The 124,510-nt window shown below is 31.5% G+C and overlaps 11 protein-coding genes, 1 long non-coding RNA gene and 1 pseudogene across 44 annotated transcripts; 5 read left to right on the top strand and 8 right to left on the bottom strand.

Moving 5' to 3' along the window:
* Positions 1-4,211: 4,211 nt before the first annotated feature.
* On the top strand, positions 4,212-6,303 carry LOC107915774 (uncharacterized protein HI_0077-like; annotated as a pseudogene).
* Positions 6,304-6,944: 641 nt separating this feature from the next.
* Positions 6,945-17,244, bottom strand: LOC107915775 (dihydrolipoyllysine-residue acetyltransferase component 1 of pyruvate dehydrogenase complex, mitochondrial). Of its 12 annotated transcripts, none has more exons than XM_016844935.2 (23): positions 16,917-17,244; positions 16,315-16,362; positions 15,868-15,922; positions 15,766-15,808; positions 14,661-14,710; positions 14,514-14,558; positions 14,257-14,330; positions 13,891-13,960; positions 13,241-13,429; positions 13,107-13,151; positions 12,925-12,998; positions 12,160-12,229; positions 11,618-12,013; positions 10,143-10,203; positions 10,019-10,063; positions 9,845-9,928; positions 8,847-8,923; positions 8,716-8,778; positions 8,283-8,353; positions 8,131-8,191; positions 7,646-7,706; positions 7,479-7,559; positions 6,945-7,363 (listed from the first exon to the last, which is right to left on the bottom strand). In XM_016844935.2, exons 1-23 carry the CDS (start codon positions 17,030-17,032, stop codon positions 7,305-7,307), a joined length of 1,938 nt encoding a protein of 645 aa, XP_016700424.1. In that variant the 5' UTR covers positions 17,033-17,244; the 3' UTR covers positions 6,945-7,304. The 12 variants fall into 12 exon arrangements, with proteins under 12 accessions (XP_016700424.1, XP_016700425.1, XP_016700421.1 ...); XM_016844936.2 differs by having other exon boundaries at positions 15,766-15,799; positions 15,868-15,925; positions 16,315-16,365; positions 16,917-17,236; XM_016844932.2 differs by having other exon boundaries at positions 15,868-15,925; positions 16,315-16,365; positions 16,917-17,236.
* Positions 17,245-26,549: 9,305 nt separating this feature from the next.
* LOC107915776 (metalloendoproteinase 5-MMP) lies at positions 26,550-27,806 on the top strand. The gene has a single exon (XM_016844945.2). It carries the CDS (start codon positions 26,671-26,673, stop codon positions 27,562-27,564), a length of 894 nt encoding a protein of 297 aa, XP_016700434.2. The 5' UTR covers positions 26,550-26,670; the 3' UTR covers positions 27,565-27,806.
* An 8,872-nt stretch (positions 27,807-36,678) lies between these two features.
* Positions 36,679-37,945, bottom strand: LOC121222510 (protein STRICTOSIDINE SYNTHASE-LIKE 10). Its single transcript, XM_041103461.1, has 3 exons — positions 37,691-37,945; positions 37,270-37,539; positions 36,679-37,119 (listed from the first exon to the last, which is right to left on the bottom strand). Exons 1-3 carry the CDS (start codon positions 37,744-37,746, stop codon positions 36,756-36,758), a joined length of 690 nt encoding a protein of 229 aa, XP_040959395.1. The 5' UTR covers positions 37,747-37,945; the 3' UTR covers positions 36,679-36,755.
* Positions 37,946-41,334: 3,389 nt separating this feature from the next.
* On the bottom strand, positions 41,335-43,867 carry LOC107915777 (bark storage protein A). The gene is made up of 6 exons (XM_016844946.2): positions 43,598-43,867; positions 43,421-43,488; positions 43,178-43,333; positions 42,839-43,048; positions 42,579-42,758; positions 41,335-41,769 (listed from the first exon to the last, which is right to left on the bottom strand). Exons 1-6 carry the CDS (start codon positions 43,827-43,829, stop codon positions 41,602-41,604), a joined length of 1,014 nt encoding a protein of 337 aa, XP_016700435.1. The 5' UTR covers positions 43,830-43,867; the 3' UTR covers positions 41,335-41,601.
* Positions 43,868-50,089: 6,222 nt separating this feature from the next.
* On the bottom strand, positions 50,090-51,026 carry LOC107915778 (ribosomal protein S1, mitochondrial). The gene has a single exon (XM_016844947.2). It carries the CDS (start codon positions 50,895-50,897, stop codon positions 50,274-50,276), a length of 624 nt encoding a protein of 207 aa, XP_016700436.2. The 5' UTR covers positions 50,898-51,026; the 3' UTR covers positions 50,090-50,273.
* Positions 51,027-59,466: 8,440 nt separating this feature from the next.
* On the top strand, positions 59,467-68,356 carry LOC121222511 (flagellar attachment zone protein 1). Of its 3 annotated transcripts, none has more exons than XM_041103462.1 (9): positions 59,467-59,744; positions 61,025-61,222; positions 61,324-61,446; positions 62,000-62,037; positions 62,121-62,289; positions 62,985-66,563; positions 66,714-66,809; positions 66,924-67,060; positions 67,814-68,356. In XM_041103462.1, exons 1-9 carry the CDS (start codon positions 59,664-59,666, stop codon positions 68,028-68,030), a joined length of 4,638 nt encoding a protein of 1,545 aa, XP_040959396.1. In that variant the 5' UTR covers positions 59,467-59,663; the 3' UTR covers positions 68,031-68,356. The 3 variants fall into 3 exon arrangements, with proteins under 3 accessions (XP_040959396.1, XP_040959397.1, XP_040959398.1); XM_041103463.1 differs by having other exon boundaries at positions 66,717-66,809; XM_041103464.1 differs by lacking the exon at positions 59,467-59,744 and adding an exon at positions 61,835-61,892 and having other exon boundaries at positions 61,046-61,222.
* A 1,011-nt stretch (positions 68,357-69,367) lies between these two features.
* Positions 69,368-75,591, bottom strand: LOC121222512 (uncharacterized). 6 transcript variants are annotated; one of them, XM_041103471.1, is made up of 8 exons: positions 75,345-75,591; positions 73,833-75,082; positions 72,191-72,309; positions 70,996-71,622; positions 70,615-70,921; positions 69,968-70,133; positions 69,774-69,864; positions 69,368-69,682 (listed from the first exon to the last, which is right to left on the bottom strand). In XM_041103471.1, exons 2-8 carry the CDS (start codon positions 74,994-74,996, stop codon positions 69,565-69,567), a joined length of 2,592 nt encoding a protein of 863 aa, XP_040959405.1. In that variant the 5' UTR covers positions 74,997-75,082; positions 75,345-75,591; the 3' UTR covers positions 69,368-69,564. The 6 variants fall into 6 exon arrangements, with proteins under 6 accessions (XP_040959405.1, XP_040959402.1, XP_040959404.1 ...); XM_041103468.1 differs by having other exon boundaries at positions 69,774-69,876; XM_041103470.1 differs by having other exon boundaries at positions 69,968-70,136.
* A 1,733-nt stretch (positions 75,592-77,324) lies between these two features.
* On the bottom strand, positions 77,325-81,412 carry LOC121203452 (sarcolemmal membrane-associated protein). 2 transcript variants are annotated; one of them, XM_041103472.1, is made up of 4 exons: positions 81,115-81,412; positions 78,888-80,237; positions 78,693-78,793; positions 77,325-77,861 (listed from the first exon to the last, which is right to left on the bottom strand). In XM_041103472.1, the coding sequence occupies exons 1-4, from the start codon at positions 81,229-81,231 to the stop codon at positions 77,723-77,725; spliced, it is 1,707 nt and encodes a 568-aa protein (XP_040959406.1). In that variant the 5' UTR covers positions 81,232-81,412; the 3' UTR covers positions 77,325-77,722. The 2 variants fall into 2 exon arrangements, with proteins under 2 accessions (XP_040959406.1, XP_040959407.1); XM_041103473.1 differs by having other exon boundaries at positions 77,325-77,808; positions 81,115-81,388.
* A 2,750-nt stretch (positions 81,413-84,162) lies between these two features.
* On the top strand, positions 84,163-87,523 carry LOC121222513 (uncharacterized). 3 transcript variants are annotated; one of them, XR_005919835.1, is made up of 3 exons: positions 84,163-84,338; positions 84,428-84,497; positions 87,232-87,523. It is a non-coding gene; the product is annotated as an uncharacterized lncRNA (long non-coding RNA). The 3 variants fall into 3 exon arrangements; XR_005919836.1 differs by having other exon boundaries at positions 84,163-84,319; XR_005919837.1 differs by lacking the exon at positions 87,232-87,523 and adding an exon at positions 85,902-85,985.
* A 5,978-nt stretch (positions 87,524-93,501) lies between these two features.
* LOC107915782 (protein BTR1) lies at positions 93,502-98,208 on the top strand. 11 transcript variants are annotated; one of them, XM_016844964.2, is made up of 9 exons: positions 93,502-93,624; positions 93,815-93,923; positions 94,202-94,440; positions 94,520-94,626; positions 95,913-96,106; positions 96,939-97,063; positions 97,377-97,472; positions 97,548-97,609; positions 97,713-98,208. In XM_016844964.2, exons 2-9 carry the CDS (start codon positions 93,839-93,841, stop codon positions 97,798-97,800), a joined length of 996 nt encoding a protein of 331 aa, XP_016700453.1. In that variant the 5' UTR covers positions 93,502-93,624; positions 93,815-93,838; the 3' UTR covers positions 97,801-98,208. The 11 variants fall into 11 exon arrangements, with proteins under 11 accessions (XP_016700453.1, XP_040959409.1, XP_016700449.1 ...); XM_041103475.1 differs by having other exon boundaries at positions 93,821-93,923; XM_016844960.2 differs by having other exon boundaries at positions 93,507-93,708.
* A 2,114-nt stretch (positions 98,209-100,322) lies between these two features.
* Positions 100,323-103,810, bottom strand: LOC121222514 (eukaryotic translation initiation factor 6-2). 2 transcript variants are annotated; one of them, XM_041103483.1, is made up of 8 exons: positions 103,651-103,810; positions 102,332-102,422; positions 102,017-102,113; positions 101,856-101,941; positions 101,729-101,773; positions 101,380-101,510; positions 100,822-100,932; positions 100,323-100,736 (listed from the first exon to the last, which is right to left on the bottom strand). In XM_041103483.1, exons 2-8 carry the CDS (start codon positions 102,339-102,341, stop codon positions 100,479-100,481), a joined length of 738 nt encoding a protein of 245 aa, XP_040959417.1. In that variant the 5' UTR covers positions 102,342-102,422; positions 103,651-103,810; the 3' UTR covers positions 100,323-100,478. The 2 variants fall into 2 exon arrangements, with proteins under 2 accessions (XP_040959417.1, XP_040959416.1); XM_041103482.1 differs by having other exon boundaries at positions 103,646-103,805.
* Positions 103,811-106,356: 2,546 nt separating this feature from the next.
* Positions 106,357-111,449, bottom strand: LOC121222515 (NAC domain containing protein 50). The gene is made up of 4 exons (XM_041103484.1): positions 109,573-111,449; positions 108,655-108,932; positions 107,836-108,069; positions 106,357-107,162 (listed from the first exon to the last, which is right to left on the bottom strand). Exons 1-4 carry the CDS (start codon positions 109,805-109,807, stop codon positions 106,560-106,562), a joined length of 1,350 nt encoding a protein of 449 aa, XP_040959418.1. The 5' UTR covers positions 109,808-111,449; the 3' UTR covers positions 106,357-106,559.
* Positions 111,450-124,510: the final 13,061 nt, after the last annotated feature.

Here is a 124,510-nt window from a genome sequence, read left to right on the forward strand (position 1 = left end):
TGAGCCAAAAACTTTCCACATATTTATGATTTTTACTTTAAATCAATATACTAAAACCTACTTCTTAATTATTATTATTATTATTATTATTATTATTATTATTATTATTATCATCATCATTTTAATACTCCTCAATATTCTCTTTTATCCGCTTTATATCATTTTCTCATTTTACCGAAAAATCAATTATACATTATTCAATTTATTACTACTTTATTATATATCAATTGTAGGGATGTTACATTTATGCTTGTGCCATAGAACTTTTTGCATATTTACAATTTAGTCCCTTCCTTAATATATCATGTCATGCTTCTTGATGTAACTCTCTTTTGATATATTGTAACTTTCCTTTTCTTTGATCTTATACCTTATTTCGCTAAAATGTTATTTTATATTATTTACAACCAATGGGGTTTTGAGGATGTTACATCTTCAACAAATTACTAAATAAAATCGTACACCTAATGATGCTCGATTTCCCACTCTTCACCAGTTTTTGACTCGGGTTTTTGAGTAGCAAAAATAGGAAATTGCAAAGCTTTCACAAAAAGATATTTTATTTTGTTCTGCCAAATTTGATAATTAGTGTCATTTAACATAATTATCTTACTAGTGCTAATTTCCATGATCATCGAACATGAAAACCAAGCTTTGATAACAATTTGTTGGGATGAAACCAAACCCGACAAAACAACGCGGAAGCACAATCGATATTCTTTCACTCCCAAAATATTAATTCGGGAAATAATGACAAACCCAATAACATAAAACATCAACAATCAATCCAAATCAACCACAATATCGCAGGCAAAAATAATAAAATCAATACACATAATTTTTACATGGAAAACCTCTTTAAAGCGAAGGGTCCACGAGACTTGAAAGTCCACAAAAATTTTCACTATAATCAAAGTCTTGCTACAATATCACAATCAAGTCACATTAAAGAATATACAACTCAAACAAGGCTATCAACAAATAATCTCAAGCAAACTTTAAGAGAAAATTGAGAATATGACAAAAAGGGGCTGACTTTGAAAAATGAAAACTCAAAGCTATTGCATAGAAAATCCCACTTTACACAATTGAGATCCTGAGTCTACTAACCACAGTAGGGATTATCATCTTTTTATCCTCTTTGAAATCACATATTAAAAGAAAAACCATGATTATTCCCTTACTATTAGAGAAGGCAAATGGAAAGTTAGAAAAAGGAATTATATTCTTTCCAAAAGAATACTAATTTAAAACTAATTAATATAATTATTTATATTAATAAATTCGGTAAAATATATACAATTAATATTTTGTATAAATCAAATTCATATGTTAATTATATTCTTTCCAAAAGAATATTAATTTTCATGTCTTTTATATTTTTACCAAAATTAATTAATATAATTGTTTATATTAATAAATTCGGTAAAATATATACAATTAATATTTTGCATGAATCAAATTCATATATTAATCATATTCTTTAAAGAATATTAATTTCTATATCTTTTATATTTTGACCGAAATTAATTAATATAACCGTTTATATTAATAAATTCAGTAAAATATATACCATTAATATTTTGTACAACTTTACCAAAAATCAACTCAAATAGACATCAGATAAACCCCGATCAATGATCAACACTTCACTTGGTGAACAAAGCTGTCTTTTTCCTCTTCTTTTCTTTTGATTTTGCCGTCACACACTTTCACACACACACAAAACAGAATTGTTGTCACTGCCCTCTTTAAATATATTAAGGCAGAAATTTGTGAGCCTTCCCACGAATAGTGGGACACATGAGCACCCACACCAACAGAAAGGAACTAGATAAATTTGCACAAAGTCTTTGATAAAAAGGAAATCGATTTGAAAGGCATTAAAGAGTTCAACTTCATAGGGACTCTTCTACCCAATACGGAAGTCATCCAACAAGCTAAGAAGAGATTTAAAACACTTATAACTGAATCAAGGGTTATCACTCGTTTACTCGAAGACCATTTAAAGATTGATCATCATCATTTAAAGATCATTTAAACCTCATATGTATTGCCTATATAAATGTTGTCTATTTGCGTGTTTTGAGAGCACTATCCAATTTGAGATCATTGTCAAGGTACATTCGTCTTTGATATTTTAAGTTTTATTAGAGAGCTCTTTCACTTTTATGTGAAGATAATTGAGGAAGACTGAGTGTAAACAACTGTACACTGTGAGGCTGTTTTTATCCTTGTGTTATTAGGTAGTTAAAGCTTTAATCATTGGGTGTACTGTAAAAATTGTTTAGTGGATTCGTCGTTTTACTGAGATAGAATTATTATTTGAACTACATAAATAATCTTGATTTCATTTTGCACTTTGTTTTTTCTTTTTTGGTTATAATTCGCTTCACAATTTTGTTGAAATAGTTATTGTAACATCACTTTCAAAAGGAAACTGCAAAAGATTGTAAATCAATGTGCAATTGAATTGATATTAGAGTTTGACTTCAGACATACTTGGAGATTTTGAATCTGGTTTTGCACCAATGGAGGCTATGGAGAAAGGTAGCTCTACTTATTATTCACCCTTATATCAAATTATATCTCCAAGAGCCACTTATAGAACATATTTAATAAATGAATATGTTCTACATCAAATTTGATATAATTGGTAGCTCTAATACCAATTACAGGGAAAATGGAAGGAAAATGCGGAAGTCTAAATATTACAAAGGAAAATGTGTACAATGAGAGAATGATAAAAGAGAAAGAAAGATTTACAAACTATTTTTCGGTGAGATTACAAAGGAATAAGATTTCTATATTATTTTTTGATCTTACAAAAAAAGGATAAGAGAAACTGTTTTTTCTTAATACCTTCTTTAGGCTTGCTCCTTCTCTATTTATAATCTAATTCTAAAACTTTATTAATTAAATTATTAATTAATAATTAATTATTGTTTCTGATATTAATTCATATAATATTTCTTCAGGATTTATTTCCTCTTCTGAACATATTTCTAAGTCTTGTTCTTCAAGTGTTTTAATCATTTTCTTTGCACTTTTTCCCTTATTAGGACAATTTGGTACTATGTGACATTCTTCATCACATATAAAACAGTTACAAATTTGTTTTTTATATTTTTTAGAAGTTTTTCTTCTTGTTATGACCAGTATATCTTTTATTTCTTGGTTTCCATTTAATTAATTTATACATTCTATTTTTCTTTTTATATCTTTTATAATTTTTAGGACGTATTGGTTTACATCCAAATTCCCATTCATTTTCTAAAATTTTTGTACAATATTTAGTACTTATGCTTAACTTGTTTAGAAGCTTTACTTTGAAAATAATGTAAAGTTATTCTTTCTCTTGCAAAATTTATCCTATTTCCTATAGAGTCTATATTTTCTGGTGGTACTCCGGCTATTTTACTATGTTTAATTAAATTCGTTTTAGAAGGACAGAATGAAAGCTTTTATAATATCTCTTGATGAAAAGGCTTAGAGGTCTATTAAGTGACGAACACATGCAATTATAACAAACATTAATGGAGTAACCACTTCCAAACCTATAAATTAGTCCACAAGTGAGAAGAAAAGGTTGCCAATAATAACTCTAAAGTACTAAATATCATTTTTAGTGGTGTGGGCATGGAAAAATTTAAGATCATTCCAATGTATGAATGTTCCAAGGATATTTGGACTAGTCTCACTTGTCAAAAAGTCCAAATTCTTATAACTAGATTTGAAAACTTAAAAGATAAATGAGAAGAAACTACAATCGCTTTGTCGGAACTCTTCCCTTGCTTGCTTCATCTCGCCTATAGTTTGATAGTATGGCATTCCTTCTTTAGTAAGAAGTTGTAGTAACAAGGCTTGTTCAAGCAAAAGACTATCATACCTTATCTATAGGCATTTCTATCCGCCCACGCGCAAGATCAGATCGTGCCGAAGGTCTTTTCTTCAATAGGACGGAAAGGAAAATGAATAGCTTCTTCATAATCTTAGAGGCCCTGTAAACTTTATACTAATTTTTGTGAAATTTCTAATTAAGCTTTTTGCTTGGTGAAATATTTTTTAATGTTAACAAACTAAACATAAATACCAATTTTAACCCCCTAAAAATAATATTAATATGAATAATAAAACCAAATTCAAGTACCAAAAAGTAAATTTTACCCATTTTATCTTAAATTTATCTCTTAATACTGTTTTCCACAATTGTGAGCGAGCGAGAGATGAGTCGCGTTCAAACAGAGAGAGAAAACGAGACGCTCGTAGAGGCGGCGCTTCGTGTTCTAAACACAGCCACCCCTTCGAGAAGGCCCGGCTAGGCGACTCGGTGGCATCCAAATGGCTCCAAGGAACCATCACCCGTCCCTACAACCCATCGCAGGACCTTCCCGTTTCCGATCGCCCCGCCAGGCTCACCAATGTACGTAGCAACTGCCTTCGATTTCCCCATACGTTAACTGCTATTGAAATGGTTCAATAAAAAGATTATGGGTTTTTCGTTTTTTGTTTTAAGGTTAAGTTGGTGTCGCCAAGTTTGATGCCAAAGCTTGGGAAAGCAGGTAGCTTGCAGAGCAGGCAAGCCATTGTGCATAGTCTTGTGCATACCGAGAGTTGGGCTATTGACTTGTCTTGGGTACCTTTTTGTTTTTATTTAGTTGTTTTGGTTTATGATTATGGTTTGATTTCATTGTTTCAAGGCATTTAAGGTTGAAGAATATCTACCCTTTTGATAATCAGTGAGCTCATTGATTTTAGTAATGAATGCTTGACTGACATTCCAATAGTTAGAATTTGACAACGTTTGGAGTTTGAATTGGGATCCGTTCATACAATTAAAGGCTTCAAATTGAAATTTTGTCACGTCTTCAGTTGATTGTTGGGAATTAAGGATTTCTAATTTAAAGGTTTCTTGTATAAATATGGAGTCTTATGGCTTGAGTTGGTCCAACTTTTGAGTTTTGAGGAATTGATGATTTTGGAAGAAGTATTCTGTATTTGTGTGTATCCATTAATCTTCGTTTATCAATTTGATGAAGGATATAATTGCTCGTTTCGTTAAGAAAGAAGCAATGCCAAGAGAATTCTTTACGATTTTGTGAAGGTAGCTCAAGATGAAGGCCGGCACTTCAGCCTGCTTGCAGCTCGGCTTAAGGAGCTTGGTTCTTCTTATGGTGCATTACCTGCTCATGATGGGCTATGGGATTCTGCAATCGCTACATCCAAGGACCTATTGGCTCGATTGGCAATTGAGCATTGCGTCCATGAGGTGCACGATTTTCTTGTAATCATCTGCTATTTTAGAAGCATTGGACTAAGGCCTTAATACTGATAAGCTCTGGGGATAACATTGCATCGATGACAATTATAGTCACTTATTTCCTTATTAGTTTATGAACTCGATGAAAAGGCCTGCTTGCCGATTGCCTTCCTATACTCCTAATAGATGGTGTGAGCTTCTCTTGCAGAAATACTCTGTTTTAAATTCCCTTAGTATACTTGTTATGTGATGGAAAGTTAAGGACTTGTTCCGTTTCGGTGATTGATTATCAGAGCATATATATATATAAATAAAGGGAAAGAATGCACAAAGGAATGCATATGAAAGTTCTTTGGGGTCTTAAGTAATGATGGAATGAGTTTATTTCATGTGAATATCTTCGGAACCTTGTAAATGAAATGAAAGACGGTGGACTTAGTGCATCTAAATATGCAACATGTGCACTAATTTACAAAATGTTAACTTTTGATGAAGCATCTGAAATATGATGCAGGCTAGGGGACTTGATGTTTTGCCAACAACCATCTCTAGGTTCCGTAACGGAGGCGATGATGACACAGCTGATTTACTGGAGAGAGTAGTTTACCCAGAGGAGATTACACATTGTGCTGCTGGAGTAAAGTGGTTTAAGTATCTTTGCTTGAGATCCAGAAATCCATCTTTGTATCAAGATATCCTGGCACTGGAAGAAAGTGAAGCAGGCAGAAGTGAGACTCAAATGGATAAGGAAAGTGAAGAGGTGATTCAGAAATTTCATGCAATAGTAAGGACACACTTTAGGGGACCATTGAAACCACCCTTTAATGAAAGCAAGGAAAGCTGCTGGCTTCGGCCCTCAGTGGTATGATCCCCTAGCCGTGAAAGGCCCTGCCTCACGGTTCTTGCAGTAGACGTATACGAACTCCGGTGTTCATCAGATTTGTGTTGCTTGTGAGAACTGTTTTCTTTTTTACTTCAAATTCTGACCAGAATCTCTGAAATATTCCAAATTTTGATAATTAATCATTTTATGTTGACTTTAACCTTGTTGCTTATTACAATACATTGCATCAATATTCAAGTTTCCTTGATTGAAGCAGACTGACCGTATTAGTACCATGGTATCAAAGAAAAATTTGTCGGTAAAAATATCATGGAGGTCTTTATACTAGGTGTTTGCCCCCTCTACTTAAAAAATGAGCAAATTAATCTCTATATTTTATATCAAAAAGAAAATTGGTACTTTATGCTAAAAAAATTATTCATTTCTATTATTAAAAACTGACATAATTGGCAGAATAATCAAACAAACAATGATGTATGCCTCATATTAACATACAGAAACCAATTTTTAACAGTAGAAATAGATAATTTTTTTAACACTAGAACCAATTTACTCATGTAGAGAGACTAATTTATCTTCTTTTTTTTAATAAATGAAACAAAATACAATCTAACTTACAATTATCAATATTGTACTTTTACCCTTTCTGAATATATTCTGTTTCACGCAGAGAATTATGTTACGTTCTATTTGCACTTTAGGATAGATTGATTTTGATCTGTCATTGTAACCATTCACTGCCATGGATGACCTTTAGAAAAAATGTATCACAAAACTTGGATGATATGTAAAGAAATGTTGCATGTAATGTATAGGTCAATTCAGTAGGCAGAATCTCAATTAAAACCACCAAGAAAAGGAATTGTATACATGAGAAATGTCATTAGAAATTTCAGTATTTGCATTTTCCCATCATACATCATCTTTATTTATCAGATGGAAACATGAAATTGCATAAAAAGCCCTGAAGAAAATGGTAAACTGAAAATATAATGCAAAATTCTACATCAGTAACGATTTGGTTCCCGTTAAGTTGAAGTAAAAAAATTTCGATAACCAGGATTGCACGACGATTTGTCTGTCGCACAATGGAAGTTCCGGGACATAAAAATGATCAGTTTGAAGAATTATTGGCAAGCTTTATGAAAGACATCTCTGCACCACAGCTGATATCTTGGAATCTCAACAACAAAAATGTAATCATAGAAGAAGCCTCCGAATATCACTGAAATTTGCTTTTAAAGCTGATACAAATGCTCCTGCAACAAAAATAGCAGAAATCTCAGGCAGGCATCATGCTAAAGTAAATATACACCATCCATCAGAAGATTTGTATTTAGATCAGTGATTAAAAAGACTTGCACCACTGCATACCTCCAACTTTGCCATCAAATACACGATGATCAGCAGATAACGTCAAGTTCATTTTTGTCACAACTGCAGGCCTCTCGATCCCTGCACGAAATTTCAATATATGAAACGAAAAATACTTTGTAGCATGAAGTATAGGGAAGCATACTTGACAAGGGTAATTGCATTACCATCACTTCCAACCACCGGTTCGACAAATTTGTTTCCTCTACCAACAGCGAGAATACCAGCCTGCCAATACAACATACAGAGATTTATAGCACCTTATGATGTCCAGATCACTTTCTAATAGCAAAATTTATTAGTGGCTTTGATATTCTAAATATTGCCTCTAGGAAAAAGTACAAAAAAAAAAAGAGATCACCACTGTTTTCAAAATGAATATTATCAACAAATGGCAAAAGCAGAACTATGATTCTCCAAATTTATCACTTTTTGTTTTAAAAAAATGTCATTAGACCAACTACTTCTGAAGTTTAAGGCCTGAATGTAACATATTATTTGTGGAAGGCATAAATTGAAGCAACATTAATGTTTGCTCGGCAAAGGCACATGATGTTGACATAGACAATCTAGCTGGGTGCGAGTGAGAGCAAATATTCAGCTCAATCTCAGCATATGTACATGCGTGTGTGTGAGAGAGAGAGGGAGTTACCTGTGGGGGATTTATAATCGCACAAAACTGGTCGACGGGAAACATTCCCAGATTTGAAATGCTGCAAAAATTAGAATTTCTCAATATTTCTTCCAACTATTAAAAAGGCAGTGTGAGAACTAACATCCCATATGTATAAATAAAATCCATACCTGAATGTTCCTCCTTGAAATTCATTTGGTAAAAGCTTCCCAGCCCGTGCCTTTTCCGCTAGTTGCTTGACCTGAAGGCCAAGTTAAAGAAGATAAGCAAGATAAACCAAACCCAGAATTTAAATTGACAATTAATAAAATATTAACTGAAAAGAAACAGACCAGAAGAATGAAAATTAGCTTGTAATTCTGCCCTTGTTGACTATCATCTAGTACATTGCAGATTGTTTTAAGCATCTAGTTTAACTTAAGCTCTATACGCAGTTTTTGGTGATATTTAAAGAAACACAGTTGCAAGCATGTCCAAGTATGTCTTATGTTATCTACCTAGATCTAACAAGCTCAAAATTGAGAAAGCACAAGCTCACATGGGTAGTGGAGCCAAACAAAATTGTTAAACTAAAAAGCAGGTAGAGGTTGAAGATGAAAGTACCTCTGAGGAGATTGATGAAATGGATTTCTGGTCGGCATTCCTTACAATTGGGGTCATTAACCCCTGCAATGCAAATAAAATAATAAGCAGGTTGGTCCATAGAACCTGAGAACATGTTATTGGAAGCGTACCTTCTCAGTAGCAACTGCAATTGATATGTCAACAGAATCACACAAAATTATTTCCCCTTTCTCAACATCCCAATAAGCTGCAGTCATTGACATAGCATACTTTTTAGTTAGAAATAAGCTAAAAGGCTATAATTTTGGGTGAAAGCTAAATTGTCACTGAAGGGAAACAAGTTACGTGCAAATTGTCCACTCTATAAAAAAGCACTCATAAATTGGTAATTTGATGGTGGAATTTCTTATACATAGTTTGACAAATTAGTAACCCTAGTTCCCTTCCCATACGAAACTTCAAACAAATTAGTAATCTTAGTGCCCATTCAGTTCGAAACTTCTTCAATGCCACATTGTACTATTAACACAAAACATTTTCTTTTTCCTCATTGAGATGTTAAAGGAGGGCTCATACACTCACCTAGTCCTAATGTAAGAACTTCAGATTATATCAAAGTGAAGAAATATTTTATACAGCATTAATACAGTCACCAGAATTATCTTTTCAGACTAAGCTGAAAACCATTTATAGACCAGCAACTACAAACTAGATGTTGAACAACTAACAGAAAATTAGAAACAAAATGACCCCACAGTCTAGGGGCATTTCCCTCGTTAAGGAATATTAAAGTTCTGGTCTGAGAGTGAAATAGCAAGCAGGGCTGGGAATGGAATGAGAGCAGGCTACCTCCCACAAATAATTTGACAACTCAACGGTAAAAATATACATAAAGGTATAAAAGAATAAATACAATTTTTTTTCTTTTACAAAAGAACTCAAAACACATTTTTTGACATGCATCAGTTTAAAAATGTGGGACTTCCAATGTTTACAGCAGTAAAACAGATTGGAATCTAGTCCAGGAGAGAAATATCACCCAACAACTCCAGCAATCTTTACATCTTACAATTGATCATATGCTCTTATTACTTGCCTTGGCTTGGCTCCTATACCATGTTTACTCAGAAATCAAAGAGGACCCAACTTTAACAAAATTACGTCTTACCATTAGCTTCAGGTACATTTTTTAGAGCAACTGCAACCGCTTTTATGACAATGTCATTGACTGAAACTTTAATATCATGCTTCTCTGCAAATTAAGAAAGAATAGAACAATTAGCAGTAAGCCAAACCAAGGACATGGAAAATCAATTTGATTATACGGGAATCTATTCAATACCTTTAAGCTCCTTCCTAAAAGAAAGAAGAGGATCCAGTACAACATCTGATGAACACAATAAAACTGTTAAGTTCAAAGGATTAAATGCTACTAAAACTTGTAGATAAATATTTTATGTTCCAACCTGAAGATAAATACAAATGTGGTGTAGTCTGTTTAGATTCCAATAACCTCCTTGCAATAACCTGCAGAATGAACAAAAATGCAGTATCAAGAAGGAACCAAGTGTTCACCAATACATCAACTTTCCATCATTAACTCATTAAAACCACATAAAACAAAGTACTAAGTAATAGAGATTGATCAGAACACTATTCAAATATAAAATTTAGTAAGAAAAAATGCATGAAAGGAGAAATCCAAGAATACCAAACAAGTAGATCGATTCAAATATGTCTTACTATTAACAACATTTGACAGTACAACGAATTAAAAGGTTCTCAACACTCAACAGAAGTTATAGCAGTAACAGACATTTTTCTTCCAACTACTTAGATTGAAGTTCTTCTTTGAGAATACTGCTAATTATATGGCCATTCCATATGCATTTGACACCAACAAAATCTGAAAGGCACGCCTGAAAATGGAACCCAGAAAAACAGCATGCTCCCCAATCTCTTAAATATCTTGATTTGATCACATGACCATTTAAAAACATACTGAGCTTTATATTCTATAGATTACACAAATTTCTTTTTAACCATTATCAATTATAAATCATTTTGAAAAATAAAGTTTAATTTAAAATATATTAATAATTTTTTGAAATGGATTTGTACATTTGATTAAAAATATTTCCGGCCTTCGAACATAAAATTAATATATAGAGGTTTTTTTCAACATTTTTTATTTTTCTTTAACTTCACTTGTTTACTTTTTTAATTACATTTTTGCTTTTTAAGGTTCATCCCTTTTTAATTGTGTCAGCTTCTCTTTGTATTGGGTATCGAGATTTTCTATCCCATCCACTTTTGTTTTCCTTCTTTTTCTGTCTTTTTCTTCTCTCCTCACCCAGTCACAAGAGTACAATGGATCCAACCCATATCCCGTGCCCTTGTCTGTGCCATGTCGACACAGGTCCAAGAAGCAGAGAATAAGTTTAAATAAAATAAAATAAAATAAGAAAACCCTCGGACTCAAATCCCTCATCCTATTCAATCAATAACCTGCAAATCTATTGTGCGATAGCCATCAAAGCCTGGGTCCTTTAAGCAAACTCAGCTTAAAATAATTGACTTGTCAATGCAACTGAGTGATTAAACAATTACATGCAAACTCTGCAACCAAGTCCTTCGACTGTTGCTCCCTTTAACTTCAATCAAATGCACTCATGTAAACCTCCCAATTTTGGTAAAGCTCTTAGCACCATTTTATTTCCAAAATCTTCAACGTTACCATCTGCCTTTACCATCAGTTTTTAGCACATACATATTAATTTTCTTTTGTTGAATTTGTTATGCATAATTTTTCCAATTTCCAACATCAATCTAAAGTTTATGAATAGGTTGATTTTTATCTTTAAATATTGACCTAGTTAGAAAGTACAATGCCAAAGTCTCTTTCATATCAGCTCCCTTATAACAGGTCAATGAAACGTACCTTGCGTATTTGAATATTGGGCAAGTCTTCAAAAGAATCTGATTGCTGGTGAGCCTTTGACTCAGGCCTCGCAGAAGGAGATTTCCGAGAGCTGGTTTGAGGTGATGGTTTTGACTTCTCAGATGGAGAAATTTTGGGAGATCCTTTTCCAGACTTAATTGCAGCCAAAACATCCCCTTTAAGCAAAGTACCATGAGGACCTGATGCCTTCAATGATGATGCATCTAATCCATATTCCGAAATAAGCAACTTGGCCGATGGACTGATCTTTGTAAAACCAGACTTCTGTTCTCTAACTTCACTTTTTGATTCATTCTGTGTTGGTTCTTGCTTTTTGACAGCTGAATCACCAGAAGCAGAAGTCTTCACAGCTTCGATATCATCTGGATCTTCAACCTTGTAAAGTAAGAAGCATTAGTAACCATGTGCTTGAAGTAATTGCCATTAACTTGACTTTAAAAAAATTCTGTGACTAAATATAGAGATGTCAATTTACAGCAATATGAAATAAGTCAACTTAAAAGCACATAATGACAACTTACTGTTATTGCAATAGGTTGACCCACAGCCACATCCTTTGAACCTTCAGGAGCCAGTATCTTTGCCAGGTAGCTGCACCCAACAATTTCAACTCACAATTGTAAGCTTATAATTAACAGAAATTAACCATAGAAATAAAAATCATGTCAATCTCAAATCCAGGAAAACCTTTCTTTTGCTATTAACCCATAGAAAAAAAATCCTTGCTTCTTGATTGAACTGTGTTCAACCTGCTATTGTGGTCAATTTCATAGGATTTGACTTATCTAACCACATAAATACAGTCCAATTTTTTCACAACGATGTGTTCTTAATTTGGCATCTTATTAGTAGTATTTTTTTTAAACTGTCAGTCCTGCTATATGTGCATTATGGAAAACCCATGCTTATGCCTCACAATGATGTTTATGCCCAATGATTTGAGGGTATATAGTTAAAAAGGCCTTGGTTTTGCTGACAGCCAAGTGTAATGAGCATTTATGAATATGGTCAAATTCCCTTGAAAACAAGTATAAAATAGTAATAGTTACTATCCAAAGGAGATTCTCATCTTGAGGCATATCGAATACGTCTAGAAGAACCATTTTGAAAGACTCGTGCTTGATACACTATTTCTCATCCTTTTCGATGGAGAAAGTAACAAATGATCAGCTAAAGAAATTAAGTTAGCATGAAATTTACACTATCTATTGGTGTCCATTGGTGCTTGCCCTACAGGCTTGCTATCACATATCAGCAATAAACTCCAAAGCAAGAAAGAAGATTACCCCTCTTCAAGGCTCTCAAATTCAAGGGTAGCTTTGTCAGTCTCAATCTCACATATAATGTCCCCCACTTCTATCTGCTCAATAGAGTTAGGCATATCGATGGGAACAAGGTCATTATTCACTCAAATAGAAAGAGATAGCATTTGAAAGTAATCACATAATGTGTGCTAATAAAAACTAACCTTGTCCCCTTCTTTTTTCGTCCACTTGAAAATGTTACCCTGATTCTGTATAAGAAAATATGAAAAGGCAAACATAAGCTTTGCAGTAAAAATGCCAGAAAAGTAGGTTCATGTTTTAACCTATATTTTCTTACCATTGTGGGAGAGAGTGCTGGCATTCCAATAACAATGTGTGGAGGAAGATCCGATGCTTTAATGTTAGTAGAACTTGGTTCCTCTTCCTTTTCGGAGTTTCTGACATCCTGATGAGCTGTTTTTTCCTCAACATCCGATCCAGCCCCAAGTGTAGAAGGGATCTTCGTGATATTTTCTTCATCCTCAACCTTGTGAACACATTCAAATTAGTATTAACAAACTGTTCATTGCATAGTTGGTACTCAATGAAATTTATTATTAAAAAGCATAAAAAATACAAATTCAGATATCAAAAGCTATTCACTGTAGAATAAGATAAATTTTATTGTTAATCAGAAGGTACTTTTCCAATGACATTGTTGATACTTTTTACAATTTTTATGAGCATAAGCCCTATTTATATTGTTGTTATTCCTTAACCTTTATCGAATTCTAAGGAGCATAAAAAGAAGTGGATGACTAGAAAAAATTGGTAAGCAGAGCAGGTGTTTATTAGATCAGAAATGAGTGTAGAAGGCATGATACAGAGGATAAGAAAATCACCAAGTGCCAAGCAAGACTCTTTGCTTCTAGAAAAATTCAAAAAGAATCAGATTTCACAAATTTATTTATAGTATGCCACTAAAGGATTGACAAAAGAATAAAATACCATTACTGCAATGGGTTGCCCCACAGGCACATCTTTTGAACCTTCAGGTACTAGTATCTTGGCCAAAAACCTGCAGATAAGCACTCCAACCATAAGCGAAGGTAACAGAAATTAAGGATGGTAATGAAATTCAATAATTCAGGTGTGCGTTTCGGTCAAGATTAACAAGATGAAACACCACAAGAAAGCTGTATAAAGGGATCACATGAAGCAATAGAAAGTTGTAAAAGGAAACTGAAAATCCCATAGGCAGAGCAACATTTACTGGGATTACCAACTATGCCACTCTAAGGAATAAGTTAGGCCATAAATCAGAAACTGTGTAAGTTGAAAAAACTTAAAGTAGTAAGAAAGAATATAGTTTACCCTTCTTCAAGACATTCAAACTCAAGTGTCGCTTTATCTGTCTCTATTTCACACAGTATATCACCAGGTTCAATCTGTTAGATAAGCATCAATGATGAGGAAATAAATCATAATGAAAGAATTAAATCAATTAAATCTCTGCAACCTATCACAAGATTTTCTTTTTCTTTTTTAACAATCATCTTTAGTTTATATCTAGTTCAGATGTAAAGACCCCATACAACCTACAGTTTCCAGTAATTACTTATATAACTGACCTTATCTCCTTCTTTCTTCTTCCATTTTGTAATGTTACCTTGGCTCTGCACAGGAGCAACAAGTATCACAAGCTTGACCATTGGAATAACAGGAGGAAGTCTATATCCTAGCAAATTTATGAGGTTTAGCTTTCCAAAATATATTACCATTGTTGGAGACAAAGCAGGCATCCCCAGCACTGTATGCTCCGGAAGGTCTGTAATAGCATAACTTAGTGATAAGCAAGGTTACAAATCTTTGGCAGATATCACAACAAAAGGACACATGCAAAACCTAATTGCAAAAGAAGAGGAAACTTTTACCATTTTAATAAGTAGGCATGAACCCAGAACCTACTCTAACCCCTCCCCATACTTTTAAAGCTACGCTAAGGCCCAACAGCCCACCAATGCATTATGAGACTGGAAAATTATTTAACTCACATAACCAGAAGTGATACATTCCAATTTGAATCATTGAGATAATTTACATGTAAGCTGCAGAATATAAGTAAAATATTTTCAAATATAGCTTGCACAAAGACAATGTACTGATTCACTATCAGCGTAACCAGCATTTGTCCTTAGACATCAGAGAGGTAAACATGACATCCAACCAATAACCTACAAGTAGGAACAGCTAATTCTTTGGCACATAGTATATATCACTCAGGCTAGGAAGTTAAGTGCTCTTTGGCCAGGCAGATTTATAAATACTGAGAAATCTAATAATGAACTGTAGTATCATACATAAGAATACTTGTACCATTAATACCAAATAATCTAGTAAATTGGCTTTTAGAATTTCCGCCACTCCTCATGCAAAATTGTTTCTGATTAATAAAATATAGATGATTCTTACTTCAAAATATACAAAAATTTTATGAAAGTTTACAAGTAAATAGCCCTTTGCCTAGATAAATATCCATGACTGGCATTAAGACATAAAATCAGCGCCCAGCATTTGCCAAGTGCAGGTTATGACTCTACTGCAAGAAATTCATGCAACAGCCACTAAGTACTATAAGTAGACTGAACCAATAAGTCGATTTTGTAATAGATAGACAAAGAGACTAAACAGTCAGGCTAATCTAGTTAGCATTTTTTTTATGACCCAGATACCAATCATAAGATCATATCTACTTTACAGTTCCTTGAAATGGAAAAAATGCAATGAAAAGTAAACCACTCAGAGGCACGCTGTCAAAAATTTAAAAACTAGATAGCCCTATATGGGAAGAGGGAAAATTTTTGAAGTAAAGATGGAATATACCTGAAGAAGAGAAATGACGAACTCCAATCTGCAACTGCAAAACCTATTATATCTGAAAACAACCTTATTGTAGAACAGTACAAGTAAAAATTAAATACCAACCTTGAACTTTGATGAATTACCGTATACTCCAATTATGGTGGACAAAGCATTGGACCTGCTATGGGGGGGAAAAGCTGGTAAGATTCAGGAAGTATGCAATCCAGCTACACGTGTCCAAATAGAGGCATGATAAACCAAATTGAGTGAACTTCAACACAATTCCATTATTTAAACAAAAATGTATTAGTTTTGGGTTGGAAAATTAAGAAGGGAAAACAACATCGACCCAACACAAACTTCAGTTAAAAGTTATTCCCTAATATTTGTTTGGCTAAAAATTTGCATTACACAAGCAAAAGAGGTCACCCTGACAAATACAAAGATAATGGGTATAGGTTTTAAAGCAGGTACATGAATAATTACACAAGTAAAACCATTGCACAAATGACTAAAAAGAAGTAGTAATAAATTTTACTCCTGAGAAATAGGAATCCAATAAATGCAAACCTTAAGCAAGATCCATCCCAGTCCTTGAAAGGCCTTTCCACATTTGAACTGCTGCAGCAGCAAATCAGTAAAAAGGGACGTAAGCAAAACAACCGAAACTCATGTAAAGGTGCTGCACTTAACACGAATTAAAGGGCATATCATATAAATGACCAAGAAAAATCGTAATTAAGAACCATAGTCCTACATCATAAGAGTGAACTTAAAATGCTAAACTGCTATATTTCACTTGGAACAAAAGGAAATAGGTTGCTGATAAGGTATACAAGTGAAAAAATTTAGATAGCAAGTACCTTATGCATAATGTAACATAATAAATAAGCCTAAAATTCTCCATCTCATATCAAAACAAAAATTCTCACAAACCCAATTCTGAATATCACTACTTTGTCCAATTAACAAAAAAAGAACATTAAAATGCAAATCCCTATTTGATTTCTAAACTAAAATTCTCACAGGGAAAAAGAAAAGAAAAATCCAAGCTGTCAAAATTATTACTTGCATCAAAAAAGTTTCCGATCAGTTGCATACGATGATTATCATTGCAAGTATACAATACCGTTCATGTACATATAAATAAATGGAAAGAAGGTTAAAAATACCGAGAAAGTGGTGTGGGTGAGGCGAAGGAAGATAGAAAACGAGCTCTCAACAGAGATGGGAGGGCTCTTGAGAGAACTGGGTTCCTAAGCCGTGAAACCGCCATTGAAAGGGCCATGAGGATTCGATTTTATTTAACTTACAGTTTCATAAAAGGAAGAAGAGGAAAATGAAGAGGTTCTTTATGGTGTTTATGTGTATGTTTTGACTGATCGATCAGAAGAAAGGTAGATCGAAAATGGCTGCGCCAAAGCGCCTACAGATTCCGACTATACAATTTTTTTATTATTTTTTTAAAGATCTTTTTTAAAATAATAAAAATAAAACTCCAATAAGCCCATCAACTTTAAAATAAAATTCTCAGTGAAAGTTTTACCCAATTAAGGGTGGGTTGGGTTGGGATGGGCGATTGGTGCAGTGCGGTGCGTTTAGTTTACTTTTTGTCTTACGTTACAGTATTTAATTTCACTGCCACCGCTGTTTTTACACTAACCGCGGGTAAACGCACAGTCCATCCAAAGTCTTTTTATGTTAAAAAGTTATCAATTAAGCCCTTTAACCGAGACGCAGTTCTAACCTATAACAATTGAATTTGAAAAATTATTGTCCAAATTCATTTTAGAGGTAGTTTTTTAAATTAGGATGAGCAAAACTCGAGAAAGTTTCATTTCACTCGACCCAAATTTCATGTCACTCAGTAAAATAAGACTCACTAACTCGATTAACTCAAAATTTTTTCACTTGATTTGATCGAACGCTTACCCTTATTTTACACCATATAAACTTTAAAAATATAGAAAGATATTAAAAATAAAAAAAAATTCAAGTTGAAAATAAATTTGTTAAAAAGAGTATATATAAATTTATTTTGATGTATCTCTTTTTTTATACACAGTTTAACCACACAATAAGATGTAAATTTTTGGATATTGCAATTTTACATCCTGCATTGAAGTAGTAACTAATAATGAAAATGGTTGTCAAACACCAATGCCGTAATCTACAAATTAGATAAAAGAAAAAGCCAACAACATCAACTTAAGAGAGAGAATTTGCCTATGGTGAAATAGTGACAAAAGCAGCAACCTCCATTTCTTCTTCTGTTTTATAATTTAATAATCTTTTACAATTTTTAATATTTTATAAATTTAAAAATTATGTTCTGAATATTGACACATAAATGTCCAAATTCAAAATTTGGACATTTATGTGTCTCGATTCATTTTAGATTTGATTTGTAAAATAATATTTTTTTTGAACTTTTATTCCTCGTTTTCTATATATATTTTTAATTTCTATATATTTTTATAATTTAGAAAACTACATGTAAATTGAATTTGGACAAACAAATGTCCAAATTCAAATGAACCTGAATGTCTATTTATTTAGGTTCATTTTGGACTAGACCTGCTTATAGGTTGGGCCACTCGTTTAGGCCCGTCTAAAAAATAGGAGGATTTAGACAAAATACAATACTTGAAAAATAAGTTTGGGTAAAATTTAAGGCCTATTTCTATATGAGCTGAAATATATTATGTTATAAAAAATATTATATTAATTATATATGTTAAATAATAAGTTTATATATATATTTATATTTATATTAAAATCACTAATCCAATAACAACTAAATTTATTACCCAAAACCTAAAAAAAAAAACAAACACTTGCCTAACTAAATAACCCAACCCAAAATATAAATGTTTAAAAATTATATTTAGTAAAATAAAATTTTTACTATATTTATTTGTGTTTTTTTAATATAATAAAATATTTATTATATTTATGGTAGTGTTTTTTAATATAAATATTTTTTAATATATTTTTAATGTGTTAGAAAACTTTTATTTTAGCGTCTTTAATGCATTTAGTGCATTATATTTTTTTAAAAAAGATTTTTAAATAAAAATTATTCTAAAAAATCAAATATGGATAGGCCGAGTCGAGCCCAGGTTTACTTTTATTAAATCGGGTCAAGTTTGGACAAAAAAAGAGTAAGCTCATTTTTCGGGTTGGGTCGAACCCGAACTTGAAATTTTGATCTAGATACCTTACATGGGTTCAAGCCAAACTCGTCTTGGCCTATAAGCACCTCTATTCTAGAATTTTTTTAAATTTTTTTTTAAAATTTTGCTTATGTGAAATGCCACGTCAACCTCAAGACTATCGACCTGGTGGCCGTTAACGACCACATCGACTTAATAACAATTAACGTTAAAAACTATTGGTGAAATGACTTAATTAATGAATTTCTAACTTTTGAGAGTTTAATTGTATGTATTTTTTTGTAAAGGAACTTTTTTTTTTATGTTCAAAGGTTTATTGGACCTTAGCCATTATATTCTGATCATTTTTTTTAATTAAAACTTTCCAAGTAATGATAACTAATCAATTTTACATAAAAGTAATTTAACGAAGTCACGTCAAAGATGATATATAATTGAATTAAATATGAAATTAAAATATATATTTTTATGAAATAAATAATATATATTCAATTTTATAAAAAAATTAAACTCTTTATTATTTTATAATTAAAAATATAAAAATGAATAAACTAAATACATATTACATACATAAATAATAACAATGGTAAAATTGCCTTTTTTATTTAAAATTTGCTTAGTAAATAAATATTAAAGAAGTATACGGGATATTCTCCAAACTTAAAGGGATAAGTGGGCATTCTTGAAATCATTAATGTAAGTGTAAACGATACACTAGTCTTGCTGCATTGACAACAATGTCTATATCAATCGAGCTAAAATTTATTAGACTAAAAATTAGTGTTTTAGCTTTCCTTGAAAATGCTCAATTTTTATTTAACTCAAATTGGAGAAAGCAAGGGAAATAAATATTATATTTTATCCTCCTTATTTTTACACATTTATTTTATAAAAATATTATAATTTTAAAAAATCTTACAATCAATCATTTTCTTTCCATTTTATTATTTAACCAATTACTTATTTTTCTATTATTAATTTCAACTATCCAAACAAAATAATAAATAATCATTTCATCCTTCACATTCAGCTCTTTTACTTTCCTTTCATTTTCTTTCCATCCAAACATAGTATTAGGATTTTGGAAACCCAACTTTTTCCTTTGGTCTTATCCAATGGCATGATCGACCTCTTGTCAGTCATGACACATTGTCCCTACCTTGTTTTCCATCTTCCACTTTCTACTACCTTTTCCTTCTACTTTCCCCTTTTTGCTTCCATCTTTGTTCTATCCTTCTCTTTTTCTTCTTTTTCCCTTGTCACTGCTTGGGTTTCAAAGGGAGTTGATGGGCTTTGTTGTCGACTTCTCCATGCCAGGATTGACTTCTCATTTGACGTGTGTTTGTCCCCCTCTCAAATTTTATTTTGTTGCTTGGATTCTGCTTGTGTCTATCTATATTTTTGTTGTAGGTTTGGATTAGGTTGCTCTACATTAACAAGGATGGATCAATGCATTCGGGAGAACCTGTTTTGCACTAATGGTTGCTATTGATTTCTTTGGGCTTTGATCCATCCTATGTTGTTACATTTGAAGTTTTGGCTTCTTTACAAAGTTTCTTTGCCCTAGTGCCTTTTTTTCTTCTTGCTTCACATGGCTATTCTTGAAATGATGTTCATGCAATTTGTTTTTGGTTCTAAGTTAGAAATAATTTGGAAAATATGTCTGTAAGGCCCAATATTTGCCCGGGCTCGCAAACTAAAAAATAAACTAATATAAAAATAAATTAAAAGCCCAAAATACAAACACTAAGCCCAGATTATAGACCCAATTAAACCTATGGCCCAAAACTCGACTCAGCCCAAATGGCCCAACACCAGAATACACAGCAGTAAACCCTAGCTAGCCTATTGCGCCGCACAGCCTCCAGCGCTTCAGTCTTCCTCTCTACACGCTCCACGCCACGCGCCTCCAGTTGGTCTCTGCGCCATGCCAGTCACTGTACGGCCTCCGTACACCTGTAAAAACCCACAGCACACAAAGAAAGCAGGAAAAGAGGGCAGAGAAAAATGATTTATTTTGATTTATTTTTCTTTTCGATTCGGCTATATAAAAGCCATTTTTCAATATTTTTAAGGAGAACACACGCATATTCAAATACAAGAAAAAAAAAGGTTCGAAGTTATTGAAAAAACAAAAATAAAAGATCGATTATTTTTGGAAAGGTGGTTCTTTTTTTCTTGTTTTTCTTTCTGTATTTTTCTTCTGAGCGGTTTATCTCTTCTATTTTTTTGGCCGCATACATATAGAGGTAATAAAAAAGGGTTTAAGGAGCGAAGAGTTACCTGGCCTTGCATGCTTCGTCGCCATCGGAGATCGGGCAAAGGTTGAAGGCTCTAGGGCGGCCTGGTCGTTGACTGCGATCTGCGAGGCGGGTTTCAAAACCCTAGCAGAGGAAAATGAGGGGGCTAATGTGTAGTTTTTCTTTAAGTCTGTTTAAGGTTATGCTGCTGATTTTAAGGTTTTAAAGTTGGTATTTATAGTGTGAAAAACGACACCGTTTAGGGCCTATGTCAATGGCTCTGAAACGGTGCCGTTTAGCGGCCATACCCGATGACCCGATCCTCTCTCTTTTGTTCTGGGTTCAAATCGGTTCTTTTCCTTTTTTAAATTTCGCCCTTTAATTTGCTTTTCATTTCATTTTGGTCCATATCGCAGAGCTGCGTTTTGGGAGGATGGGGAATATTTCCCAATTAGTCCCCCATGTTATTCGCGCACTGCATTTTTGTCCTTCAATTTTATTTTATTTTCGCTTTTTTCTTTCTGATTTTGTTTTAAAACCAATTTAATCCTTATTAGCTTGATTTAATTTGCTTTTTTAACTCATTTAAGTATTTATATTTCATTATTTTTTTGATATATTTAATTTTTAAATCTAACTTTATTTTTATATTTGTGCTTAATATTATTTTAAATCCTTTATGAATGTTGTTTAAATTTATCACATATTATTATTTTAAATTTATCATATAATTATTTTAAGTTTTCATGTATCATTCTTCAAATTTATTATGTATTATTCTATATATTTTTATGTAAATTTAATATTATTTATATACCATTTATGATATATTATTAATCCCATATTATTCTATTTTTACTTATTCTCATATATATAATTTATTTCTTTTTAAAAACCTACTTTATTATATTTCACCCATTTCAACTTTTTTACATGTGTTATCATGTATGTATTATTTATTTAGATTAATATATATATAGATATTATTATTTTATATATTACTTATTTGGATTTTCCTCATTTGTAATATTTACTTTAAGATTTATTTAGATATTTTGTTTCACATAATATATTTTTTAACTCCATTTTTTATCTATTTTAAATTTTCTTGCATATCATTTATTTTAAAATTTTTATGCCTACACTTTATTGGTTTACAATTTTCTTTCTTTCCTGTTTTTTGGTTATTTCAAAACTTGTACATTGGGTTGGTGTTTGTGATAATTTGCTTGTTTCTTAGTTTTATTATTATTATTAGGTTTTAAATATTAATGTTGATATTTATATGTGATGTGAGATTATTGCCTTTATGTGTATGGTATTTGTTTATTGGTATTTATGGATTATTTGTGTTCATTAACATATGGGTTTACGAATTACGCCTCGCGTTGTACGTTATTATTCCATTGTTTTTAATTGTTAAAAAAATTACGTTTAATATCACTCAAGTATCAAGAGCATTTTTATTCAAAAAGTTTTTCAAAGATAACACAAAGTTCGGTATTTGGGATCCTCGAAAGAATTGAGCCCTAACGTATTGGGTTCTAATTTTTCTCGTCGAATCTAAATAACCGAGATTATTCTTTAATCAAAGCATACGCATAAAAACTCATTCTCGGGAATTCGATACGTTGTGTCCTAACGCATTGGATATGACATATTTTCTCGAGATAAGGATTTTTTCTAAAAAATAAAAATAAAGGCAATATTCGATATTTAGGAATTTTGTCAAATCAAACCCTAACTTACTGGATTTTGATTTTCTCATTTGACCCAAATAATCAGATATCCTTCTCAAAATGCATAGGTTTTAAAAGTCAAAAGATAAACTTAATTCAGAGGATTTGAAATGTTGCACTCTAACTTATTGAGTGTGACAATTTATTTCTTTGAAATCAATGAGCCTTATCATCCAATTCATTTTATTCAAGATAAAAGGATCGTATTTTAAAATCTTTTCAAAATTTTGACATTAAGACATTAAACAATCAATTCGGTACCAATTTTGGGCGTCACGAGGGTGCTAACACTTCCTCGTATGTAACCGACTCCCGAACCTGTTTTCTCAAAATTCGCAGACCTAAAATCATTTTTTAATGGTGAACCAATCACACCTCAATAAAAGATCGGTGGCGACTCCCATTTTATTTTCAAAGTCGATTCCCGTTTTTCAAATTCAATAAAAAAGTGGTTTCGACAATGTCAGACAAAAATTATTTTTTAAATGAACTTTTGTGGTGATATTTAAAGGCAAAATGTTCAAGAAAATGTATTTATTACAGATAGTAATTCATGCAATCTATTCTGTTTTATCCATTCATTCACAGGTCTTATTATGCAATTTGTTCAAAGTTATATTTAGCTGATGGAGGGACCGATTGGATATATATAAATTAAGGTTAAAATAATTTGTAAGTAAATTACAACTTTTTATTTATTAATTACAAATTTATTTAGTGAAGTAGTCATTCCACTAAAAGTACTGCACAAAACTTCTCATTATACATCATTATGAAAGCTACTTAAATTAAGTTTTTGTCCAATGACCTTGTTCTATGTGTGTTACCTTCATAAGATATCCGTGATCCTTTTAAGTTAAATCCACTCACTTAATTCAACCTTTTTTTGTTCATGGCCACTATTTTATCTTTCGCAATAAAGATGATAATTGTTTATATTAGTAATAATAAAATCATTTATCCCAAATAAATTACTCATTGTGATGTTTCATTTTCATAATCCATATAATATAATTGAGAGGATACCATCTACTTTAATTTGAGACAAGCGGGAACTAATAAAATTGAGGTTAAATGTACTTTACAATAATTATGGATTTAATCCCTATACTTTAAATTTAGTCATTTGGTTTTTATTTTTTTTAAATTTAAAATTTCAGCCATCACTAAATGATAATTTTAAATTCATTAAGTTCTGTTATTTTCAAAATTTGATGGGACAAACATATTAACATATCTATAATGGGGATATCATGTCGGATTGTCATTTCTATATATTATTCACTAAAAATCCAGTTAATGGATTAATGAATCATTTACGTCAAGATTAAAATTTCAAAATTCGAAAAGTATAAGGCTTTAGAATGATCAAATTAGAAAATATGGGCTAAATCTACAATTGTAGCATGATATAATACAAGTAATTGAATTTAACCAAATAGATTTAATTGCTACTGTTTGACTTTTTTTATTTCTCTTACTTGACTTTTTTTTATATATTTTTTAATATTACTCATAGTTCTTTCCTAATCCTTAAATAGGAGGATAATGCGTTTCAGCACACTCAAACTCATGCCCTCCTACACTAACAATAATATCGATACTAATCGAGCTAAGACTCAATCGACTAAGACTCTTTGAATTGAAATATGAGCTCCAAATACAATATTTACCACTCAAATATTATTATCCAAAATTGTTTTTCCAAGTCATTCTCGAAGGCTAAATGTGAAACAAATTTAAAATACAACAAACGAGAAGGAAGGAACTAGATTTAAAAAAAAAATATTACGATTTTCGAAGGTGGAGGAAAATTTCAAATGCTTAACTTAAGGGTTTTTTAAAAAAATTTATTATTTGGGATGGTTTCTCCCTTATGTTATTTTATTTAAGGGAAATCATTTGGTATATTAATATTAGTGGAAATAAGGTTAAGGAGCTGATAATATTATTTTAATAAGCGAATTAAATCATAAACATAACATTAGGATTGTCAGTCTAATTACATTTTTAAATGATATTTACATTGTCTTATATTAATGGAAATGTTATTGTTAGGGCTCGAATCTTGAATTTTGAGGTGCAAACATACATCATTAACTACTTGCTTTCTAAAAAATAAAAAAATTAAATATGAATATTTATATTTTAAATTTATTTATACATTTTTATAGATAAAATATTCATAAATCAAATTCAACGTATATATAATTTTAGTATCAAATAGATATGCCTAAGTTCAATCCAACACAAAGTATGGTGAGTTGTCTGTGTCGATACAGCTTACATATTTTAACATAGAGTAAACTATCAAAATAGTCACTTTTGTTGATCTCATGTTACATTTTAGTTACTTATATTTGAAATGTTACGTTTTAGTCATTTAGCTTATCGCGTTGTAGGGTTCAGGGTTTGGGCTTACATACTTTCCATTCTCTTCTGCTTCTCCTTCTGTTTTCCTCCCTTCTCCATTTCTTTTATCGTAGTTTTTCTATGTTTTCCATTTAATAAAACTAGTCCTTGTACTTTTATTTTTTTTGGACAATTTAATATTTTCGAGTGAGGCGAGCTTATGGACTAGTTTTAACAAATGAAAAACATAGAAAAACTACGTTAAAAGAAATGAAGAAGAGAGAAAAACAGAGGGAGAAGTAGAAGAGAATAGAAAATACAAAAACAAAAAAGGAAGTTAAAAAGAACATAGAAAAAAATTAAATTGCTCAAAAAAAATATAAGGATCAATTGTATAATTTAACATGTCACGTCAGCTTTTCGTTACACCGTTAACGGAAATTAACGACTCAGTGACTAAAATGTTACAATACGATAACGTAAATGACTAAGATGTAACATTTCAAACATAAGTAACTAAAATGTAACTTGAGACAAACAAAAGTGACAATTTTAATAGTTTACCCTTGAACATATATATTTACACAACAATGTGATAAATTTGTTCTCTTTTAACTAAATCATTAATTTTACTGTATAACATATATGATTTTTATTTGATTGAATATTTAATTCAATTGGCATCCATCTTATTACAACAAATAAAAGAACATGAGCTCAAATAAGGCAGATTGGATTAAAATTTTTGGAATAATTTCATTGAATCATTTTAAATTGAAAATTTTTAAGTATAGATTATTTAAGTTTTCTCTTTTTTGGTTGGGTCATTTAAGTAAACATACATTATGTGTAGGCCCAAGCAATGCATTTTAGGTGTAAAAACATAATGCATGAAATACAACAAAGGTTGGGCCTGTTTTTGCCCCTATGTGTACATAACGCATGAAATACAACAAAAGCTAAGCCTGTTTCTGTCCCTATGTGTAGGCCTATAAGCATACAAAGATGTATTATTGCCCCTATGTGTAGGCCTAAAAATTACAAAATTTGGAACAATTACTATTGTGATACGAAAAAGGAAAAAGTAACTTATTCAAAGTTCCCGTGAGTGTTAACCAATCCTTGTACAACGATCCATGATCTTTTTTATTTTTCAATTACCTTTAAAATCTGCAAGAATATATGAAAAGCTGCAATATTAAGTAATTGACTGTTGAGTAATGGATAGGATCATGTGAGAGTTATGTGACAGGAATCTGTATATCTTAAACCACAATAAAAGTTCACCCTATTGATTCAGCTAACTTCAATGGCTGACTTATTAGTTGAAACCCAACTGTCAATTACATGTATATATAACATAATATCAGCAATGTTTCTCAAAACCCCAACATTACTTTCTTTAAAGCTTGCCTCGAAATGGCTTCTCAAACATCTTCACTAATGCTTGTTTTGTTTGTTCTGCTCCACATGGTGCTGTGCACCGTTGAATCTAAGCCTACCACTGAAATTTTCCGACGTCTAGTGGGATGCCGCAAAGGTCACACCGTCCAAGGGGTTTACGAGCTCAAGCAGTTTGTCAAGAAGCTCGGGTACTTGAATTACGATGGAGGCAAACATGGGAAGGATAACGAGTTCGACGACGATTTGGAGGCTGCTATCAAAGCATACCAAGTTAACTATCAGTTGAATACCACAGGCATTCTAGATGATGATACTTTGAAACAAATGATGAAGCCAAGATGTGGCATTGCTGATATGATCATCCATGGAGATAAAAATTCCAAGTCCTTCTATCGAATCGGAGCCTCTCAATACGAATTCTTTATGGGAAATCCGAAATGGCCACTCTCAAAGACTCATCTAACCTACAACTTTCGGTCCAGTGTCGATGTCTACCTTGCTGAAGACATAAGGTCTGTTTGTTTCCGAGCTTTTGAACGGTGGGCAAATGTGAGCCACTTTACTTTCGAGGAAATACCGGAAGACTACATCGCTGATATCGAAATTGGCTTCCATAGTGGCGATCATGGAGATGGCTACCCCTTCGATGGTCCACAAGGGACTCTGGCTCATGCAAGTCCACCAACTGGTGGGAAGTTACACTATGATGCTGATGAAAATTGGAGCACTAGCCCTGGTCCTGATGATATTGACTTGGAATCTGTCACCGTGCACGAAATTGGCCATCTTCTCGGGCTGCAACACAGCTTGGTCCCTGATGCAGTCATGTATGCATACTTCGACTCTGGTATTACGAAGAGGAGGTTAAACAGGGATGACGTTCACGGTATTCGTGCCTTGTATGACTGAAAAAACACTACATAATAGCTATGAATGTCCGCATATCATCTACATTATCTTAGCTGGGTTCATATGTTCCACATTTTCTGTTCAATCAGAACATTTGTAAGCATCAATTTGGTTGATCAATGAAGATTAAACACCAATAAAAATTGATACTTACAAGCAGCTTCAAAGTGCAGAAGACATGGATTTTACATGAAACCCTTAATGAGGCAGCTAATAAACGAGAAGTAGTTGATTTTGTTTCATTTTTTTCCTATAAGCTGTGGAAACCTACCATTGGGCATGAAATTCTCCTCATTCATGGCAACCGATTATGATCCTACTAGAACGATCTCTAACTCCCAAATTATAGCTTAAAATTTTAAAAGTTAAAATATGCTATACCTTTTTATGTACTTTTAAAATTTTATAATAGTCTTTCCACTTTTTATATTAAAAGATTTGACTTTAGGTGACACTATCATTAATATTTTAAATGAAACAAATAAGATAAAAAAAACGCGAATAAGATGTGAATATATCTAAACGGTAAAGGGATGACAAATTCTTGCCAACCAAATATCGACTGCCATTTTATTATTCTTCTGTCAGATATACCGGCATATAGTCCTTCACCTTTATAATAAAAGGCAATACTTTTTGGTCCAACAAACGTGCTTAAGATTAATTTGAGTATAGTTTTTGAAAAAAATACAATCGTCACCATCAATCCATCAATTACTTTAGTGAAATTGATCTGAGTATAATTTTCAAACACTAAATCACCATCACTATTAGATGATGACATGAAAACAAAGATGTTAAAAGAAAACAATTTTTTTCATCATGGTTGATTGAAGCAATTTAGTGGCAGCAAATTATAATAATAGTGGATTTGTATGTATATATAATATTGATGATGGTATAGTTTGGTATTGTTATGAACTATCTTTTGATGCACTATTCCAGTTCTTAATTGGATAGCTTAGTTATAATATTTGCTGATTAATTATTGATACAAATTGATACTAGCTTAATGAGTAATTCACAAAGTTATTTACTAAGTTATATTGGTAATATGTTTTATTCAATTGTCAAAAGAGGAGAATGTTGAAAAATATGAAATTGGCCATTGAGTGTTAGAGAAGTGCCCTCTTCCCTAGCATTGGAGTTGTTTAACGACAATTTCTATAATTGAGTATTGGTAATTTATTAAACAATTTGAATGGAATGTGCTGAATATTTGGAAGAAACGTAGCCCAATTATGAATATCATGTTGCTTGGGGAACTCATATTGAAGATTGGACCAAAAAAAGTCACCCAAGTCGATCCCTTAATATGGACATTTGGATTGGATTGGAACTCTACTTGATTGGCTGCCAAGAGTCCATATATGTATTACTTCCTATTATTATATTGTAAGCATTTTATTGTATTACTATTTTAATGTGACTGTTTTAGAACTTTTATGTTAGCAAGTATTGAACAAAATCTATTTAAAGGAGAGATGTATAGATTACTGTACAGAAGGTTTAATCGCTTATCTTGTTAAAGTGAGCAAGTTTTCTTAATAGTGCAATTTGATAGTAAAATTATTTGTAGTGTGGTTTTACTTGTTGAGTTCACAAAGGTAAGCTTAGTGGTGAAAGTATTGATCTTCAAGGTTCAAAAGTAAGAAGAATTGTCACAGGGCGTGTAATAGGTTAGATTCACTGCTTGTAACTGTTGAAAAGAGTGGATATTTCTCACTAAGCTAGGTTCCACAGACGTAAGGAAACTTGTTACACCTCTAACCCGTCTCCGTTGCCGAATTAGGATTATGGAGAGTTATAGTGCAATTCGAGACATTTAAGTTCAAACAAAACAGCTAATCAATTTAAATTCTAACATTCACGTATACATTTCAATTATAATATAAAATACAATTATGAGCTTTAATCCGGGGATCATTTTGAAATAAATAGAAAAATTTGGAAAAAGTTTAAAATTTTGAAAATAGGGGACACACAGCTATGTGACATAGGGACATGGCCATGTGGCCAACAGTGTGGCAGACTGTGTAACTTTCGAAATGATTTCACACGGCCGTGTCGCAAGCTGTGTGCCAAACCGTGTAATATATGAAATACTCTCACACGACCATCTTGCGGGCCGTGTTAGACCGTGTTCAATTCGATGTTAGGTCACATGACCGTGTCGCAGGCCATGTCTCAGACCATGTGACATATTGACTTAGATCACACGGTCGTGTAAAGAGACCGTGTGCAGCTTACAGCTATGTGCACCAAAACTTACCCCTAATGCAAGCCAATTCAAACCCAATTGTTTGGGCACCAAACCAACAAATTCAAGATGTTATCACATGGCTAAAAAACATTCGAAAACATCAAAAAAATACCAAAAACCAATCAACCTAGGTGTCTAACCAATGTGCCCTAATTGACGCCGCAATTTATAATCCAAAAATAATCAAAAACCAAACATTTATCCAACACCAAACTAAATTGTACTTAGATTCATCAAAAGCAATATATATTCCCTAGCTAAATGTCATTCAATCATATCATCAATAACCATATTCAAGAATCTATAATTCCAACTCAATTAACACATTAAACATACATAATTAGAACTATTCAACATTCCATCTCTTTCCATACGCATTTAAACAACTTATAATATATATACATCATCATAAACATCAACCAAAATACCACTAGCATTTACAACAAAACCATTTGATCAAGTACCAAAACATATATATATGTTACCAAATATTACCAATTCAAATACCATACATAAATGACATGGATAAGTCAAACAAAAAGATCCTAACACATGCCATTCATAACCAACTTTAAAATGACTCAAACATCTACCGAAACAAGGGATGGATAGTGTGAATGCCTCGACTTAACCTTCCGACCAACCAAGCTTTTCATGATCTACAAGGAAAAATACACATAACTTGAGCACGTAATGCTTAGTAAGTTCAAATAAAGGTACACATAACTCACAAATAAAATCACTTTACATAACACATATATTATTTGTTTAACCTTTTTAATCAATAACCTTTTCATCGATAGCCTTTTCAACAATAAACTTTTCATCATTTTCATTGTTTCGAGAGTGCCATGGTATCTTTCAACCATGATCTTTTCCTTTTCAAGTATAATGCCATGATATATTTCAATCATGGTCTTTTCCTTTTCTCAAATCAAGAAAATCCAAACATCATTTCATAAATACGTATTTAAATATATCAATTTACATCATAAATTCAAATGAAATACTTTAAATGAAATGCAAACTTACCTTGGTAGAACTGACTCCAACACGAGACCAACAACTATTCAACTACTTTGCTTTTCCGTAATTAATGTCCGTTTGGTTCGTTTCTTGATCTAAATAATAATTTCATTCAATTAAAATGTTCATATAGCTCAAAAATAATTAATTCTAGCTTATAGCCCATTTCAATGTGAATTTATAAAATTAATCCTAACATTTTAACTTTTACACAATTTAGTCCTAAACCCGAAATTCACAATGTAATCTGAGGCAAACAAAAGTGATTATTTTTGTAGTTTACCTAATTAAAAACACTAATCTAATTATGCTAGATACCAAATTTAATAGAAATAAAATTCAAAAGAAATTTAAAGGTAAGCAAATAATAGAATGGAAATCCGAGTTGAAATCAATTAAATAAAAGTTAAAAATAATTTCGATAATATATTTGAAAGTTAATATTTATATCCATTCCATAAATTGTAAATCAAAATTAAATCAATTGGTTCAACCGGTTAAATAAAAAAGTAATGAGTTTGATTTTGTAGTTCAACTAGTTAAATCAGAAATTAACTCATCTAATTCATGCTAACTTTTGAAGGTAGTCAAATTTGACTAAATTGTGGATCCAATGTAGCGTAGCTTATTTCCTCTTGTGTATGAGGCATGAAGATATAATTTCTCAATTAGGCAAATAAAAATAATTAAAAATATAGCACCTCAAACCCGGCCTAGACGTTACTGCTGAATTCAGAAGTGTTACGAAGAAAAGTTATAAATCTGACTTCCTTTTTATTTGAAATCATCGTAAACCGTTGTTACTTAGTAAGCCCAATTTGTTTAGAAAACGTGTTGATATACTTATTTAATTTCAAATCATTATTCGTTTACGTCTTTCAATTAAATCGAATATTTTGCAACGGAGTTTCTTAAAATGTTATATTTTGGTAAAATGAATTGTTTCCTTGAAAATTGTTATTTTCAGAAAAAATATCGTTTTCATAAAAACCGTTTTATCAATCCTTATGCTAGAAAACCAAAATAAAAATCAAAAACAGTCCTAAAAGTCCAGAGAATCCAAATTATACAAAACTCTCAAAACAAAAATTTAAGTAAGCCAAATTAAAGTAAAAATAGTTTTATGGCAACGTGGACACAACCGAACTCCCGTCGCACCAACCCGCCTAAGTCTAAGGGCTACCTGAAATTATCATACAAATAGAGGATGAGTTTTATAACTCAGTGTGCAACTCACAAAAACAGAATCTCAAATTTAGATACATGGCAAATCAGATACAAACTTATTTCATAACAGAATCAAAATCAGATCAGAGTAATAAAGAAACAGATATGTGTATATAATCATACCCCTATCCTCTACACACCAGCTCTAACCATCCCAACACACCACGTAAGATATAAAACTCCCACCTAGTCCTACTCACCGCTTAGTGTCCATACGACATTTTTTAGAATAATTGCAGCTATGCTGCCAGAATAATGGCGAGATATCGCCTCACTCAGAATATTTCCTCCACATAATACATGTCACCTGTAACAACCGATTTTGACCCTATTCGGAACAGTGGTTTCGGGACCACGAATCTGAGTCAAAAAATATTTTAAAATTATTTTTGGTGTTTATACTATGTGAATTTGTGTGTGCTAAATTTTCGTTTAAAAATTTTATCATTTAGATGCCCGATTTAATAAAAAGGGCTTAATCGCGTAAGTTATAAAAGTTGCTAACTATTTATTAAAGTGTTAATTTTCTATTTTCTTTATAGTGTGGGGTCCTTAAAAGGAAATTATTCCATAATTAAAAGAATTGGATGGATATGGCTTTATTTTATAATGAGTTTACATTAAATAATAAAGGTTAAATTTGTAAATATATTAAATATGTTAATAAAATATAAAAACAACATGCATTAGTTCATCTTTATTTTTTTGACCGAATATAGCTAAAGAAAAAGAAAAGGTTTAAGGTTTCGGCACTTTGAAGCTTGAATTTGGATATGTGTTTAGTTCGGTTTTTGTTAATTTTTACGTTTTTGAGATCGTTGCTTCGAATACTACTAGACCCATACTTGAATTTTTGAATTTGGTGACGATTTTGTATTTTTCCATTGTTGAAAGCTTGTGATTTTTTGTTGTTTGATTTTAGAAAATAAAAGATATGAGATAGATAAACATATGTTGTATTTGAATTTTTGATGATTTTGAGTAATTAGGGCTAAATTTCAAAAATAATAAATTGAGGGACTAAAATGTGAAATAAATGAAATTCATGGACTTATATGAGCTTAGTGAATATTCAGCCAAGCTATTGTGTAATGAAATTTTGTTTATTTTGTATTTTGTGAAATAGGGACTAATTTGTGAAAAATGTAAAATGTTAGGGGCAAAAGTGTAATTTACCTATTTATGTGTTTATGGATGAATTTTATTGAATATATGATTAAATAAGTTTAAATTATACTAATTTAGATCAAGAAAAGAAGAAATCAGAATTGGATCGGGGAAAATCTAAAGTTGTGGAATAGTCATCTCGGTTCGTCCGTCTTCATCCGAGGTAAGTCTATAAGCACATAAATGTTGTTAACTTTAAATATTTGTGAATTTGAAATGTTGAATTGAATTTATGTGCATATAAATATGAGATATTCGAAGGTATATGTATATGGAAACAATAGATATAAGTTTGATTCGATCGAAATATGATGTACGAAAGTTCTGAGTGAACCAAAGGAATTCTGATAAGTGTTATTGTGAAAGATCCTATGTGGGACAGTGACATCAATTTGTAATTGCGAGTAAGACCCTGTGTGGGACAGCGGTATCGCTACGTGATTACATGTAAGACCACGTGTAGACGTTGGCATTGTACGATAAATATGATTATTCGAGTATTCTATTCAGTTCCGAATGGTTCAGCAGGCATTATCAAGTTGTGATTGATGTGAAATCGAGCTAAGAGGGTCAGGTAAGTGTTAAGTTCAATGTTAACAAAAATAAGGCAAGCTTGGTATTTAAAATGGTGATATAAATTATACATGATATAAAGTGAATTATATGTATTTACATGAATGCTCATATTCGGCTAAATGATGTATTTGTGATATTAAAAGTGAGAGTAATGTGTGCTTATGAGTATATGTGCATTCAGTCAAATGATGTTAAATTACTAATATTCTTGCGATTTTATATGAATTCGCTAGTATGATAAGAGTAGATGTGATTAAGGGTTACTTGATTCGGCCTATTTAAATTATATTAGATGTCTTTGAAATGATTTATTTTCTTATGACTTACTAAGCTATTCAAGCTTACTCTGCGTGTGTTTGTTCGTTGTTTTATAGATTTTGGAAACAAGTTACGAGCTCAGGGATCGTCAGAGTAATCAGACATACTATCGATCGTTATTTTGGTATTTTCAAAAGTTGAACTTACTCTTATGGCATGTATAGGCTAGTTTGTGTTTTGGGTTAGTTTTGAATTTGTAAATATTAAGCCATGCAAAAATAGCTAGATATGATGCTTAAGTTTAAGCAAATTTCGGTCATTGTATATATATGTGTGTGTGTGTGATGTGTTTGGCATATTGTTGATGGTTGAGTAATTCAGTTATGGTTTAAGCCTATTTCAAAAGCAATATATATATTATAAGTATATGACGTATTTAGTATATGCATGATGATATAGTCTTGAAAGTTGGCATGATTTGTAATTATGGTTTGATATAGTTTGATTCAAGGGAATTAGTTATAATTGATGAATGAGTTCTTATTGATGATTATAAATTACCTTGTGATTTGGTAGTGGTGTTTTAACTCATGGAACTAAATGTCTAGTTATATGTTAACGTTAAATTTTCTTTTATTTGTTAAGTGTGGATTATTGCTTTGGTATGAGAGTTTTACCTTTGGATATGGTGAATAATGAATATATGAATATTCGACTATGGTATTATACTTAAATTGATATATATATTGTAATTAGAATTGGTATTTGGTATAAGCCTTGTTTACGAAATTAGTTTTATAAGTGACTTGTTATGTTACAAGATTAATATCTTTATATATATATAGGTTTGATTTTGGCATGTTTAATGCATTAGTAGATTTGTTTTCTATATTATATATATATATATTGATTACGTTTTAGGAGATGTTTTTGCATGTAAATGATAAGTGTTTGATTTACATTTGAAAATGACTAGGATACAGATTAGTAAGGTAGTAAATTAATAAATGGCATATTTGTGCATATGTATATATATTAGATTATGGAATTAAAAGATGTAATCAACAATGATGTATGATAATTTAGCAAATGGACTAGTAAAATTGGATAAGTTAATGTTCATTTGGGTATATACATATGTGCATAATTGAATTATTATTATTATTAAAATTTATGTGGTGGTTAGTTAAATGTATGAAAGTTGTGTATTGTCTAGTAATGTCTCGTAACCCCATTCTGGCGACGGATATGGGTTAGGGGTGTTACATCACCCCATAATCAGACATAAACAAAGAATAACATATTTTTAGATATGCATAACATACATACTCATATAATAGAAATAGAACATGCTTGGTAAATAATAGCTCATATATGTTATACTTTATTTACGTCATGTTTTACACTATCAGACTGTCAGATTTCATGCTTAATAGCTTATTTAAACACATACCGACCCCATGGAAGGCCCACAGTCAATCGGGACGATGTGTACGACCCTAGGGAAAATTTTTGAAATTTGGGCCCACACAGCCCAAAACTGCGGAGGCTCACACACGGTTAGCCACACGACTGTGTGGCATCGACAAGCCCCAATTTCGGCTTTTGCCAATAACCTTTTTTGAGTTTCTCGTTACACACCTGGCTCGATTTTGATGCGAAAATAACCCCGAGACCTCCGAAACCTAGAAATTGTATCCAATGATTATTTTAGTGCTCGATTTACGAATTCACAAGAATAGACCGTGAATTAACCCTCTCAAAACCGAACAATACACACACTGCTTCACAATCTTCTCCTTAACAACACATCCGCAAAAATTAAATTCCCAAACTACAACACCACTTGCCACTTCAAAAGAAAGATCCTAAACCAAACGGACTTACAGAAACCAAAAGTTAAAGAAAAGCAAAGCCCTGCTTACCCATACAAACGAAGATAACAGGAAAATCCGAATCGCTGCGATTTGAACGAATGATTTGTGAACAGAATTGAAGGAAGAAGCAAAAGAAATTTGCAGAGAAAAGAAAAAAAAAGCCAGAGAGAAGAGGAATTTTGGGGAAAAAATAAAAATAATATCTCAACACCCCACTACCCCATTAACTATCAAATCCAACCAAAACCGACCTACTACTCTCATCCAACTACCATAAAATTTCAATCCCACCAAATCTCTACCACACAACCAGCACACACGCACAGAAGCAAAAATTATCACCCTTTCCTTACACGAGGGTTCAGACACATGACCCTAGGGCAAGCTAACACCTTACCACTTGAACCAGCAAACTCATTCTAATATGAGTTAACCGACAATACAATTTAAGTCAAGCAATTATGGATAAGGCTAGGAACTAAAAAATAGCAGAATTTTCAAAAGTTAGACTTAAACCCAAAACCTCAAACACACACCCATATCACTTAACCACTAAAGTAGATACTTATTTATAATAAAATTTGTAAAACAGGATTTAATAAATCAGGATGTTACAAAAAAAAATTCTAACATAAAATTTCTTAAAAATAAGATTGGAAATTTATATTTATCAAGTATAATAAATATGAAATAAAAACAAAAAAAATAATTAAAAAGTTGTAACATAAAAATTTTCAATTAAGTATTTAAGATGCTTACATATGACTCCAAAATAGATCCTATATATAATTTCCCCCTTATTCTTTAACTTCACTTATTGACTTAAAAGTTGGTGCGCCCTTTCCATCCAAGATTTTCAAAACCTTGGCTTCTTCATTAAACTTCATTTTGATTGGATCTGGAGCATCGTTTTCAATTATTCCTAATCTTCTGCTGCCATTTTTATTCCTCTTTATGTAATTCAAAACCCTAGGCATATTAAACTTCAAAATTCGTTTTTTTATTGATTCATTCACTAGAATAAACGAATTGTTTGCACTCAAAGCAACCCCATTAGGAAAAGCTAAACCATCGTACAAAACAAATACGTCTCTTGTATAAGGATTATATTTCAACAGCCGTCCAGTTCTAGCACTGGAACTTATAAAAAAGTCAGCATCCCTGCACAATTAAAAAATACTTTATTCTTTCGATATGAAAAATCTCTATATGAATTATTTATATATAAATTCCCCTATTAATTATTTATATGTAAATCTCCCTAAATAGAATTAATGGTTAATGATAATTTAGAAGCAAAAAAAGATGTACCTTCTTTGAAAAAGAATGCTACTATCAGTAAAATAAACCATTCCGGTGCTTGTATCGATGTCTAAGCCATTCGTAAATTTGAATGGAACTCCTTTAGCCAAAATAGCTAGTTTTATAACCGTGTCACCATTTGGTCCAACAACTAAAAGACCAAAATAGGCATCCGTTATATACAAAAGACATGTTTGAGTATTGAATTTCAAGCCCAATGGTCTTCCACATATCGGTTCAATGTTTGAATCTCTTATCCCATCACACAATTTCTTTTCCCTGATCCAAAAAAAAAACCAAAAGTCAAAAACCTTTTGATGAAAAATTAATTTATAACTATAAAATAAAACTACAAAAATGAATAAGATAAAAAAAATGCATAAGATGTGAATATATGTAAACGGTGAAGGGATGATAAATTCCTACTAACCAAATTCCGGCTTCCATTTTAATATTCTTTCGTCGGATATACCAACATATGATCATTCACCTTTACAATCAAAAACAATACTTTCCGGTTGTAAAAACAAATTTACCTTTTATTCTCTCACAAATTTAACACTCTACAAACTATCTCTTACAAAAGTAATTGCCATTGACTAAGTTTTACAACCTAATAAACTTACCATAAACTAAAAAAATTACAATTACTAAATTTTAAAACCTTATAGAATAAGCATATACTAGTAGAATTATATATGGTTTTTATTGTGTAAGAATTTCTTAAAATATTTTACGAAAATTGTATTGTTAACGTGTATTTATAAGTTAATAATATACTCAATTTAACTATAACTTGACTTCAAGGGTTGACACTTATCATTCTCTTATATTGACATCTATCATCCTCTTATATCGACACTTGTTGAATTTACTTTGAGCGTGTGTGTTTTTTTTTTAACCTTTTCCTCTTTAGTTTTAGTTTTTATTGTGTTTTTTTTTGTTCTGTACAATATAACGAATACATGTATTGTCTCTCCTATCAATATTTAAAAAAAATTAAAATTACATATATAAAACTTTAAATTAATTATACCCATTTAAAAAATAAAAAATAATTATTTTCATATTTGATAAATATAATTGTTAATTTATATAATAAATACATATAAAATGGTTCACGAAAAATAATTTATGAAAAATGTTTTTAACAGTTTATATGTTTGATTAGTAAAAAGTAACCTACTAATAAATAGAAAACAAAATCTCCTCAAAAGAAAAATAAATAGAAAATAATACCATTCTTCTAGAAATTATCTTTTCCTTTTCAAAAGCATAAGACGAATTCTAAACAAGAGATCCTTATAATTTAACATAACTTTTTTATTAAAGCTTGACTTAATTTGAGCAGAATATTATTATAATAAATATTAATTTTTTTAAAAATTATAATTTTTAATTTTTAATATTATAAATTTTGATATTACTAAACATATATTTTAATATTAATTTTTTAAAAACTAGAATTTTTAATTTTTAATATTATAAATTTTGATATTAATAAATTTGTGTTTCAATCACTTACTATAAAAAATTACAAAATGATCGTTAATAAACTTATGACATGACACGCTAACTCATATTCTTAATAGCTAATTTGGTTCCTGAACCATAACTAAAATTTTTTTGATACTTTTTTAATTTTTTTAAAGATAAATCCAAAAAAACTCTAAAATTATTAAAAAATAAAAAGTCCAAAAACTTATAATTTATTATTTGAAATTATAAAAGCATTTCTTAAAATTATAATTATGCAAAAAAAATTAAAAATTCATAACATTCTTAAAAAAAATGAAAACCATGCAAAAAGTATTAAAAATTTTTATTAGTAAGTTTACATATTTACTGTTCAATTATAAAAAAAAAAGAATGAAAACCATCCGGGTCGTTTAAACATGCATGTCCAACTATGTGTAATTCACTCGATTTCTATTTAAATCTTTCTTCAATTGTTTTTTAGATAGCATGGCATCCAACAATCGATGATACTTATACTCCACATCAATGTTACTAGCTCTGATTACTACATGATCGTTGATTGGAAGGTTTGCTATTAAAGCGACATCTTCTAGCATAATAGTCGCTTCCCTGCATGGAAATTGGAATGTATATGTTTTTTATCTCTATCTTTCTAACAATGTATCAACCAACTCGTCGGGTATGATAATGAACTTTATCATCATAGATGCCACATATAAACCAACATTATTCAAGCATTTTAAGATACATACATTGGGCTTTAGAAATTTTTAAATTGTGTTAAGCACCAACAATTCGATATTCTCATTGTTTAGAAGATACAAAAGAATAATATTTAATTTGGGAAAATCTTAAAAACATTTCCACAAAAATTATAGATTTTTTAAAAAAATTGAGTTGGAAATTTGACATGGTTGGCAATGTGTTCTTTTTGAAACCTCAATTCAACCATCCCGAAAAAAAGTACAAAATAACAAGTTTTTTTAGAAAATTGAAGAGAATTTTGGGTGGGGAAGGAAAGTGAAACAGGTGGAGTATTTATATAGTGGAAGTCAACTCTCATGGTTGTCAACTTCCACTATATTAAATAGGTTGGTTGAGTCAACAATCAAATAAGCTTTTTAATCAAATTTCACAACCTTGAACTCGATTTTCATGGTGTTGGGATCAATGGCGAATCTAGAAGAATTTTTAGCAGAGGTTAAAATTTAATTATAATTTTTTATAGATCAATATATATTTATTATGTATTAATTTGTAATTTTATTATTTTTTAAGAGATTAAACATTTTTTTTATTTTTAGAGGGCTAAAATATAATTTTACTATTTATTAATTTATAATTTCTTTATTTATAAGAGGGTTGAATTCAAAATATTTCATTTCGGGAGACCAAAGTGAAGTGAAATTTTATCATATATTAATTTATGGTTTCTCTATTTATAAGAGAACTAAATTGAAAATTTATCATTTTTAGTGGGACCAAGGCCAATGTCTGCCCCTACGTTTTATAGTACTTTTCTCTGACTTGCATGACATAAACTCCTATAATGATTTTGAGCTCTCCTTAAACTTGACACCTAGATATAAACTCTTATGATAGTTTAATCTCCCTTGAAATATCGAAGTACCCTTAAAGAAAATATATTCCAAAAAATAACTTTTGATTTCACATATTTTAACGAATAATATAAGAATTACTATTATGTTGCAGCAAAGGTTCTTTATCTTCTTTTTTTCTTTAAAATAAATTTATCATTTTCATAATTTTAAACCTTGTTTATTTACATCAAACCCAAGCATTAAACATTTTTTGACAATAATATTAAACAATTATTTAAAAAAAATACATGCTCACAACATTTTTCAAAGAAGTAATGAGAAATTAACATTGAATAATGGTGACCGCAGTTCATAGTTGCAGTGGATTTGGAGTCGAAGGAAAAGAAAGAGAGAAACATAAATAAAATTTGCTAAACTTTATTCTTATTGTCTACTTTTGGGGAGCTTAAGATTTTGGTCAAAGCGGATTTGCACAAGGATAGAGATGATGACCTTAACCGATGGGCTTTCCAACAAAAAAAATTTAAATAATTTCATTAAAAATATAGAGATTAATAGTATAATCTGATTTAAAATTAAATTTTGATAGTTACACGTCAGTTTGTTTTATATCTTCAATAGGAGTTGAATATAATCTTACATAAACATAAGTGATTAATTTTGTAATTTATCCAAAATATATTATTTAAAATAAATTTTATAGTCCAAACCATATAAAAATTATTATTTTATAATACAATGACATAATCGAGGAGCCTAATTTGACCAAAAATTTTAACATCTTGCAAAAATGTCAAATCCAAATCTTACCAAACCTCCAACAAATCTAAGTAAATGAAATAGCCGATTGAGTCTTAATTCGATTGATATTGGTATTGATATCAGTGTAAAAATTCGTGGGTTCTAATAATACGTTAAAGTGCATTATCCTCTTATTTAAGGGTTGAGGGGGCTATAAGCAATTCTAGACTTTATATTAAAAAGAGCAGATATAATAACAGCCTATAATGAGATTATTATTAAAAGAAATAAATGAAATAATAGCAAGTCATTATCATAAATAATAATAATAATAAATACACGGAAAAAAAATGTCCCAATACATTTTATTTTATTTTTTAAGAAATTACATAATACCACCACTAATTATTTTGAAGCAGACATTGTGTTACGGGCCGAGACTTTAGCTTCATTAACGCGCAATTTTAGTCGAGAGATAATGCTACGGGCTGACACTTTAGCCTCATCAACATGCAAGTTTAGTCGAAAGATTGTGTTACGGGCAAAGACTTCAACTCCATCAACGTGTACTCGAAGGTAGATTACGAATAAAGCCTAAAACAGCTTTAACACTGTTAACAGCAGCAAGTCCCCCAAATTTTCTAACAGCATTGTCTCCTTCTTGGTTTCCTGCTAAATCTGATAGCCCTCTTATTACTATCACTGGATACCCATTTGACAAGCTTGTCTGCATCCACATCCCACCATTATATATCAAATATAAAAACAACACAATCTTGGTTCTTATTAATTGAAGTTCAAAGTTCAATTTGTTATGCACTAGTATGATGGTCAAAATTTAGTTTTTTTAATGTTTTTATACTTTTACAACAAGTCTTTTACAATAGTTTTAGAATTCAACTAATATGTAAAATTTCATTATGAGTTCTGATCATGTCTTTTTTTTTTACATAATGCCTAGAACTATTCATAGCTTTTTCCCAAACCATAAATAAGAGGATAGTGTGTTTCAGTACACTCAAACTCACGTTCTCCTGCATTGGCAACAATGTTCATGCCAATCAAGTTAAGACTCAACTGACATATGTATATTTATTATTGATTAAACATGACTCGTTGAATTTTCGCTTTGATTGTGTTATTGAATAATAGGAAAAAAAGCACATTCGATAATTAATAATTAAAAGTTAATTGTGTTACTAATTCAAATTAGACTTCTATGTCCAAATTTAAATTAAATAATTTTAAAAACATTTTTTATTTAACTTCCAATTATAAAAATATATTAATATAAAAATTATATACGTTTGTGAGGGTTGGGCCAGACTAAGCTTCAGCTTAGGCTTAAATTTTTGTCCTCATAGTCGCAATTCGATCCAGACTATGAATTCTTCGAATTCAAATCTAATAATATCATTATCAAATTATGTGAAATTAAACTATATGGATTATATCTTAAAATTCAGTATAACTGAGATGACTAAAACCAAAATTAGACCAAAAGGAAAAGATAAAAGCAAGAAAAAAGTGTTTTACCATGGCTACACCTGCGCTCTCCATATCAGCTGAAGAAACCCCAAATTTTTGGAAAAGGAAGTCCCTGTAAGCTGCATTATCCAGAAAAATGTTGGATGTTGAAGCCCTTAGTCCCACCACTAGCTTGGGTCTTTCCGTTAGGCACAAACTTGAATTCACACACTGCTCTAGTTTCATACCCTGATGCAATCAACCCATAGCAATGAGTTGCAGATATCGAACAGTAAGACAAAAGATAACCATAAACAGATCTATCTAACCTCCAAATTGGAAGCAAGCTGAAGCCATTGTAGACTTATATTTGCCCAAAGCAGTGATTCAGCAACGTTTGGTTCCCCTGCTACTGAATAGTATTCCTCTTCCATGTACCCAATAAGACCTAATAGATTGGTTCCATTCCCTTTTGGGACATTGTAGTCTCCAATTTCCAGCTGAGCAACATCAGCAGAATCCAGGGTTCCATTTGTGTTCTATTCATAACAGAACAATCCCACAATTAGCCTAAAGTCGTCTACGAGAAAGTCGAAAAAGAGATTGAAATCGATACATATATATATGGTGATGGTGATGGTGATGGTGATGGTGATGGTGATACTTACAAACCATTCCCAAAGCCCAGTATGAGCAATTTGGTTTGGGATGGTAACATCTCCAATGGACATGGAGTTATTTGTATTGCCAGCAATGCCGAAATGGATAATCCCTTTTATATCAAATAGGTCAACCATTTGTTGTGTGGCTGCAACTGCATTAGTCTGGTTTTTAGTCAACACTGTCAGAAACTGCCATTGATGAACCGAAAAACAAAGATCTCAATGCAATAAAAAAAAAAAACAATTTACCATTCCCTCCCCACATCGGACGTACACGACTTTTCTCCCACGAACCACTCCAAACCGAAATCTTCTTCCTGCAAATAGCCAGAAAATCCAGATTAACCAATACGTTGAAATGCAGTATTCGGTAATCATATTGGACTCATTAGACCTGAAACTCGAGAAAGATGAAACTTGACATACCTGAGAGATCGATGAAAGGGAACTTGGGATCAGGTTTGAAAGAACCTGAAGCGAAAAACGCATCTTCCTCAGTGGCAATCACTGTGATGAGGCCAATGTATGGGCCTTTTCGGTTCACCTCTCTGATTTGGTTCAAGGATTTGATTCTATTTCTGGATATGGCTGAAGCAAAAGCAAGTACAGAGAAGGTCAACAGCAGTACCAAACATGGTTTAAGTTGTGTTGCAGCCATGGGTTTTTAATTTTCCAATATCTTAATGGGATGCCACATATCGCTACTGATGACTTCATTTTAAATGGAGAAGATGATTGGTGCTGACTTGTCACTTTGTTTGGTTGTTGATATTGTTAATTATTTATAGGGTAAATTGCTAAAATAATCACTTTTATTTAACTCAGGTTACATTTTAGTTACTTCTGTTTAAAATATTACGTTTTAGTCACTTACATTATTGTTTTATTATGAAATGGTTACTCTGCCATTAAGATTTTCAAACGGCAATCCGACATGACAATTAATATGGGTTTTAAATGCCAATGTGAATGTCCAACCAAGAAAATTAATTGATTTTTCTAAATAATTTAACGGAAAATTTTAATTTGGCTTCCCAAAATAATCAAAACCAATGGATCATATTAATCCTTGAATTGGAAAAAAAAAACCCTTGTCTCCTTTTTCTTTTAGCTTTCGTTTCCATTTTGATTGAAAAAACTATCTATTTTCATAGACATCTTTGTTGACTCGAAACAATAGAAATCAAATTGCATGCTCCATCAATCGATTGGATTTTTTTATTCAAAATGGAAGAACAAATGATCGATTTAATGGAGGGTCCATACATGGATTACAATAAGTAATGGGTTTTTTTGTTCTTTACTTAAGTTTTTAGATTCAGATATTATGGTTTTTTTGTCCATCGTGTCATGTTTCTCTATATATGTGACAAACAAAAAGACATGCTTCATCTTTATTTATTTGTGTATTGTGGGCAACCACAATAGCAAGCAGGTATAAAGGTTAGTGCATCTTTTTCTTCTTCTTCTTCTTCTTTGTCGTTCTACTCTTCTCTTCTCTTCTCTTCTCTTCTCTGATGTTAACAAAAAAAATCCAACTGTTGCTTCTCTTTAAATGGAAGAAAATTAGGTTTTAAGGCAAAATTTTGTATTCTATTTTCATAAAAAAAAATTTTAACTTTATCCCAGCTAGATGTCCACGTTGATATTTAAAACTCATTTTAAAGGCCACGTCGGATTGCCGTTTGGGAGGTGACAGATCTTAGTGGCAAAGTGACTATTTCATAACAAAATGATAATGTAATATTTCAAATATAAGTGACAAAAGTGTAACTTGAGGCAAACAAAAGTGACTATTTTATTAATTTACCCTTATTTATATTTGTTATTTTAAATTTCCCTACTAGACAATGTAATCAAATTCGCATCTATTTTCAATTTTACCGATGGCTCAAACAATAATTAATTAATTAAAGTTTATAAAAATTAAAAAAATAAAGTAAAAAAAAGTTAATTTATTATTTACCCCAAAATTGCACTCAATTATCACTTTGGTAATTAAAGAATTTTTTTTATCAATTCGGGTCCTGATGCTTCCAGACATCAGGGACGTTATCCCAGCGGTTACTAAAAAAGATGATATGGCATGCTGGGAGCACGTCACATCACCCAATTTTATGTATTTTTAAAATAAATGCAAAAAGAAAAAAAGAAAAAATACGAAAAATTGAAAAATGCGGAAAATTCAGAAAATAGCATAAACAAAATAGGAAAAATCATAAAAAAATATAACTTTCCGTAATTTAAAAAACATATCTTTCTTTCTAAAATTAAGAAAAAAAACACACAAAATAATATAGATATATTTATAGTACTTTTTATTAACTTTATTTTCAAAAAATTTTAAATTTATTTTCTCATTAAAAAAATTACTTGTCACTTTATGTTAAAAAATAATAATAATTATGATCTTAATTCTATCACGTAAATGATAATAAACTATTCTTATAAGTAACTAAAGGTGAAAGTTTATCTAAACAAATAAAAGTTTAAATGTCATTCGTACTTTAACTTTATAATAAAAAACTCAATTGATATGGGCATTGCTATCAATGCAAGAGGACATGGATTCGAGTGCGCTGAAGCCTATTATCTTCTTATTTATGAGTTACGAAGGATTATAGGTAATTCTAAATATTGTGTAAAACAAGAAGACTCCACATGCATAATCCATACTCGTACTGTACAAAAATTTTAAGTCTGCAATTGAACAATCACCATGGCCTATGACTTCTGTGGTTCATCGATGTTGCTATATATAATTAATCAAACTTGAAAGTAATTAAATTTAAGATAAGCCTTGGACAAACTAATTTTATATACTGTACTTAAAAAAAGAAAAATTCATAATTTTTGGAAAATTTTCATAATGTTTGTAATTTTTCTTTTTAATTTTTCATCGTGAAAAAATAGAGTTTTAGAAAAATAGAAAAATATTTAAAGCGATTAAACAGTATTATAGATATTTATATATTCATTTTTTTCTTTATTTTAATGATTTTTTTTCTTTTCCTTTTTGAACTTTCTCTATGTTTTTTAAATTCTGGAAAAGTTTTATAATTTTTCTTTTAACTTCAAATTTTCTTTGATATTTTCCAGATTTGTTTTTTTTTTGGCTATGTTCTGATTTTTTTTTGCATTTATTTTGAGAAAAAAAATATAAAATTGGGTGACAACTAGAACAACGTTTGAAAACTAAGAAAACCTTCAGGTAATAATTGTGTGCAACTGTAAGAAGCAAATAGTATATTAAGAGCGGGTTTGGATGGGCGGTGCGTTTACCTGCGGTTAGTGTAAAAATAGCAATAACGGTGAGATTAGATAATGTAGCGATACTGTAGCATGAGACAAAAAGTAAACTAAACGCACCGCACCGTACTGTACTCAATCGCCAATCCAAACCAATACTAACCCTTTAAAAAATTATAAAACCAGCTGTTGAACTGGACCAACATATCAATCTATTCGACTCAAATAAAAAGTCTGGGTGGACGTGAAATGAGTGTGACTCTCACCTTCCAATTTTGAATATTTGATCCCAAACAGAAAAGGAAAAAGATCACAATATCTAGTACTTTAATAAACCAAATCAACACATTGTAATAAACCTAAATAAAATGAGGGGAAACACCTCAATCTTTTTATATTCATATGCTCAACCATGTGAAAATAATGCTTATTTTATCTAAATAACCCGAAAAAATTAATTATTTATAAAAAAATAATCATCTAAATGACTTAAAATGAACAACAAAATTGAGTTATGAATACCAGATGACCGGCATCTACATAAAATACATTAAAAATAATTTTTGGGGTTATATGTTCACTAAATGGCCGATTCCCATATTTTATTTTTTTTTACAAATCGCATGAAATTAATACTATTTTAAATTAATATTTATAAAATAAAATTGAGTTACGGATATTAAATTACCGACACTAATTTTTTTAGTACACCAAATCAACACGCTGTACTAAACGAAAATAAAATCAGGGGAAAGGCCTCAACTTTTTTATAGTAACATGCTGAACCATGTGAAAATAATATACTAAATTTGGCTACAATAATATAAGGCAAAAGCATCTAACTAATTATTGATCATCAAATAAAGAGCAGTCGCAATGTAAATGTTAAAAGGGTTTCTCTCAAATTACATTTTAGTCATTTATATTTAAAATGTTACGTTTTAGTCACTTACATTATCATGTTATAACATTTTAGTCATTGAGCGTTAATTACCATTAACGGTGTAACGGTAAACTGAAATGGCACGTTAAACCATAATTTCAAACGAAAATTTTAGGTTAAATTATATAATTGGTCCATATATTTTTTTCGTTTTAAGCAATTCAATTTTTTTCTTTTACGTTAAAAGAGATGGAGAAGAGAGGAGAATAGAGAAAGAAGCAAAAGAGAATGAAAAATAAAGGAAAGTTAAAAGAACATAAAAGCAAAAAAATTAAATTACTTAAAACAATAAAAATATGGGGATCAATTGTATAATTTAACCTAAAAATTTTGTTTGAAATGATGATTGAACGTGCCACATCAACTTACCGTTACACCGTTAACAGTAATTAACAACTCAATAACTAAAATGTTATAATACGTTAACGTAAGTGACTAAAACGTAACATTTCAAACATATGTAACTAAAACAAAACCTAAGAAAAACAAAAGTCACTATTGGTAATTTACACAAATGTTAAATGAGTTTAACATTAATACAATTGCTTTAAACAAATTCTATTCGTAATCATGCATGAATCTGATTTGTTATTAAAATTTTATTTTTTTTACTTACCCCAAAATATGCTGATTTTTTATTTACTATTACATGTTTAATTTTACGATATAACTACTTGGCCCTTGTAAGCCGTCATTGACTTAGTGACGAGTATTATGTTATAGATATAAGAATCTCCATTCTCAATTATCTAAAAAAAAATTCTAGCTATAAATTTTATTTGGTTGAATAATTTCAAATTTTTGAAGACTAGTGCAATCACAAGTGAAAATTTTGCCTTCTTGGATCTCACTGCATTGTACCAGAGGTCCAATAAGCTTAAAATAGTGTATTCAATATATTTCAAAAGAGTCCATTGAATATTAACTCGATTAAAATGAGCATTATTGTCAGAGAACGTGAGTCTAAATGTATTGAAGCACATAATCCTCGTATTTATGTATTGGAGAAAGACTATGTATACTTTTAGATATTGTGTCAAAAAAATATATATAATCAACACCTATAATGAGATCACTCAAAAAAAAAATTTTATATATCTTTCAAAAGATATCAACTTGAATTTGAAATTATCCAAACAAGTAAAATAGATGCCCAAACCAAATAACCCAAATCCACAACACACCAAAATAACAAACACCCGAAATTAAAATAAATTTAAGTGACTCAACATTAAAATGACTTAAACCTATTTGTGCAATTAAAGATTAAAAATGAACAAAGTAATTCTAAGAATCGCTCTAAATATAAGAAAAGAATATCATGTATTTTGTTCTCCAAGAAATTAAAATTTTGGTTTTAAAAGCAAATGGAGCCTCATCCCAGCAAAGCTGACAGGTTGAAGCCTAGTTCAGTTCAAAGCTTTGTCTTCTCAAGTAAACACACACACACATATATATATATATGACAAACTTCATTTTTTCTTAAACCTTACAACGCAGCCAAGCATTAGGCTCAATTCTCAGAGATATCAGAAGTATAGGAAGAAATAATCTGTATATGTGCAAAACATGACAAGATGATGGCAAGCAAAAGACCTTCACTCAAACTCATAGAAAATTAAAGTGGAACTCTTGGCATTAATCTAAGACACGGCCGATGAATTCATCACCTACTATGCTAAATAATCACATGCCAACCGATATTTAGAGAAACAAACCAGCAAATGTCCAGGACTGAACATATCGCACATTGACCATATCACAAGCGCATCACCAATTCCTGCATTCCCACCATCAAACGTCAAAGTATGCCGACAAGTACATTATATCTCCTTTGCCTCTTTCTATTGTTTCTTCAAAAACTTTTTTCAGCTATTGATAAAAATGAAACGTATTTAAAAAAGAAACTTAGCAGTCAAAAATTACAAACTCTAAAGTCGATACTATGATACCTGAAGAGACCATAACAAAAGCAAAAACAGATTTTCTTAGTCATGGGACATGTTCTTTTCTCATTTAAACACTAATAATCTGCAGCAAGGTTTGAAGGTAAAACAGAGTAAGCAAATTGACCTTCAAACCATCCCCAAACACCCCCAAATCACCAATTTCCAAAACAAAAGCTTATTAACAGGATAAAGTAAACCATTTGCTCCCTTTCACAGTACTCGGTTATTCTCTCATACCTTCCAAGTTCCATCACAGATCAATAAGAAATTTCAAGACAAGAAATAGGCTACTAAGACTCCAGCTAACAGTCAATCATTGAACATCATACCATACATCAAATTAAGAATACCTTCCTAGTTCCTACCAGTGCCATGATGCGTCATGATTGAAAACCAAACCAAGGTTTTTTATGGCGTCAGGTATTGCATTTAGCAACAGTTTCTTTCACCAAATTTCTCTCCTCTGATAAGTGCAATTCCAATCTAGTACTTCGAGAACTTACACAGAACCTTCCTTGTGTAGATTGGCTGCTTCTAAGAATCCTGTAAAGTTAGACTATAATATCTAGCAAGTTGGCTTAGCTATCTTGTGTGGCATCCATACAGACATTCAGTAATGTATCATATAAATTAGATCATTGAACAAAGAATATATTACTAGTAATTGATCTGAGTGGATATCTGCATTAGCTATAGCAGATCCCTGCTTCTTCCTACTTGATGTAGAGCAAATTAAATGATCTTAAGATAAACATTCAAGAAAAGAAGCAATGAAAATCCCAGTCAAAACCATTCAAATTTCAAATTTCAAATTTCAATAATCTAAGTCTCGAGTATTTCTCAAAGTATCAAAAGCAATTATTTTTAAAGCCACAGAAAACAACATAGGCATTCAAAAGACACGTCTTAAACCCTAACAAAAACCTGAAAGACACCAAATGTAGGTCTAATTTCCAATTACCTAGAACACCACAAGACTCCTCTTTTGGGGGTCAATGCGTTCAATGGTGAATCCATCTTTATATGAATCCCTGCCCATTTTTCTCCCAAAACGACTGTACGGAAGAAAAGCAACGTAGCCTGCTATGGCTACTGAATAACCTCCTCTCACTTTATCAATAAAAAAGCCCTTGACCTTCGAATTGTTTCGCCAATGCTTATTCAATTCTTGCCAAACTAGGGTTTGCCTGAACCTCCGAGGATTAAGAAGAGTCGGCTCGCCGGCGACAACGTCCAGTGATCTCGATCCCAACAAATCGTTAAACCTAACGGCAGCTCGCTCTTTGGCGATCGATTCACCGCTCACTAAATCGACGAAGAATCTCTCCAAAAACCGCTTTCTCACCAGTGATTCACCGCCGCCCACTCCTTTATCGAAGAATCCCACCTTATCCTCAAATCGATTGATTGCCGATCCGGTTAATGTGGTCTCGTCTTGCGTACAAATCCTAGGGCTTCCAATCCCTGCATCAACCAACAACGTTTGTTCCCTTAAGCGTAAAACTTCAGCTTTAATGGCTTGTCCACTACATAACAACATGCTGGAATTAGATTTTGGAAACAATCGACTCATATACGTGCTCATCTTTGAGGTTCTTTTCTTTTCTTTTTTCTTTTTTGAATTTCCAAGGATTGGAGTTGTTCGCTTGGGCTAAGGCGTGGAACCTCAACTTGGAGTAACATCTAGTTTTAAGGGTTAATTCCATTGTACGTCCCCACAATTATGGTTTTGATTCTAATTTAGTCTTCAAGCTTTAAAACATTTTAATTAAGTCTTTAAAGTATTAACCGAGGTTTTCAAAACTAAACCGGTGGTCAAACTTGTTAGACCACTAATTTCCAGTTCGACTAATTCATCTGATTTGATTAAATAATTCATTAAAAATAAAAAAAATAGTGAAAATTGATTCAATCAATACATTTGGGTGAAAAATCCCCAAATCCCTAGTTCGTTCTATTTAATTTTACCTTATGGGAAATTTGGTTATGCAGAAATAGAGGTGATCATGGGTCGGGTGGCCCGGCCCAGCCTGACGGCCCGCCCAAAATATGAGAGGATTCGGATAAAAATATAGGCCCGAAATATGGGTTTGGGCAAAAAAAACGAGGCCCGTTTAGAAAATGGCCCTGGCCTCGGGCACCACTTTTTTGGCTCGGGCTTAGCCCGAATATAATAAATATACATTTTTTAATTTTTAATTTTAAAATATTTTTAAAATACTTTTTTTATTTTTTTATTTTTAAAATAAAATTTTGGTGTTTATTTAAAAAATGGGCCGAACCGGGCTGGGCTCAGGCTTAGGAATTTTTTCCTGGGCCGAGCCTGGATAAAATTTTAAGTTCATATTTCGGGCCAAGCTGAGCCTGGCCTAGGATGCGGGCCAAAATTTTTTCTGAACCCGGCCCAGCCCAAGATCACCTTATGCCGAAATACTCTGGTCTTCAATCAGAGTAGACCCTTAGAGTGTTTTGTTCAAAGGGTGCTAGGAAATTCTTACGAATTTGTTGCTCTCTCTTCCCCTATGAAAAGCAAAGGTTTTTTCAACTTTGTCCTAGTCTCCTGGAAACTTCCCCGTAATGGATGGTTTAAACTCGATAATCCGAGTAAAGCGGGTGTCGTTGCCCTCATTCAGGGTCACAATGGTTCTTCCTTTGCTCTAATGTTGTTTACATCGTTTGCTTCTAGATGATGCGCAGGGGATAGTTATTTTATAAAGCAGTAGGTTCCCTTTTCGACAGCAAAATAAGTCACATATTGCAATCATGTAGCCACTGGTAATGAATATTCAAAACATGTTTTCTTCCATCAACTCATCAAGGTTCCTGCTTGGCATAAATATCGAAATTCAAGACATAAAAGAGCAACAAACCTGGTCAATTGTGCTACTACCAGAGGGTAAGCATCCCATTGGCTGCAAATGGATCTATAAAATCAAGAGACATGCTAATGGCAATGCTAGAAGGTTTAGTGACAGGAGGAAAGTGTAGACAATATGGTAACATTCTCCCATGGCAAACATGATATCTTTTAAGGTATTCTTAGCATTATTGGCAGCAATTCGTGATTGGCACCTCACCCGATTGGACCTTAAAATGCATTCCTTAAAGGATCACTGGATGAAGAAGTCCATATGGATTTAAGGCAACAAAGAATGGCTTGTCATTACCTTAGTGGTTCAATACCTTTCATAATGTTGTCATATACGGTTTTCAACAATCTATCTTTGAACCTACTTTGTTTACAAATGGCACTGGTCATGACTTTGTGGCGCTACTCTTGTTTGTCGACAATATATTGCTTGCTTGCATGGATCTCAATTTGCTTGCAAATGTCTTGCATTCCCACAAACACTTCAATTTAAAGCATATTATCCTTTGAAACCATCTTTCCTTTGATGGAATATTTTTTCTTTAACAATCTTATTATAGGTTTGAATCATATATGTTATTTTTGATACAATATTTAGAACTACTCATAGTTTCTCCCCAACTCATAAATAGAAGGATAATGCGCTTCAGCATATTCGAACCCACGTCCTCCTGCATTGACAACAATATTTATATCAATCGAGTTAAAATACAATCGGCGGATAAAACATTTTATTTAAGCCAGAGAAAATAAGGAACAATGAGTATCCATTTTTATTTATCTAAATTTAGGGAAAAGTTAGGGAAATGTTTTTTTAAGTAAAATACCAATTGGGCCATCATCTTTTATAAATTATTTTAGGATAAAACAGTATTTACTCTTTTAACTTCATAACCTTTTCTTAGTCTCTAAATATTTTTATTTGTGGTAATCTTAAAATTTGACAATATTTTCCAGTTTTAATTCATGTTGTGCCACATTGTCACCTAAAATATCATAATTTTTTTATTAAAAAAATTAGGTGATAATATGACACAATTTCATAATGTCACATCATCCCAATGAGCAAATTTGGGGGTGAGCGTTCGACCGAATCGAGTAAAAAAATTTTGAGCTGATGAGATTTATTTTACCATCCTAACTCGATTTGAAATTTTTTTCGAATCGAGTCGAGTAAAATGAAATTTGAGTCGAATCAAATCGAGTTAAAATTGTTCGAGTTAAATTAAAAAATTAAACATGTCAAATTGAAATCTTGTTACACTATAAGTCATTCCATGGTGGAGCACATAAAATTTGAAACTATATATATTTAAATTTTTTTTTCAAAGCAAAAAAAAAAAACTCTAGGTCCCAAAATTATTATTTTAGAAAATTTTAAAATTTTAACTTTATTTATATATTCTTTAGAATTTTTTAAAAAATTATTATAATTTTTAAAAATATAAATTTTAGAATTTTTATAAATATTTTAAATTTTATAAATTATTTTAAATTTTTAAAAATCATTTTTATAATTTTTATTCAAAGAGAACCATTTAAATTTTTTCTAATTCTGGCTTGCTGACTTATTCACCATGGAATCAATTATTATTAAACATATAATTCAGAGGTGCCTCGGCCTCCGAAAAGAAGAAAAATATTCAAATTAGTCCCTCTTAAATAATTGAAATTTTAAATTAATATATGATAAAATTTTACGTTGGCTCCCTCTAAAAATAATTTTTTTTTGTTTAGTCCCTTTAAAATGATGAAACCATAAATTAATAAATGATAAAATTATATTTTGATCTAGAAGAGAATTCACACATTTATACATAATGAGACTCGAACTTAAGATCTCAAAGTTTTCATAACCAAAGCCTAACTAACTAAATTATTATAAACATTAAATTAAATAATTATTAACTCTAACTAACTAACTAACCAAAATAAATTTGAAAAAGAACTCACACATTTACATAGAATGAGACTTAAAACATGAGATATCAAACTTCCGCTGCGAAGACCTATAATTAATTATTTTTGTTTGTATGTTTAAGCTTCTCAATTAATATTTTTATTTTAATGAGAAATCTTCCAATAAAGAAATGTTTACTCAAAACTTTAATATTAAGCCGATTGAGTATTAATTTGAATGGTATCGAAATTGTTGCCAGTGCAAGAAGATGTGGGTTTAAGTGTGCTAGAGCGCATTATCCTCCTATTTAAAAGTTGGAGAGGGGCGATGGATAATTCTAGATATTGTATCAAAAATAACAAAAATAATAAAAATTTATAATGAAATTAATATTAAAAAATTAATATTAGGCATAAATTATTTTCCTTGAACAAAATTTGAGATTCCTTAAACTACTAGATGGTGGTTGATTGGGAAATAGACAAATGAGTAAGTTGTTTTTTATTTGCTTTGTTTCTACTTATTGATGGTGGGTTTTAATCATTGTCAATGCTGCCATACATTGTAGCAAAATTTTACTTCCTTTAGAATTTAGATAAACAAAGATTTACTTATTAAAAATATATATATAGGAAGGTGAGTCTTCCCTTTTCACTTACCTAATGAAACATGTAATAAAATTAATTTTTAAAATAATAATTATATTTTTATCACTAATTAATTCTATCCTTTATAATCTAAAAATAATATTTTTCCCAAGTCATTGTCCAAAATACTTAATTTTCACAAAGTTTCATTTAATCAACTCATTCTCTTAATAAAATGTATTTGTTTTTTCTTCCTTCATTCTTTATAATGAAGAGTATCCCCATGTGGGGTTATTGGCTTATTAGATTAAGTCCACCATATCCTTCTAGTGCCACACTCACTAATAACCTAAGGCATGGCCAAAATAAAAGTAGTGTAAATATTTACTTTTTGGGAATATGTTTAAAATATATTGAAAATACTTATAGGTTCACACTTAAAATAGTTTGTGATTCGAGAATAGTAGAGAAGGTCGTTCAATAGAAAGTTAGGATTGATTTAGTCGTCTCGTACAAAACACATGTATATTTCAGTTAAAGTTTATTGTTATAGATATCAAACAGTTCAATTTAAAAAAACTTAACTTTCGTTGTGCCTGAAAATACTATTTTTTAAACCAATTTTTTCAACACAGGAATGATTTAGTCATTAAATAGATTTATTCTCATATTACTCTGACAATGAGCCATTGAAGAATACCCCTAATATTGCTACATTTTAAGAACGTGTCATTTTGATCTTAATAAAGAGGCAATCATTACGGTATGGTTGGAATTTTGAAGTTCAAAAAATTTAAATGTATATCAGTATAGAATGTAGAGGATGAGGATGAATGTTTTAGGTTTTCTATGAAAAACTACCAAATTCAATATGCTATTTATAAGTTTTAGAATTAGAGTTATGTTAGGGTTTTCTTTAAATTCCAGTTTCCCTATCAAATAATCAGTTAAATATTATGATCAATTTTTTAAAATTTATGCAATGAATTCGACATTTATAGTGTCGAGTTTCGTTGAAATATTATTTGCATCCCTTAATTATATTATTAAAATTTAAAATTTTAATGTTTCACGTGAATGTCTGAGATACTTTAATCATTTTAAAATAATTGTCCCAATTTCAAGGGACACGACATACTTAATAATTCAATTACCAACATTAAACTTGATATTTATGGGTATCGAAATAACCTTGAAAAAGAACATTCTACGAAAGAGCTTTTCCTTCAGCATATTTTGATAAACAAAAAAAAAAATTTGAAATACAAAAACCATTGTTTGTGTATGTAATAATTGAACATAAAATTATATAACATCAATAATGGTGTTAATAGTAGAGATGTTTATAGATTGATTTGGGTCATTCTTATGTTTGGTATTAATGACATCTATAGTTGTCCAAGCTTAGCCCAAAATATTAGTCTTAAATTTTACCCAAATTTACTTATATTTTTTAGTAGTTAACTCAAACCCGTTAGATGAGCCATTTGTTTTTAAAATATAATTAAGTATACATACCTTTTACTACCATTATTTTGTATTGATTTTTTTTGAAAGAATTTAACATATTTTTAATATTTATATTATAGCATATTATATTTAGGAAAAATATTTTGTATAAGTAGGGTCAAAGGGGTTGAGAAGTGTTCAATATAGGTATAGTAAAATATTTTAAAAAATAAATATTTAAAAAATAAGAGACACATGACAATTTTTTAAGATTAATTGTGGAATAAAAAAAAAAGCACTACTAATGTACAAAATACTTACCCTTATATTTAATTTTCATAAGATATAGATTGAATAATATATAAAAATAAAAAATAACATATAATAAACTTAAAACAGTAGCATTTAAATGGCCATATTTTCAGGTCTAATATTTTGTCTAACCCTTCCCAAATTTCAAGAGGATATTCTTGCTTGGACGAATAGTTTAACCCGTGAACAAGTTTAGTCAATAGTTTATAAAATGTTAAATTATGTTTTTAGTCCCTATACGCAAAAGTTATGAATTTAGTTTCTATACTTTAATTGGTCAATTTTAGTCATTGTACTTTATGGTTTTAGTCCCTGTACTTTTCAAATTTTGGAAATTTAATCTTGACCCAAATAGTAGCAATTAAATCCTTTTGATTAAATTCAATTGATAATCTTATATTGTACATACAATTGTAGATTTAGTCCATGTTCTCCAACTCGATCATTATAAGTCCCTACGGTTTTTGAACTTTGAAATTTCAATCTTGACACAAATGACAATCGTTAATCCATTAACTGAAATTTTTAATGACTAATATGTGAAAATAACAAGTTGACATAACATTACACATATGATAACATGTTTTCTGTATCAGATTTTGAAAATAGCAGAACTTAACTTAATGAATTTAATAATTATCGTTTGACAAGAACTGAAAAATTTAAAATTTGAAAAGTACAATGACTAAATCAATAATTTTTGCAAAGTATAAGGATTAATTACAAAATTTAAACCTTTATGAAAATTATGCCAAATCAAAAATCACACATAGGAAATCAAAGTGTTCATATTAAAAAATTGTGTTTAATAGATATTAAAAAATAAATTATATAATGATAATATTTCAAATAAAAAATAAAAATTAAATACACATATGTCCGTATCTTGCACTTCAAATTGCCTTTTTAATGCTATTTTTATACCTCTTGATGTGATAAAGTTTCTAGATTTTGATGACTTAGATTAGAGCAAAAAATGTGTTAATAAATTTTGGTATTTTTATTAAAGTTGATGAATTTATTAGATATTTAAGTCTAACTCCACTTAATTTACTAAAGGATTCAATTTAATGCAATATTAAATTATAAATATAAGACTTTGTCTTTTAGTACACTAATCAAGGGGCTTAGCTTATTGACCAAACAAATAAAATATCAAGGGATTAGCTAGGGACAGGTACATTGGCACTACTTAGTTAAATGGGAAAATAACATCTTTAGATCCTCCCATTTATTAATAATTTAATTTAAGCCTTTTGAGAACAAACTTTTTATCTTTTCAATTTGACCCAATAAAATTTTATAAATTTTAACTTCACCCTTGATACAAATTAAAAAATGGAAGCCCTAATTTGACTATTAATCTCATGAAACATTAAATGCAAAATGTCAATCAAAACTACTCCTTTGAATCACATCCTTCACGAACATAGGTAGTCCCTTTAATTTGTTAAGAATTCGATCCTTGTAACTTGTGAAAATTAAGAAGTTAGTCCATGTTATTCACGGGCTTACAAATAAACAATTTAACAGGTTACATGCAAGAAATTAGCAAAAATCAAGAGTCCAAGTTCACAAGTTTATTGACAACTAGATCGGTTTCTCAATTTTTATAAAGCACCATGACTAATTTTTGACAAATTTAAATAGAGGGACTAAATTTAAAGTTTTCATTAAATTAAAAAATAAAATTCGAATTAAAACATTTAAAACTTAATTAAAGAAAGGTAAAATCACCAAGAGAGTTAATGTGGATGGTTGAAAATTGTTAAAGTGTGAATTAAATGCTGATCCGAAAAAACTTACCAGCTTTTAACCAACATTTTTATTTTAATTTATGAAAACGTTATAATTGAAAATTTCATTACAATCAGTCTTTTTCTTTTCTTTTCACCCTCTTTAATCAAATTTAATATTATTTTATTTATTTTTTACTAATTTTTAGTTCTTCAAATAATTACGTTTTATTTTTTTTCTCAACTTTCATTTCTTCTATTATTGCGGGGTCTGCCTCGCATTTGTCGAACACATTATAGCCACCCTAGACGAGAATCCACGAGTGACAGAAGAAGAGCAGAAACACTGCCGACGTTGTGAGGACGCGAATGGGGACATTGCGATGTCACAATGTGTTCTCCTATTTGGCAGCCGTGTTTTAGACTTAAAGTAGGATTTTTCTCTCAGTTAGCCTCTGATTATTTCAGGGATATTTTTGTATGATTAGACCTCTAATCTTAGCATATTTAAAGGGCCTTTGTAACCCTGAGTTAGATACGTCTATCAACGAAGGCTTTTCTTTTAGGGGTGACAAGATAAAGTTGCAAATGAGTTTTGGTGAGAGTTTTTGTAGTAATTATGAAAATATTTTTGTTCTCGAGTTAGGATTTTTGGGGTTTGAGTTTGTACGTTTAGTACATTTAGGTTTACTTTCTCCATATTGTAGTCTCATTCATTTATTCATTTAAGTGAAAAGTTAAAAACTCATTTACCCGTGATTTTCCCTCTTTGAGGGTTTTTCACGTAAAATATTTATATTCGTTCTTTTCACTTTTACTTATTATTTATTTAAACGGGTCAATTCCAACAATTATTTATCCAAAATTAGGATTAAATTTTAATAGCTTGCCTTAGATAATGGTATAGTACAACCAATACCCAATTATTTGACCGAAAATTAAGTTAAAAATGTCTCAAGACAAATTTCAAGAATCAAATTAGAGATTTCGAGATCAATCAAATTTTACTAATAATAATTAACTTTTTTTATAAAAAAATAAATAATTAACATTTGGATCAATCTAATCCAATAATTAGCTAAGTTAATGTTATAATATTATGCAATAATTTGAAAACATTATTTAGTTTGACATAAAAAATGAAAAGTGTGCAGCCGGACAAACTAAAAATGCCAAATGGAATGTAAGAGAAGAAGGGTATTAAAATAAATTTAAAAAGTTGGAGGGATGATTTCGTAAATAAAACACGGACAAATTTAAGAGCAGGTAAATAAATAGAGCTTTCAAAAGGAACATCTTTCATGCTTCAAAACAAAATCACAGCTAACGCTTTGGCCCCTCTGAGTAAGGCCATGTGAAAAACTGAAGCTGTTTTTTTTTTTTTGTTCTTCCTCCTTTTTTTTGGCTAAATTTCCTTCAACGCCAAGAAATTTTTTTCCATAAATATAGAAAAAAACCTGAAACAGAGAATAAAATCTGAGCAACAAAGAAGGAAAATATGTTCAGATTACATAAGCAAAAGTCTGATAAATCTGGTGAGAGGTTCGATTTCAAGTTCTCCAGCTTCCAAGCTAATCAGGTATCTCTCTTTCACTCTGTTTTTTTTTCTTCATATTATTCAGTGTTTGAACTATTACTTCATTGTAATGTTAAAATTGAATCCGCTGTTACATCGCAAAAACTTTACTTCTTTCATATTTTCGTTGTTTTTTCTCATTCAATTTCCTTTTTCAAACTTACGTTTTCACTGTCAACTCGCGGCAGATTTTAGTGTGTTTTTTCAATTATTATCATGGCTGAATGACGAGGTTTGGCGATGCTTTTTCATTTCTATTATTTCATTTCTGAGTGAGTATGTGGAAAGTTACTAATCATAGACCTTTTTCTTTTTTGAAATTCTTGATTTATTGATGATCTTTTATGTAATCAGATTCTAATTTCCGTATATGAAGATCTATGATATGCAGTAAGAACGGCTACATTTTTGGTTTAGATTTTCTTTTAGTCAGATCTGTTGACGCTTCGAACAAAAAAATGTATCTGTGGACGCTTCCGTTTTGACTTATATAGTGTCTTTCATTTTATACGTTAACTTCATTTCTATTTGCGGTTTGCACTTGTAAAATTGAGCCGGTAAAATACTAACTAATTGTGAATCGGAAATTGTGGAATATTTAGATATAATTTGAGGATTTTTTTCTTAAATTTTATCGAGATTAGTCGTGATTTAATGACGATTATTTGTTTTCTAATAAAAAAGATAAAATGTGAGGACAAATTTTCGATTTATTATACTAGTTTCTTTTCGGGCATTATTTTACTTTTGTAAGGGAAAAAATAATAAGAATGTATAAAAAAAAAGAAAAAAAGAACAATTTAAATAAAAATTAAAAACCTCTTATATCATGGTGAGCCTATTCCCACCAATGGCTTGACTTCTTTCACACATGCTTATTTTGAATAAAAAAAATAACAGATGTATAATATATTAGTTAGACTCGGGTGTGAGTGTCAGATAATATCCAGAAATTTTAAGTTTTCCGGTCTTTGGAGGTCATATATCTATACCAATGCCTAAGGCAACATAGTGCATATATGTTTTGACTCTGCCTTTCATGTCTAACAAATTTTAAGGAACCTATAAGCAAAGAGTATAAAAGCAAGTAGCAAAAGTAACATTTCATTTGAGGTTTAGGTTTTCTTTCTTAACATGTTCATTTATTCTTCGGGCCAAAGTTTTAGATGCATGATTTTTTTTAAAAACTTTTTTCTTATCTAAGGGCTTGTTGTTGTCTAGTTAAGTTGCTAGTTGTACTGAGGTGATTCTTGATACAATTTTGGATTATTGAATTCTTGAAGGTTCCAAAAGGATGGGACAAGCTTTTTGTGTCAATTATTTCTGCCGATACTGGCAAAACTGTGAACAAGTCAAACAAAGCATTGGTGCGGAATGGAAATTGTCGATGGACAGATAGCTTTTCGGAGTCTATTTGGATTGCACGAGGTGATATATCAAAAGTGCTTGATGAATGCTTATTTAAGCTTGTTGTTGCCATGGTATGGTGCTTGCCTTGATCTTTTGTGAAGTTTTATTTATTGTTGTGGATTTGATTTATGCCAGTGTGATAAATAATCAATTTAAACTGATTTTATTGTAGGGATCATCTAGATCCGGCTTCCTTGGAGAGGCAACAATTAACCTTGCAAACTACATAAGTTCAAAAAATTCAATTCCTCTTTCATTACCATTAAAGAAATGTAACCATGGGACAGTATTACAGGTGAGATCCAAAGTTTATTCTTGTTTTAAGTGCCTAACAGTCTTTTTTTTTCTTTTACATAAAAGTTAAAAACACTTTCTTCCCAATTTTGAAAGGAGAATTCTCTTTTCAATAGATGGAACAAGATAAACTAGCTGGTGCATTTGAACTGCTTGCTGCCACTGTATGTTGTTTTTGTTGCCAAATTGTGATTTTATTGCTTAAAGATTAGACATGTTACATTCCATATTAACACTAGTGGATGATACATATTTTCAGTGTCTCTTACACTGAAATTTATCCATGGAGAGAAAATTAGTTATAGCTTAAAGTTAATTTTGAGGGAGGAATTATTATGTTGAAATTGATTCAATATCACTTAAGCTTATTCAGATAATTTTGTTGCCAGTTTTGGGAATTTATTATCCAAACCATGGTTTCTGGTCAATGAACTTGCCTTTGTCAAAGTTATGTATTTATCTTCTCTCTCAGTCACATGTTTTCATTTAGGAAGAGAAGCTCAATTATTCACCTTTCTTTAATGTTATTGTTAACATTTGATGATTCTCTGCAGGTTAAAATTCAATGCTTGACACCAAGAGAAAAACGCAGGTTTGCCATTTTACATGAAACCTTACACTTTGTGGCATTCGGTTTATATATGATTCTGAAAAATGCTACTGCATCTTTTAAAGGGATGAACAATGGAAAGATGCAGATTTGAATTTAGAGGATGCATCTCTGGAAAATGATGACTTGGAAAACAAATCCGATGCATCTGATGGTACATATGCCAGGAGTGTTGGATCTTCTTCTAGTAATCATTTAGAGGGTACTCTTCATCCTGGAGAATTGTCAAGTAGGGTATGGTCCCTTGATATAATTCCTAGGTCCTTTCAGGATATGTTCAGACTTTGTTTGGTCAACTTCCCTTTCTGCAATTGTGTTTCTTTCAACTAGTTCTGTAATTGTATGTGAATATAATTAAAATGCTTAGGTATTGATAATTGATATATATATATATAGGCATGTATACCATTTTAGGTGATTATATGCGTACATACGTAGATCAACTGTATTATCAGTTCATTACTTATAGATAATATAAGATACTATAACACTTGGTTCATCTAAAGGACGGGCTTCTTTTCTTGTTGATGTTTTGGCATGGTCGTATGTTCATTGTTTAAGAACTTTACTTTCTACGCATTTTTCTAGATTGCTTGCATTGATACCCAGGGCTTCATGGCAACTATGAAATTATGCCAGCCTGTTAAGATGTAGGCTGCGGCGATACATGCTATGAAACATATTACTGCTGAAGTTAGTCTAAACATTCTACATATCCAGTGTTCTATGGTGTCAACTCAAACTTATGAAAAAGAAGTCAATATAGCTGAAAGTACACGAATTAGAGAAACACTTGTAGTAGGCCTGTAGTGTGCAAAGACTGACAAGCAATCTAGAACCTAAAACTTAAACTGTATGACAAGCATTTTCATTAATTTCCTCTGAACCATCTTTTTTGAGGCTGATGAAACCTTCTCATATCTGTTCAGGAGCCAAGTTTGTCAGCATCAGATTCACGGAATAGCTTTGACTCCTTGGATGGTTCCTACAGAGAAAATTTCTCCCCTCATAATGGGGTTATGAGTAATCTAATCGGAAGACAAGATTCAACTGGTTCTCAAACTAGTACTCCAAGTGGATCTTATTCTTTTAATGACTCTTCCAGGTCAAACCACTCCTCTGTCGCTCCAAAGGTCTCCAGCTCCGGAAGCCATCCTCATAACCACAGGGAGGACTTGAATCGGGCTTCACGCCTTGTTCCCTCTTCTCCACTACGCAATACTGGTTCATCTAAAGATCTCTTGGAAGCTGCAGAAATTACAATTGGGGAGCTTCGAGCAGAAGCTAGGATGTGGGAGCAAAACGCTCGAAAGTTGATGGTTGATTTGGAATATTCTCAGAAGGAATTTCTTGACCTTTCCAAACATCAAAAAAGTCTTGAGGCAGCACTTTCAGCATCACAGGCAGAATGTGATTGCTTGAAGCAGGAGATCAAAGAAGTAAAGATCTTGTTGGAGGAGTCACAGATGAAACAGGCTGCTGCAAACAATTTGAAATTTCAGACTAAAAATAATGGCAATGTTCAAAAGGAGTTGGAAGAGGAGATAAGGTTTCAGAGAGAGGAGAATGCTAATTTGGCCTTACAGTTGAAGAAAACCCAAGAATCAAATATTGAGCTTGTTTCCATTCTTCAAGAACTGGAAGAAACTATAGAAAAGCAGAAAGTGGAAATTGATAACCTTTCAGCTGCTAAACAGACCAGAAAGTCTTCTGATTCTGATGGGGAAAGTGATATTGTTGAACAAAGAAGTCGACATTTGCTTGCAGAGAACAGGAATCTAGAGATCCAATTTCAGCTGCTGCAGGAATCACATGGGAAATCGGAAAGCACTATTCAGGCTCTGGAGAAAACTCTGGAAGAAAAGAACCATGAAATGGAGACCGAACAAGCTCTGAGGAGACAATCTCTGATGGATTGTGAAGCTGAATGGAACCGCAAATTAGCTGAAAAAGAGGAAACAATCATTAATTTGGAAATGAAATTGTCCGAAGCTCCTGATGTTCAAGGTTTAAAGGAAATGGATTCTGAAAAAGAAGGTAATTCTAATCTAATCAAAGAAATTGAAGATCTAAAACTGAAGGTGCAGGAACTCGAGAGAGATTGCAACGAGCTTACTGATGAAAATCTGGAACTTCATTTTAAGCTCAAAGAATCAAGCAGAGATCATAGCACCACCTCTAATTCTCTTTTACCTGATCATCCAGGAAAGAACTCTTTTTCTAGGCATGAACCAGAAGTACCTTCTGCTGATCATTTACAGAGTCAATCTGTAGTTCTTGGAAATCGATGTGCTGACCTAGAGCTCCAGCTGGAAGCTTTCAAGGAGAAAACTTCTTATCTTGATGATGAACTCTCCAAGTATCGTGCCAGAGCAGATGAACAGGAGACTGAACTTGTCACACTGCAACAACAATTACAGCATTACCAGCAGACAGAAATTCAGAGTAAAGAATCCAGTATTTCTGAATCACCTGATGCCTTTGAATTCACTACATTGCTTGCTGAGTTAGATGAACAGATTCAACTTTCTTTAGCTGACTTAAAGCGTCCTGAGGGAACTGATTTTGATGACTCAGAGGTTTTGAAAAGTAAAGATTCGACAAGTCAAAAACAGCAAGTTGAGATTATCTTGAAGAATTTTGTCCAGCTAAAACAATTCTTCAGAGAAGGTACTGTTGGTATTGGTGGATATAGTAAAGAGGCAAGTGATCTAGGAAAGCAATTGTCAGACAAGATATCTGAGATAGGGAAGCTTAAATCCGACAATTTGCTAAAGGAAGATGAGCTTGTGGCTATAAGACATCACCAAAAGGAGTTAGAAGCTCAGGTTTCTTCTCTTCAAAAGGAGAAAATCCAGTTGGAGGAAAACATAGAAATCATGCTTGGGGAAGGTGCTGTTACTGCCAAATGCTTGGATGATTTTCGGAGCAAAATGATGGTACTTAATAGCAATATGGATTCCCAAATTTCAACCAACAAGATACTTGTAAAGAAATCTGAAGAGCTTGAAAGTGGCAAGCAGGAATTGGAAGTTCATCTATCTGAACTAGAAGAAGAAAATCTACAATTATCAGAACGGATCAGTGGTTTGGAAGCACAATTAAGGTATCTGACTGATGAGAGAGAATCTCACCGTCTGGAACTACAAAATTCAGAATCTCAAGCAATGGAACTTAAGGGAGAGATAACAAGATTGGAAAATGAAATAGAAGCACAAAAGGTTGACATGAGACAGAAGATGGAAGAGATGCAAAAGCGGTGGTTAGAAGTTCAAGAAGAGTGTGAGTACCTAAAAGTTGCGAACCCCAAACTGCAAGCTACCACTGAAAGTCTTATTGAAGAATGTAGTGTGCTTCAGAAGGCAAATAGAGAATTACGGAAGCAAAAGGCGGAATTAAATGAGCATTGTGCAGTCTTGGAAGCAGAACTGAAGGAATCTGAAAAAGTTTTTTCTAATATGACTAGCGAAGTTGAAGCTTTGGAAGAAAAGTACTCCTCAATGCTTGAAGAAATAGCCTCAAAAGAGAAAGCCCTTAATTTGGAGCTAGAAGCACTTCTTGAAGAGAACAAGAAGCAGAAGGAAAAACTTGTTCTTGAAGAGAGCCTGTTAAATCAGAAGTACTTGGAGAAGACAGCTGAAGTCGAAAACCTCCAAAGAGAGGTTGCTCACCTCACTGAACAGATATCTGCCACCCAGGATGAAAAGGAGAAAACAGCATCCGAAGCTGTGCTTGAAGTTTCTCATTTACGTGCAGATAAAGCCATGCTTGAAGCTGCTCTACAAGATCTTCAAGGAAAGCTTAAATTAACTGACGGCAAACTCAATACATTTCAGGTGGAGTCTGAAACTGAGGCACAGGAACTTAAGGAAGAGCTAGCTTCTGCAAAGCAAAAACAGGAAATATTGATGGCTGACCATGAAAAACTATTAGATTTATTGGAAGATGTCAAATCCAATGAAGACAAACTGAAAGGCACTGTTAGAGGGCTCGAACTGAAACTCAAAGCTTCTGAGTATGAGAATCAGCAGTTGGCAGAAGAAATTTCCAGCCTTAAGGTCCAATTGCAGAAAACAACGGTCCTTCAGGATGAAATTTTAGATCTTAAAAAAACAATCAGTGAATCCAAGTTTGAAAATGAAAGGCTGGAAGCTTCTTTCCAAATGTTATCCAGAGACTATGAAGAACTCAAAGTTGAAAGAACCCTTTTAGCCGAGAAAGTCTCTAACAGTCAGCAAGCTGTTTCCGAGCTAGATGCTTGCAGACGTAGGAAAGTGGCTCTCGAAGAAAAGGTCCTCCGGCTGCAGGGTGATTTAACTGCAAGAGAAGCCTTGGGAACTCAGGAAGCTGCACTGAAAAATGAGCTGGCCCAAATTAGAAGAGAAAATAGCCAACTCCAGAGGAAGATAAAGAAGCTTGAGGAGGAGAAAGATGACTACCTGAAGAAAGCCCAAGGCCTTGAAGAGGAACTGAAGCAGATAAAACAGGATCAAAACAGCCCCAAGATTGTGAGTCTCTTCTTTAGCATAACCCTGACCCTCGTAGGTTTATCATCAATAGACAGTTCTTGTTTGGGATTTTCTCTCTCATATGTACTTGAATTCATTAAAAAATCAGCTCAAAATAGGTTTATAAGGTTCTCTTTGCTTCTAAAATAGCAGAACATAGAAGAGAACGATAACCCATCATCAAGTGAGAAGCTGTTCAGTGAAACGGACCAAGTACAGCAACATATAGATGAAAATCACACACAGGTTGTTTTTTATTTTAAATTCATGTTAGTTAATCATAATCTCTTAGATCGGGCAATCAATTGTTTGCAAAGGTGGTCTGATCTTATGTTTCTGTCTCTTGTTTTTTCCTTTCAGGTTGATAACAATCAAAACTGCAATAATGAGACTTCTCAAGTTTCAGGAGCCGAACTTTTGTCAAAAATTCAGAATCTTGAAAATGAACTTGCAGAAGCTTTGGAGGCAAATGACATGTATAAAGCACAGCTTAAGAGGTAGGTCCAAAAGTGGTAGATTTTCTAACCCCCTAATATCGATTTTTTTTTTTCGTTCTTAAATATAGCATCTGAAATATGATACACTTGTTTCCATTTTAGTAAATAAGGAATTCCAATTACATATTCTTCATGTTCCATTGCTTACATTACATTTTCTGTTTCATGCCGTGCTATTACCATTGTCTTGCAGCCATTTACTTTTTCAATTAAGTCATTGTTCAGAGAATATGAATTTGTATCATGATGAAAGGATGAGTTATATAACTTGGATTTCCGGATTCTTTGCACCATGTTATATGAATTCAATAAGAGAGCTGGATAAAAAATCAAAATCTCGTGTCATGCCTCAAAACTAAATATTCTGATTGGCTTAAATATGATAACTAGAATTTTTGCACCTCAAAGCCTAGAAACGAAGCTCTCACTTTTATTTCTTCTTGGATAGTAGAATATTAGGTTACCCCTATTATCTCAGGAAGTACACGTCAAACTGTTTGTATGCTCCTTAGTTGCTTTGGCAAGAAAACGGAGGTGGGGGAAATAGTCATCATAACCATTATGAGAAAGTGGGGTATCGGACTAGCAGGATTGCTTATTCTCACTAAATAGTTTTGCATGCTTGATTTCAAACTCACTCATTCTTACAGAAAGTGAACCACCTTATCAGAATATTTTAGAATTAAGAAGACATCAGATTCTACTGCGGACATACAAAGGCTAACAGTCTTTACATATTTTGCTTGTGTGCAGTTTGTTAACGAAAGAAGTAAGCTTCCATTCGCCTGGTCCGGAAGGGGATGCAAGAAAAGACGGATATGATTGCCAGACATCAGCACTCGAGAAAGAGCTAAAAGAACTACGGGAACGATACTCCCACATGAGCCTCAAATATGCTGAAGTAGAAGATCAGCGAGAGCAACTCATGATGCAGCTTAGAGCTGCCAGTGGTCGAAGGCGCTGGTTTTGATGATTCTAATAGTATAAATCCGGTCGTATTGTTTCTCCAGCTCCGGCATCCACACTGAGCTTCTGTTTTTTCACCATCTAATTTTTTTTTCCTATGGTGTTTGTGTAGATTCTTTACGAAGCAAAATAGGGAAACAAATTTATGGCTCCTACATCAGGAGCCAGCCTGCCTGCCTGGGACTGAGATAGGGATTTATTTACAGGCTAATTGTAATACAAGAAACAACATATAACAAAGTTGTATACTAATAGTATTTTCATTTCTTGTAGGTATGCTGAGCAATGAAAACACGAGTATAAGGCTATGATAAGCCTTGATTTCATCTACTCAACTTGTTTATATTATTACAATCATTTTTTTAAGATAGGTATGTTATCTCTCCTGAAATAATCACTAATTGAAAACATAGTGGCGCTGACCTTATTGAAGACTTGACTGTTTGATCGATAACATAGAATCAATAATCAAAAAATAATAATAATGATTCAAGTTAGAATTTTTAATTTAATTATGAAGAGAAAATTGATAGTTCGATTAGTTCAATCAAAGTAACTTTATACCCATTTAAAGCAAAGCACTGTATTTGTTATGGTATATTGTGACAACAAAGTAGCTCTATTTATTTCTCATACTTTTGTTTTTCTTTTTCTTTTAAAATGACAAACCCAAAACATAATGAAATTGGGAAACTTTTTTTTTTTTTGTGGTTTAATATTTTGAAAGATTTGAAGCAACGTGCACGGTGCGGACATTTGAACTAAAGACAACAAGAGAGATGATCTCGAGAAAGACAGCATAAGAGATATTTTTGGGATTTGAGAATTCAACAAAGCAAGCAAGCTGGCAATGAAGTTTTTAAACCAGCTCGAAAGGGGAGTGTTGATTTATTGTGTGTTTATCTGTGATTAGTGTAAAAACAGCAATGACGGTGAGATTAGATACTGTAGCGATACTGTAGCGTGAAACAAAAAGTAAACTATACGCACCACACTACACCACTGCATTCAATCGTCTATCCAAATCCACCCTAAGTAAAATAAATTCAATTCTTTGAAAATCTTGTTTGAATTGGGCACCGTGTTGATTCAAAAATCGATATTATTTTATTAATTTATTTTTTAAATTTTTAAATGATTAAAATATCAAGGGGAATTGAAGTAAATGCATATGGATAACTAGAGATTTATCCTCACTCGTTGAATAGGGAAACATTCAAATCCAATGGTCAGTTTGGGTTTAGAATGCCTTGTTTTAGCATATCCATATCCTGATAGTCATTAAGTTATGGTTCAATTTTAGAACATAAACCCTAAACCTTCTTTGAAAAATAAATAAAATGAGGACTGAATATTATGACTGACATTTTATTTTTAAGCATATATCAATGAATCAATGATGCCAATTGTTATTCCAATTATAAACTTGCATACCATAGCATTCTACATATAATCAGAACAAACACAGGCAACAACCCTTTTTAATGACTCTCTACAGCTTGGAGCCTCTTCTTTTTATAACTATACCAGTCTTCTCTTTACAGTATTGAGTATGCACGGATTACCTCCACGATTGGTGCTCGACACAATGGACATTTTCCGCCACCCCGAACCAACTCGTTCGCACATTTTGAACAAGTGCACATGTGTCCGCATCTGCAAACCAATATTTAAATCATCTAAGGATTTTAATATCATATGCGAAAATTGAACACAAGAAGGTTTAGAAAAGTTTAAGGAGGTAAACCTGTACAATAGTGAATCAATATGGCTATCACAACAAACACAACAAGTCCCTTTCCTTACATGACCCCATTTCGATCCATCCTCTGATGTTTCTGCACTCAAAACTGTAATGCAAGTGAAATTTGAAAACAGAAACATTCTAAAACCACCTCATGGCACGGAAATAAAAGAATCCAAAATAATGGTTTTAAAAACCTTTTTCACCAGCTGAACGATTCAGAGCAGCAGAGACTTCCTGCCTGACAGATCGCTGTAACTCCAGCTGCATATCCATGCAGGCTTCCAACATCCTCTGCATGTTGCTCATGCCCTGCTGGAGTCTTGCCATATCAGCTCTTAGATCATTGATCATCTCCCATTCCTGCTGATAATAGGAAGCCCTGTGAAAAACTTGATGCAGAGTAATATATACCTTGTATAGGGACTCAAAATATCAAATGTGGGCCCCTTTCCACAGAATATTCAGCATGTATCGAACTAACCAAGACTGACAACTTAAAATGATAAAAAAACAGAAACATCATTAAATCCAGCAGTCACCTAAAGAGTTTGCTATGAAATTGATTACTATGACTGTGGTTTCACATCGGGGAAGACAACAAAATCCCTGATACACAATTCAATTACTTACCCAACAAAATGTCTCTCCAAATGGGATCACTTCCATAAATAATTTCATCTTCAGTATGAAACTCACAACAACAATTCTTAGATCACCTCTATATGTTAAAAGTTATTCCAACAGAAAACTTAATACCTAACAGAGAATTCTACGAACAGCATTGAATCAGATTCAGTACAATTGGTAAAATACAGTTGCCAGATGAAGAAAGATGGCTTACAATTTCAGATCTATGCATGCTGTGCCTAGACCACCTAGTGTGATGTAAATCATGATGCCACAGTGGTTGTGGTGGTGGCACTGGAGGAGAAGGTAGCACCAGTGAAGGCCTGTTAATAGTATCATTCTGATCATCATTTGTTTCACCCCTCTCCTGCTCTTGATCAGGCTCTGGGGAGGCTGGAGTTGGCAAATTTCTATGCAGATCCCAATCAATGGGTGAACGACTCTGTCTTTCCACATAAGACTGTATTAACTGGTCTAGGCTTTCCCGGAAACCACTTCGAAGCAGATTTGAGACACTTCTCCTACAAATTAAATTAAGTCAACCATCAAAGTATAACTGTTTTAAGAGAAAAAAAACGAATATGAGATCAAATACCTGCTCAGAAGTTCTCTAAGTTCCATACCATACACATTATCATCTTCGGGTGGGTGAAATCTATTCAACCTTCTAACCGGGATTGCACGACGTGCTCTTGGAGGACCAGAACGCCCTTCTGACCAATTATCAACAGCTTCTTGAGAGCGACCCTCATGCCAAACCCTCTGGGCTCCCTGTGGACGATTTGCTTCTCCATTTTCATTTCCAGGATTTTCTTGACGATGCTCACTAACTGAACTTTCTTGCCAATTTGTATCCATTACTTCTGTACTGTTGTCTCTCAATTCGTTGAACTGAGCATATGTTGGTTGTTGCCAGTTTCCTCTCTCATCATTCGCAGCTGGTTCTCGCCAATTCCCACCTTGGGTAGTATTTTCTTGCCAACTTATGCTCTCAACAGCCATGTTCCTAACCAGAACTCCTGTTTGATTAGGCAACTCTGCGATGCCACTTTCCAAACTCCTAAGTTGTGTACGCTCAATGTTTTCTCCTTGGACATCTGGTGACATGTTTGTTTGGGGAAGTTCGTGTCTAGAATCATTGATGACATTGCTAGATGTGGTTGCAGAATTGCTGTCTGCTTGATTTTGGACATTTGTTGCTAATCTGTTATGGAGCCCTTCCCTAAATGGGGAAAAAATGGCAATGCAAAAATCAAAGTATAAGTACAAAAGTTTTGTGCTTGAATAAGCTGAAATGAGAATTGCGAAGATTGTTCAAGCCATAATCTAGAGGCAGGTAGATGAACTGCAAAGTGATCCATGCCTTATTTTAATAAAAAACCATACACACCACATTTTTATCACTGTTTGCTGGCAATATCTACTTTTATGTTTCTCAAACATAAAAGCACAAATGGGAAATTTTCAAACTAAGTTGTTCCAATTTTCCATGAATTGGAGAATGTTATAGATCAATACACAACTACATAGTATAATAGGAAACAGAACCCCCTCCTCTAAATGAGGTCTAGCTGCATGGTACATCAACAAAAACATAGCAAGATTGTCAATCCCAAGCACCATATCCCATGTATGATTCAAGCAATGCACCTTGTGGTATGTATTATATGCCAAAATTCCTCAGAATGTAACATTACTTTCAAACCATCAACCTTTCACAAATTATTAAAAAAAAAAATATTAACAGTTAAAACTTCTTAACTGTGAGCATCAATGGAAAATATCCATACCTCAAACCAGATACAGTGTTCCGTTGTCTTAACTGAATTAATTCACTTGCTGCTACTGAAGTTGGTCTCTCCTCTTCAACAGGTCTTTCATTTCGTAAGAATCTACCTCTAAGCAGTGACTGAAAAGTTAAAAGCGCTGATAGGTAAGCATAGTCATATATGCAAATAAAAATCCAGGTAGGAAAAGGCATTTAAAATATATACATGACAAGATGTGTGATAATGCAATACATCAACATATTTTTTACCTTAACAAAATTAAATATGTTCTTGAAAATATACATATTAATGTTACTTTCACTCTTAGCCCTGATATACCCAGTCTACCAAGAAGCAAAAGCACGAGTGTTCTTGGTTTCTGGCCTTGCATGAATATGTATGCATCTTAATTTATATACAGGCAGCAACAAAGGAGAAAAATGTTGAAAAAAGGAGGCGGCAACAAGGTATATGTCAATATGATAGCATTAACTCAGCCTGGGGCATCATTGAAGGTCATGGTCACCTAACTTTGACTACTAGTTCGATACAAGATTGGTCAACTATTAATGCACCATTCCAATGGTTATAGCAAATACTTAAGATGTTCATTCTACTGAAGGAATGCCGTTGCAGAAAAGCACAAAACGCCTCTTATTTTGATATTGAATGCATTCATTCCAGAAAAAGCTAGAGTCATGCTTTCGCTGTTTCACATGCTTTTCTGTTTTTATTTACTTATTCATTTCTTGATTGGTTAGTCAAAGCAGAAGCATAAGCCTTGTAAGAAAATCAGAACAATAGACCTTCAACAAAAATCCTCAATATGCTCGAAGAAGAAAGAATATGGTCGTGAAAAGCTTCAAACAACCAAAAAAAGCGCAACCAACAATATGGCAAAAAGACTGCATTTTCAAGGAACTCTAAGGAGTGCTTTAATATGTTATCTAGAACTACAGTCTCAGGTCAGAATCATTAAATAAAAAGTGCAAAAACTATTTATTAGCAACATAAAGTAAGAGGGAGGTTTCATGTTTATTATCTAGTTTCTCAGTATCCAGTCATTTGTTTAACTTGGCCTAAGCAATGCCCGAAATCTCCTATGCCTTTCATGGTTAGACCAACATAACCAGGGATTTCCACAGCTCAAGCTTTTCGAGCAGCTAAACAAAAAATTGAGTCTAGCCAAGAGTTGAGCCAATCAAACATGCTTTGTGTCCACAAATTTTCCAGAAAAAAAGCTTTTGAACCCTTATACCTTATTAATCAGGTTAATCTCATTTTGAACTACAATATATGTTGAAGTTGAAACACTGACTCAAACCACAGAACTAATATCCATGCATGAAGAGGCAAACTTGTAATCCTTGTATTATAAACAAAAATAAGAAAGAGACCGTGCCAGTATGCTGCAATATAAGTGCAAAATCAAGTAGCACAACACTAGTACAATAGTAAATATGCACAGTTTACTTCAACTCAATTTAAAATCAAGCAAATTTATATTTCCTGCTAATTAGAAAAGTCAAAAACAAATATCTACAGCTTAGCTGAATATAATTACTTGAAACAAAGAAAAGAATTGCAGCACATACAAATGCATGGGAGTTAGTGCCATCTTAGAGAAGCACAAACTTAACAGACTTCATGATAGCCAACTAACCTGAATGCGGTTACGATGAGCAAAATCAGATACAGCACGGTGCTCCAACAAACCCTGAAGTTCCCTTTGCCTTTCTCTCTCAATCCTCACAAGCAAGTCGATTATTGCTTGTCTACCACGCAACCTCCTCAAGTCCCTCCGAATATGTTCTGGTTGGCGTTCATCATGCTCAGCAACTGAGCCTTCCCGAACAGGATCAACTTGCACACTAACTGTCGCTGACTGATTTTCCCTCCGTCCTCCACGAACACCTCGCTGCTGACTTGTCATTTGCACCCACTCCCGGACAATTCTAACTCTTTCACGTTCGGTTTCGCCAAGCCATTCAGCTCTAGGATTGCCAGCCCTTTGAGTAACATTGGATGAATGATCACTAATCCCACTCTCCATCCATCCACGAACAATCTGCCTCACCCTTTCTCTCTCAACTTCACCGAGATCAGGTGAGTGCTCCCTACTAGACACATTATTATCCCCACGATCATTCTGTGACACACCTTGATCATGCGACCATGTTCCATAGTCATTCTCGCTCTCACTCACATCCACAATGCTCCCAGGATTTTCACTCCCATGACTTTCAGACAAAGTTGTACTAGACATTGTTGTATTACTATCAGCATTGCTTTGCCGCCTCAACCTTTCCCTCACCCTCTCTCGTGCCCTATTCAAGACATGCTCATCCTCCAACTCCCTCCACATTTGCAAAATTGAAGAAGCCTGAGTACTAGGCCTCTCCACATTCCCCCCTTGTCGCCTAGAAGCAGATGACTGCGACTCTCTCAAGAACGAAGAGTCAAGCATTGAAACAGTATGCAAACCAGCTAAAGCCATCAATTCAGACTCCCTGTTCCTCCTCTCCATCGTAGTCATCATTTCCTGAGCCTGCCTAGCAGCCCATCTACTCAAAATCCTAGAATGCCGCCTTCTAGCAGCGGATGACTCAGCCAAATCATCACCTTCAAGATCAGACCTTCTCCTCCTCCTAACAAGCTGATCGCCCTCGTCATCCTCATCATCAGGATTTCTATTAGAACTGCATGATGCAAATGACATACAATCATCTAAATGCCCTCTCATCAATTCTTCCAAACCCCTTTCCAATTCAGCTCTGACGTCATTTGCAGATTCTGGTTTTTGTTGTAAAGCCTCAAAATCAGTCATATTTTTTTTCCTACACCTAAATCTTTTTCCTAATACAATTAACCCATTCGCTTCATTTGCCTTCAAATTTACCCAAGATCACAACCCTGTCAAAATACATGTATATATACAAAAAATTACAAAACCAGACCCTAATTTGGTTTTCAAAATTTATTAACAAAGCAAATTAAAAATCAAACAAAAATAACTATGTCCTAAGCCCTAAATTTGGCCAAGAATAGAGCTCCAACTCATTTCTTCACCTAATAACAATACGGAAAAAATCCCAAAAAAATAAAAAAAAAATGAAGAAAAATTTATTGAAATTTGTTGAAAATGAAAGAAAAACTTGAGACGAAAGAGACGTACCTGCGAAAGTTTATAATGAATTTTCCATCCCCTTTTCCGTGAATCGAAATGCGGGGTTTATTTTTCCCTGTAAATCAAAATAGGAAACTGAAATAGAAATTTTATCTGTTCAGAAAAATAAAAAATTATAAAAAAAAAAAAAAAGAGAGAGAAAAGTAGAGAGAGAGAGAGATCAAAGGCGAGAAGGATGTGAGAAATTTATAAATTACATGAAAGGGAGAATTTTTTTGGTTCATAATTTTCTGTTTGGGTGATTTTTTTCAATTAATTTAATTACTAATTTATTTACGGAAGAAGAGAGAGAGGCGCGCCGATTTACCACAAAGTGACACGTATTAAAACTTTTAGCTTTTTTTATTTTTTATTTTGTAATTTATATTTTTTGGGAGTCAAATAGCTTTATGCCACGTCATTAAATATTTGGAGTGACTCGGTCACTTCCTTTTTCTTGCTTGCTTTATGACGCCACCGCTCTACTCTCTCCTTTTTCTTATTTTATTTTATTTATACAATCAATTTATTTTTTTAATAAAATAGTTTTGAAAGTAAGATAATATAAAAAATGTAAAAAAAATTAATTATAGCTTTGAGTAAGCTTGTAAGTAATTGATGACTTAAATATGAATAATTTAAATATCCGTTGATGGGTTGAGTTATTTGTTTAAGTCGAAAGATATATTCGAAATTTGAAAGGGTTTCAAAAAAAATATTAAGTCTAGAAAATAAATTTGGGTAAAAAATTAGACCCATTTAAAATATGGGTTAAGTTCAAGCTTGAATATTTAAAGCTCGGGCTCGGCCTGTTTTTAAATTTATAATCTTTTATATTATGTTATTTTTATATATTATGTAATTTAGAACACATTAAATAAGTAAATCTATGCTAAATATATAATACTACTATAATGTAAACATTAAAATAATATTAAGATTATTAGATAAAAAATTCAATAAATAAAAAATATAAAAAATTGTCGATTGAGTCTTAACTCGAGAGGATGTAGGTTCGAGTGCACTAAAGCGCATTATCCTCTTATTTATGAGTTGGGAAGGAGTTATGAGTAGTTATAGTCATTGTGCCAAAAAGAACAGATATAATCAAAACCTATAATGCAATTATTCGAAAAGAAATTTATAAAATTATACACGTTATTTGTTTAGTTGATTGGACAATTTGCTTCAACCCAATCCATAAATATACATTGCTTTAACATTCATGAATTTAAAATAACATTTGTCAAATTTTAAGTTTTTTATTAAAATAGCATTAAAAATTACTTCTCTCGTAAGTTTAAATTCAGTCATTTCGTATTTATCACCTATTGGTGAATAGAAGATCTTTGGATCATTCACTATTTTCTTAGAGAATGCAACAAAATTGCTAACTGCTAGACCAAAATGACTTTAAGAACGAACCAAAAATTAAAGATATTTGAGAAGATTCCAAAGGAGATGCTAGCACTTTCTTTTATTGGCAGTATCACACATAGAAATAATATGTAGTTAGTTTTATTTATTTGTTTTACCTACCAAAAAATTAAATTATTTTCTTATTAATATAATGACTTAATTTATGTCTTTACTATTAAAAAATTAAAATTTATTTTTTAAAACCATCGATTCCTTTTATTAAATCAAACAAAGACATGTAAAATTAAAAGGTTAACATTCACAATTATAAATACAATTAAAACTAATTTTTTTCATAATTAGATTCTTGAATATATTTAAATTTCCTAAACTTTTTCCAAAAATAAAATAAAAATAGTTGTGTTAGGTATAGATTGTTTTAGGTTAAACTATGGTTGCAACCCCTCCATTATGTTAAAATTTAAGATTTAGTATCTACATTTTAATTTGACATAATTCATTCCATAAAGTCTAGCCTAGCAGACATTTCTACACATAAATAAAAAGAAATTTTAAATATTATGTTATATTTTTTTATTGTAATTTAAATTATACTAACAAAAGGAAGAATAAATTCTAAAGCAAGTTCATGATGATTGCTCAATCAATAACATCAAGGTTTACAATTGTAGTTTACTGGTATATTACCAACTGCAAATATAGTGTACATTAATCCAAAGCTGCCATTGTTACATTTTATGTTTTAATTACTGCTTCCTTAACCCTAAAAATCTACAACTTCTGCCCCGGTCACCCGGACCCCAGAATAGGGAGTGACGAAAAGTGTTGTTAGGGTTGTTGGGGCAGCATATCAATGACAGATATAACCAAACTTACCCGGAATTCCAAAACCGAGTTCATTCTGCCATCGCCAACTTTAAGCTACATTGAGGATCAGCAGCTTCTACCTCAACTTGATCTCAAATATCGGTACCTTGCATCCATGTCTTTTGTTTAATCCAGCACCTTCAACACATATAATACCTAGCACTCATCTCGATCTCAAGTGTCGGTACCTTGCATTCATGTCTGTCTTTTGTTCCAACACCTTCACCTGTCGAATTTGCAGGAATGTCTAGATGAGTGCTTACGTTCTTCAAAAACAAACTGAACAAAAGCAAAGTTTACAGAAGATTGTTAGTATTCATATCCACAGCTTAAGAATCTCATGTCTGTTCAAAACCTCTGACAAATGTGCAACCCACAAAATGAAATACATATGCGACTATTTATTCAGCAAATTAAGGCTGTCAGCTCAATCCCTTACTATGACAGTTGCATACATACAATGCTTATTATTTATCTCTTTCCCCTTCCATTTTCTAGCTAGCCTAAGCAAACAAGAAAATTAGAGATAGTTCTAAGTTTTAACAAACCTCAACCAAGACTTGTTTTGGCTAGCCTATAATTCCAGCCCCAAGAGGTAATTCTGGAATCAAGTTAGCAGACGTACAAGGAGTAGAGAGGGAGAAAGAAATATTTCTCAAGTTCGAAGTAGCAAAAGCCCCATAAGGCTCCGGTAGAAATACCTTTCTCTCTTTTCTTATATATACTGCTGATGCATAACAATAAGAAGCTGACTGTTCTATTGTTGCATTTGTGGAGCTTAATTGTAATAGATTATAGATTAAGATTGCATTTGTTATATTACATTTATATTATGTTTGGATCCTTTATGCAGCTTTCTTATCGTACTAACCTAAGTGTTGATCTGAATACTTAATTTGTGATTTTACCTAGAAGTTATATATATAACTGCTTGCTGTCATGTTATTCAGATAAGGCAAGTTCATTAGACAAAAAATCACCTTGTCAGAAAAAAAAATGGAACATAATAAATAATTGTTTATCAAAATGTAAGAAATAAACCCTCAGATATTAGGTTCTAAAGACATAATTCAAATCTTTCAGATCAGGAACCCTACCGCTTATACGCACCTCTTAAGCTGGGCCTTATACAAGTCATCTACATCTAAAACTTCTGCAAGCTCACCTCCCATAAATTGACTTTCAGTATTGCAGTTTTGTTTGTTATCAGCCTGACACAAAAAGAGAAAAGTGAGCTTTTAGAGTAACTTATGTTAAAGATTTTGATCAACTAGCAGGAAATGGAAAAACTATAGCAACACTAACCAGTATGTAGGCTTGCTCATTTTTCAGCAAACCTTTTTGAGCTCCCAAGGCTTCTTCAAGGAAAACTTTGCCACAACTGCAACTATTAGAGATTTTCTGAACAAATAAGGTTGTTTCAGCCTCAAGTTCTTCATAGTCTCTCAATAGCATCGCAAAAGAAGCTTCCAGCATTTCATTTTCAAACTTGATTTCACTAATTGTTTCCTTAAGAGCCAAAATTTCATCCTGAAGGAGTACTTTTTTCTGCAACTGAGCCGAAATTTCTTCTTCCAAAAGCTGGTTCTCTCTTTGGAGGTTGTCAACCTTGTTCAGCATATTAGAACAACCGTTTGCTGATTCTTTCGATTCTACTTCCAGGACTGTACACCGCCCATTTAACTCCATCTTTTGTTTCCTTAGGTCTTCATTTGCTTTCTGAAGCATACTACATTCTTCAATGAGTGTAAGGTTTTCGATTTTGAGACACTCACACTCTTCTTGAACTACTGACCATTGCCTTTGCATCTCGTCAACCTTCTGTATCATAACAAATGTTCGCACCTCCATTTCATCTTCCAATCTTCTTATTATCTCATCTTTGAAATTCGTAGCATCAAATTCTGGAATTTGTAGTTCCATGTGACAGTACTCTCTTCCATCATTAGGGTACATTAATTTTTCTTCTAAACAACATAACCCTTCTGATAAAAGTAAATTTTCTTCTTCTAGTTGAGATAAATAAACTTCCATTCCCTTCTTTCCTTCTTCGAGTTCTGAAGGTTTCTTTACGAGAATTTTGTTGGCAGACATCCGGGAATCCATATTGCTATTAAGTTCCATCATTTCACTCCGCAAATCATCCAAGAATTTAGCTGTAACAACAACTTCTCTCCGCATTATTTCCATATTTTCCTCCAACTGGCTTTTCTGCTTCTCAACGGAACAAATATGAGCTTCTAACTCTTTTTGCCGATTCCTCAAAGCCTCGAGCTCATTGTCCTTGACCAAATTGTCTGATTTAAGCTTCTCTATCTCTATTAATTTTGCTGACAATTCCTTGACCAGACCACCATCTTCTAGACAAGGAGAAACCTGCTGTGTTTGACTAATCAAATCTGAACTTCTCAAAGTTTCCAAACAATCATATCCATGAGCTCCTTTAGGATTTGCAAATGAATAAAGAGTACACAACTGCTTTAACTCAGCTAAACAAAGTCGAATCTCGTCATCAAACTCAGCAACAGCCAGTTCAGAAATCCTGGATTCTAGAAATACAGTAGCAAATCTGTTCTCAAGATTATGAATCTTTGACAAAAGATCAACTCCTACAGCCTGTAAATCTTCAATATTGCAGTTATGCTTGTTATCAACCTGAAATGAGAAAAAGGAAAACAAGAAGACTCAGCAGCTTATTACTTTTTTGTTATAGGCAACCCTTTTCAATCAAATAAAAGTCTAGAGAGAGATGAATGTAATAAAGTCATTTCATCTCCAAAATGTGTAATTCAACCCCAAAAGCCACAAAATTTCAGGCCTATTTCAAATCATGGTTATAATAGCAAAAGGCAACTTTTAACCTTAAAAACTGTATCAACAGCAATGCTATATGCAACCTAAACAAAATCGTCATTCCTTTAGCTCCTTCAATCTAATCCAGTTTTCAACCCATTCAGAAAAAATTCTTAGTTCATAATTTATTAGTCTTTTCATGTAATTTCGATTTTTTTTTCTTATTTCTTTAAGAAACTCTTTTAGTTAACCCTGCACCCACCCAAAGGAATCTATATATAAGTATGCATAACACTTGGAATTTCTTAAGTGAAGTTCAAGAAAATTCCCAATTGAAATTTCTTAAAATTAAGGCAAACTACAACTGAAAATCAAAAGGATTAATGATCCTTGTTAAACATAAGATCATGTGAGCACAAAAAGGAAATTAAAAATCTTGAAAATCTCTAACATTTTATTAACTGGGTAAGTTCAAAAAAATTAAAAATAATGAAACAATTTCCATCCTTGAACACTCACATTTTGTACATAAATTCCAGTATTTCTCATTTAATAATTAATAATCATGATTCCATCGATTTACATGTTTTCATTCAACCTACAAAGAATGAAAAAGAGACATTCCTTAACAAATTTAACTCATTTTAGCACTTGAATCTTTCAGTTCATATCTAAAAAAAAAAGAGCTCCAAAATAAATTAAATAATGTGCTTAAAATTAGTGTAAAAAAAAAACTAACACTCTCAAATCCAGGTGAATGCAGCTTTTTCTGAATAAAAATGGCCGCTCCTTCAGCTACTTCTTTGAATCCGTATAAACTATCTTCAGCTGAAACAGGTTTCTCCAACTTCGCCATTGCTAAACCCCAAACTACTCGAAATCACGAAAAAAGAAACAAAGTAAACAAATAATGGGGATTCGAAAATTAGTTGGTCAACATTTTATTTTGGGGTCTCATTTATTTTTCTCTCGTGAAATCAGACGGGGGTTGTTTGGGAATTTTAACAGTATTTTTTTTTTCTTAATTTCGCGCTGCGATTTCAAATCTGAAATTTGGGGCCCTTCATACTGTTTTATTTTTGGATTTATTTGGAAATTATTCTTCCATCCCAACAAAAAATTAGCAATAAACCATTTAAAAAAACACAAAAATAATAATAATAAATTATGGTAAAGTATTTATTTAAGATCAGATTATTATTATGATTTGATTTCAATAAAATGCAATTTACTCTGATAATAGCGGTTATAGATTAAGCTTCTAAATATTTATTTACGTACACTATGCCCTGGAATTACGAGACATTTACTGTTGTCTTGTCCCCTTTTTTTGTTGACCTTTAAATAAATATATGGAATAAGTTTGGGTTTAATGACTTATCTAGGTTAATATTTAAATAAATTGATTATTTATGAAAATGATCCAAGTGTAAAATTTTGTACGAAAATGACATATTTTTTATAGTATATGCCGGTGTTGGCAGTTTCATTGTTGGTACCACATTCCACCACCATTCCGTAATGATTGTCTGGTATATAAAAATGATTTTTTTATGTCGACACTGTAATCACTGGCACTAGTGTGTATTTTTTCAACTATAATTTAAAAATACGGATATTTCGTGATTAAAAAAAGAAAAATAATAATATTTTAATAGACGTATGCGTTCACGTTGTTGGCAACGGTTCAAATTTAAAAAAAAATGTCTGTGCTTTTTTTGGTGCAGGCGTTTTCGTTGCCGGCGTCACTTAAAATATTTTTTTCTAATTGTGAAATACTCATATTTTTAAATTATAGTTGCAAAAATACATATTGGTGTTGGCGAACACAGTGCCGACACAAAAAAAAATCATTTTTTATATACCGAGCAATCATTATGAGATGATGGAGTGCCGACAGTGAGATTATTGACACCAACATGTATTGTAGAAAATAGGACATTTTCGTACAAAATTTCACACTTTTAAATCATTTTTGTAAATAATCAATTTATTTAGGTCCGTTTTGAAAAAAAACCAGTTAGCTACTATATAATATTTTTTATATTAAATATTATACTATTATCATATGGTAAATGTATCTAAAAACAAATATACTTCAAACTTTATTTCATAAAAAATGAAATAATTTTGCATATTAGTAAGCTTAAGTCTTGTTCGGGTCGGAAATGTATTCAAGTAAAATTCTTTCAATAATGTCAACTTCAAATTTTGAACTTGGCCTATATACTCGAGAAAAAAATATTAATTTTTACTTCTTCCAACTACTTGTCATGTATGACTTTGACAGACAGTGCACTTTAAGAGAAAAGATTTCAAATTTGAATTTAGGAGATGACTTTGTTAGAAGCAGAGACGAATTTAGGGGGTCGACAAGAGCCCATTCCCCCTTAAATTTTGTAAAATTACTTTTTAATCCCCTTTAAGATTTAAATTTTTTATTTTAATATTATAATTAGTGTTTTAGAAAAAGAAAAATATATGTTTAGCCCTCTAAAGTTTTTTAATTTGATTTTTTGAATTTATATTTTTATGATAAATTTAGTAACATTTTTAATTTAATTTAGTAAACTAATAAAAAATTGTAATACCTCACAACCGACCTAGACGTTATGACCGAATCTTGAGAAATTACATAAGTTCGCTTAAAAACCATATTTTTAATTCGAAATAGTATAAATCAAACATTGCTAAATTTGTTAAATCATTTTCTAGTTTTTAAGGAATTACTCAATAAAATTATTGAAAAGCATTTGAGTGGTCACCTCATTTTGTAATGGGAATTTTCTAAGTTATAAAATATTGAAAACCATTGCTAAGTTTGTAAAACAAAACATGTGAATTTGCAATTTAAAATAATAACTACTAAATCCAACTAAAAGCAAATCAAAACAAAAATAAAGGCCAACATAAACCAATCCAAAAAGTTCGAAAAGTCCATTATAACACAAAAACCTTTAATAACCATTTATTAATAAAGAATCCAACCCGAGTTCCCGCACGCCGTCCAATCCTAGGTTTGCTGATTACCTAAGAGGATAAAAGTAAAGGGTGAGCTAACGAGCTCAGTGTGTAACTCAAGCCAAACAAACAGAACAAATACAAAAATAGATACAATTCAGATACAAAAAGCGGTTGCAGATACAAATATAGTTACAATTTTAGAACCAGATACAAATGCAATTTCAGATACAGAAACAAGTCTTACCCCCATCCACTACACACCATCTTCGTCCATCCTTACACACCAATTAGGGTAATGAATACTCATCCAACCCCACACACCTATAAGTGAGCGTATGTCACTTTTTAGAATAGTGCAGACAAGCTACCAGATATAATGCGGTAGCTCGCCAGAATCAGATAAGTGCATCCAAGCCACCAGAACAGATGTGTGCTTTAAACCACCAGATAAGACAAATCATTAAACTGCCAACACTTTCTTCGTCACGTCATTATCCCACCCCAATGCACATGCAATACTATACAGATATCAGATGCACATATGTCATACATGCTATACACATCAGAATATAATATCATGCTTTTAGAAATCATATTAATAGAGGAAAAATATTAGATTTTATATCCATAATACATACGTAACACATTTCGAAACCTATGAAGTGACTAATTTCAAATCGTATTTCAAACACTACCCTAACGAAGTTTTATAAAAAAAAATAGGCTCACATGCTCGTGTGGCCCACATGGCCTAACCAACCCAACCCGTGTGGTCCACACGGACGTGTGACTTTCAAAATTTGTTTTGTCGCTTTTTTTTCTTCTTGTTCTTTCCTTTTCTCTTTTGTTGGCTTTCAAAATTTCAATGTCGGTCTTTGCTACTTTATTATTGTTTTCTCTATTATTGATTACATGATGTATGATCATTGCAGTGTTGTGTTTGAGCAAAGAATTTCTATTGATGATTAAGTGTAAATCTCGTAAGTGCGTTCTTCGGTGGTAAGATTTGTTAGTTCGTTTTACGTATGTTGATTAGGGGTTATAATATTCTGTAATATTCGATTATTAATCATTTTTGTTTCTAATAGGAGAAGAGGGTGGTTCGTACAATGTTTCACCGACGACTTAGGCACTATGTTAGGCTTCCACTTTGCAAGGGTAAGTGATTAATGTTTCCAGATTAAGGGATGTTATGTTTGGTTAGGCTTTAGTTTGGTGGTTGTGTTTGATTTATGACTTGGTTTTAAATGTATGATTGATAATTTTCACTTTCTGGGATGTCGATTTAGGTACTGGAATTCTCGTGGTTGAGTTTGCTTTAGAAACTAATCAAGTGTGTAACGAAAAACTTTAAAAAATAGTGAACGGCGCGATACTAAAAAACTCACTGTCAACATCACACGGCCGTGTGCCAGACCGTGTGTGTCACACGAGCGTGTGTGAGATCGTGTGGGCCCATTTTCTAAAATTTTATCCTTAGGTTGTTTTTTATGTACGCATCAAATTTAGGCATTCCGTAGGGTCCGTATACTAGTAAATAAGAATGTAAAATATGAGATTTGATATTCTGCTTCCATTAATATGACTTGTAACAGCCCGATTTTGATTCTAATCGGACATGGTGGTTTTGGGACCGCGAAACCGAGTCGAAAAAATACTTTAATATTATTTTGTGTTTATTATGTGTGAATTTGATTGTGTGAAATTTTTGTGTTTAAATTTTATCGTTTGAATGACCGAATAAGTAAAATGACTTAATCGCGTAAAATGAAAATTTAGAGGTCAAATCTAAAAGCACCTAATTGTTGTTGTCTTTTTAAATGGGAGGTTTAAAGGTGCAATAAGACCAAAAATAAGATAGTGGGTGGCAATAGTCAACATTAACCTTATATTATATGTTTATTAAATTAATTAATAAAAGTTAAATAAGTAAAATAACAAATAAATAATATATGTTATGTTAAAACATAAAAAATGGCCATTTTCATTATCTTTCTTAGCCGAAATGAACAAAGAAGAAAACCATTAAAGCTTATTAGAGATTCGGCACTCTACTAGCTTGATTAAGGTATGAAATTATTTCAGTTTTTGATAATTTTTACGTTTTTGAGATTGTTGCTTTGAATACTTCAAAACCCATGTCTTAATTTGGTGAATTGTTGATGATTTTGAAATGTGCCGTTGATGATTTTGAAATGTGTCATTGATGAATGCTTGAACTTTGTGATGTTAGTTGATGAAATATGAAAGTTAGGTGTTAGATTAATATGTTTTATCTTTGAAATTTTGGTGAAATTGAGTAAATAGGGTTAAATTGTAAAAATAAAATTTTAAGGGATTAAAATGTGAAATAAAAGAAATGTGTGGATTTGTACGAAGTATATGGACATTCGGCCCTAGCATAGTGTGGAAAAATTTTGTGTATTTTGTGTTTTATGCAATAGGAACTAAATTGCAAAAAGTATAAATGTCAGGGGTAAAATGGTAAATTACCCATTTATGTGTTTTTGGACTAAATTGAATGTGATAATGATTAAACTAGCTCATTTTGAATATATTTAGATCGAAAACTAAAGAAATCGGAGTTAGATCTGGGAAAAGCCAAAGTAGTCAAATAATTGTCCGATTTCGATTTTTCATCGTCCGAGGTAAGTCTATTAGCAATTTAATGTTTTTAAATCAGCGTATATACATTTATATGATTTATATTATTAATGAGCTGTGATAAAAAAAATATAAGTTGAGCTTAATTAAAGTATGAAAGGCATATGTATGAATATATATATTGTTCGAATATATATGTATACATATATATAGGTTCCTGATTTTATTTGAAGTATGGGAGTTATAAATATATATTTGAAGTCTCAATATATATGTATGTACTTGTGTAATTTTTGGAATTTATTTAAGGTATGTATGTTATATTGTATATGTGAGTTTCGATTATATATATATACAAGTATAGTTTGAGTTAAATTAAAGCTGTGAAATATATACATGAAAATGTATGAAGCTGAACATAGTTGTACGTGTATGTATAAATTCTTCAAATGAATTTAAGGTATGAACTATATATTTTTGGATGAATGTGGTTCCAATGGATATAAATGTATATATAAAATTATTGAGTTGAGCTAAAAGTATGGATTGTAAGTACAGATGTGATTCAGTTATGGTTTGCCAATTTCTTGAAAGTGTGGATAATGTTACATGAATTATACACATATGTTTTGAACATGTGTAATGCCAGTAAGAGTTATACGAGAAATTATTTTCGTATTTGTGATATTCAGGTCCTGTGCCTAGCAGGCTTAATGCCGGTGAACTTTACAGACTTAATGTCTAGCAGGCTTAATGCCAGTGTTCTGATTCGAGCTTCAAGCCTAACAGACTATATAATGATGAATCATTTTGAATAAGTGATATTTATGTCTTAATTGGAATTAGATAATCACATTGATAAATTGTAATAAATTATAAAAATGTGGTTGTGAGTATTTGGTTCTATATTTTGCTGCTTATATGCATACGGCTAAAAGTATTTGATAGGAACATATGTTTTCGGTTTTATATATATATATATATACCTTGGATGAGTATATGCATTGAATATAAGAGTTTGATAAGTTTATTTATGCATTTGGACATGTGCGTTGATGTGAACATAAATTAGTTTAAATATATTTGTGGGAAACATATATACATTCGGTTATATGTTCTTGATGAACATAAATATTTGGTTATAAGCATTCAAGGAATTTATAAATATATATATAAACAAATTTGCTTGTAAAATGTTATAATTCTTTAATTTAATTGTTAAAAACTTACTAAGCTATCAATGGCTTACTGTTTATGTTTGTTTCTGTTTATTTTCCTTGTCTTATAGATCTTTTTTTGAAGTGGTTCAAGATCGGGGATCGTCAGAAAAGCTTATTACACTATCGATAGATAATGGTATTTTAAGTTGAAGTTCCTTTTGAGTCTATGGCATGTATAGTCTAAGATTAGATGAAATTGTTATTTTGCTAGTAAATCTGTATTAAAGCCTTGTAAATGTGGCTAAATTAGTTGTTTTATTTGGTTTTGGTTTGAATGATAAATTAGTAATATTTTGGTTGTGGTTTAGGATTATATGCAACTTGATAAATTTATGCTTGGTTATGTGGTTTGTTAGAGTTAGATTTATATGATTATGTATATAGGTATATATATTATACTTACAAATGGAAGTATTTATGCGAAATTTTAGAAATATTTTACTTGCATGTTATAAGTAGATTAAATGAATGTTCAATTTTATAAAAGTTTTAATTGTTGGAATTGAGTTTGATCAGGGTTATACTATTGGGAAGCTAAACTCACAGGATTAGAAGTTGAATTTATATAATAGTATATATGTTTAAAATGTGCAATGAAATGCGTTGTTACATGGTAATAAAATGAAAGGCTTTTGTAAATTGATTTAGGTATAATAATTTTTAAATTTTATATATATACGGTTTTGGTAATTATAAATAAAATTGATAAATAAAATTTAGTTTTGTGTTTATAATATTTGAGATTAAAATGATGATTGACTTTGCATTTTTGATTGATGTATTTTATGAAGTAAATTATATATTTATTTCTATAATTCACTTTGTGAATTATGTATTTGTTTTAATTATATTCAATTGTGTTATGTCTGTTAATACCTCGTAACCCTAATCTGGTGACGGATATGGGTTAGAAGTGCTACATGACTTTCGAAAGTCTAACATGTATAGTATGCGTAACTTTATTATCTATTATTGACTGTGTGGGCCACATGGGCATGTGAACTCATTTTCTGGAAATTTCATCTAAGGTCGTATTTATTTGTGATACGTATTTAGCCACTTTGTAGGATCCATATTGTATAAATAAGACTTGAAAGCATGATATCTGATATTATGTTACTGTCCATAATGTGGGAAAGGTACATGAAATATATATATGCATGATCTGTATATTGATAATTTTGATGGTATGTTTCTGTTTTGCTATGTTTGTATATGAGCATATGATGTTTGATTATGTTATTTTGTGTATCTCTGAATCTGCTATGTGACCATGCATGTGATGTTATGGTGAAACTGGTTTGCTTTTGTTGAATTTGTTACACATATGTTCTGCAAAGCATGGAATTCCATGCCTTTTGATTTCTATTATTGTACAATTGCATGTATTACATGCTTGTCATTCATATTTTGTATCTGCATGCCATGTCACATTGCATGGAGATGGGATAATATGGTAAGGAGGAAGTTCTGGCAGTTTAATGATCTGTACTATCTGGTGGTTTATCCACATTTTTGTCTGATAGCTTGTTTGCAATTATAGTGGCTCGACCACACATATTTGTTATGGCAGCTTAGTTGCAATATAGTGATGTGACCACATATCTGATCTGGTAGTTTAACTACAACTCTGGTGGCATTGTCCACAATTATCTGTTGGTGTGTTTTTTGATGGACAAGTTTTGGGAAACTCTAATTTGGTTTGTACCGGAGTTAGGTAGGAAGTTTTCTAAAAAATCTGCATTATGTTTGTACAGCCCAATTATTGCCCGGGCCTAATTAACAGAGCCCAAACGGCCCAATAAGCCCAACAGGCCCAGAACCCAGTCAAGGGTTTCAGAAAACGGAAACCCTAGCCAAGCCTAGCGCCGCGCCCATCCCTTTGCCACCATCATTTGTTTTGTCCCATCGCCACCCACCGCTACTAGCTTCATCAACGCCTGCAAAAAAATGATAGAAACAAAAGCAGGAGCACGTAACAGATAGTGCAAGACAGCAAAATACAATCAAAATAATATGTAAAAGGCTATAAAAGCCAAACAATATCTCTGTACAATTTTTTTACAGCGTTTTGAATTCAAAAAGGAAAAACATATAAAAAAAGGTGGACTCCAGTTATTTCTTCTCTGTTCTCGTGTTCTTATTTACTTTATTTCTTTTATTATTTTTTTTTCTGCAATCGTTCAACAAAGAAAACGTGACTAAAAGGGAAAGGAGAAGATACATTACCGCTTCGGTGGGATGGTGTCGGAACTCCGCCTTTACCGTCGTCAGAGTCGAGCAAAAAGGGGCGTTTTATCCCTTTTCCTTTTGGTCTCGCGGTTGAGAAGGCTTAGCCTTCGGGGACGCCGCAAAAGGGGGAGGCCTAGGGGCCGTTCTCGTGCAACCCCGGCCACTGGCCCTGGGGGCGGCATGGTGGCCTGAGCTTAAGGGCCGAGAGAGGCGCAGAGAGGAGAGCATTCGGGCTCTCTGTTCCTTTTTTATGTTTCATTTTTTTTCTTTTCTTTCTTTTCGTTAAAAACAAAAGGGTGGTTGCCAGATTAGGGTTCTTTTTTGCCCTTATGTGATGTGTGAAACGATGCCGTTTGGAGTCTGATCAGTGGCTCCAAAACGGCGCCGTATTGAGCTTGACCCGCGTATTGACCCGTTGGGCCCCAAGGATCCGCGTGTTTTGGACTGAGGGTCTATTTACCCTTTCAGTCCTTTCGCTTCTGGGCTTCCCTCCAATCTGGTCTCTGTTTTAGTTTTTTTCCTTTTTAGCTTTTCCCCATTGGGATTTTGCTTTGTTTTTTAATTTAGTCCTGTTTTATTTTATTTTATTTTTTTATTATTTGTCTTTTTATTTATTTATTGTTTTTAAAAATTAATTAGTTTTATTATCATTATTATTATTATCATTATTGCTTTTATTTCTCTTATTTGCCTTATTGTTTACCTATTTATACTGTTTCTTAGATTATGTTATATGTGTACATACCTATATATACATACTTACACTTTAATACATTTTATAATTTATATATACATTCATATTTTTATAGTATGTGTACGCATATAACCTTCCAAGTTTACTTACATATGTATAGCTACTTAGATATCTATTATTTATACTTTATACTTTAATAAACGAATACACATATTTTATTTTTATGAACATTTATACATATTTATCTTTTATTATTTTATGTATATAGCTGCATGTCTATATACATATATATTTTCAATTTTCATAAATATAATCTTATATACTTTATATCTCATTTATGTATATATCCTTGTATACATATACTTTTATATACTTTATAATGCATACATGCACATAATATATATGTACGTTTTATTTTCATAAAAACATATACATATACTTACCTTTATATTTTATATATTTCATAACTTAATGTATATACATAAACGTACACATACATATTTACATATATTTTTACGTACATAGATTTTTCACATTTTTATAATTTTATACACACACATATTTTTTTACCTTTTTTATAATCTTACTCATTCATTTATTTGTTTCATTTTCATTATTGATTTGAATGAATGCTTTAATTTTATTTGCTCGTATACATTGCCATTTCGAATGTTATTGATTTGTACTTTGTATTTATCTTATTTTTGTTACAATCGCTCGTATTATTTTTGCACTATTGTATTCAATATCGTTTTGTTACGAGTATTAACATCGTGTTTTATTATTTCATGTTGGATTAATTTATTTCAATGCATAAACTACGATTTTTGAATAAGCAAAATCTCGTGTTTAGATTTGAGAATATCGTACCCTAACTTACTGGGTCTCGATTTTCCCAATAAATCTAAATACACGAATCTTTTCAAACTCAAGTTTTGAACGATATCGGGAATTAAAAAAGGATCGTGTCCTAACTTACTGGTCGTGATTCCTTTTCTAATCCAAGATAGTTAAATATATTTTAAATAAGCATTTTCATTCGCGTATCGAGAATTCGAGACATTGTGTCCTAACTTACTGGATATGATTCTCTTTCTCGAATAACGTGAAACATGCCTTTTTCTTGAAAATTTTCAACGTTTTAATACAAGGATCGTATTTTTAAAATTCTTTAAAGTTTTCAATTTTTGACATTAAGACATTAAGTAATCAATTAGGTACCAATTTTGGGCGTATCGAGGGTGCTAATCCTTCCTCGTACGTAACCGACTCCCGAACCCGTTTTTTTAATTTCGTGGACCAAAATTGTTGTTTTAATAAAATTAAATCATTTATTAAAAACAACCATGTTTTCGAGGTGATCCAATCACACCTCATAAAAAAGGATTGGTGGCGACTCCCGTTTCATTTTTCAAAACCCAAGTCGACCCCATTTTTCATCCAAAAAAAATGGTGTCAACAATGTTTTTCTGAAAAATACTGCATTGACATAAACATGCATTTTTAGTTTTGCTTAATTGATTGTTATGAAGTTCTCTGCGATACTTTAATCTGATTATTGTGTTATTTGTGTTCTCTGTTTGAGTTTGGTTATACACTGGGCTTTATAACTCACCCATCTCTTTTCACCATTTCAAGTAAACAACAAAATTATGATTGGGCGGCGTTGGAGAACTCAGAGTTGGTTTTTGGCTTAAGATGGTTTGAATTATTTATAACTAAGTTTTCTGGATTTGATTTTGATTTTGGGGTTTTGTTATTTGGCTTAAGTTTTTTTTACATGTTTTCTGTAAAGTTAAAGGAAGGCTTGGTTTTTTTTTTTAAATTAAACAAAATATTAATTTTTCGCTGCAAATTTGAAATAAGTTTTACATAAGTTAATAATGGAAGTTTCAGAAAATGCACAATCGGTAAATATACGTTCTCTCTAATCTGAATTACAGTTTCTGAATTAGCTACTTCGAAATTTTCGCTGTAAATCTAAGTATCAAATTAATCGTTTTTCCGTAAAATAAATTATGCGCGTGATTTCATAAAGGACTTGTAAGTGTTTTGCCGAAAATAATATTTCTAGAGCTCACGATTTCCAAAGCTAAATTTTGATTTGGATTTTCAATCGGGAAATATAATACCTCAAAATTTGGTCATAACATTTAAGCCAAGTATGGGTATTACAATTTTTGCGTAATTTAAATATTCTCATTATGATTTTTCAAAACAAAAAAAAACCTAAATACAATATTTATTACATATTTTATAATGAATTGTATAACATGAATTACGATATATATTACCCAATTACATAATTTATTATGCCATGCATAATATATTTTGTAAACCCCTCGTAACGTGTTTATGTTGTTAAAATATATATTACCTGTTGTAGCAGTAGTACTATTTATTATTAGCGTAATATGGGATCTATCAATCATTTGTTATTTTTACGATCAAATTAATTAAAATTAAGTAAGTTGAAATTATTGAATATTAAATTTCCATTCACCCATAACTAATTAAATATTAAATTAAAACATGCTATAGATTTTTATACTTCCAGAGATTTAATTTTTAATATAAAAATTAATTTAAATTAATTTTTTTAAATATATCAATTTAATAATTAATATTTTTGGTATTTTTGTCAAAAATTACCAATATTGTTACTATCAATAAGTGTGTTATTATGGTACCTGTACTTTCATAAAAGTTCAATATGGTATTTGAACTATCAATATATGGTTTATTATAATACTTGGTGCTAACACTATTACTAAATTGCTGAATCAACCAATAAAAATTTGACATGTAGAATTTTTTCTCCAAATTATTAAGTCCACATGGATAAATAGCATGTAAGTTTAGTATTTACTTCTTTTTATTAACCATATGTTTAGTTATTTATTTTTTTAATTTAATTTAATTTTTCATATAATGCTGTATTATCCATGTGGACTAGACGATTTGGAAAAAAAATTCTACAAGTCAAATTTTCATTAACTGGTTTAACAATTCATAAATAGTGTTAACACCAAATACTATAATAAAACACATATTGATAATTTAGGTACGATATTAAACATTTTATTAAAGTACAAGTAATATAATAAAACATATATTAATAGTTCAGGTACCATATTCCCCATTTGCAAAGTTCAATTATCACATTGGATATTTTATAAAAGTATAGGTACCAAATGTGACATTATCCCTTTCAATTTTGACTTTTAAAGTATAAGAACTAAATTAAAAACTTTCCTAAAATTATAGGAACTGACAAGATATTCTACCCTAAATGTTATTAACTTTTAACTTTAAAACTATAAAAAAAAAGTTATTAACTTTTAAAAATAGGCGGTTTTCTCGGTATAATTTTTAAAAAATATATATAATAAATTAAATTAAAAACTCTAACGAGCCTGACTAAGCCATCGAGAGCGATGGATAGATAACGAAAATTAGAAAAACAAAAAAACCAGAAAACTTCAGCTCAGGCCTCAGAGTCTCAGATGAAGGAGGAAAAAGCTACGCACTGAAAGTAAAAAATTGAGAAGAAATTTTTAAAAATAAAGGCATTAATCTCTGTTCTTACTGATTATTTGTTTAACATTTGATTACTTAGGTGAACTTTTTTATTAATTTCCATAAGCTCTGCGTTTTTTTTTTGTCTATTTATTTGTTTACGCAGTGTTATCGTTGTTATTTACTCTTTTTTGGTTTTGGTTAAGGTTTAGAAGAGGAGAGAAGTGATAATGGAGTCGACAGAGTCATCTTACGTGTCATCTCCGGAGGCAGCGAGGAAGAGATCTTCGCCGCCGCCTAGATCGCCGACTTCCGGTTATTTCTGATCCGATCTTCTTCTTTTTTTCGTCGAAGCTTTTCATGCTTGTGTTTTTACTTTTGACTCAATGACGTTAATCTTAATTTTTTGTTTTATGTTTCTAATGTAATGATTGATTTTTGAAATTGTTTGAATTTCGGATTCTTTTCATTTATTGATGTAGCAGTTTCCCCCTTATTAACGTGTGAAATTGTTTTAACTTTTCATGTTTTCCAAAAAAGGCAAGATCTCATGAACTAAGTGATTAATTCTTTTCTCATTCTTCTTCTGTCAGAAAACGGGGAGAAGGCTACATATATAAGGTTTCTTGTCTCCAATGCTGCAGCTGGTTCTGTAATTGGGAAGGGTGGTTCAACAATTACTGATTTCCAGTCCAGATCAGGAGCTCGAATTCAGTTGTCACGCAATCATGAATTTTTCCCAGGAACATCAGATAGGATTATTATGGTCTCTGGAACAGTTGATGAAGTACTCAAAGTTATGGAACTTATCCTTGCAAAATTATTGAATGAGGTGATCTTTATGATGACTTTTAACTCTACTAGTTTTCTTTCTTTCAGATTATTACATATGTTGGTTTCCCTTTTGTCAGATCAATATTGAAGAAAATGATGATGTTGAACCAAGAACAAAGGTGAGGCTAGTTGTTCCCAACAGCTCTTGTGGCAGCATAATTGGGAAAGGAGGGGCTACCATAAAGTAAGAAGTCTGCATGAACACTCCAATTATTCCAGATGTTTTTGTTGATATGTTTTTGAAAATTCACCTGTGACATAATATTGTTTTGCAGGCTTGAAATTAATGAAAATTCTTAAACATCAATTCTTTAGTTTTTAGTAGTGTTGACAAGCATCCTGAGTAGGCTCAATTATAAAATTGCAATTTATTCTTCCACTGTTTTGTATATTTCCAGGGGATAAACCTCGTAAAATTTTTTACCTATAGTTGATTTATAGCATATGCAGATAAGCATTAGTGGTGAATGAAGCACTTTTTGGAATTGGTCATATGTGAGAATGTGTGCAATGAAAGATATATTTGACTGGGTTGTGGATTATTTGGCAATTTTGCATACGAAGAGCTGTTTATGATGAATTTGGGAGATTACTTTCAGGAGACAAGGTCTGGAAAGGACAATTTCTTGGCAATAGGACTAAGTTTAGTAAAAGTTACCCTAGGGATAATTTTGTTGCATCATAGTGAGTTACTTCTGTTGAGTTGTCTATTGTAAGCTTATATTTAAACTTGATGATGATGGCTTTAGGACATAAATCAGTCAAGTTGCTAGTGGTTTCCTGTCTGGCCGAGGTTCACTCTAGATTGTGGTTAAGTCTTACATGGAGTTGACTTGGATGAGAGTTGAAAATAATTTTATTTCATGAAATGGTTAGTAAAGATTAAAAACTTGAGGTCTAAAATTGTGGACTTAAGGTTTTTGAGAAGAATGCTTTCTAACATGCTGGTCTAGCTGGCATCAATGTCTGAACTGCATGATATTCTGCTATATTTGTCCTCTGTTTTCTATTGATGCAAACATATGGTTTTTGAGATGGACCAACCTCTTAAAAGTAACTTCCATGTCTGGAAATAGTAGTATTGGAGCCCTGTGCTTTTCTGCACTAATATTCTACTTCGCATAAAGTAAGCATGCTGTGACTGAGATGTCGTTCTGATCCAGGAAGTATAACTGCTTCCCCTAATTGATTATAGCTACTACTTGGGGTTTGAGCCCTGCAAAAAGTTATGACCAAATACTAAAAGCTCAAATAACTTTAACTTCCTTGCATCCTTGTAAGAAAACTATTATTGTGAAATGCTGTTTTGTGCTAATGAATCTGAGGAAATGACAAATGAGAATGTAATACAAAAACACATAAAATGATGGCTTTATACATGTGTGGTGTGTGGTCAGTTACTACCGAAGTATTATTGGCTGCCTAAAACAGATATTGCCATTTCTGATTGTTATTTATGCCTTTCTGTAGGTCATTTATTGAAGAATCTCAAGCTGGCATTAAGATATCTCCGCAGGATAATAATTTTTATGGCTTGAATGATAGGCTAGTGACACTGACTGGCACTCTAGATGAGCAGATGCGAGCAATTGAATTAATTCTGTCCAAGCTTAGTGAAGATCCTCACTACTCACAAGCTATGCATGCTCCATTTTCATATGCAGGTGTGTTCTCTTCTTTTTTGGCCACTGAGTCTTACGAGACTTTCACACTGCATCACTTGCTTCTGCTCCATGAACACCACTATTGCTTTTTATATCATCCTTAACAGTTATATTTTAGTCCTGATATGCAAGCAGTTTTTTTACATTTCATGTTTGGCTAAGATAGCTTTTTAGCTGTTGTATGATGTTAACTATTAAAGCTTAGCTGTCAGAACATTTTTATACCCCTCTTTTATTTTTGTGTCTGGGGTTGTTGGTGGGTGGGGATACACACTTTTTCCTCTTTAATAGTACTAATTTTTACACTATTCCATCTAATATCTGTTACTAAGTCCAAGCCTGGCAGAAATCTTCTATGTCATTAAATCATTTTTCATGTCCTATGAAGTTAAATATTAAAACTTAGTTGTCATCATGGTGTGTTTCTTTTTGGAGAAACACACTTGTTCTTTAATCTGTAATAATCATTTTTACACCGTCCTATCAATCAGTAAATCCAATCCTGTCTATTCTGGGGCATAACTGAACCGAACACAATCTGTGCCTATGTTTAGAGGTAATCATAGAATTTAAGAAAATGAGGCCAAAAGAGCATGACGCCTCATTCAAGCTTTGTACATGAGACAGTATGGAATTTTCTTACGTTTGTTTAAAATCCAGTGGCTCACTTTGATGGTTTTCTGGAATGCTGTTATGAGATACTTTTAGTTCTTCTAGTCAGATTCTTGATCATATTTTCTTAGTGAACTGTTCTTAACGTGCGATTGGTATTATTCCTTTCTGTAATCATTACTATATGCTACAGTAAGATTTCTTCAACTTGAAATTTTAGGTGTTCTCTTCTCTGGTTTTCATGGTATTCCACATGCATATGTGCTTCCTTCTATGGGAACAGCGACCTACAATTCAATGAGCTATGCACCAAATGGGGCTGGAGGGAAGTTTCTGAATCCCAAGGTTCATCTCTTTCTATCATGTTTTATCAGTAACATGTGATGACTTATGCTATTTACCCTGCTTACTGTTTAGAGAAAATATTTTAATTTGTTTTATTTTGACATCCATATAGTTCTAAAGATCAGTCCTATGCTCATTTTCTCTTCTGTTTGCAGACTCATAGAATTACTTTTTTTAATTACTCATTTCACCCAAATTATATCACATTTCTTCTAGAATTGTTGTAGTGCAGTATTTGTAATGTCTAACCCATTTTGATATCTCCTAAACCCTTATTGCTTCTGAATTAAACTGAATAATGTTTCTTATCCAGGAGGATCGTAGCAACTCTATTACTATCGGTGTTTCAGATGGCCATATTGGACTGGTTCTTGGACGTGGTGGAAGAAATATCATGGAAATTAGTCAGGTTCATAAATGATAAAATATCATTTGGTTCATTTATTTTACTTATATTCTAAACATGAGCGCTTTGTTGTTGCAGGTTAGTGGGGCCAGGATAAAAATATCAGATAGAGGCGATTTCATGTCTGGAACAACCGATAGGTATAGCTATCACAGCTTTATCATTATGCTGTCTATGCATCGAGTCTGGTGGTGATTTTTTCCTTATTAAAAACCTTTTCTATCTTTCACCTTTCTTTGGCAGGAAAGTGACAATCACTGGATCCCAAAGAGCAATTCAACAAGCTGAAACCATGATAATGCAGAAGGTAGCTAATACCACTAAAGGGTAATGGCTTAGTTTTCCGGTTATCAGAACCATTCTTTTTTGAATCTTTCGATGGAACGGCTTAGAACTTCCTCGTATAGTTCGACTAGAAACATATCCTCATTCATTGGCACACTACGAATCGACAATGCCAACAACATGACGTTAGCAACAAGAACAGGAAATTTTTACTCTAGCAGAGCTCTAATCAGGTACTCTTCGGGACACATGGACGAAAACTGTAGATTTTTTATTTTTTTATTTTTAAATTTTTAAATTTTTAAATTTTAAGAAAGAAAAAAGATGATGGAATAGACTTTGGCATGATTACTTGACTGAGAATTGGAATTAGCATAATGTGCTTTGGTTATATAATTGTAACAGATATACGTGGTTAAACTTGTGGTATAATATGGTCATGCTTCATTAGAAATTAGAACATCTAAATAATCATAATTTTGAAAAGATACCCTCTTTTTTTACGTTGAATTTATGCAACTTTATTTATAGATGATTGCATTTTCATCATACCTTAAAAGAACTTGTGGCTTGAAATGTTGCTCGGTGTCTAAACCTGCTCATGGGCGGACTGTTTGAAAAATAGGAAGGTGGTTCGAAAAATGGGTTTGAGTAAAATTTAAGGCTTGGTTTTTTATGTGATTTGGGCCTTGTACAAGTTTTTTACTTGAGCCTGTCTCTGCTTGGCCTAAATATATAATGTTATAAAAATATATTATATTAATTATTAAATCATTAATCCAATAATCATTAAACTCATTACTTAAAATCTAAAAAAAACTTACCCAATTAAATAATCCAACTTAATTTTTAATATAAATACTTTTTTAATGTATTTTTAATATGTTAGAAAATTTTTATTTTAACGCTTTTTTAGTACATTTAGGGTGAGTTTGGATGGCGGTGCGTTTATCTGCGGTTAGTGTAAAAACAGCGGTGGCGGTGAGATTAGATACTGTAATGATACTGTAGCGTGAGACAAAAAGTAAGCTAACAGCATCGCATCGCACCACACCCAATCGCCCATCCAAACCCACCCTTAGTATATCATATTTAAAAAATATATTTTTAAATAAAAACTAATCTAAAAAAATCATATATAAACAGGTTGAGTTAAGTTTTTTTTAAAAAAAAAATTGGGCCAGGCTTAAATTAAAAAGTAAGTTTATTTTTTGGACAAAATTGAATCCGAACTTAAAAAATTAATGTAGATATTTTGCATGGGTTCGATTTAAACCCGGTTTAGCTCAGGAGCACCTGTGTCTTTAATAAATTTTAGGTGTAGAGGTAAATATCAAATCGAGATAGCTGTGGCTGTAAGCTCAATTCAAGGCCAATCACTCTTAGTTAAATTTCACTTCTAAAGCGTGTACTTATTTGGAGATAAAATAAAGGTTTATATACTGAGAATTGATTATACCAACTTAAATCTCTAAACCATACCACTTTGGGCTTATAATTAATTGCCCAACTGCCTTTCCTTTTCCTTTTATATTGACTTATAGAATCTCCTCGATTTTTTCCATGCATGTTAATTGCATTATACATCTCCAAATTATTATTTTTATTTTAAATTAGCCTCTAAATTTTAAAATATTTTACTTACACCCTTGAACTATTAATGTTATATCAATTAGGTTCTTTTATTATTAAAACCGTTAAATGACATGTCTATCTTGTGCAATATAATTTAAAACAATTTTTTTTTGGAACTTAAAACTAAAAGATAATGTAAAACCAAGAAAAGAGATTGAACGATAAAGCTTTAGTAAAAGTTTTAAAAATTTTAATATCAAAATTTCTACAATATTCACTTTCTTTAAGGTTTTTATTTTAAACTATGCCACGTAATATCTGATATCTGAAATTACACTTTTAATTTAATTTTTTTATCAAATTAATTTACTCTTTATCTTTTAACTGAACCTACTTTTTATTTTTTGATAAAAAAACTTTAATATAAAAATTTTAAAAGCTTTTGTCTAACTGTACCATTTTATATTAACCTTTCTTTCTTTCTTTCTTTCTTTTGTATATTTTAAAACATTTCAGATTTTTTAACATTTGAAGATATTTAATTTCTCAACATTTGAAAATTAGAGAAAAGAAGTAGAAACGACAACAAAAAGTGAAGACCCAAAGCTTTTAATTTTCTTTTGGAACAGTTTCATAAGTAGATACGGTGTTTCTACATTTCTTTTCCAAGACTATTTTTTGAACTTCAATTTCATTTTTTAATTTAGTTTAATTTTACCAGTACAGCCAATATTCGCCTAAAACACCGACAGCATTATTTAAAAAATATTTTTTTTTGTTCCCTAATATACCCATCCGATAGATGGGAAAAATGAGGTGGTGCCGCCCGTGCTGTACGGGCACCGTGCATTTTACCTATTTTCGTATTTAATTTTTAATCTATTCCATTTTGATAATTATTTATTTATTTTATATTATTTATATAAAAAAGCTGGGAAGTTGAGGAATTACATATATAGAATGGTTGCTATGTAGCATAACATAAGAATAAAATACGACGTAATGATGCAAAGATGCATCCAAGTGATTTTCATCAAACATCAACATCTCACTTAATTTACACTTATATTATGTTTCTCACATAAAACAGTGTAATACCATATTTATATGAAGGACTTCAATTTTAGATTAACCAAAGGAAGGGGAAGCTTAAACATAGGTATCAATCAATGACTTCCTCATCTCATCGACAATGGCGCTAGGTTGCGCTTCTCTCAGCTTGAACACGCTCTCTATCACAGAAAGCTCCGTTGCAGTGGTGTCTGACCCGCAAAAGGCTGTCCAGTCATTTACGGTCATCCCGGCGGCTATCACTTCGCTCCCACGGTTGATGGTGCCAGCTACCAATGGAACCTGAAGAAGCGTTGAAAGTTCATCCAAGTCTTCAATGGATGTATGAGGATGGACCTGCACCATTCAACACCCAAAATCAGAATACAAATGCGTACAATATGAGGCAACTATATCGCTAAAGGAAGAGATTCAATCTTACCAAGCCACCTCTGTTAGAAAAGGCACAGTAGCTCCCTACAAGAATATTACCAGCAATTGTCTGTCTGAAAACTTCTACGCCGAGCACATCAGCGATTATCTCCTCGGTTTCCTGATTCAAATTGTGGAGGAACAGCATTATAAGCATATTGTAACATCTTGAGATACACAAGAAGAATACTCATTTATGCCTGTTTCAACCATCCATGGCATGGAAGCAAAAACAAGGCACTGACTGCAAAAGGAATGCTTTAACAAATACCTAAGGTTTATGCTTAGGGATCAATGTTCTGTTTTCTTTTCCTTGATATTCAAGTTATGACATTGAAAAGGGAAATAAATATCGAGGATATTGAGGAACAAACATACAATCATCAAGGATTAAAGGATGATTCGAGAGTTCAGATATCATTTCAAACCAAGTTGAAAAGACACCACAACCAAGTCATAATCATGTAATAATTAGTACCCATAAGGAACTGCAACTTTTAATTGGACAGCGGAGTCGCAAGTTCAAACATTTTCTTACAATAAAAACTATTAGTGACTAGAAATTTACCTTGTCTAGATCAGTGTGTGTCAGAGCAACATGATCATTGCAAGCTATACAGTTGCCAAGAGCAGATAGTTTCTCCTCTATGCGCTGAACAACGACTTGATCCGGTAGACTATTCCGCAAGTGTTGAAGTTCTTCAATAAGAAGAATAAAAAGAAAATCCAACATCAATGTTAGAAACTGAGTTTAGACTTCAAAACTAGTGCAATATAACAAATGTACAACATTTTCCTATGGTGACAAGAGAATATGATCAAATAGGGTTTTTAGATCCGGCTCAGAAATAAAAATAATAGAAGCAAGTCAAACAACTTTATCATTCTTCCTTTTTCAACATAACTCATAAAATTACCTTGATCGGTCGTGTTGTGGGGTACAAGTAACCCATTCTTATTTCCTGTCAAAACACGAAAGCTCACATAAGCGAAGTCAGAGGCATCTAACAGGTACAATCAAGAATGTCTTAAAAAAGTTCGCACCAGCACATAGACGTCCTATTATTCTAGTGCCAGCAATAGAGGTCTTAACAACTGGAATGACATCTGCCAGCTCCGACTCGAAAGTACTGCAAGGTGCCATTATAACCTAAGTACATCATCGAAAATAGGAAAGAGAAGAAAACTTTAGAAGACATGCTCACCTATAGAAGTTTTCTGACCCTCCAATTGCAACCAAGCAGTAGGCATTGGTCAGCTTGGAAAAGACTCCAACTTCACATGAATTTTCAAATTGAAGCCCTACAAAAATCCACGATATGAGACTTGTGATTGTAGACCTATTTACTCCAAATGTTGCAAAACTAACAAATAATATGAGTACTGAATTTAAAGAAATTTAACCACAATGGCAATCCATACAAATATAAGAGATACAAGCCATAGCAATAGTATGACTACCTTAGTCAAATCAAAAGAAGATTAAATATAAACATACTGAAGGCTGAACTGAAACTTACTAGTTGCCATTATCAAGCAGAGACGATTGATCAAAAAGATAAGAACAGAAAGGAAGAAGCTCTGTGATAAAGAAGCTGGGTTTAAATCAACCTGACAACAAAAGAAAAATACAATTCTTAGACTGAAAAAGAAAATCATATTCATCCTACAGTCATGCATAATAATATACCACAAGTCTACAACAAGTAACCCTTTAACAAAATTTGTGGTCGAATTCAAGCAACAACCTTCTCATCCATTTTTTACCCATAAAAGATGGTGCTATACGAAAACATGTGATCAAATTGAAGGCTCAAAGAAAACTTCTCCAATGAAAAAGTACAATCTAATAAGACATTATACTAATTGTTTCTACTTATCTCAAACCATCTTTCAACAGTTCTATCAAATAACAAAAACATATAAAACTTCTTTCAAAAATCTCATCATACATCACTTCCAGAATCCAATATAACAGAAATACACACAATCAAAACATTTTTCCTTCACGAAACTTGAACAATGTTTGAACAACAATCTGAACTTCGGTCATCTTCATAAAACCAGCTCACCTATATATGTTAAAAAGGTCTAAAGCCTGCTAAAAAGAGATACGTGAGCTTATCATTGGACTAAATGCTTAGCTGAAACTGTATCACTAAATCAATTCCATAGGAATATTAAATCAACACCACTAACAATCAATTCCAAAGTGATCTTTAAGCATCCATAAACATAAAACAGCAACACAAACACAAATCCGTAAACATGCATAGGATTCATTAAAAGAAAACCATATATATGTGTGTTTTTGTGTGTGTGTGAGTATATATATATTTACAGTGTAGTTTTAGTTTTTCCAAGGAAAAAGATAAAAAAGAAACAAATATAAATGGAAACTGAAAGTCTCAAAAACCTTACGTCTCTTATAGAACCAAAGAAACCTGATAAAATAGAATACTAATACGATTGCTTAAATTTCAAAGAGAATGAAGCAGGGTTTCAAATAGCGGTGGCCTAACAGTGCGGCGTTGCTGCCACCGCTAAAGACCTCAATAGCAGTGTGAACAAAATCGACATCAATAACAGCAAATCGCGGCCTCATACAGCAATTCAACAGAAAATAGCGGTGATAACAGTCCCCTATTTCCGGTAAGCCGATACTTATTTTTTGAAAAAAAAAATCCTTTCTCAACAAAGTAAAACAGAGAGAGAAAGAGAGAGAGACGCAGTAGGATCATAAAACAGGAAATCAGATAATAGGAAAGTGATGCAAATAACTCAAAAAGTAGAAATCAAATCAAAACTTCAAGTTTAGGGTTTCAAAAAATTACCTTACTTGATTTTGCTGCTCTTTTCGGAAGGCAAAAGAGGGATATAACAAGTGGAAGACAAATGGCTCGGCTGGCGGCGGAGGATGTATGTGTGAATCGAAATGAGTATGGGTCGGGAATTTTTAAAGCAAAATTTTTTAAAGAAAACTTTTTGATATATATACTACTTGGAGAACATGCAAAAAAAAAAAAAAAAACCTTGGAGAAGAGGGTTAAAATAGGCCTTATTCATGATTTAGTCCCTAAATTTTCCTCATTTTCATTTTTAAACTTTTTTTAATTTCATTTTGATACTGGAATTATTATTTGGCATATACTTATTAGATGGAAATAGGAATGATAATTAATTATTTAAAATATTTTATATTAAACCTTAAAAATTTTGACTTAAAAAAACAACCGTGTCTTTCTTACTAAATAGAAGAAGTAAAAAGATAAGTTTTCTATAATCTAAAAAACTAAGCTACATCAGTTCGAATTTAGTGTCACGAATCAAGAGGCACTAACTTAATAGGGAAAAAATAATAAAATCAATAAATTTTATGTGCATACTTGGTACACTAGTAGTACACCTTTTTAACTTCACAATTAGAGGTATAAATTTATCACGTGTCTTGTTAATTAAATAATTAGATTACATTGATAGTATACCAAATATTTTTCATAAATTGTAAATTAAATAATGAAATTTTGAAAACTAGTTTTGTTTTTCTTCTTGAAAATTTACCCTTTAAAATATTATCTATTTTTCCAATAACTTTTCATTTTTTAAAGAGAACTCCTCGTGTCTCTTTGAAAAGAGAAAAAAATAACTATATATATTTACAACATTTTATTTTTAAAAATATATTTATTTACTTGAACATTACCATTTTATTTTTTCAAAAATTATTATTTAAAATATTTTTTACCCCAATCTTATGTTTGTATAAATAATTATATAAAAAAATAGAGGAAATGAAAGGAAAGTTAAGAAAATATTATGAATGTTTATTTTGTTTAGATATATAAAATTAGTAAATGAAAATAAAATAAATGATTATTTATAGTTTGATTAAATTGTGAAAGTAAAGGAAATAATCTATTATAATGATTTTTTTAATTATGTCATCTTATAAAATAATTCATATAAAAATCAATAGGATAAAAATGTAATTTCGATATTTAGGAATGTGATTGATGGGAAAGTTATTTTACAATTTTTAATATACATCAAAAAGTCGGGGCGGATCTAGAGGTTGGTAGGGTCCGCCCCTCTAAAATGAATTTTTTTATTTAACTTTTTATAATTTATAAAATTTTAAATTAATAATGATAAAATTGTACTTTGGTCTCCAAAAATGAAAAAAAAATTAATTTAATCATTTAAAAATTATAAAGATATAAGCTATTAAAATAGCGAAAATGTATTTTTACTATCATAAAAATGTATAATATAATTTCGGTCCCCCAAAAAAAATTTTGACGTCCCCCCAATCCCCCTAAGTCGTAGTTCTGGATTTGCCGTAGTCGAAAAGTATTAATTGAAAAGCCAAATAGTTACATTAACATGTTTAGTACACTCAATAGTCAACACTTTCTTGAGAATGTAATGATACTTTAAAAAAATTACCCTTATAAAAAAAGAATAATACTCAAATATTTTAACATTTTCAATCATTTTATTTTTAACAGATATTTGAATTAATCCTTAAGTTATTATTTGCTCACGTTTTGGCCTAATCTGTTACATAAATACATTTGAAAAACCACTCGTATATTAACTCAAGATTGTGTAGTCGTCAAATTTGTAAAAATTTTCTCACTTTTTACTTTGATTTTCCTTTACTAATAGAAATTTTTTTAATATCAAGTTAACCTATCTAATATATTGGGTCTATAATATTCTATTATTTATAATTTTGGTTAATTCGGTAAATTATTCGATTTCAGTAAATTATTTATAATTGTTAACAGAAATTTCAAAAACCCTTTAACTGATCCTTGACCAAATTAAATTTGATGATCAATCGAATTAATCAAAATAAGTCAGTTGAATAGGTTAATCCAAATTATGCAAACCCCTAAAAACTTCCAATAAACACTTACTATGTTAATACTTCTTTTTATTCGAAGGAGAATGCTGATGACAAAATTTAAGTGCCTAATAAAAGCTCAATAGTGCTCAAAACAAGTGGGCAAAACCCTCAACCGTCGTTGGATGTGTGTATGCACGAATGATAAATATTGAAATGAAATGGCAACTTCATGCAAGATGATGTATAGAATGAACTTGAGAACCTTCTTTTTTTTTTTTTTTTTTGGTTCAAATGAGATGAAATTTACAGCAAAAAGGTCCGATTCCCAGTAAGGTACAACAAGCAAAGTCCAACCGAACCCACTACCCCATAAGCTAGAGGAGGGAGAGAGCACCGGGAAACAATAAGAGAGGCTGTTGCACGCCTCTGGTAAAGGCCATGTCACCATGAAGCCCCAAAAAATCAATCCCAAAGTTGCCTTGGCATTTGGTAGACCACCGATAGAGGTGGAGCCAAAGCCGAACATCGGCTACAACAGCCACCAGATGCTAAATCTTCAGGTACGATGAAACCCCAGAGAGGTGCCAGCATCTTAACTCCATAAGAGCAAGGGAACTTCACCAACCAAAGATAACAGCAAACGGAGTCCATCGAAAAGCAAAGGTCATAACAGAGACTTGGGGCAAACGGACGGCCACAACCATGGGAGGTGAACCCATGTTTATTTGGTTAGATTTAAAATGCAACTAGGGCTTAAAAAATGCAAGAAAGCTACAACATTGTTCAACAACAAACAGAACCAAATGCTAATGTTCATACCAATTTTACAACTGCGCTGGTGTACTCTTATTCAATGCATAAAAATGCGAGTACCAAGGCTTCGCATGCTACCCGTCTCAGTTGCTCCTCTTTAGCTCCTCGTTCTCCTTGCTAAGGAAATCTATTCTTGAATGGAGAATGTTGATCATAGTTTGAGCACTCATCATTTCAAGCTTCAATGTCTCCCTCTCAACAGAGATCTTGCGGATCTCTTTCTGCAATTCATTGATAAGTTTCATGCAGCTTGGAGGCACCACAGAGTCTAGATTAGCGATGTCAAATGTTGGTGGAGGAACGCGATGGTTATTCTCTTTCAATTCTAGAGATTCCATTAGAGAAAATTCCAAGAGCGCAGATATCGCCGTTGTTGTCGCAGATGATGGCGACGTTGTGGTTGCTGCTGCTGCTGTTGTTGTTGTTGATGAGCAACGATCCTGAGTTGTTCGAGTAGAGTTCTCAGAAGCATTTGCATGGTTGGGACCCAAATCAGTATGCCGTCTTCTCTTGTACCGGAGTAGCGGCAAGGATGCTTCCCTATTAAGCATGCATATGGGAGGGCAATCATCGGGTCTCTCAACCTTGCATGGAGGCAATGGAGGACAGTCATCTGTTTTGTCATTTAGCGTCTCTCTCGGGACCTCATCATTAGGCAAAGCATCCTTACCGCCCTGTTCAGTCTCCTACATTTTAAAAGAAGCTTTAGAAGCAATCAAGCCTTAAGAAAATGAGGCAGATGACTTTTCGATAAAACAACCGGATCTGTCCAACTTGCATACAAGCAGGAAAGGGAAAAGTAAAATGAAAGATGGAAACACTAAACCTTATACAGAGATGATAACACTAAACTAATAGTGTCAACTATCTATAGTTCTCGCACGATTAGGGTTCGAATTCTACATTTTGTTGCATATAAAACTTTGCATTTGTCATCAGTACTAGAAGGGTAAAAAAAAGAGAGACATTATAACATAGACATAGAAGTGAATTCACAAGCAAGCATCATTTATCATTTAAGCCAAAAAGGAGAATGTCAAAGACAATATACAAGTGCCGCATGCTACATGAAGAGATGCAGAACACAATCAATTCTGTTTAAAATACCCAATATCACCATTCATTGTAAAGATGCCTCGGACCATGATATAATTAGCTTCTCGTGTTCCATCACTTGCAGGCAATCATACATTATGCTGGCCTTTATAACTTGGAGAAATTGTTATAGAATACTTTAAAACATGTGAAGTCATCAAAATGAGGATCCAAGGAAAAGTTCAACTGTGAATGTGAGGAGCACCTATAATAAAGATCAATATTTTAAGAAATGCAGTAGCAGAAAAAAAATAAAGCACAAACCTGCTCAAAACCAATCATTTGATCAGCATTGTTTTCAACTGCTGCATTTTCAGTTGTTGCCACATCATTGCCAACAATCGCATCATTTCCAGCTACACCATCATCCCCAGTATCTACTCCCAGAACCAAAGGAATTGAACCATCATCCCATTCCGCCTCAATAAAAGGTGCATATCGGTTTCCATTGGGTGGTCCTATATTGTTCTTATGAAAAACTCTACATAGCACATACCCCTGCTCCACTCAAAAGATAGAGAAAAGAAAAGAAAAAAAGGAAGAAAAAAAAAATTCTTATAATATTAGTTTCCAAATTATAAACAATAATGTTTGGTTGTAGAGAAATTTCTAGGACCTCAAAAGGTTTCAAAAGTACTAATGGATCCCATAGAGTAAGGTCCGAATTCTACTTAAATCGAGCTATCAAAAAAAAAAACATCATAATACATGATATCCAGAATCACATTTACTGTCCATTTTCTAAATTGTCTAGCAGCACATATGCAACAAAACAAAAGCAAAAGATATACAACAATTCAAGCTCATGTTCATGTTCGTTTTATCCCCTATCTCATATCTTTCCATACAGAAAAATATATATCACAAGCATGTCAGTTCTTCAGTAAAATCAACCAATCCATCACCTAGGGCATAATGTACCAAGTATTTCATGTTAAAATTCGAAATATTTCATCATCCAAAATATAGCTGAAATCTACAGATATCTTTAGCGTGCATAAAAGTGTAGGCCATAACATCAATACACACAACCTTATTAACAAATCATAGTCACCATGGAGATCAGTTTATAAGGTCTCTAACCTGTAATGCCCCAATTTTTTCCAATTCTTCTTCAACAAGCCGATACTCATGCATGACCCAATTGGTTCGCATCCCGTCTGGAGCTCTCCCGCTATGAAATACAAGCGTCTTTTTCATCCCAATAAGGTGTGTATTGTGTCGGACTTCTCGATCCTTCCCCGTAGCCTTCCAGTACCCTTGGTTTGTAGCCCTATTCATTCTCCCCCCATTCCCATACTTTTTGTCCAATAAACTGAAAAAATACCACTCCTGGTCTCTGGTTTGCAACTTCGCCTTGTCTGAAAAACCAATCACCAAGAAGAAACTTTAGGACCATCTAACGTTGCTCAAGACTTTCATTTTTCTTGACATATCTTGTATCCAACGGGTATATAACCTCCAAGTATCCTCCAAATATATGGAAAATCTTAGAAAAGTTTAATCATACCCGTGTTGGATGCACACCCATATCCAGCACCATGTCTCAAAAATGAACTAAAACCCACCCAGTAAACCTTATCAAAACAGCATAAAAGTGATAGCAAGGTTCTCACGGAAAACCCAAAAGAATGGATGGACAACTAATATGAAATATCACATTTCTTATAAGAAGAGATAAGCAAAAATACTACATTTAGCTACTAAAAGATATACCGAACAATAAAAAGAAAAAACAGACCCCAAAATTTTCATATATTCCTAAATTTTTTGAACAGATAATCCATCTATTTTTTTTTAATGAACTATGCTATTTCCCCAAGTTGAGATATTCCAAAAAGGAAAACAAAAACCAAATATTTCGCCATATTCTACCCAAAACAAAAAAACTTTACCAAAAATGAAAAAATTACATTTTAAAGACACCCTCTTAAAATTTCAGCAAAATCTCAACAGTATATCTAAAAAAAACATGGAGAACTGCAAAATAAATAACTCAACCTGACAGGTCCCAAGGTTCATGTTTGTAGATATCGACTTCAGCCATAGCGTTGAACCTGACAGGCTTATTGGAAATCTTTCTTTTCAAGTAATAGCTAACCAACTCTTCATCTGTTGGGTGGAAACGAAACCCAGGTGCCAACGCCGTAGCTGAACCACCCGTCTTTGCCGCCGCCGCCGACGGTGGTGGGGAAGTTGGTCCTGGAACTAAAGTTAAAGAAGTTTCACCACCCATAAACGATGATAACTTTTGGGGGAAACAAAAAATAAAGGATTTTTTTTTTTAGTTGAAAGCAGAAATGAAAAGAACAAAAGAGATACTGGGACAAGTTATTGATTGAGGGTGAAGAAACAAGGGTACCTTCAATAGCAAGAAATTTCAACTTATATTTTTGTTTTGTATTTTTGGGTTTTAGTGGAATTGAGTAAATAAATTAATTATTTTTATTGGTGCGTTACTCACTCTGCCTTCTTACAGTGTGTACTTTCAACTGTGGTCAATATATGGTTAAATTTTATTTAAAATATCCAGCACAGGATTTTGTTTTTAATGATGTGATCATATAATTTCCAAAAACGAAATTTTAGTAAGTTTCTTACCAAAGCAAGGGGAAATTAGTTATTTGGATATAAATTTTTTGTGGGATCTCGAAATTATATACGAATTTTGATTCATGTAATTTGATACATGAGATTTTGATTGTGGTTCAAATATATATGTGAAATTTTAATTTTGATTCAATCGTACACATTTAAAGAAATAAATATATAAATTTATTTTTATATCGGATGAATATAATTATTTCTATATGCAATATATAAATATAAAATGATGTTATATCGATAATTGTGTTAATAATTTGTGTGAATTGGATCAAGTCAAAATTTCATTTACAAAATTGAACAAAATCAAAATTCATGTATAAAACTGCACATTAAACCAAAGTCCGTGTATAATTTTAAGGGTTACCCCTATTTTTGTTTTTGCAATTACTTATAATTTTAAGTGAATGTTATGAAGGGAGAAAATAATATAGGGAAGGTTTTGTTTTAATTTTAGGGTTCAATTCGATTCCAACGCAAATTTAATTAAGATATGATATAGCTACTAAACATCGAAGGGATCTTAGGCAAAAAAAATTGATCATAAATCTTGGTATTTAATTTTGGGTTAATTAAATTTTTCAAGGATTTAATGAAAATTTTCCAAAAAATTAGAAGAAGAAAAATTAATTAAATGTTTCAAAAAATTTAAAAGAATTATTGAGAATTTTCAAAATGTTTAGTAAAGCAATATTAATATTTATTTGTTTTTTTTAATAAAAACAATATTTCATTATAAGTTTGTACCTATTTAATTATTTATAAATTAAATAATTCATACATAATTACACACAAATAAAGAAAAATGGTTTTGCCTCTACCTAAATCTCAATCAGATCCTAACATAGCTTAAATTTGATAATCATAATCGTGAAAGTAAAGATTTGATTTTGTAAATTAGATATCTAGACTTGACACCAAATGATCAATGTTTATAAGATACCTAAAAACGAAAAGACAATTAATCTCCTCTTCAATATGTAAGACATAAAGTTCTCAAAGTAAAATCAAATAATTATCAAGAAAAAAGTAGCAAGATATGACAAAAACAGCAAGCAATCACCTGATCTAAACTCCGGGAAAAAAATCTAAAATTTAAGATTTACATTACCACATAACGCGAAGAAATGCTTCCACGACTCCAACTTGGGACAATTGAGAAATCACATCTCCCTGACCATAACTCGAGAGAGTATACGTGAGATGTTTCTAAACGTTAGAAATGACATTGTTTACTGACACACAAGAAAGTGGAGGGGGGGCGCCACCAACCACCCCCAAGACAAGATACGAAGAAGAAAGTTAAAGAAAAAGAGAACGCGAAAAAAGAAAAGTGAATAAAATTTATAAGCCCTTAATAATACATATTACGATTTTTTTAATTTAATGAAAATATTGCATTAAATATATTTAAAACAATAATATATTAATTATTCTTATACGATGTTCATAAGCACGCGTTAATTAAACAGCTGATTTGGATATGTAAATAATTGGGCACTAACTCAGTTTGATAATAACAAAATAAATATATATTTTACAAAGTAAATTGTATTATTTTGAGGATATTTTTGTCATTTTGTATCTTTTATATAGAAAATATAAATATATACAAAAAAATAGAATTTGAACTTAGGCTTTTATAGTTCTCAACATTTGTACTTTACCATTCAACTAAAGCCATATTTGTTACTTATATAAGTTTTTATAAATATATTTGTTACATAATTATTATTTTTTTACCTATATCATGGGTGTGTCGTAATCTAGTAATTAATAATCTATATTATTAAAATATGTCATAAGTTTCAATGTTATTCACGAATTTGGAATTTAGTCCTTGTGCTTTTATTTTTAAGAATTTAGTCATTCTATTTTCTAATTTTCAAAATTCAGGTCCAAATGTTAACACTATTAAAATTATTTTGTTAAATTTAAGTTTATTACAACCTCATTTTTTTAATTACATGGTTACCAAGTGAGTATTTTCTTATTTCAAAATTTCATATAAACAAATTTAATAAAAATAATAATAACATTAACAAATGGACCTAACTTTTGAAATCTGAAAAAATAGAGATTAAATTTCTAGAAATAAAGTATAGGGATTAAATTGTAAATTTGTGAGGAGTATAGGGGCTAATGGCATATTTTAACCAATTAATGTTTTAGTTAAAAGTTTTAAATTTTTGGAAATTAATTGTGAGGATAGATGTATATTAAAAAATAAAAAAATCTAAAAATAGAAAATATATTTGAAAATAAAGAAATGTCCATAAATAGTAGAAATAAAAAGGAGGACAGAAATGTGAAAAAGAAGAGGGGGACTAAATTTTGGTCGATTTCCACAAAAATCCACTCAAGCCCTAACAATAGGAGAAAAGTTACATCATCCATAATCCACCAATTTTCATTTCCCTTCATTTGGGTAAATTACACCAACAGTCACCCAACTTTGGGGTAGTTGACAAAACAGTCACCTAGGTTTCATTTCAATCACTCAACTTTCGAAAAGTTACAAAACAGTCACTAACGTTATAAAAAAGTGACAAAATAGTCACTGATTAATAGTTTCCGTTAAGGTGTTAACGAGACTGCTGACGTGGCAAGTTAACTAACTGATGTGGCAAGTTAACTTGCCATGTTGGTGAAACAGCTGATGGGTCTTGGTTTAGGGTGGGTTTAGGGAAAAATTGAAGGGTTATGGGTTTAGGGGTAAAAAATTAGAAACAAATTAGGATTAAGGGGATTTGGGGAAAAAATTGATTTGAAGAAATTTCAATTGTGATTTGGGGTTTTTTAGGGTTGAAACTGATTAGAGAATTGATTAAGAAAGGTTTAGGGTTAAAAATTGATTCAATAATCGATTAACAGGGTAAAGGGTTTAGGGCATGATTGGTTTTTTTTTGTTTGGGGAGAAAAGAAGATGAAACCAAAAACCATCCAGTGTTTTTGATTCTCAACGACAATAAGCAATCCACTTTAACGGGTAAGTTGTTGCATTTAGTTTTTTTAATTTTGTATGTCAATGTTGTTATTTCGATTTAGGGTTATTTCGAGTTATTTCAATTTCAATTTTGATTTTGATTCGAATTTTGATTTTGATTTTGATTTCGATTTCAATTTTGAAACACTCACTGATTTTGATTTTGATTTTGATTTTGATTTTGATTTTGATTTTGATTTCGATCTCGATTTAGATTTTGATTTAGACTTCAATTTGGATTTCGGTTTGGTTATTAAAGTGTATGTCATATAATGTGCATTGTATGCCATGTGCATGATGTTTATTGTTTGTATCTACCATTGTATGAATGCCATTATTAAACTGATGTTTATTGTGTATATTTGCCATTGTTTGTATCCAAGCTACTATATTATATGTGGCAATATCAAAATTTGTTATTTAACTTATTTATTGTACTGGTTATTGTCTGTTATTGTCTGCCATGCTCATGAAAAAAATAGTTGTGTTTGTATTAAATTATTTTTGTATTGGTTGTTGTCTGCCATGTGCATGAAAGAAATGGTTGTGTTTGTATTAAATTATTGGGTATTTTGTATTGGTTATTGTCTGACAGAAATGGTTAAAGTATTTGCCTATGTTGTCTGCCTTTATTAATGAGTAATTTGTTTGACAGGTTTAATTGATGACAATTTTAATGAGAATGAAGAAGAAATGTCTGGTAGTGATGTGTTTGGTAGTGATGCATTTGAAAGTGATGTGTCTAATAGGATAAGAGTTAATTTAGATGGTTTAAACATGGATGGTATAGAAGTAGATGAACTGTGTGATAGTGATGATTTTGGGAGGTTAGATAATGCACATAAATCTGATTTAGATGGCCAAAATTGGCCTGAGTTCAACCTAGAGAATGACGTGAGTAATCTTAGACTTAATGTTAGAATGTTATTTAAGTCTAAAGACAGTCTAAAAGAAGTTGCCAAGCGGTATGGTAGGTTGAATAGTTATTTTTTTAAGTTTCCCAAAAATGATTTAAAAAGGTTAAAGGCAGTCTGCAGTGAAAAATGTTCTTGGTTCATATGGGTTTCTAGGCTAAAACCCTAATGACCCTACTAACTAAACTTGGCAAATTAAGAGTTCCATACTTGTTCTAAAGTCTATAAAAATATGAATATAACATCAGCTTGGATAAGTGAACATTATAAAGAAAAATTCATTGCTGATCCTGATTATTCTTTGAAATCATTACAGTAAGATGTCAAAAGAGATTTGTGTTGCATAGTCTCATTAACCAAATGTAGGAGGGCTAAACTTAGGGTATTAGAATTAATTGAAGGAGCTCATAAGGCTCAATATGAGAAGATTTATGAGTATTTGTTGGAGGTTAGGATAAATGCAAATAATGGCATCTATCCTCTTGCATATGCTGTTGTCGAAAGTGAAAACCAAGCATCATGGCTTTGGTTTTTGGAGTTGATTGCAATAGACCTGGAAATTGTGAGCTCGTACCAAATATCTTTCATGTCTGACAAACAAAAGGTAAAACTCTATTTATTTTTTATGTTGTTTTTATTTAGGGTTTAAGGTTTGTTAAAGAATTAAATTGTATTTTTTCTAATTGTAGGGACTTTTAGAAGCAATATGTATGTTGTTTCCTAATACAGAAACAAGACACTGTGTTAGACACCTACATGCCAATTTCAAGAAGGCTGGTTTCTGAACAAAGAAATTGAAAGATTTGCTTTGGAAAGCTGCCAGAGTAAGCACTACAAGGGATTTTGAGGATGCCATGGATGAACTGAGGAAAACCAATCAACATGTTTATGATTGGTTGAAGGAAAAGAACCCTACTCACTGGTCAAGGTCTCACTTCTCAATTAGGAGCCATTCTAACATGTTGGTGAATAATCTTTCTGGATCCTTTAACAAGGTAAACCCCTATGTTTTATGTTTCTTACTAATCATTAGCAATTCACTAATCATTTATGTTGTTTACTGACAGATGATACTAGAAGTAAGAAGGAAACCTATTCTGACTATGATGAAAACAATAAGGACCAAGATTATGTTGCTTATTGTCAATAAGAAAGAAGAAGCTGACAAATGGAAAGGAATGTTGTGTCCAAGATCAAGAAAAAATTGGATGTAAATATAAAAGATTCATTGAGGTAAAGTTACCATTTTTAATCTTTCTGATGCCTTTATTCTGACTTCATGTTGCTAGTCAGATGCTGTTTTAGTGAGTGTTTTTTAATATGCATGCAGTGATTGTTGGTGCGTTAACTATTTTTTAATATGCATGCAATGAGTATTTTTTTTAATAATATGCATGTAGTGACTGTTGTTTTAGGTGTGTGTTTGTGTGTGTCATTGTTGGTGGGGTTGTCTGGACCATATTGTTTTAGTGATTATTTTTTAACCAAGAATAGTGACTTTTTTTAAGTGTGTTCCATCACATGCTGGTGGGGACAAGTATCAGGTTGAATGTGGTCCAAGCAGCCAGCATATGGTGGACTTAGTTGAGAATTCCTGTTCCTGCAGGAATTGAGATCTCACTAGCATCCCTTGCATGCATGCATTAGCTGTCATTCATCTAAAAGATGAGTTCCCAGAGACCTATGTACAAACTTGGTACACCAAGCAAACCCAACTTCAAATTTACTCCAACTTTATAAGGCCAGTAAGGGGTCCTAAACAATGGGCCTCTTTGTCAAACATGTTGCCAATACTGCCTCTTACATTAAGAAGGCCACCTGGCAGACCTACTAAGGTGAGAAGGAAAGAACCTGATGAACCACAAACAACAGAAAAATTTAGCAAGAGAAGGGTGGATATGAGGTGTAGTAAATGCAAAAGAATAGGCCACAATAAGAGGAGTTGCAAAAGGGAAGTTGGCCAAAACATTTCAGTAAGTCATTTGCCGTAAGTTAAGTTATAGTATATTTCTGTTTATGAATTTGTTTGACAGATTTCACTTGTTCCTATAGGTCAAAAGACATAAAGTTGGTGTCCCAACTTAGCAACAGGTTACCCCAAATTAGCAAGAGAGTACCTCAACTCAACAGTCTGCCCCAACTCAGTTACAAATTACCAAAACTCATCAACAAGTTGCCCTAAGAGAAAAGTTCCCATTCAAGAGAAAACCAACCACTGTTAGATGGATGCCTCCTACTCAAGAGTCATCCATGACAGACTGTTGATGATAATGTGAACAAACCTTATTTTGTTAACTTTTTAAAATTGTGTAAATTTGGCTACTACTGATTTATTAACTTAGACAGATAAATTTTCGTAAATTTGTCTATGATTGCTACTGTTGATAAACTTAGGCATATAGTCACTAAATTTTTTTTTGTAAATTTCCCTACAATTCACATATGTTCAATTGTGTTGAATTGTAGGAAAATTCGGCAATATTTTGCCCCCCCATTCTTATTGTAAACAGTTTGGTGTTTTGGCCTTAATATATGAGCATTGATCCATGATATTTGTGTTATCTCTTCTCTTCTAACATATGAGCATTGAAAAAATAAATGTGTGAGAATTGAGAAATACAAATGTTTTTTCCATCTATTATCTGTTTCTGATATATGAGTATTGAGAAATACAAATGAAATGAAGATTAAACATTCTTTCTAACTGTCGTAAGTAACAAAAATATTACAAAACAATTTGTAATCAACAAAAATATCCCATTTCAAGTCTTTGTAAACAACAACATGAGCTAGTTAGCCATGTATACCAGCAGCCATGTATAACAACATAAGCAACAATATACCATCAACCATATATACCAACATAAACAACAATATATATACCAGCAACAATATTACAAAACATAAGCCGATTTTCAATGCTAACAGCAACAACATAAGCTGATTTTTAAGGTTTAAAAAACAACAAAACAGTTACAAATACAAGCACCAAAAACTAGGTTCTTCTCTCCCTCCTCCTTGCATCCTCCAATGTCCTCAATTTTCTCAGAAGACCTAACAACATAATTTGTGAATGGGGCGTCAATGGTGGATCGAACCAGCTGAAAAATCAACATGGTTTTCGAAATCTACTGCCAAATTTATTACACCCAAAAAACCTCTTACCTGGGTTGTCATTGGACCAAGACGTATTTAATTTGGCTGGGTTTCCACAATAGCACACCGGAATCACTTTAGGCATATCCATTTTTCCTCTTCTCCTTCCTCTTCTTTTTTTTTCTTCTCTTCTTCTTCTTTTTCTTTTTTTAACCCTAAAATGTTACTGGTAGAGCTGTTAAAGTGAGAGTAATTGATCAGCTGGACGGTTTTTTGACACCAACGACGCCGTCACCTGCCATGTCACTTTTCCGTGATGTCTGTGACGGAAAATAGAAAAAAGGACTGTTTTGTAACTTTTCGAAAGTTGAGTGACTGAAATGAAACCTAGATGATTGTTTTGTCAACTACCCCAAAGTTGGGTGGCTGTTGGTGTAATTTACCTTTTTCATTTCTTTTTTTCTATCCCATGCTTTTCCGATAAGGCAAGTAATACGTTTGTGGGACATGCTGCCTTTTATTATCTTTTTTTTTTTTAGATTTAGTGTGGGTTTGGATGGACAGTATGTTTACTTACTGTTGGTGTAAAAACAACGGTGGTGGTGAGATTAAATACTGTAGCATGAGATAAAAAGTAAGCTAAATACACCGCACCACACCCGGCCACCCATCCAAAGCCACCATTAGATTTTATGGGTTTTGATCACTGAAAATATTTTTGAATATTTCAATTATTATCTATTTTTTTATGTTTAGATTTAAATATTTGAATCCATTATATGATTTATATTTTAAAATTTTATTTTTTAAAAATATTTATATTATTAAATATAATGTTGCTTGAATTAGACCGATTGATTGGATTGATTGAATCGATAATCGGTTAAAGTATTGGACCAATTAAAAGGGCTAGACTAATTATGTTAAAATTAAATGTCGATAATGACAATGAATCGCAGAGAAAGAAAAAAAAGAGTACACAGAATTTTACTTGGAAACTCTTTTGGGAAAAAAACCACGGGTAGAGGAGAAGAAAATTTACTATGTCGAATTCAAATGATACAATAGGAGAGACGATTACGTCTATTTTTGGGTTTAAAAACCTTATTCCAATCAAAGTCAAATAGAAGTGATGCAGTAAGATTAAAACACTTTATTCTAATCAACATCAAGTAGAGGAAGTAAACTTCTATATGGATTTTACTTGTGCAGCCTGTACTGTACCTCGGGGACCTGAATATTTTGCTTATTAGGGATCTACGATGGGCTGCAGCCTTCGCCCTCGTAGATCTCCTATCTTGCCACTTGTATTTTATTTTAATAGGAATTCAAGTCACACAACTTCTAATAAATTGAGCTAAAAACATTGATTAAACTAGTTAACTTTATTTTTAATTTTTTTAATAATTTAGTTAATCAAACCGAGAATCGTTGGTCTGACCGATTTGACCATCAATTCGATTTTGAAAAATTTGATTAAACATGGACATTTAACATATTTGAGTATCTTGTGTGGATAATCTATTTAATTTGAACTCGGATGCTAATACTCGAATTTAATGTAGATAATAAGCAAAATTCAAATTTTAAAGCGAATTTACAGATTCAAATTTTAAAATAAATACTAATATAAGGGAAGAGATTCATTTACACTAATATTATTTTTGCTTTCTTAAATCCCTCTTGCTTTGGTCTTACGTTGATTGTATTAACATCCTTGTTAACGTCTTTGGGTCTTGTTGTGGTCTATAGCGTATAACTGTGGGGTTTGAATTCCACTTTCGGTGTATAGATGATATTTGATTATTATTTTTGTCTTAATTGGAATTTAAAATTGTACTCAATCACATAAGTTGATACTTTCGCATTAATATCATTAGTTTACGGTGACGTAGCACTAATAATCAAAATCTCGTGGTGGCATGTGACAACCTCTTAATATGTTATGTGGTGGACATAATTTTTTTTTAAATGAAAACTTAAAACATATATAAATTAATAAAAAAATATAATTTTTTTCATATCAAGAATGAACTTAAATAAATGATTGTCCAGATACATCTAAATTTGAACACCGATTTATCTAGATTAATTCTAGATGTATTTTTAGTAAGTTCATAAATTTTTTTATTTTTATAAAGTATCTGGTTATTTATATTATTATTTAAAATTAAGAATATGTAAAATTTTAAAAATTTTAAAATATATCAATTAATAAAAATATAAAAACGTTTTTATATAATAAAAAATAAAACCTAAATAAATAGTTGTCTAAATTTAAATGCATCCGAATAAATTAAGGAAAAGACTCTGTTAAGATTACATTCTATATTATGGCATCTTGACATTGTTCAATAATGTGAGACTCTAAGATAGCTTGAATGTTGTGAATTCAAAAACTATAATCTCATTCCAGAATGTAAAATTACGAGCAATACTGTAAGATTGGCAAACCGAATGCCAATATTTTAAAGAAGAAGGACCCTACATATATTTTGATCCAATAATTTAAAAATGATGTAAAACTAACAAGTTTTACATTAGTGTAAATGGATCTCTCTTGCACTATAAAATTTTAAAATTTTAATTTTTAAAAAATATCTAAATTAATTAATTATTATTAAAAGTTAAAAGAAAACACCTTTCAAATTTTTAATATATATTTTTATAAAAAAGTTATTTAAATTATAAAATGTGAAGAGGAGTATATTAGGACATATATATAACGGTATATGGTCACCTTTCCGTGATCTATCCTGCGCTGTGATCAAATCTAAGAGCACAGAGGAAAGCTGATGTTTGGCGTTAGAGAATGAGCAGGAAGGGTAGCGTGAAAGGGGCAAGCATTGGCATTGCGGATGGGGCTCAAAGATCAAGGCACTGACCAATCGGCTGCTAGATTCTTGCGTTGCTTGTTGTGTGGTTCGTGGGTGGCTGGCTACTGCCTATTGGCTAATCCTTCAGTCAGATTTTTATGCATCTCCCTTACTTTTTTCCATCAGTTACTAAATTAAAGTTATGTTTTCGTTTACCACGTTTAACTAAAAATTATAATTTAATTATTATACTATTCAAAAAATTTTATTTAAATTACTGAACTGTTAAAATTGATATTATATGATTTTTTATTCTCATTACCTACGTCAATTGAAAGCTCTTTTTTTCATTTTTTTTATAGTTCAATTTTTTTATGAAACAACTTTAGACATCACGAATTTGTAAACTAAAATTTAAACAATTTGTTCCCCTAATCTCTAACATTAACCGTCAGATTGACTTAGATATAAGATATATTCTTTTACTCATCGATGGATACTGATCCATCGCACCGATCATCACTTGGAGCTCGTTGGTGAAACTTTTAAAAAAAAACTTAATAGCCTAATAACTTAAATAAAAACTTTTGAATAGTTTAGTGACTTAAATGAAAATTTTCAAATAATTTAGTGAACAATAAAAAAATTCACCCATAATTTAATAACTAATAATATAATTTACCCTATTTTTAGTTTTTTTACCTATTTCTTATTATTTAATTTTGGTTGATTTAATTGATGTCTACTAATTTATTGCTCTCCTAAAAAAACTCTTTGACTTGCATTTAGTTTATGGTATGGTTGAATGGGCGGTACGTTTACCTGCAATTAGTTTAAGAATAATAGTGACGGTGAGATTAGATATTATAGCAATACTGTAGCGTGAGACAAAAAAAAACTAAACACACCGCATTACACTCAATCGTCCATTAAAGCCATCCTCACACCCCTTCAAAGAAATTTCTACCAATTAATCCAATACAAACAAAGTTACCCTTGTGATTGGAAGCTTTAAAAGAACTGAGGAATTGTAATATTTAGTTTGATTATTATTTATATATGTTTGGTTCAATTCATAAGAAAATATCATTATTTGAATTGTATCAAATTCTATATTTTATTTTATTTGTAAATAATTTTAAAGATTTTATATAATGAATAATATTTGGTACACTATCAGGAGAATTTTTAGACTCTACAAGTAAGATCAGTGGTTGATAAGTGTTCTATAGGAATATAGTAAAATATTAAAAAATAAATATTAAAAAAACATATGATAACTTTCTAGGGATATTTGTGAAATAAAAAATATATATTATCAATGTACTAAATATTAACCATTTATATCATATAAAAATGAATATTATGTATAAATTAATGGAAATAAATAATAATTTTCTAAAGTTATTAAGTATAAAAATGAATATTACACTTTTAAAAGGAGAACATATTCGAACCTTAAAGATAACATTGTTAAAAGGGATAGTCAGGAATCCCGAATATGAACCGTAAAACAGACATGCAGAATATAAAAAAATTAATATCACTAAAATTAATGTTGATTCGCTTTCTTTAAAAAAAATTAATGATTCTATTTCCGCTTTAGAAATTCAAATATACACGAATGAAAAAAAAGAATGTTGTGGGGAAAAATAAAGGGAGGCCCATGACCATCTAATTTGCATGCAATCATAATCTTGTTGGAAAATCTTACTTCACGCGTGGATTAGAGAAAATTAAATCATAATAGCTAATGTTGGTTGTATCGGATTAGTGATTAAATCCCATTTTCTGGTTTAATTATAATAAAATAACAATTGAGTATTGTTGTTGATGTAGAAAGATGTGGGTTTGAGTGTGCTAAAACGTATTATTCTCCTATTTATGGGTTGGGAGAGGCTATGAGTAGTCCTAGGCATTGTGTCAAAAAGAAAAGATCCTTTAATTATTAACCGAATCGAAATATATTAATGATGTTCATTTGTCTTGAAAGTTAACCGAATTAACCGAAATTTTAAGTCTTAAAACACTACATAATTAAAAACACTATATAATTAAGTTCAGTTAATTATCCGATTTTGAACCGAATTAATCGATAACCGGACTTCCAAAAAATCATTAACCGACCTCCGACAGAATTAGATCAGTTAACCGAATTAGATCAGTTCGGTCGGTTAATTCGTTTTAACTAAAATTTGAACACACTTATGTAAATACCCATTGGTTGCCAATTCTAAAAATGAGTAAATCGGATTTTCTCAACAAAAATTATAAAAAAAGAAAAATCAAAACCATTTTCAAAAAATCAAAATAAAATTTAAAATTTAAAATTTAAAATATTTATAAAAATTCTAAAATTTATATTTTAAAAAATATAAAAATTTAAAAAATTCTAAAGAATATATATAAAAAAATTAAAAAGTTAAAATTTTAAAAATTTTCTAAAATAATAATTTTGAGATCTAAATAAGTTAATTAATTATTCAAGTTACTTAACTTGAATTTCATTTCACTCGACACGATTTGAAAAAAAATTTAAATCAAGTTAATATGATAAGATAAGATTCATTAACTTGAAAAATTTTTTACTTGATTTGATCGAATAATCACCCTTACCGAGACGAATAAAACATTATCTTTAAAGATAATTCCCCCCACAATACAACAATCTCTTGTTATTTAATAAAGAAGGAGAAAAGCTCGTAGGATTTACAAAATTTGGGCCTAGATTGAAATTAGTGTAATGGGCCCAATATTTGTTATAAAATTTGTTACATTGGTTGTTATAGGCCCATTGGGCTCAGAGTTTTATTTAACGTACTGAAACCAAATTAAAAAAGATTTATTTTATTGGTTTTAAGTTTTGGTTGTTATAAAGCTAAAATTTAAATAATACAAATTTAACAGATGAAGAAACAAAAGGAAAGCGAAAGGGGATGAAATTATTATCAAAATAGGTGAGGCAAAAGGTTGGACTGTTGACCAAAAATAGTCAAAGGGGCTGAGCTCACTCACTGTGTTGTACGGAACGTGTCAAGAAGGTAGGCCTTTTACATGGCGACGTGGCATGGTTTGGAACAAATTGATAACCTATGCATATTTTGTCAAAATAATTTTTATTGTATTTTTAAATTTTTTTATCATCAATTTTTGTTTTTCTTAAATTATTTTTTCAATATATTTAATGAAAGTATCGTTAAAAATGTTATCAAAGATGACGTGGAATTTTATATATGGAATATATTTTTAATGAGATGTAATTTATTATTTAAATAACCCTATGAGATAATTACATCTGAAAAATAATAAAATAAATAATACATGAAATTTTTAAAAAATAACTCGAAAATAAACATAATTATCTAAAAAAATTAATTCAATAGAAAAACCTATTAGTAAACAAACTTATGAAAAATTAAAACCTTTTGAAAAGAAAGATTGAAACATTGAATTTATTCATTAAATCTGTTAGAAACAGTAGTTTGAAAAAAAAATCAAAAGTTGATAGCATAAAAAGCTCAAAAATACAATTAATATCATTTTGACAAAACATACAAACGTTAGTGATCAAATTTATAATTAAGTCAATTTAAAATTCCCCTACCTTTTTAATATTGAAATTGGGGCAATAGCTCTTCTATGGCACGCTCCAGGTGCTCGTGGAAAGGTATTATAAAAGTTTTTATAGTAGGAGTTAAATTATATTTTATCTTTTTTTATTGACAAAATAGGTAAAGTGGTTCTTATATGTTAGATTAAAGAGCAAATTAGTCCTTTTGGTTAAAAATTCCATCAATTTCTATATTAAAAATTTATCATTGTATGTCAGAATGAGGTACATATAGTTGTCTGCTTATTTTGTCAACCACATCAATTTTTAACAATGAAAATTTATGAAATTATGAGCTTATCTTTTGATCTAATATACAAAAATAAATTTATTCATTTTTTAAATAATACAATGAAATCTCTATAATATTTTTACCATGCACATCAAGTGTTTGTACTTTTGTTTAGGTGAAATTTCCTTTAGAAATAATAATAAAAAAAGAACCATGGTTGTTGTTGACATAGGTACAATTAAATTAATGGATATTTGCAATGTGAGTGAAAAATTATATAATAGATATATTATTAAAAATTTATTTAAAAAAGTTCAATCAATGTTTCGGTTATACGGATAAAGTTAACTATTTTTTATATATGATGTTACGAGTTTAGATCTCATTCTAATCAATTTTTTATCAATTTATTATATAAAAAACAAAAACATCCTCATTTAAAATATAACTTAATTTATATATGAGAGGATATTTTAATGTTTTCATAATTTAGTTAGTGTCTGATTTATTCGTGATACCAATTTAAAAAAAAGAGAGTATAGATTAATTAAATTTAAATATAGTAAAATATTTTACTTATTTTAAATATTAAAAGTAAATTCTTTAAAAGATTTTAGTTAAAGATAGAAGATATTTAAAAGATTAAAATATGCTAAAAATCCTTATATTTATCATAAAATT

The sequence above is a fragment of the Gossypium hirsutum genome, chromosome D10 (genome assembly GCF_007990345.1).
Source record: "Gossypium hirsutum isolate 1008001.06 chromosome D10, Gossypium_hirsutum_v2.1, whole genome shotgun sequence".
In the NCBI taxonomy this organism is placed as follows: Eukaryota; Viridiplantae; Streptophyta; class Magnoliopsida; order Malvales; family Malvaceae; genus Gossypium; species Gossypium hirsutum.

What these genes read in the sequence shown, in the direction of transcription:
- LOC121222514 (XM_041103483.1), bottom strand. An exon ending in CCACAACACGACCGATCAAG is followed by an intron (nt 101,511 to 101,728) that starts GTAATTTTATGA and finishes TTCTTATTGAAG; the next exon opens with AACTTCAACACTTGCGGAAT. An exon ending in TTTCTAACAGAGGTGGCTTG is followed by an intron (nt 100,737 to 100,821) that starts GTAAGATTGAAT and finishes TGAATGGTGCAG; the next exon opens with GTCCATCCTCATACATCCAT.
- LOC107915775 (XM_016844932.2), bottom strand. Translation starts at nt 17,032, where the DNA reads ATGGCCCTTTCAATGGCGGTTTCACGGCTTAGGAACCCAGTTCTCTCA. An exon ending in TCGTCATTTCTCTTCTTCAG is followed by an intron (nt 14,711 to 15,765) that starts GTATATTCCATC and finishes ATGCTATTACAG; the next exon opens with ACCTTCCGGAGCATACAGTG. An exon ending in CCAATATTCAAATACGCAAG is followed by an intron (nt 10,204 to 11,617) that starts GTACGTTTCATT and finishes TTCATTCTGCAG; the next exon opens with GTTATTGCAAGGAGGTTATT.
- LOC121222512 (XM_041103466.1), bottom strand. Translation starts at nt 74,996, where the DNA reads ATGACTGATTTTGAGGCTTTACAACAAAAACCAGAATCTGCAAATGAC. An exon ending in GCATGCATAGATCTGAAATT is followed by an intron (nt 70,137 to 70,614) that starts GTAAGCCATCTT and finishes TCCTATTATCAG; the next exon opens with CAGGAATGGGAGATGATCAA. An exon ending in TCGTTCAGCTGGTGAAAAAG is followed by an intron (nt 69,877 to 69,967) that starts GTTTTTAAAACC and finishes CTTGCATTACAG; the next exon opens with TTTTGAGTGCAGAAACATCA.
- LOC121222515 (XM_041103484.1), bottom strand. Translation starts at nt 109,807, where the DNA reads ATGGGTGGTGAAACTTCTTTAACTTTAGTTCCAGGACCAACTTCCCCA. An exon ending in TGAACCTTGGGACCTGTCAG is followed by an intron (nt 108,933 to 109,572) that starts GTTGAGTTATTT and finishes TTGGTTTTTCAG; the next exon opens with ACAAGGCGAAGTTGCAAACC. An exon ending in AAATGATTGGTTTTGAGCAG is followed by an intron (nt 107,163 to 107,835) that starts GTTTGTGCTTTA and finishes TTTAAAATGTAG; the next exon opens with GAGACTGAACAGGGCGGTAA.
- LOC107915782 (XM_016844964.2), top strand. Translation starts at nt 93,839, where the DNA reads ATGGAGTCGACAGAGTCATCTTACGTGTCATCTCCGGAGGCAGCGAGG. An exon ending in GGAAGTTTCTGAATCCCAAG is followed by an intron (nt 97,064 to 97,376) that starts GTTCATCTCTTT and finishes TTTCTTATCCAG; the next exon opens with GAGGATCGTAGCAACTCTAT. An exon ending in ATATCATGGAAATTAGTCAG is followed by an intron (nt 97,473 to 97,547) that starts GTTCATAAATGA and finishes TTGTTGTTGCAG; the next exon opens with GTTAGTGGGGCCAGGATAAA.
- LOC107915776 (XM_016844945.2), top strand. Translation starts at nt 26,671, where the DNA reads ATGGCTTCTCAAACATCTTCACTAATGCTTGTTTTGTTTGTTCTGCTC.
- LOC121222511 (XM_041103462.1), top strand. Translation starts at nt 59,664, where the DNA reads ATGTTCAGATTACATAAGCAAAAGTCTGATAAATCTGGTGAGAGGTTC. An exon ending in TTAAGCTTGTTGTTGCCATG is followed by an intron (nt 61,223 to 61,323) that starts GTATGGTGCTTG and finishes ATTTTATTGTAG; the next exon opens with GGATCATCTAGATCCGGCTT. An exon ending in ACCATGGGACAGTATTACAG is followed by an intron (nt 61,447 to 61,999) that starts GTGAGATCCAAA and finishes GATTCTCTGCAG; the next exon opens with GTTAAAATTCAATGCTTGAC.
- LOC121203452 (XM_041103472.1), bottom strand. Translation starts at nt 81,231, where the DNA reads ATGGCGAAGTTGGAGAAACCTGTTTCAGCTGAAGATAGTTTATACGGA. An exon ending in ATGAGCAAGCCTACATACTG is followed by an intron (nt 78,794 to 78,887) that starts GTTAGTGTTGCT and finishes TTTTTGTGTCAG; the next exon opens with GCTGATAACAAACAAAACTG. An exon ending in TATAAGGCCCAGCTTAAGAG is followed by an intron (nt 77,862 to 78,692) that starts GTGCGTATAAGC and finishes GCTTTTGTTCAG; the next exon opens with TTTGTTTTTGAAGAACGTAA.
- LOC107915778 (XM_016844947.2), bottom strand. Translation starts at nt 50,897, where the DNA reads ATGAGCACGTATATGAGTCGATTGTTTCCAAAATCTAATTCCAGCATG.
- LOC107915777 (XM_016844946.2), bottom strand. Translation starts at nt 43,829, where the DNA reads ATGGCTGCAACACAACTTAAACCATGTTTGGTACTGCTGTTGACCTTC. An exon ending in CTGGGCTTTGGGAATGGTTT is followed by an intron (nt 43,049 to 43,177) that starts GTAAGTATCACC and finishes TGTTATGAATAG; the next exon opens with AACACAAATGGAACCCTGGA. An exon ending in AGCTTGCTTCCAATTTGGAG is followed by an intron (nt 42,759 to 42,838) that starts GTTAGATAGATC and finishes TGATTGCATCAG; the next exon opens with GGTATGAAACTAGAGCAGTG.
- LOC121222510 (XM_041103461.1), bottom strand. Translation starts at nt 37,746, where the DNA reads ATGATCATATGTTGGTATATCCGACGAAAGAATATTAAAATGGAAGCC. An exon ending in AAAATGGAAGCCGGAATTTG is followed by an intron (nt 37,540 to 37,690) that starts GTTAGTAGGAAT and finishes TTTTTGGATCAG; the next exon opens with GGAAAAGAAATTGTGTGATG. An exon ending in AGCATTCTTTTTCAAAGAAG is followed by an intron (nt 37,120 to 37,269) that starts GTACATCTTTTT and finishes TTAATTGTGCAG; the next exon opens with GGATGCTGACTTTTTTATAA.